This window comes from Neovison vison, chromosome 9 (assembly GCF_020171115.1).
Source record: "Neovison vison isolate M4711 chromosome 9, ASM_NN_V1, whole genome shotgun sequence".
Lineage (NCBI taxonomy): Eukaryota > Metazoa > Chordata > Mammalia > Carnivora > Mustelidae > Neogale > Neogale vison.
Window position 1 is genome coordinate 18,982,706 of NC_058099.1, and position 120,885 is coordinate 19,103,590.

At 52.1% G+C, this 120,885-nt stretch overlaps 1 protein-coding gene across 2 annotated transcripts; it reads left to right on the plus strand.

Moving 5' to 3' along the window:
• The first annotated feature begins 22,542 nt into the window (after positions 1 to 22,542).
• On the plus strand, positions 22,543 to 111,108 carry WHRN (whirlin). Of its 2 annotated transcripts, XM_044265057.1 has the most exons (13): positions 22,543 to 23,166; positions 46,395 to 46,613; positions 57,901 to 58,026; positions 89,915 to 90,117; positions 91,161 to 91,197; positions 92,324 to 92,536; positions 93,315 to 93,524; positions 97,040 to 97,210; positions 105,444 to 105,515; positions 106,786 to 107,323; positions 109,114 to 109,295; positions 109,843 to 109,965; positions 110,256 to 111,108. In XM_044265057.1, exons 1-13 carry the CDS (start codon positions 22,543 to 22,545, stop codon positions 110,436 to 110,438), a joined length of 2,901 nt encoding a protein of 966 aa, XP_044120992.1. In that variant the 3' UTR covers positions 110,439 to 111,108. The 2 variants fall into 2 exon arrangements, with proteins under 2 accessions (XP_044120992.1, XP_044120993.1); XM_044265058.1 differs by lacking the exon at positions 97,040 to 97,210.
• Positions 111,109 to 120,885: the final 9,777 nt, after the last annotated feature.

Genomic DNA, 120,885 nt, shown 5'->3' on the forward strand with positions numbered 1-120,885 from the left:
AAGTACCTTTTCCTCCTCCCTCTTTCTGTCTGGCGTGCAGATTGATGCTTGTGGGAGGAGTCATTCTGCCTCCCGGAAGATGAAAGTCATCCCTTAAGGGTGGTAGAGCAGGAAGCTAGAGGAAGCGTGTTGGCCCCATGACTTTCTGGACCAGCCGCAGTCCCCCAGGACCACCCCGCTCTAGATTTCTTGTTATGCAAAGAAAAGAAGTATCTATTTGGTTAGGTAACTGCATCTTGGTTCCTTTTACGGAAGTTGGACTCGGCCTTAACTGACCTACTCTCCCATCATCTAGAGGAGCAGCTTGCAAACTTTGGTGAGCATCCAAATTGCTTGGGCACCTGACAGAGCTTCAGGGTGAGAACCCCAACTCATCTGGTTCTATTCCAAATGGATCTGTGGTGAAGATCTACAACCGGTATTTACTGATGTTCATGTACAACATTAGAAAAACACCAAATCCTGGAAATTACATGTAGATGGTGCAGGAAGGAAACACATGGATTCTCTGTTTATAAGGAATTTTATGAGCTGGCCTCTATAACTTCTCTGGTCTCATCTCTGGCCATTCCAATTGATGTCCTTGCCTAGGACTTACCATTTGGTGACTTGCCTTGTGTCATTTCCATGTCTATGAAGCTCTTCCCACCTTTCTGGACCTGGGCCTTTCCCGCACCACAAGATATAGCTTAGGTATCCGTTCACCTAGAAACCTTCCAGGAACCCTCAGACTGTGCTTGCTGTCAAACACTGAGGAGCTCTTGAAAAGTTCTGGATGGAGAGAAAGTTCCAGAAGGTGGGGAGGGAAGAAATGGGAGGATATGTTTATAGGGTCAGCTTTGCATGCCCACCGTCTCCCACTGCTTTGGCTTGGATGTGGAGGTAGGAGAGTGGTAATTATAAATTGTATTGGTTTTAGTTTCAGCCCTTCTTTTCTTTTAGAATAACTCCTAGAGACTGCAGCCAGAGTGGAATGCCTGCCTCAGAAAATTATTAATTTTACTGGGCTGTTCTCTCCTTTTCACTTTCCATTTACATTTTGAGGGTTAGAGTCAACACCAAGCATAATAGAAGCAATCAGATAGGCTCCAGTGGAAACCAGGAACATCTAATTAAATCCTTATATTTGCAGGTCTAGTTCTCAAGGGAGGAAAAAAACATGTGACTAGTTTGATATTTATAGAGTGCATTCATTCATTCGATATGCACTCACTCATTTATTCACTCCCTCACTCTGCACTGACAAGATTCTCCTGGTTACCAATAAACACAATTCAAGCTGTGTTAAGTCAGACAAAGGGAATTCATTGGCTCCTGTACCTGGACAGTCCAAGAGTTCAACTGGCGTCTCACACTGGGGGCTTATGTGATGTCCCCCAGTGCGTCCTCCTCCTCTGTTCCTTCTTCTCTCCTCATTTTTTTTCCTTTCTCCTGCCTCCCCTCTTCCTACATGTCAGTCAGGCTCTCTCCTTGTGGCAAGTAAAGGAGACCTCAGCAGCTTCAAATAAACTTCCCGGCACTTTTGCAACCCAGGGAAGAGAGAATGTCTACAGCTGTTAGAACTAACCAAAAAAGTCCCAAGGTGACTGCTAATCTGGCTTGTGAGCTCTATCCTGGCTTGAAACTGATTTCTGTGGCCAACAGTCTGGAATGGTCTGATTAGCTTGGCGTGGGATACATGGCCAGGGTAAAGAATGTGAGGGATCAAGTTCACAGGGATTGTGTACAGGATACTGAAGAGACATAACCAACACATTCCACCTTCCCATCCATCCAACCATCCCTCTATCCACCTCTCCTCTCATCCGCCCATTCATCCTTCCAACCACCCACTCGACCAACCATCCGTCCGCCACCCGTCCTTCCAACCATCCACTCATCCTACCATATTTTCATCCATCCATTTGTCCATCTAATAAGCATTTTTAGAGCTTTTCTTTTTTTTTAAGATCTTGTGTATTTATTTGACAGACAGAGATCACAAGTAGGCAGAGAGGCAGGTGGGGGTGGGGGTGGGGGTGGGGGGAAGCAGGCTTCCCGCTGAGCAGAGAGCCTGATGCGGGGCTGGACCCCAGGACCTGAGATCATGACCTGAGCCGAAGGCAGAGGCTTAACCCTTTAGAGCCTTTTCTATGCTTGGCGCTGTACAAGCACTCAAGTCAGGTCATCCACCGCACAGCCAATGGGCAGGATCAGGTCTTAGCACAAAGCTTAGCCCAAAGAAGGTGTTTAGTAAGTGTTTGCATGGATTAATAGATAACCTGAGTCTTAAGCCTGGGTCCCTAGGGCCGTTGATGCAAAATGAGAATGGAGACAGGAAACGTGGTTCTGGGGTGAAGGGGCTATGCCAGGCAGAGAGCCCGAGTGTCTCATGTTGCCCCCATGCTGGGTGGGATGCCTCCTCTCCCCTGGTAGCAGGAGAGCTGGGCAAGGCTGGGAATTCTCTGCTGCTCTGCACTGTCAGTCTCAGAGACTGGGGACCGAGGTAATTATTCTGAGCCATCAAATGAATAAATATTTTGCAATGAGAGTCAGCAGGGAGATGTGATGGGATTTAAATGCTGCTATAATGTGCCGGGCTGCTTTCAGGAGCTGTAGTCACTGGGTAGGACTGGGATTGGGCAGGCAAGGGTCCACCAGCCAGGGCACTCACATACCAGTAACTAGGGTCCTCAGTCCCTTCCTGTCAGGGGATGCTCCCAGGGAAGGGAAGACACTCTGTCCCACTCCCGTTTTGACTGCTGTGTCCACCAGCCTTTGAGTCACATCAGTGGGTACTCTGTATCCACCAGGGATGGAAATCTCCTGGTGAAGGAGAGGTAGACTTTGCTGTAAGAATGCCCACCACGATGCTTGGCAACCAGCATTAAATAAACATTAATTAGCCTCACAGTTCGAGTGGGGTTGGAGCTCAGAGTCGGTTGTAGAACAGGGTTTTTTATGAGCATCCTCAATTTTCAGTGAATTCATTTTTGTTTGATTGTTAATTCACTCATAAGTTTCTTTCTTCCTTCCTTCATTCACTCAACAAACGTTGGTGAGGTGATCTGCACCCAGATCCCTTCTTACTGTTTCTGTGCCCTACACCCTCTCCTTAGGTAGCCTTTCCCTCCCAACAGCCCACACCTGTGACTCTTGCCAGCCCTGTCCTTGGGAATATACACCTTCCCCATTCCCAGGGTGTCTTTAATCTGTGTCAGAAAGCCCCAGATCCTGACCCTGATCAAGAAAACAGTGGATGCGGCTATATTCCAGTGTCCCTATGGGATCAGGCTGAAGCTGCCTGGGAGGGATCTTGTCTGAAATCACCGTCCTATGGGGCTAGGATGAAGCAAGCGACATAGTGGGGCACAGATTTTAAGGCGACTCTCACTCCGAGATCTGTGCACCAACCTGCACTTTTTTGCATCCTGGGTCCCTCCCTCAAACCGCCCCCCACCATCACCGCCTTCGCCCAGCTTGCTGGTTCTCCTCCTCTTCCTGGTCTGCATCCCCCACTCCTTTACGGACTTTCCCCGGGGAGCATTTCCATGACACCCACATGTCTGCACACCTTCGTCTCAGGGTCTGTTTACAGAAGCCTGACGAAAGTCGACCAAGTGCTGTGCGCCAGAAACTGTCCAATAGGCACAGAAAGGCATGTGGCCCTATCTCTGCCCTCCCGGGGCTCCCCTTCTTGTGGGACCACGTAGCGCAAGGTCCCTTCTCTGCAAATAACTGTGTGTCCTCTGGGTGTAGTCCTGGAAGGGAGAAGCTCACCCAAGCACTCCGCTTCCCGGCTTCAACTGCCTTGTCACTTACAGCGGCCCCAGGCAGCTGCTTTCAGGAGGATCCCAGCATATGAAAAATTAAAACACTTTTTGAAAATAATTGGCTTTGTACAGTCAATTGCCGCTGACATCCACGGATTTGCATGCTTTCAAGGCAAAGAGATTTGTTCTTAATGGACTTATCTTGCAGTACTGGGATTTGAGGTTGAGCTCGATCCCAGCTGTAGGAGGACATGTGCCTCTTGTCCCCAAAGTACCTGCGTGTAGAGATAGGGCATGAGACCAAGGTGTCCTGAGACCTCCACGCAGCGGAATCACGGAGTCAGCAAAGGGGTTCAGTCTTGGAGTCAGCCCCAGGGAGCCCCCGGAATTCACCCTTGTAGTGGGTGGAATGGTATGTGTCCCTCCCCCCCACCGCCAATCCATGTCTACCTGGAACCTGAGAAGCAAGTCAGAGCCAATGACCGGGCATCAAAAAATTGCCCAAAGTGACAGCTGACTCACAATCCCAGCGCGGTCTCTGCCAGACTCTCACGAAATCTTTATGACGAAGCAGAAAAATATAGAGACAAAAAGTTCCCATCCATGTGGGGAACTAAGATGGGCCTTCAGATTAAGTACAGAGTCTGCGAGGAACTGACACTTATTCAAGGTCACTAGCGCAGGAGGACGGGGTCCAACCTACCCAGGCTTAGGTGCAAGGTGTCTCCTCCTTTCAGTTTAGGTGAGAGAGAGAGAGAGAGAGAGAGAGAGCAAGCGCCAGGTACGGGGGGGCCATGGAGAGGAGCTTCTCCAACCCAGGGACCCTGTTAACATGCAGCTTCTGATGCAGCAGGTCTGGGGTGAGGCTCAGGTTCTGCATCTCCAAGAAGTTTCCAGGTGATGCCGATGCCGCAGGACCACTCCAGGATGACAAGGCTTGAGGCGCTGGGGCCTGGGAAAAGCCTGCTGGACCCTGGCAGCTGAACTGAAGTTGCAGTCGATGGTTTCGTATTCACTGTCCACAACATCGGATAGTCCTTCATGCAGGAGACTGTTACCATCCTGACCCACGACTTGCTCCGGCCGGGGGGCTGCTGCCGCTGGCGGCACTGATGATCAAGGCTTTCGGAGCAGTGCATGCTCCCTTGTCCCTCTGCCGCTCGGTGGGCTGTGCTCGTTACGAGTCCAAAACCTACATGGCTCTACTCTGCTGCTGGTGCGGGCTCTTTAGCCAATGCTTCCCTCTGGTTCTGTCATTTACTATGGGTTGAATGTGTCCTTGCCCAAATTCATATGTTGACACCTTACCCCCCCACCCAGTGTGATGAAATTGGGAGGGGGGAGTCTTGGGGAGGTAACTAGAGTTCGATTTAGGTTCGGAGAGTGGGGCCTCCTTATAAAAAAAAGGAAGAGAAACAAGACCTGGCTTTCTCGGCCATGGAAGGACACAGCCCGGAGGTGGCCCTGGGCAAGAACCCGACCGCGCTGGCACCCTGATGATCCCAGCCTTCCAGCCTCCAGAGCTGTGAGAAGTGCATTCTGGGGTCTGAGCCACCTTGTCCGTGGTGTTGGGTGATTGTGGCCTCAGCTAAACCAGCCGCCATGGGCCCCGGGGAGGCTAAAAGGCCGGAGAAGGGAGAAGTCTTCTCCTCGTGACCGTTTGCCTGCTGATCTGTTTGTGGCCACAGCAGCAGTTCAAACTCCTGCACGAGCCCCTGCTCCCAGTGTCCAGGTGTCCTAGGTCTCCCAGAGCCAGGCTCGTTGTGCCCCCGGTGAGAAGCCAGCCAGCGGCAGCAGCATCCTCTCCCTGGGCTTCTGAACACCAGCTCTGTGCGGCTCGTTTCTAAGCAGCAAGCCTTCCGTTTGGTCCCCCAGACCCCGGGCGGTCTTTGCTGCCTGCAGGGCTCTCTGCATCACCTCATGGCTCCCTTTGACTCGTCGGTCCTCCAACACTCATGAGGAGAACTCCCTGTATTAAACTCTCTGGTAGGGACTCATGGGTGGCTCAGACAATTAAGGATCTGCCTTCAGCTCAGGTCATGATCTCGGGATCCTGGAGCCGAGTCCCATGTCAGGCTCCCTGCTCAGCAGGGAGATTGCTTTTCCCTCTTCTCCCCACCTGTGCTCTCTGTCACTCTCTCTGTCTCTGTCTCTCAAATAAATAATTTTTTTAAAAAATTCTCGGTGGTAAAACAAAAGAACAGTTTCCATTTCCCTGACCCTGATGTCCCAGATGGGAGCGTCTCTGGGAGCATGATGATGGGGCAGAGTCTTGGCCAACCTGCAGTAGACACAGGGTCTGAGCAAGAAATAAACCAGGGGGTGGGTGGTGGTGGAGGGTGCCTGGGTGGTGGCTCAGATGGTTGGGCATCTGCCTTTAGCTCAGGTCATGATCCCCAGGTCCTAGGATTGAGCCCCACATTGGGCTTCTGGCTCAGTGGGGAGCCTGCTTCTCCCTCTCCCTCTGCCTCTCTCTGTCTCCCTCCCTCTCTCTCAAATAAATAAATAAATAAAAATTTAAAAAATTACTTTAAAAAGTAAACCTGGGGACTGCAGCCCATCAAGATTTCTGGGGTCGGGGTGCCTGGGTGGCTCAGTCATTAAGTATCTGCCTTAGGCTCAGGTCATGATCTCAGGGTCCTGGGATCAAGCCCCACATCGGGCTCCCTGATCAATAGAGAGCCTACTTCTCTCTCTCCTACTCCCCCTGGTTGTATTCCTTTTTTTTTTTGCTGTCTTTCTGTCAAATAAATAAAATCTTAAAAAAAAAAAGAGAGAGAGACTTCTGGGGTTGTTATTTTAGGCAGCGCAACCTAGCCTCTCCTGACTAACACAGGAGCCGCGAAGTCACATTGTCCTCCAGCTTCCTAGGGGAGGATTCTTTCGTAGCTCCAGTGGGGAGGGAACTGCACCCAGAGCAAGCTACACACTCTGCCAATTTTACAAACACCCCAAAGTCTGGGCAGATCTTGCTGTTTGAGGGAAAAACGTGGAGTCTAAGCATGAGTATTTTTTTTAAAAGATTTTATTTATTTATTTAACAGACAGAGATCACAAGTAGGCAGAGAGGCAGGCAGAGAGAGGGGGGGTTGCAGGCTCCCTGCGGAGCAGAGAACCCGATGTGGGGCTCAATCCCAGGACCCTGAGATCATGACCCGAGCTGAAGGCAGAGGCTTAACCCACTGAGCCATCCAGGCGCCCCTAAGCATGAGTATTTTTATTATATGAAAAGTTTTGTAAATAAATAACAGACTACTCCTGTCTTAAGGTACCTATGGGAAAACACTCAGTTTTATCAGTAATCAATCAAAATTTTAAGCATGTAATCAAAAATGCCAATCAGTCAAAAATTCAAGTATGCAATGCCATCATTCTAAGTTGAATGGCGTCCCCTTCGCAACCCTGTAAGAGAGGGTATACTGAAACCCTAACCCCCAGTGCTTCAGAATATAATCTTATTTGCAAATTGGGTCATTGCAGATGTGGTCAGTAAAGATAAGGTCTTCCTGCTCTAGGACAGGTTCCTGACCCACTATGACTGCTGTCCATATCATAAGGTGGCCGTGTGAAGCCAGAAACCCAGGGAGAAAGTCACATGATGACAACGGTGGAGACTGGAGTTACGCCATGCCATCTGAGGAACGCACAGACCCCAAGAGGCCAGGAAGAAGAGGAAGGATCTCTCTTCCATTTGCAAAGGGAGGACAGTCCTGCTAACACTTTGTTTTGGGACGTTAGCCTTCAGAACTGGGACACCATAAATTTCTGTTATCCATACCGTTTCTGTTCATCCATACCGTTTGACATACTTCATAAGAACAGCCCTAGGAAACTAATAAAACCATTTGTTATTTTTCATATCGGAAAAGAATGAATTATCCAGGGCTTAGTAGAATGTTAATGAGGGGTGACGTGCAGGAATTCTTACGCATGGCTGACGGGAGGAGAGGCTTGTACAGTTATTTTTGATGGGTCAATTATCAAAACGTATCGATAGCGGCCTTACAAATGTTTATATGCCTTTTGAACTTGACACTTATAGTTCTACAAATTTATGTGAAGAAACAAGAAGACAAAGAGATGATCACAGCTATGTTGATAATAGCTGTAATTATCAAGGAAATTTCTATCAGGGAAAGTTAAAAATAATCAGTGTGTACAACAATGGGGGATTGCTTAAATAACTCATTGCATATTCTATGCAGTTGTTAAGAATGTGAATGTAGATTTATACGTAGTTTCATAAAAAGGGATATATAACATGTCATTGGCATGATAGAGAAATTTCAGGGATAAAACACCTATGTAAGATGATCCTGGTTTTTGTAGGAAAAGATGTATATATTTTCACATATATACATGTGCAAAGGAAAATGTCTGCAGGGTTTGGTAAAGTACTTGGCAATTGGTAAACACCATATAAACATCTATTGAATAAATTAATGAATAATTAAGAGAATAAAAGTTATAAATCAAAATGTTAACATTAGTTTCTGTAGGTGGTGAAATTATGGGTAATGAGGTTTTTTAAAACTTTTTGTTTTTGAATTATAACTGTTTTCTCATTTTTATGTAATGAGCTTACATTATAACTATAATAAAAACAAAAACGGTTTTGTTTTCTGTTTCAGTTCTGCCATCAACTTCTTTTCTGATCTAGGCCCCTACAACCTTAACACTTCCCTCTTGCCTCCATCCCCAGAAGAAGTGTGGGGCTGGTGAGATGGCCCCCAGAACCTTTCCCAGTGGCCTGGTAGAGGAGGGGAGGCATGGGAGTTTCTACAGAACAGGAAACATACATGAACAATAAAGTTTCTGCACAAGCGGATGCAAGCAGGTAGAGGAGGGGGCCGCTGGCCACAAATCCGCCAGAGACTCGGGAGCCAGCAGGACGCCCAGGGAGAGCTTGCCTGGACCCAGTGGGTTTCACTGGGCCTGTATCCACATTGCATAAGAATCCTGGTTTATAAAAAGCCAGCAAAGAAACAAAGCAAACAACAGCAGCAAAGAAAGACCTGAAAGTTACAATAATACTTGTTAGCTTAGAAGGTCCCCAAGGCTATAAACTCCAAGGCTCTGTGTAGCTGCTTTGGAAACAATCTAACAACTCTTGGAAAGGCTTAACAGAGAGCTGCCACCCTATCCAGAAATTCGAATGCTAAAAGACCTGAAAACTATGTCCACACAAAAGCCTGGAGGTGAAAGCTCAAAGCAGCACTGTTCATGATAGGCAAGAGTGGGAATAGCCCACATGGACCTCAACTGCTGCATGGGTAAATGCGTAGTGTAGCCACGCCGGGGAATAGTATGCAGCGGTGAAGAGGAAGGGAGAACGAATACATACGCTTTCACCTGGAGCAACCGTGAAAATGTTTGCTAAGTGAAAAAAGCCCCTCAAAAAAGGCCAAATATTACATAATTGCATTTCTGTCAAAGGTACAGGACAAGCAAGTGTCTAGATACAGAAGGTAGTCTGGTGGTTGCTTGGGGGCACAGGAGACAGGGGGGGTTGGTGTCTAAAAAGTATAGTGTCCTTTGGGGGGTGATTGGATACCCCCAAATTGGCTGTAGAGATGATTCAGAATTCTGGGAATGTATTTACAACAAGTGGGTGAGTTGAATGGTATGCAAATAATACTTCAATGAAGCTGTTATTTAAAAAAAAAAAAAAAAGGAAAAGAAACAGAACAAAGCTTTTTAAAAATATATTTTATTTATCTATTTGACAGGCAGAGATCACAAGTAGGCAGAGAGGCAGGCAGAGAGAGAGGGGGAAGCAGGCTCCCCCCTGAGCAGAGAGCCCAATTCAGGGCTCAATCCCAGGACCCTGAGACCATAACCTGAGCCAAAGGCAGAGGTTTTAACCCACTGAGCCACCCAAGTGCCCGCAGAATAAAGCTTTTAAGGTTATCTTTTCCTAATCCATACCATCAGTTCATCCCGCAGGCAAGTGTGACATTGGCTGCCATATATCAGGGACATATTCCAAGCAATGGTGTTAACCATGGCGTGGAGCTAGAGGACACGAGATTTGTGGCTCAGTTGCTCCTTTCATGGCAGCCAACAGTCAGCAAACCCACAGACAGGAAAGGAAGCCAGGCTAGCCCATGCACCTGCCAGCTGACGCTCCCCTAGACCTCTCCTCCAGGGAAGAGCCCAGCAGAGATGAGCCAACCTGGGCCAGACCAGAAGAAATGCCCAGCTGACCCACAGAAGCATGAGCTAAATAAGCAATTGTTGCTTAAGGTGCTTCGTTTGGGAATGTTTTGTTACACAGCGGAAACTGACTGACACACTTTGGGTGCAAATATGTGAGAGTCCCCCCAGGGACTATGTCAAGCCATCGAGCTGCTAGATTTGGCACATCTTCAAGTGTTCTAGATATTTCCAAGTATTTTCCATTGTGGTCATGCCCATTTACAGCCCACTAGCCTGTCGGTGGGTTCCTCTTATACCATAGTCTCATCAATATTTGGTAATGTCAGATATTTTGATTTTTGCCAACTTGGAAGGTATGGCATGGTATCTTGTTGTCTTAATTTGCAGTTCCCCAATCACATATCTTCTCTGAAGTTAATGGGTTGAATGGGGTTTCTGTCAGACTTGTATTCTCCACCTTCTTGATGTGGCAACCCCCCAGTCATCCTTTCAGATGTGTGAAGAAGGTAGGGTTCATTTCCTGAATGCCCTCCACAATGCTTTACACCTGCTTCTCCTTTACAACTCCTCAGTACTGAATCCCCCCGCAAGCCTTCCCCACATCCAGCCCCACGTTGGGTTAGGTAGACTTCTGTGTACCATTTACTTTCCTCTGCTTGATCATTCACTTCATTGTACTATCATTATCTAAGCCCCCTTCCAGAGCAGGGCTCAGGGTCCAGGGAACCAGTACACAGGCCTGCCTTTCTAGGACCCAGCCCATCAGCCCAGTACTGGGCCCTAGGTGACCTCCTTTCTGAACAGCTTCCTGAGAAAGAGTCAAAAGGACAAATATGAATTCACTTCACTGACCTTGACACCATTTACATTCACATTTGTTTGTTGTCTTTAAGGTTTACCGGGTGTTTCCAAGTTCATTATCTGATTTTGATTAAACAACAACTACAACAGTAATAATAATAATAAATTTAAGTCACTGGCTGGCTCAGTCAATGGAGCGTACAACTCTTGATTTCAGGGCTGTGAGTTTGAGCCCCACGTTGGATGTAGAGATTACTTAAAACTAAAATCTTTGTAAAAGATAAATATGTTATTTATAACTAAATTAATTTTATATTTATATGGCATTTATGGGGGACAAACCATGCTTAGCATATTATATGCATTATCTCACTGAATTCTCAAAACCACCACAAAAATAGGAAGAGTCAAATAATGTAACCCTTGAAATACATCAACTTCAGGTAATTATTAATTAACCATGGGTATTAATTTCCTAGAGCTGCTTAATAGATTACTGCAAACTGGGTGGCTTAGAACAACAGAAACTGATTCTTGCAGTTTCGGAGATCAGAATCCACAAATGTGCTAGAGCCTGAGCCCCAAGTTACGAATCCATGATTTTGAGATATTTGTGTCAGTTATTTTGAGGATCGTGACCACCATGAACAGCACGTAATATATGCTCCATAAGAAGGTGCTGCTGGATAAGTTAACATAGAAAATGGATCAGCTATCCCTGAGGTTCCTCGGCCAATGACCATTTCAGCCTATGGCCAGATCTTGCCGGCCCCATCACCTACAAGGAAAGAGGAGTGACCTTGGCTTATCCCAACAATGGCACAAAGCCTTCTCCATGTGACCAGCAGAGGCCCCCACCATTTCCCTGGGCCACCCTGCCCAGCCTCCTCACATCTGAGTAAAAAGTCTTCATTTCCTACAACTCCCAAATCAGAAGGATGTGATTCTGAGACGTAACTGCATTCTCCTTCTTGCTACAGTGCCTTTTAATTAGGCATCAAACGCCCTGGAGATCATCCTGCTCCCTTGTAATGGTGTGTTCTGGAAAATTACTGCCATAGGATTAAATTCAAGAAAGGTTATTCAGCTACTTTGTTAGGCATTTTTCAGCGGCGTTGGGATCCCATCAGGACTGGTGTTGCTGGTATTGTTAGTTACGGAGCGAGGCGTGAACAGACATCCTTCTGGAAGATGATTGATGGGACAAACCAGTTCTCGTGGAAGAGCTAGAATATGAGAGGCTGAGAAGTCAGGCCTGCAGCTGGAGCATGAAAATTGTCACCATCAGAGGTGGAGGAAGACATATAGATATAGAGAGATAGTATCTCTCTCTCTCTCTCTCTCTCTCTCTATATATATATATATATATATAGAGAGAGAGAGAGAGAGAGAGAGAGAGATACAGAGATAGTATAGATAGTATAGAGAATATACTATCATTCACTGAATTGTGTCCCCCAAAATTTCTATATTAAAGTCCCAACCCCCAGTACCTCAGAAAAAACATGTTTGGAGATCAGGTTTTTAAAGAGGTAATTAAGTTAAAATGAAACCTTCAGGGTGGGCCCTAATCCAATATGACTCATGCCCTTGGAAGAGGAAATTTGGCAGACTCGCCCGCCCGCAGAGACAGAGGGAAGACCATAAGAGACACAGGGAGAAGGTGGCCATCTGCGAACCCAGGAGAGAGAAACCTCAGAAGAAACTATCCCTACTGACACCTTGATCTCTGACCTTGATCTCTGACCTTGATCTCTGACTTCCAGTCTCTAGGACTCCAGTCTCCAGAACAATTTCTGTTGTTCAAGTTCCCTGTGGTCCTTTGCTATGACAGCCCTAAAAGACTGACACACTCATGGTGCTTGGTGTGCATAATTGTGTTTGGTTCCCACTACACTTACTTGGTCAAGGTCTCACCAGCTGGCAAGTGGCCGAATCAGGATTTGAACCCTGGTCAGTCTGATTCTGAGGCCTGCTACCTATGACCAAGCTGCACCAAACTGAGGCAAGGAGAAAAGGCAGTCACTGGCTCACAGGAAGTTTAAAAGTTCCTTCCAACATAAACAGTTTATGGTCTGGTACGCCAGGGAGGCTCAGACATAATTTTAGCAGGCTCTGGTGTCTATCATACTCTTAAAAGGGTGCCACTCTCCCCGAGGATTCTTTGTGAAGTACAAGCGCTTTGACAAATCTGCGAGAACTATTAGGAAAGGTGCTGGCTACTCCTCCGGGAAGACTCTGAATCCACACCTGCAAATTGATGGCTCTCCGTTGCTTGTAGAATACAGTCAAAAGTGCTTAACCCACCATTCCACGTCTGTCCTGATTCGCTGCTGCCCACCTTCTCTCCAGCTATGTTTCTGGCCGTCTGCTTGGTGGATCCGACTATGCAGAACTTCTTTGCAGTTCCCTGAACAATTTGGAGTCTTTCCTGCCTCTGTGTCTTTGTCCATGCTGTTCCTTCTGCCCAAAGCATCCTTTCCACCTTGTCCGCCAGGTGACCCCGGCCCCCCCACTCAACCTTCAAGAGTCACCCTTCAAATGTCCCCTCTTACAGGAAAGAGGGGACCTCTCCCTAGAAGAAGCAGGGGCTTCCTCCTCTGCACACCTGCTATCCTTTGTCCATTTTCTGTGGGGCAGACACATCCCACAGTGACCCGGGCAATGAGACACATCCTTTTATAATCTCCTCCCCTTCCATTTGGGCAGAACCAGGGACTTCCTTCTAACTATGGTATAAGATAAAAGTGGTAGGATGTCACTCCCTTGATTAGGTCGCTTTATATGACAGAGATGACAGGATGGCACTCTTAAGATGACCTTGCATTATAGAAGACTCAATCTCAGCAGACTCGAGAGAGAGATGCCCTTGCTGGTTTGTAGACGTCAGCCGCCATGTGTGGACCACATGGCGAAAAAACTGCGTCTGGCTTCCAGGATGAGAAAACGGCGCCCCAGCCAACAGCCCGTGAAAAGGCGGGAAACTTCAGTCATGCTATCAGGAGAAATGAACTCTGCCATTGACTGAAGGAGTTTGGAAGTGAATCCTTCCCTAGTCAAGCCTTCAAATGAGAACACAGCCATGCCAATACCTTGACTGCAGTCTTGTGAATGACTGAGCTAGAAGAACCAGGTAACCCATACCCAGATTCCTGACCCATGGAAATGACGAGATAATAGGTGTGTGTTGTTTAAGCCATCATGTTTGTAGTCATTCATCACACAGAATATATAACTAATACTCTCTATTCAAACACAGAGCAAGTATTACTCATCACGTGTTATTCCCAACTAGATGGGAGGCCTGAGAACAAGGACAAGAGGTCAACTCTTTCAGCCCCCACACAGTGCCTGACACACAGTAGACACTCAAAACATGTTTGTTGAATGAATAAATGAATATGATCTTTAAGGTTCTACCTGGCTTTAAAAAATGTCACTACAATTCCAGAATGTTGAGACTCCATTAACTGTTACCTTCATAGAAGGTCAATGAGGATATCAAATTTCCAAGGAATAAAGAAGAATGCAGAGAGCAAGCATTCTTCTGTAACAGTTACAGATTCTTTGACACAATTTGCCAAGCAGTTGGGCACACTGGGCTTCGTAAATGTAATAACAATGTCTGCCGAGTGCCTTTGAAGATGGTCAAAGTCAAAGGCAAAATCGCAAAACCTGCTGAAAGGCAGCTAGGACCATTAGGTGCTATTTGAAACCCGGAGGCAAAGAGACATTATGAGCCTCAAACCAGTCAGAGGAAGAGTCATCAGTCAGCCAGGAAGCCAGGGACAGAATTCTAAATCTAAGTCTGCCTGGAACCCCAGAAAGCTCTTCCTGCTTCCCCCTTGTCCTTGCCTCCCCCTCCCTCTTCCTCCTCTGCCACAGAAACAAAAACACCGTTCTCCGAGCTAGAAAGACCTACAGATCATTGCCTCCAAGCCCCTCATTGTACAGATGGGAAGACTGAGACCAGGAGAGGACGGACTTGGCCTACAATATACAGAAAGTCCCGGAAACAGCTATCTTTTTTAGAATTCCCTGAAGACTGGAGTTAAAGATAAGAACAAAACAAAACAAAATGAAAAGCTTCCTTGAGGATCAGCGAGGACATGAAGCAATTAACCAGAAATTTAGTCACATCATTATTTAAAAAAAAAAAAAAAAAAAGTCTTACAGGATCCATGCAGACAAGCAAAACTAAGAATTATTTTCTCAAAGCAGTTCTTTTTCTTTTTTCTTTTTTTCTAAGATTTCTTTTAAAGATTTTATTTATTTATTGAGAGAGAGGCTGTGTGAGAGAGCATGAGCGAGGAGAAGGTCAGAGGGAGAAGCAGACTCCCCATGGAGCTGGGAGCCCAATGCGGGACTTGATCCCAGTACTCCAGGATCATGACCTGAGCCAAAGCAGTCGTCCAACCACCTGAGCCGCCCAGGCATCCCTAAGATTTATTTTTTTTTTAGAGAGAGCATGCACACAAGCAGGAGGGCCAGAGGGAGAGGGAGAGAGACTCTCTAGCATACTCCAGGGTGAGCGCAGAGCCCGATGTGGGGCTCGATCCCAGGACCCTGAGATCGTGCCCTGAACTGATTGTGTCCTGAACCCTGAGATCTGAGTCTGGAACCAAGTCTCAGACGCTCAACTGACCACACCACCCAGGTGCCCCTCAAAGCAATTCTCACAGCAGCCCAGAGCTGCCCTGGTCCCAGGTACCATGCTACATGCTTTACCTGCATTATTTCTACCAACTTTCCAACCGTTCCTCTTTTATAGCCCTTCTTATAGCTCTTTTTTAAGATATATAAAGAAACTGAGGCTCAGGGAGGTGATGTGATTCCTCCAAGGTTACATAATCAGGAATTATTTCACCAAGTCTGTCTGCGGTTCTGTTATCACTCTACTGTGATGCCAGAAAGCCTGGGACACTGAGGTTCAGTGCACGGGGTAGCAGCTGGGGAGACTCGCCTGGGTCCCTAACATCAGAGCTCACCAGCAGCATGTGTGAGGCTCCCAACACAACAGCTCCCGACTCTCAGCTCCAGGAGGGCAGGAACCCTGGTGGTCTTGCTCCTGCTGAACGTCCAGAACATCGCCTGGCAGAATGGAGGGGGAGCTAAGTGAAGTTGGAATGATGGATGAACGGTCAGAGGGAAGGCATGGATCAGATGCCCCAGTTAACCGTGCTGATGGGTACATGGCGAGGATGTGTCCTCTGGGGGCTTCTCTAATCTGAGCTGTGCCAGTATGTGGAGTGAGGATCCGGGTGTAACCAATATATAATCCTCTGATTAAAGAAGCTCTTCTCTACGTAGCAATCGGATTACAACACAGCATGTCTGATAAGGTCGCTTCCATGGCTCTGCCTCTTTCTGGCCTCAAACTGACTCCCTGCAATTTATTATTGCCATCATTATCATTCGTTATTTCCCCCAAAGCTATATGAGAGAAGCCAGCATCAATCCCAACTGTCTTGATGCCAGGTGCAGTGAGAGCCTGCTGGGGGTTAATATGGGGGTACCTTAACGGTACGGACTTTGGGAGAAGAGCCTCGGAGCCCAGACACAGTTTTCTTATCTGTACAGTAGGGGTCATAATAATATCTGTTTCACAGAATTATTGTGAGGATTAAAGACACGATGCTTGTACAGTGCTTAGCCCTTCCCTGCAAGCTCTCAGTACCTTTCCCTTTTAGCTACTCAAGAGGCGGTGGGATAGACACCACTGGCGCCTCGTGGGACTGTGCCTAAGACAGCAACCTTCTCTGGCCCTTGATCGTCCTATCTGTAAGGCAAGAGTGGGAGAGGGATCAAGGATGTATTCAACAACTAATTACTGAGCCAGTATCATGTGTTTGCCCTGGGGCTAAGCACTGGGCACAGAGAGACAAAGGAGCCCATAGCCCTGTTCTTAGGGGGCTCCCATGTGGCAAAACTTGAACCACGATGGACGCAAGCCTTGTGGGAACAGCCGGTACTTGCCAGGCAGGGTGATAAGCCCTGTGCACCCATGAGCTCAGGCGATCATAATGTTGACGACACCACCACGGTCCCTGTTTCTCAGGCAAAGGGTACTGAGGCACAGAAGACCTCCATGACTTGCCCAAGGTCACACAGTGAATATGAGAGATGGGTTTGAAACCTGGAGATCAGTTCTATGCTCTCGCCCCCTTCTAGCACAAACATCACATAATTCTTTATGACCATGAGACAGACTCTGGGGAGATAATGCCAAGGCCAAGATAAACACAGGTATCCCCCACCCCAAAAAGGCAAACAGCAAAAGTAGCATTCGGGGTTTGTGTCGCAGTGAGCTGTTACATAGGCGGCGTACACCCTGGGCAACAAGAACAACGCCCCCAAACCAAGCTCCATCCCCAGAAATTACACTCGGGCCACCAGAGCTCCGAGCTGTGTCTCTGAACACCTGTGCTTGACCTTGACTTATTCTGTGCATCCATTAGCAAGCTGTGTCCTAAGGTATAAGAATAGCCCGAGAGAGGTTATTTTGGGGGTCTGAGAATGCTCAAAAGTTTTTCCATAATAATGAATGTTAATCCCTTCTTTGCTTTATAGCATTTCAGCTTCCCAAAGTTTCATCAGAAAACGCTCTACTTTCGGATGGGGAGGGTTGCTGTACTTGTACCCTCTTTTCCTCATGTTTCGTTCTTTCTCTTTTTCTCGCCTCTCTCATCTCCCTGTCATTCCACCAATATTGTCTGCATTGTCTACCAGTCCTAGACGTGGACATTTCCCTTTTCTCTGCTGATACCACCCCCACTGACATTGTGGGGAAGAGACAGGCCATGGTCCTGAAGCGGATGTAGTAACCAGGAGATACTCCCCACGACACCCTGCATCAGATTTCTCTGAGCCCTTGACTCCATGTCCGAGCTGGGATCCCAATCCTCTTCACCCTACCTCTCTCAATGAGGTGGTCCTTATTAAACACACCTCCCACTCGTTCCCGCCTGCACCAAACAGCAGCGTACCAACTGGGAATCCTTAGTATGTGGCTTGTGTTTAACCTCTGACATTCCCAGCCCAACCTGCAAGGAAATGTGGTTTTCATTTCCTTCCCACGTGGCACCTTTTAGCATCTTTCAACCAAGCATGCCAGAGGTTGCACAGCACAGCGGGTGAATAAGAACTCTGGAGCCAGACTGCCTGGGTTCAATTCCCAACTCTTCCATTAACTGCCTCTGCAATCTTGGGGCAGGCAGTTACGTCCCTGTGTCCTGATTTTTCTGTCTGCTTTACCAGGATGATGAGGGTGATGAGGACGATGATGGTGGTGATGGTCAAATCTTTCTCTTTTTTAAAAAAAGATTTTATTTAACACAGAGAGAGAGAGAGGTTGCAAGTAGGGATAGAGGCAGGTGGGGGGGGGAGGAAGCAGGCTCTCTGCAGGGCAGGCCTGATGCGGGACTTGAACCCAGAACCCTGAGATCATGACCTGAGCCAAAGGCAGAGGCTTAACCCCCTGAGCCACCCAGACACCCCTTGAATCTCTCTTTACAGAGTAGTTGGGGGGATTGAGTGTTTAAAACAGTGTCTGGCACTTATTAACCTCAGTTGTATGTTTCTCTATGTCCCAATGTCCCATAGGAAATACACCTTAAATTAAAAGAATCTCTATTGCCTTCTACAGATATATTCCATCAGATAAGAAGAAAGAGGAGGAGTTCCAAATGACTTTGCAACAGAAAAAGTCTTTTTTTTAGAAGATTGCCTTAACAAGAGAAGAGAAAAGAACTGACAACTTCCTGGTATTCTATGAGTTGCTGCGTGATTCTTATTGGATAGGAGGCAGCCCTTTGGGGACACAGGAAAGGTTGAGAAACTTCGCAGATGAGAGGGGAAGCCATTTGTTATGGGGCACGCCATTAGTAAAGGGACGTTCTGGACTGGAATGATTTTTTATTTCCAAATGTCCAGGGCACAACTCAGTATACTACCTCTTTGTTAAAAAAACCAAAAACATAACAACCGAAACTCTCATTTGACACAAAGCACTTTGGGCTTGAATACAATTCACTCTTCCTTCTGTCTTTCAACTGCTCCAGTGTCTTCAAGGTGCCAGAAACATCCGTCAGAAAAGGACATTGAGGGGCGCCTGGGTGGCTCAGTGGGTTAAAGCCTCTGCCTTGGGCTCAGGTCATGATCCCAGGGTCCTGGGATCGAGCCCCACATCGGGCTCTCTGCTCAGCGGGGAGCCTGCTTCCTCCTTCTCTCTCTCTCTGCCTGCCTCTCAGCCTACTTGTAATCTCTGCCTGTCAAATAAATAAATAAAATCTTTAAAAAAAAAAAAAGAAAAGGACATTGATTTGCCAGAGTTGGGGAGCAATAATGAACTCCTGGTGAAAGTGACTTTGGTGAAGTCAGCCAAGGGAAGCCGCGGCATACACGAGAGAATATTTTCCTTCTGAAGAGGGCAGTATGCATCCAGGGTTGGGTCTGCTCCCGGACTCAGGGCTTCCTTCCACGTCTGGAAGGCCGGAGGCAGAGTAGCCCTCAGGAGCCCAGGCATCTTGGGTTTCCAAGAGCTTATTTCTGAACGACAAACACATCCTCCGACATGAAATAGGATTCCTGAGGTTTAAGCACAGTTAGACACTGCCTCTCATCAGAGGGTACACGGTGCAAACAGATACGAAGGCAGTTATGCAAGATGGATGGGAGAAGCCCCCATGAGTTATTTTCCCTGCTCTTGTACTAGCTGCCCCCCTCCCTGAAACTAGCCTCTATGAAATTAAACAATAGCATGGCATCCCAGATGGTCTCTGATGTTTGCAGAAGAAAGTGTTTCTTTCTCTACTAAGACATGTGTGTGATGTAGTTTTTACTGCCTGAAGCAAAATATCTTTTCCGCAAGCACCCTTGTGCAGAGATAAAGTGTTGGGAATGGGGATCTTAGCTCCTAGGTGCATTTATCAAGCCAATCACAGTAATTATAATTAGAACCACAAACTAAGTGAAAGCTGAGCATGAAATACATTTGCAGAAAACATGAACTGCATATAATTAAGCCCCGCTTGGTGACATTTTGAGATATAATTTTTGGTGACATTTTAATATAATTGGGGAGTGGGGGAGATTGATTTTTTTTTATCTAAATATTTTTGGCTTATTGCATCAAAGGCTTCAGTGGCAGTTAAAAGGAGGAAGAACCATACACATCATTAGCTGCTAAACCTAGGGCCATGACGGATATGTCCAAAGGTAGCTTAACGGGCTATTTAAAACACTCTGACAAATACATTCATTGGGTATTAATTTAACCTAGATCTGTCTCAGGGAAGTGAATAAGACACTTGAAGATTGGGGGTACAGGGAACATAGCTTTGATTCCCAACCTCAGTTTGGGGCATGCACTAACGTAACAGAGCTAAAAATCCTTCTGTGATTATCCAATGCCCAGAAAAGAAAACCCATTCTCCTTAGGGGGACCTTTGTTCAGGTGTCACCTCTTTGATAAAGTTGATCAAATATTCTCCTCCCCTAAACCTGCGCTCTCTCAGCCATCATGACATTCACCATACTGGTTTTTAACTTTACTTATTCGTCTGGTCTTTCTCCCCTACGAAACAATGACCTCCTTGAGTGATTTCATTGTTTTTTAAAATTTTATCAGAGAGAGAGCAAGCAAGCACAAGCAAGGGTGGCGGGGCAGAAGGGGAAGCAGATTTCCCGCCAAGCAAGGAGCTCCATGCAGGACTCAATTCCAGGACCCCGGAATCATGACCTGAGCCAAAGGCAGATGCTTACCTGACTGAGTCATCCAGCCATCCCGTGATTTCATTTTTTTACCCAGTGTCTCTAGCACCCAGTACATGACCTAGTACAGAATAGGTGCTTGAAAAACAGTGAATCAAGAGTGACCAAGTAAGTAAGTGAATAAATAAATGAATGCTTCATCTTTCTAGGGCTAGCTCAAACTGCTCTGTTAGATGATAGTCATTCTCTCTCTGGGGCAGGCAGAAGTTTTCTTGGCAATTCCACATTTTTAGGGAAAAGAAAGTTTCCTATAGGAAAACAGTTTAGGAGAGTCAGTTGACTGGATGTGTGTGTGTGTGTGTGTGTGTGTGTACTGGGCTCCTTAGAAAGCCACCTTTGAATCTGGATCATAGCTGGGTAGTGGGGTGGGGGAGAACTCTAGGCCATGCCTTGGAATATCTTCCCATTTCATCCTGGAATGGGAAGGCACAGAATACTTTTCTCCCCAGTCCTTTATACAAATTTTTAAATTTTTTATTTTAAGATAATTTTAGATTCACATGAAGTTGTAAGAAAAAATACACAGACATCCCATGTTTTCCCCTGTGTTGACGAGATCACAATCAGTACCTTGACTTTGATATACAACCCACCCGCCTTATTCAGATTTCACCAGTCTTACACTCACCCATTTGTGTGTGTGTATGCGGGTTATGTACACTTATATTTCTGAAAGCGGCTTTCTGGCCTCCCGGGTGGTGGTCCAGGCGGCAGGCACCCAGAATACGCTTGTATAGATCTCTTGCACACAGTAGGCGCCCAACCATCATCCACAGAAACACTTGAACTTGTAAATCGGGGAATGCAAGAGGAGAGCTCAACGTTTTAAGGTAGGAAACCGAGCCTAGGGTGTTTAGCAGGTTAGAGGCAAAAAGTTGACTATTTTCCTCTATAATTGTCAATTAGCTAGCCGGCTAATTGCTCCAAAGCGGTCCTGAGGCTTAGGCTTCGATCCCCAAAGAGCATAGGTTTGGAGCCCACCCGATCTCAACTCGTGGCTGGAGAAGAGGGGAGGGGGCTTCGCAGGGGCCCCCGCAGCTCCTCCCACCCCAACCCCCACTTTCACCCCTTTCTTCCCCTGGGCTGGACTGTTTCACCCCGTCTCCAGGCAACCGCCAGGCGCGAGGCGGGACGTCATTTCCTGAAGAGCCGTGGGGGGAGGGGGGAGGGGGGAGGGGCAGGGGGCGGGGCCAAGTCTGGGCAGGCGACGGCGACGGCGTCGGAACTCGCTGGAAGATCGGCCCCGGGCAGCTCAACAGTTCGCAAAGTCCCGGCTCGCAGCGGCGCGGCTCCGTCTGCGCCCAGGCGGCGCAGGACCGCGGGGGTCCCGGGGCTGCTGCATCCTCGGACATGCCCCGCAGCCCCTCGTGGACGCCCGCGCGGCTCCACGGGCTGCGGTTCGAGGGGCTGGGGGACTAGAGCGCCCCCACCCCAACTTAAGACTTTGGGGTCCCCCAGCCCGAGAGGAACGGGCGGCCCGGCTGGGGGAGCCCCGGGCATGGTGTGACGGGGCGGTCGGCTTTGCTGCGCCCCCCACTCCAGACACCCGCCGTCTCTGTGTCCTCCAGAATGTAGCTGCTCTCTCCGCGTCCCGCCCCCCCCACCCCCCGCCACTCCGGACTCTCGCCGCAGTCTCCGCGACCTCCGGGCTACAGCCGCCAACTCCACATCCCCGGGACCCTGTCGCCCGTCTCCGCTTTGCCCGGACTCCGGCCGCCGTCTCCGTGTCCTCCCGTCTCCAGCCTCCCGACTGCGCCCCTCGGACTCCAGGATCAGGACACCTCCGTCTTCGCGCGCCCGGGACTCCAGCGGCGGTCTCCGCGATCCCCCCGGGATTCTGCCACTGTTGCCTCGCCCCCCAGACCCAGACTCCGGCCGCCGTCCCCGCGTCTCCCCGGATCCAGCCCCTTCTCCGCGCCCGCCGCGGAGCCAGACTCCGGCCGCCGTCTCTGCGCCCCCCCCCCCCGCCTCGCGGGGCTCCGGCTGCCGTTCCGGTGCCGGCGAGCGCCCGCAGTTGCCCCTCGGCGCGCCCCGCGTCCGCTCGGGCCTCGGCGGGGAGATGAACGCACCGCTGGACGGCCTGTCGGTGAGCTCGTCCTCCACCGGCTCGGGGGGCTCGGCGGCCGGGGCGGGCGGCGGCGGCGGCGGGGGCGCGGGGCTGCGGCTTCTGTCTGCCAACGTGCGCCAGCTGCACCAGGCGCTGACGGCGCTGCTGAGCGAGGCGGAGCGGGAGCAGTTCACGCACTGCCTGAACGCGTACCACGCGCGCCGCAACGTCTTCGACCTGGTGCGCACCCTGCGCGTGCTGCTGGACAGCCCGGTCAAGCGGCGCCTGCTGCCCATGCTGCGCCTGGTCATCCCGCGCTCCGACCAGCTGCTCTTCGACCAGTACACAGCCGAGGGCCTCTACCTGCCCGCCACCACCCCCTACCGGCAGCCCGCCTGGGGCGGCCCCGACGGTGCGGGGCCGGGGGAGGTGCGCCTGGTGAGCCTGCGGCGCGCCAAGGCCCACGAGGGCTTGGGCTTCAGCATCCGCGGGGGCTCGGAGCATGGCGTGGGCATCTATGTGTCGCTGGTGGAGCCAGGCTCTCTGGCCGAGAAGGAAGGGCTGCGAGTTGGGGACCAGATTTTGCGTGTCAACGACAAGTCCCTGGCCCGGGTGACCCACGCTGAGGCTGTCAAGGTAAGCCTGTGGTCTGGGGACGAGTACAGGACAGAGTGACAGGAGCTCTGCCCGTGTGTGTCCTTAGGCAAACTGCCTAATCTTTCTGGGCCCCGTGTTTCTTAAGGCATGTTTCTTTAAGACTGGAACATCTAGTTTTGTTTTAGCGGATAGATAACGGGTGCTGTGGATAGGGTGGTGGGCAAACAGACTTGGAGCCTGCTTTCGTGGGGGACATAGAAGCTAGCAGTTTGTGGGAGACAGACATCAGATAAATGCGGACAAATATATGATTACAAGTGTGAAAGACAGGGATTCTTACCAGCATTAAAAAAGGAAAAGGTAAGGTCTCCTGTGGTTAGTAATCAGTGGGTGGTCCCCACTTCTGCTGTTGCTTTTTTCATCGTTCAGGCAGGTTTTAACCCCTGGAAGAAAGTTTTGTTAGCACCAGCCCCGTGGGAGGAGGCTGTCTCTGATCCTCAGGGCTCCAGCCTGACTCAGCTGTGGACACACCAGGCTGTGTGTCCTGGGACTGGACTCTTTTTTCCTCTGCAAACCTCTGGATCTCCACAAGGAAAATGGGGCCACTGGACCTTCTAAGTGTCCCTAACCTTGTTGGCAAGGAGGCCCTTGCCCGCATGTCACAAATAAATCCCGCCCCCCCCTTGAGAGTAGCTGCACTTTTTGTGTCTGTTAATTGAGAAAAATAACCTCATGACAACCGTCTCCTAGGGATTTAATCAAGCTGTTTAAAGCGGTTTCGTGTTTGCTAATCGCACCGCCTAGGGCTGTTGAAAACCAGTTGGGGTATGAGATGGATAGTGTTTGGTGTACATGGGCATTCGAGAATCCCTTGAAGGTGTTTACACAAACACACATGCACATACACACACGCCACCTTTGCCCATCTTTGTACAGGAAGTAAAGAAGTTTGGGGGAAAAACAGTCATCTACTCAGCTTGTGCAGGTGGGGAGATGTTTCCTAGGGGTTTAGGGTGCCCTGTGACCCAGCTTCTGTCCACCATACCTTTTGTCCCTGCCTCGTGTCCTCCTCAGTGCAGGTGATTGAGACACTAGCTGAGGGCCTGCTGGGCTACTTCCTGTGCCCTCTTCAGTGACCCATGGTCAGGTGTGTAGTGAGCCCACTTCCTGCCCGTTCACTTGGGGCAGAACCATCTCCTGCCTGACTCTCGCTTTCCTTGTTTGGTTGCCAGCCCTTCTGCCCCCTGCCCCTTGAGAATTTCAGACACTTCTCTGCTGTTCCTGGGAAAAGCCTGATGATTGATACTGTTTTGGGGAGGGGGGATGTAGCAGACAAAGGTTCTTGTGGATTTCCATGCACCTGCCCTCCTCCCTCTCTGTCTCCTCCGCCCCACATCAGTCTTCCCTCTTCTCTGACATTCCATATATTTATAAAGAAATAGTCCATTAGCCTTTGGCCCTAAAAGGTCTGGAGTTCCAGATGATACATTTATACTCAAAAGATACATGATCCAAATGGTCAATTATAATTGTGGATTCAATTTTAGAGACAGTTTTAAAAGACTTGTGTAACTCACTCATCACAAGGTGACAGACTTTGGAAAGGCCTCAGGTAACCCGGACAGGGAAAGCACGGGCCCCCATGTCGGTGGGCATCCCAGTGTCAGGCACAGCCAGAGGCTGGAGCTGTGCGGCTCGGAGCTTCAGCTCGGCCCTCCCGGGTCTCGTGCACGTCGCCCCACCTGTCCCGTCCGAGCCTCCGTGGCTCCTCTCGTAAAACCTAAACTCCCCGTGCTGTGGTTTTTGAGCACACGATGTGTATGGGAGCCCTGGGAGCTTAGCAGGCTCCTGGGTCCCTGACTGTCCCTTTTCCTCTGGAAGGGGTCGGCTGAGGCCAAACGAGCTCCTGCCTCGGGGTGCCCCTCTTCTGGCCAACGCCAGATACAGCCTGCCCGGAACTCACCCCTTTGGAACCTTCAGAAGCAACAGGCAAAATGAATACGGCTTTGTGTCACCTTAACTCCAGGGGGAAAGGGGAACAGACTTTCCGTGTGGGTGGAATTTAAGACGGAGGAGGCGGAACCTGGTCTCTGCGGCCTCTGCTGCGAGTATCTCCTGGTGGCAGGATAGGCAGGCGGCATCAGGACGCTTCAGAAGAACCCCTGGGGCTGGTGACCCACCTCCACAAAATTAAGGGAATTAAGTCCCTGAACCTCAAGCTCAAAGAGGCCCCAGCTTCGCTAAGTTATACACTGCCCTTCACCAGGATGGTCTTGACTTTCAGCCCCCTGTATTAGCTTTAGCGTGGTAGGGCCCGGCGTCGGAGATTTTATGATGTGGGTACACTCCTTTTAACCAAACCTCAGACTTGAGTCAAATATCACCAGTTTTTCTGCTTTTTCTGTGCCATAGACCCCATTGCACTTAGTACAAGACCTGTTCTCTTGCTCCTTCAATGTTATTTTATTTGTTCATTTGTTTGTTTATTTCCTCCCCATCTTTCTAGAAGTAGAACTGGCAAATGAAAATTGTATATAATTAAGGTGTACAGTGTGATTGATTTGTGATACCCGTACGGGATAAGAGGAGTACCACAATCAAGCTAACTATCCATCACGTCCCAGAGTTATTTTATTTTTGTGGTAAGAACCCTTAGGATATGCTCTCTTCGCAAATTTCAAGCATACAGTACAGAGTTATCTATTGTAGTCACCATGCTGGGCCCTAGATCCCCAGAACTTACTCATTTTATAACTGAAAGTCTGTACCCTTTGACTGACATTTTCCGATTTCCTTCCCCCCGGTCTCCGGCAGCCACTCTTCTGCTCTTTTTCCTCTGTGAATTAGACTTCTTTAGATTCCACATATAAGTGAGGTCATCTAGCATTTGCTTTTATGGGTCTGGTTTATTTCACTCAGTATAACGCCCTCCAGGTGCATCCCTATTGTTGCAAAGGACAGAATTTCCTTCCCCTTTTTTGTGGCTGAATAATATTCGTGTGTGTGCACGCGCCCACACACTTTTTCTGTTCATCTGTCAATATAGACTTGTTTCTGTGTTTTGGCTCTTGAGATGTGTTTTCAATCTTAAAAGACCTTTATTTTTCTCCTGCAGGTAGAAAGAGGGGGAAAAGATCCTCTGAGCATCCTGAAGGAGAGATTGTGTGTATGTGTGTATGTGTGTGTAGTAAAAAGAAAATAAAATTTTAGGAATAAAGTTACTTAAGAGTTCATGAATCAGAGAGGGTCACCTCCTCACAGGGAGCAAAGGCGATTGAATGTACAATTTTTTTTTTTTTCCACTTCTCTCTCTCCCAAATCAAGGATCCATTGTTGCTCAGAGCAGTTTAGCAAGGATTCTGTTCCTCTCTCCAGGGGGCTCCCATCCCTCTCTTGAAGCCTATTTGCTAAATCATCACTGACAGGCCCAGATAAGGCAAGCCATTTACTATTTGTAATTATATTGAAAAGTTTGATTTTTGAAAAATCTCTCTTGAATGAACAGGAGCCAAACCAAGAAAAAAAAAAAAAAAAAAAAAAAAGTAGACCTTTCAGAGGTTTCCAGCCAGAAAGTGTTGGTAAATTAGCCAAGGAGCCCAGAGACCAGGATGGTGCTCTGGGCTCTGCCACATGCCTGCTGTGTGACCTTGGGCCAATGGCTGACCCTCTCTGTGTCCTAGGGTGGATTGCCCAGAGTCTGCCCAGGGTCCCTTCTGGGCTCAGACAGTCTGTGATTTGCTCATATGTGCTACACAGAAGGCATTTAGAATGTCTAATCCGGTGTTTTCTTGTTCTTTTGGAATTGATTTCATTTAAGGCAGACTTAAGAAAGTTGGCTAAGGATTAAGAGATGAGAATCTTGGCTCTCTTGTAGCCTCCTACTAATTCAGGAAATTGACGGGTGACACACTGTGCTGATGAGAACTTGACTGCTCTCCTCGACCCAAGAACACCAATCCTGGTGCCGTTCCAGAGTAAACGGGAAGACGACCGTGGGATGGCGGCATGCATAGCACCCCCCTGGGGGCGCGCTCGAAATCACATTCACTTACCCGCTTGCCCTCCAAGTCCCCGATTCTGCAGGTGGTAGGGCACGGGGTGCAGGGCGTGGGGTAGCCGGGTGCTGCTGGGATGTGTGTGGCCTGTGTGTGTTTCATCCCAATAAAAATGAAATGGCTTCATTACAATCTCAACATCCCCCCCCACCCCGGGTTCCTCCAAGGGACATATTAGAATTTGAAACGTTCCAGAAGTTGAAAACATCGGCCAGCCCTTTTATTTAATTAGAGTCATCACACCCTCCCTTCCTCTGCATAATAACCCGCAAAGAATCTGTCCATATTAATATAAGTGATTATATTTAGTCCAGCACATTCTAAACGCCACATTTGTCATTTTCCCATTGTACATGGTTAGCTGAAGCCATTATAAATGATTACCACTTCCAACTTTGTATCTGAAATGCAGCTTCTCCCACTGGGGTTATTACCATTTTCCAATTTGGAAACCATGGGTAACATGTTCATGGGGACGCACAGGCTTTCCTCTGTCCCCATCCTCTTTCCTGGGTCCTGTGGGTCTTGCCAGCAATGACATGTTGAAAGCTCACTATTAATAAACTCCATATTAAATAGATGTTGGCTGGCCGGATCCAGAGTGTGATGTAGTGCATTGAGAGGGTCCATTTCTTTAATTTAATCTTATTTATTTCTGTGGCCCAAGCTGATACTCAAGGTTTCAGACGATTACAGTGCCCGCGTAGGACCAAATCCTACGGCAGCTGGCTATTTCCTCTTCACATGAAGGAAGTGTTTTGTAGGCGGGAAGAGAATGCCCTTATTTTTGAGTGGGGGAGAGATTGATATTACTATTAGAAGAGTCCTGCCTCTTGGCTTTAAGCTGGACAGGAAAGAGGTGGAGAATACCCCGGAGCCAGTCTTGTTTTTCTGTCACCTCCCTCTTGCGACACACCCTGCGTTGCTTATTACCTGCCACACACTGGTCTTCTGGATGGGGCTGCAAAGATAAGGATGATCCTTTAACCCCGCGCCTAATTGGATTCCGTGTGTGTTGTTGCTTCCCTCTTCTGCCACGTGGCACACAGCCTGTACGCACCTGTCAGGTACGCGCGGCCCCTCACACGCCCGTCTGCTCCTGCGCCCGGCACTTGTGCATCTCCTCCGAGTCACAATCCACCCCCACCCCCTCCACCCTGCAAAGGGCTTTGTACTGAAGCCCACGTCCATGGGGGATTAGGCTCCAACTGGCTTTCCAGCAAGATTCTTTTATGACCCGGAAGAGCAGCGTTTGGGCTCCACTGCTCAGGGACCCCAAACTAGTGCCCAGCAAGGACCAGAGAATTTGATTAGAGGGAGTGACATTTAACGGCTGGAGGAGGTTGGAGGTGGAAATACGAATCTTTCAAAACCTATTCTTTTTTTCTTCCTTTAAAAAAAAAAAAAAACCCAAGCAAGAATCTGATGTGAACAGGGAGCTCACACAGGCTTCTCATTGTGCCCCAGGGTGGGGGGCTGCTTTTTAAAGGTTCCTGTGCTGCAGACGTTTAACTTGACTTTGACAGCATGGCAGGTGGCAAAGGGTGCCGAGAACAGGAATCAGACCATTTGTTTCCTGTGCACTCCTGGCGTCCGCTGCAGGAGGCAGCACCGCGGGGCCGGTGCACTTGTGTTTGAACTTTGCTTTACCGGAACGCTCCGGGAGGAAAGGAGGCTGGCGTCAGCGAGTGAGCACTGCCTCTGTGTCAGGTGCTTTCTCCTTCCCTGGAGGGGAGGGGGTCGGGGGAGGCCAGGAAGGTCAGGCTCCAGGAGTAAAAATTGACCAGGCCCGGGTCACCATGGGGAATAGAAACGAAGTGGCCCTTCTGCCCTATGTTCCTGCCTGGAACCCAGCCCTAGGCAGTCACGCAGCCACCCTCCTGAAAGACGTGGCCAGGCCCCCTGCTGGAAGGCAAGCAGGCGTCATACTTTGTGCCTGACATTCGGGAGCCTTTGGGGAACCATCTGCAGACTTCATTTTATTAAGTGGGGAGTGTGGTGCCCATGCATCAAGGGCAGGTGGCATGTCTGAGCCCCACCCGTCCTCATGGGAGCCGTTCATCCATGCGAGCTCTAAGCGCACATCCGTCCTCATGGGAGCCGTTCATCCATGCAAGCTCTAAGCGGCACTTCACGCCCCCAGGCCTGTGGCTGGTGCTCAGAGTTCAGAGATGGACGGTCAGTGGCCCCTGCCTTCGGGGAGCCGTGGGAGGGGGGGCACGGGCCCACCCTGGGCCACAGGTCACTGAGGGTTTTAGGTGCTGTGACATCCACATGCCTCCACATCCCTGCCACCCTCTCTCCAAAGCAGGCCCCCACACCATCCCCTCGTGCTGCTATAATTTCCTTCAGAGCACTGCTCACCATGGAAGGACCTTCCACTGGTTTTGTTGGCTGTGTGCCCTGCCCTCGACAAATCAGCTCCACAGAAACCAAGATTTGGTCCCTGTTGCTTCCTCACCCATCCCAGCACCTCCACAGGGCCTGACACACAGTAGGTGTTTTAGCAAATAAATATTTGCCGAGTGAATGGAATGATCTTGCATCCAGGGCAGTGCTGGCGAGTTCAGGATTCCTTGGTTCCCAAGTGTGACAGCTGAAGAAAATCCGTGCGTTGCAAGGCAGTGGGTGCTTGGGGAAAAACACGGAGGAATGCCATAGGTTCTAACGTATGCTTCACCACGATGGTAATGGTGTGGCTGTGAGCAGATCCCATGCCCTCTCTGACTGCCTCAGTCTTTGGAGCTGTGAAATGGGCATAGGCATATCCCACTTGCCTTTCCAGGATGGGTATGGAATTGTATGACTTAATAGGTACAAAAACATTTGGTAAATGGGAAATCCTATGATACTACTTTAGCAAAAGACCTTTAAAAAAAAAACAAAACAAGACACGTGGTCTGGGTGGGCAGGAGCTTTTCCCACCCTCTGTGGCCCCAGCCAGCCTACGAGACCTCTTTGGTTATTTCATTTGTTGCTTTGCTCTCAATTTTAAAACCACATTCCCAGAAGTCGGTTATTTCTGCAGCTTGTATCTGTGATTCCAAAATAGAATCATTTATGCATTCTGAAGCAATCAATGAACCAACTTTGGGTGAGATAGGTCTTCTGGCTTTTTGTTAAAAAAAATAAACAAACGAACAAAAAAGGAAAAAAAAAAAAAGGAAACAAAACCTAAGCCCTGTTCAGGTTTGAAGAAGCCCTAGCATTTCAAGTAGAGGCCAAGTTCCTGCTAATCACACGTACGTTTAAAAGCTGCTTTATCCTCTATCGAAAATGCACGAGTGAATTTATTTTTTCTCCTTTTCCAGTCCCAACCCCTTTACCTCCGTATCCTTTGAGAATTTGTGTTCCTTCCACTAAATTGGCTGTGGCTTTGCTTCGGCTGGCAGCCAGTTTCATAGTTATTTTTCCTCTCTACCTGAGTTTTCGTAATATCAGCATCCTCTCAACTCTGAATGCAAAGCAAATATTTCAGCCTCCCGTAAACAAGTCCCAAGATGTCGTCTTCACCAGATTCTAAAGCTGCAGGTTACAGGGAAGAACATAGCAAAGTGGCATCCAAAAGGGTGTATCTAAGTAATCTAGAAGTAGTGATTCAGAAATGTAGCTTGCCCAAGAGTTAACAAGCTCCCCAGGCAAGTCTTCATCACACTCAGGTTTGGGAAGCACCCCCTTCCTTTGGGATCTGCCCCCATCCCCGACATTTATCCACAGAAAGACTTGACCAGAGAGTGGACCCACCCTGTCTCTATCCTGAGCTGTTCCAGAGCAGGGCTCCAGAAGTGCAAGGTCAACTGATATGTTGGACAATCCAGGGAAGAGAGGTCTGTACCCAAGAGGTTAGAGATAGCTTTTGGAGATGGACCCGGGTTCATCTGACTGTGTTACTTGGCCGTGACCTTGAGCATCTCCCTTGGCCTCTCTGTGATGCAGACCCCCTCACCCTTCCAAACAGGTTATTGCTACTGTCGCACATCAGAAGTTCGAGAAATAGGGCCACGGAGGTCCCACTGCAGGTGTTGTAATGAAAAATGTTATCGACTGCATCCTCTTGGCTTTGAAAGTCTTCTGTTGTGCCTGCTTAGTCTAAAAAAAGAAAAAAGGTGCCTTTGGAAGAAATGACTGGGGCTCAGGGCCCTCTCGATGCATCATAGCTGGTTGAATTGCAGAGTCATTTACTAAATGTGGTCAATATTCCCACATAGCGTTTCTCTAAAAATGTAATCGCTCCTGTTTGGGTTTTGGCATCTGCATTTTCTTTCGTTTTACAGAGGTAATAAAGCCCGGAGATCGGATGGAATTGTATGTCCCCACCTCTCTTAAAAACGTGGGGCAGGTGCTGGGCTCAGAGGCCAATGTGTGACAGGGTAGTTCCCAGATCAGCTGCATCGCCATCCCTGTTCCCCAGCATCCTTCCCTCTTGGGCTCCCCAGGGGCCTTGATGAGAAGGGAGAGAAGGTGGCTGTTTTTCCAGAACCCATTAAAGCAATTAAATGCAGGCTGAAAGTGGTGATTTGACAATACGGCATCGGTACTAAAAAAAAAAAAAAAAACCAAACCCTGGAATGTATTTGAACCACATCTGAAATGGTGTGTGAGGCTTCATTAAGAGGTTTCTGATTAAGAAAAGAGAAGAGTGGTCCAGTGTTCCAAGATCATCCTTCCATGCAGGTGGGGAAGGGAGGAAGTCTGGGGAGGGGTCTTCCTTCTGCTGTTTCCATCCTGCAGGCCGGGGAGGGTATGGTGTCCTGTGATGTGTCTGAGCCCAGCGGGACCTTCATCCTTGCTCCATCTCTCCTGCCGCCTCCTCTCTCTCCTCAGGGGGCCCAAGCCTATCCCACCTTCTCCCAAACTCCCTTAAACCCTCTCTGCCCTCCACAAGTTCTTCTGGTCCTGAGGGTTTAAGTCCGTATATTCAGTTTGTCCCCAGATCCCTTCCTCTCTCCCATGCTGTCTCTGACCAGGACCTGGGCCTCCTTTTTAGAGCCATTCATTCATTCATTCATTCATATTTTCAGCTCTTCCCCAGTATTAGCAAAAGCATTTATTTGCCTTGAAAGTCCTGGCTCCTTTCTGACCCCCTGAAGGTACCTCATCCTCTTGCCCACAAATCATGGGCATTTCCCAAGTTAGTGACCTTGACCTGCTCTCCTCTCTATAGTCTCCCCATTGGGGATTGCACCAGCCCCTGTGAGGTTAGACCCTCCTGGCCTGATCTCTCCCCAGCACCTCTCAGACCACACCTCCCCTATCCCTGCCATTGGAGGCCAAAGTGCAACAGCTTCCTGGCTGTCTGTCTGTCTCCCATCTTGCTGTCCATTTAGTATCCTAGAAGCATGGCACACTTTCAAATTTGTCTCTCATCAAGTGGTTCCCTGCCTAGCGCCTTGCACTGGAGCTGAGAGCCTTCAGGGTAGAAGCCGAGCTCCTGAACCCGGTGTTCAGGCTGCCCGTGATCTGATCCCCTTCTGTCTGCAGACAGTCCATTTCTCTGGCTTTTCCCCGAGTGCCGTCCACACTTGACCAGACAGGCAGCACTGCCCTCCTCTGAAAGGCAGCTTGGGTCCCTGCACCTACGACACCCACGGCCCCAGTGAGGCCAGCCTCAGTGGACCGTCCCGCCCATCTTCAGCTACCCTGTCTGCAGGAACCCCTCTCATCTCCCCCACGGCCCCATCAGCACAGTGACCCTGATTCACTGGTTGTGACACAGATTACACATCTCCGAGTGTTTCCTTGAATTGCTCCATGGTAATAACTTCTGTATTGAGGGCTTACAGTAATCCAGACGGTATTCTCTGGACTTTCTATGTATGAACTCACTTGAACCTCACACTAGCCCAATAGGTTCAAAGTAGGTACCGCTTTTATTGCTTTGTTGTACAAAAAATTGCAAAGAGTTTGTCACTTGCCTATTGTCACAAAGATGGAAGGTGGCAGAGCCAGGAATCAGAATCAGGCTTTGTTGACTTGAGGGGATGCATCTGTCCCTCCAATGTCAAGAGAGGTGACATCCCGTGATGCTACAGCCTGGGCCCTGTAGCCAGGGGCTCTGGGTTCAAAGCCTGGCTCTGCCACTGTGCACCTGTGGGGCCTTGAACAAACTCCTTGACCTCTCTGATTCTCAAATGCCTCTTTGATAACGTTGTAAGAGGAATAATAGTCAACAGCAGGCATGTTTCTGAACTTCCCTGTTCAATTTCCTCGTCTCTAAAATGAGGTTACTAATGGCCATACAGTTAACCTCTAAAAGCACTGGGGGCATCTATTGATTTGAGCATTTCGTGATTACCTGCTGTGCTCCCACCGCTGTGTTGGGGTCTCTTCCGCACCAGTTAAGACTTCTTGGTATAGGGGCGCCTGGGTGGCTCAGTGGGTTAAGCCACTGCCTTCGGCTAAGGTCATGATCTCAGGGTCCTGGGATCGAGTCCCGCATCGGGCTCTCTGCTCAGCAGGGAGCCTGCTTCCCTCTCTCTCTCTCTCTGCCTGCCTCTCCATCTACTTATGATTTCTCTCTGTCAAATAAATAAATAAAATCTTTAAAAAAAAAAAAAAAGACTTCTTGGTATAGCATACTCAGCACCTAAGATGCTTCTAAGCTTACAATTCTGAGCCCACGAATAAATACGGCCCCCAAGGACTGGCATCTGTGTGCCGCCTGGAGCTCTGCAAGGGCTTAGCGCAGATCTCCCCACCAGCTCTTGGGCGCAGCCCCCAGGGAGAGGAGGCCGAGCATGGAGAGGAAGAAGTGGCTGGCCACCAGTAGGCCGGTAGGAGGTGGCGGGGCTGGGATTTGAACTGTTTCCTCCTGCCTCCAAAGTGTGCGCTCATTGCCACCTCCTGGCGGGTGTGCAGCCTAGCAAGGCGCTGGCCAGAGCCCCGGTTCAGTGGATGGACATATCCTCTCTGACGCTGTTTTCCTTACTGAGACGGGCGTTGCAGCCGTTTGATCAGAAACCCCCCGAGTGAGCAGACAGCCAGGGCCGCGGCCGCCCTGCCCTTTCCTGGGCAAGCTCGGTGCATCTTACTGATAGGCTTCAGGTACCCCCACAGCACTGGGCATTCTTGTCCCCCCCTTTTTCCCCCCTTCACCCTCTCTTATCTCCCTTGCCATGCCCAGACCTTTGTTGGGATTTTATTTTGTGCATTGTCTGTGGAAATTTCCTAAATAGATTAACTGTGACCTCGACTCCACCCCTATTAGGATAAACCCGCAACTTAGGAAACCCTCTCATTGATTGGGCCGAGGGTGCGAATCCGCCTGCGCCGTCTGTGTGGTCTGCAGCGCGGGCACAACGCAAACAGGGTCTCCCGGGCCGCGTGTGAGAGGCCAGTGGTTGTCAGCACCATCGCAAGCCGGACAGAGGAAGGGCCATCTTATTTGGTTCGTGGGAAACACGAGGAGCAGAGGAGTCCGCCTAAGCATTTAAAATAAAATGTGTGTGTGCACGTGTATTAATGACCCGAGAGATACGGGTTCAATTATAGAGCTCGGAAACCCCAGGAAAACACAAAGGAAAAAGACCCCCCAAAACATCGATGATCCACTTGCCCAGAAATAATCACTAATGACAATTGGACTGCCGTCTTTCTGGTCCCCTGCATGCCCGCGTGTGTAAATTCCTACTGGGAATATTCTACAAAACTGCCGTTCTGAACATAGTTTTTGAAACCTGTCTCACCAAACAGTGTATCATGACTCTGATAAATGTTTCTAGAACGTGGTTTTTAACCCTTGCGTCAGAGCAAAGAGGTGCGTGATTTGACTGATTTCTTTTTGGATAGTTTGTTTCTTAAATGTTAGCCACATTGCTGCTTTAGACAATGTGTCCTGGCACATTAATCTGGAAGCACGTCTCTAAAATTTCCTTGGGCTGTCTTTCTAGAGGTGGCATTGGCTCCGGGCATAGGGAGAATTTTAAGGCTTGGTTAACTGTTGCCAGATTGTTCTTGGGGAAGAGTTTCTTATTTTACAGTCTCCTCTATCAATGTTTGCAATATATGGGTTGCTTCATTTTCCCCCAGCCTTGCTAACACCGGATATTATATTTCTTTCCCATTTTTGCTGATCTGTTGGACAAAAAGGTATCCTGTTTTAATTTGCATAATTTAAATAGTGATGTTGAATACCTTTGCATGTTTATTATTTGTATAGCTGTATACACACATAAATAGCATGTAGCAGAAGGTTACATACACATCATATAACACTATTGTATAGGATATATGTACATTTATTTTTGGTGTGTAACTTACTGATGTCCTATGGCCATTTAATCACAAGAGTGTTGCATTTCCACCTCCTCAGACCTATCAGCCTTTTCTTTAAGAGATGGTTGTTAGGAGTAGCTGTCAGGTGGTTGATTCATCTGGAATCCACCTGGAATTCAGATTCTTTAGTCCGAGGGTGAATTAAATTGGAGGCCTATCCCTTGTTAGCGGAATACACAGAAAGTGGTGAGGGATAGGAATGTTAAGTGTCCTCCAGGAGAATATACTCCATCCATGTATCCACTCTTGGGCCCTGAAAATGTTGGTATATAATCAGATTTTTCTGATGGATGGATGTGCTACGGACATTGGTTCTAGGTCCCAGAAACTCCATTGGAAACCCATCGAGGCTTGTCTTGAGTGATTATGTTGATGACTCCTAGAATCTTGTTAGTTCTTCCCAAAAGAAAAAAAGGAAAAGAATAAAAAGACCGAATTTAAAAGAACATTTGTAAAGCAATTTACTTAAATTATAAGAGACTAAAAGCCAGGTTTAGTGGATAATTGAAGAATTGCATTAAAAGGGAATCAATATCTTTCTGGAATCTGCTCTGTCCTCATCTTCTGAGTTCTTTTGCAAGGGGATGGCGATTCTGTCACTGTCTTGCGAGTTTCCCATAGCATTATCCCCAAGGACAACATTTTCTTTCTCTCTTTGATCCTTCGTGTTTTTCCTTCTCGCACAGCCTTAAGTCACAGAGACGTTTAGGAGCAAAGATACCAGAGATCAGGGGCTTTAAGATGTCAGGTCCCTGTTCCAGGCTCTGGGATCCCGGTGTTCCTAGCCCTGGAGCAAAGGCTTCCTTTTTCACACCGAGCCCTTGGAGAAGGTCAAACTCATAAAGAAAGGACAGTGGAGAGAATGAAGAGTTGATTTTTTGAAATCTACTTTGTAAGGCTCCAATTAAAGGCAAATTGAAACAACGTTAAAAGAAAAACTCAAGAGGGGAAAGAAGATGTTGATTACTCCACCCTCCTAACTAGCTGTCCGTTCTGGGCCCTATCCCCGGATCCTTATTTCTGTGCTTTCACATTCCTCCATGGTTGGATCACCTGCTTCTGTTTATTTTTGCTTCATGCATATGTTGGGCTGCATCTTGGGGAAGAGGGCTGCTCTACTGTCTAAATTGATTTCCATGAGCTTGTAGCTGCTTAAAGAGGTGAGGTGTCCACAGAGAGCTAGAGCGGGTAGCCATATAGTGGCAAGCTTTGTCCCAGATCCTAGCCTCGTGACAGGCCCACAGCTGTCAGGGACACCAACGTGAAGCTACTGTTCTTTGAGACAGCATACCCCTCAGTGTGCCACTACCTGTGTATGTCAGCGTTCCAGTGGAATGTAAACTAACACTTTTGGGACTTTTATGTAACGGAATGTTTTTTTTTTTTTTAAAGATTTTATTTATTTATTTGACAGAGAGAAATCACAAGTAGATGGAGAGGCAGGCAGAGAGAGAGAGGGAAGCAGGCTCCCTGCTGAGCAGAGAGCCCGATGCGGGACTCGATCCCAGGACCCTGAGATCATGACCTGAGCAGAAGGCAGCGGCTTAACCCACTGAGCCACCCAGGCGCCCTAACGGAATGTTTTTAAATGACATGATTCTTAGACCAAAGTCAGCAGCAGTAAAGTATGTCCGGGGAGTAGAAGGAGAGAGTGGGATGAGAAAGCAGAGTTATTGCCCAAGCATCTGTGAAAAATCTCTCTGCTTCCAAGTCCGTGTATAAGGTGTCTGATCCTTGAGATGTACTCCAGCATTCATTCATTCACTGGGCAGTTGTTTTCCTGTATGATTGGTGTGATTTAACATCCTCTTTGAACTCTACATATCCCGTGTTTACTTACTTGTAAAATATTTGTGATTAATTTTTTCCTACTTCAGAAATAATTGAGTGACTTAACTTAGAAAGGACATCATGAAAAAGGCACAGAGCTCGGAAACCATATTGGAAAGTGTGTGAATGTGTGTGTTGCCTTTAATGGGAATAATATTTTATATTTAAGTGGAGTTGTGAGCTTCCTAGCAAGTAAGGGGAAAAGGGAAATTCATGCATTGTTTAGATTCTACTAGAGAATTCGTTGGTATTTCAGGAGTGGTAAAATTCTTCATTGGCACTCAGTTTTAAAAGTAAGGCAACCAGTTTCAGGAGGAAGGTGATTTTTGCATTTCTTTGGCATTTTCTTCATTGCCTTTTATCATATGTGGAATCACGCACAATTTCCAGTCTTTCATATTTATTGACACATCTGTGACCAAAACAGAATTCCCTGACTTCTCCATCTGCCAAGAAGGATATAAATAAAATAATCACTGTATACGTATGTTGAGATATGTATTTTCAGGAATACGGAGCAGCACGTGCAAATAACTTGAAGCATTTGATACTATAAGAAAGGCCAGTGACAGGGACAGGTGATGTGGCTGGCCAGGCATCAAGTCCAGCCACACAGGCCAGAGACACACTGCATGGAGTTTGTATTTTACATCGGAAGCAGTGGGAGCATTTGGGCATGGAGGGCACAGGGTCAACTTGGATTTTATTTTTTAGATTTTACTTATTTATTTGACACAGAGATAGAGAGATCAAAAGTAGGCAGAGAGGCAGGCCGAGAGAGAGAGAGAGAGAGAGAGAGAGAAACAGGCTTTCCACTGAGCAGAGAGCTGATGCAGGGCTCGATCCTAGGACCCTGAGGTCATGACCTGAGCGGAAAGCAAGGCTTTAACCCACTGAGCCACCCAGGCACCCCTCCACTTGCATTTTTAAAGGATGTCCTGGCTACAACACAGAGACTGATTTCAGAGGCTGGGAAGCTGTTGCAGTTAGTGGTCCCTGTAAGAGGTAATTAACATAGATAAAAATGTGATGCAGAGGAAAGGTGCTCTGAAGACAGGGCTAATTAGGGCTTTACTTTGTCATGACATTAAAATACGCCCCGGCGGCAGAGTCCACACCATTAATTTCTGTCCTCCCTCCAAGTGGGTCTGAATGGGGAGGATCTATCTAGCCCATGTGGCTGTACCTAGCACAAGCTCAGGGTTCGAGTTCGGGGGGCTCTTCACTTGTTTATGGTCTGTTAGTCCCACGTCCCCTTTTCAGACCCTCACTTTGTCCATCTTGTGAGGCCAAGACAGAGGGTTGCCCTTGGGTATCCGAACCCCCTTTCAGTGCTGATGAGAGAAGCACGAGTTTTGAAAGTCCGAGATTCAAATCCAAGCCCTGCCTCTTACCCTCTTTCTGACCTTTCATAAGACACACGACCACCTAGAGCCTCTTTCTTCATCTGGGGGATGTGTGGTCATCCCCGTAATTCTACTGTCACCAGTAATGCTAGCCACCATGTGCCGGGCACCGGCTATGCACCCTACTGAGTGCAAGACGCTCTGTGTACATTATTTCATCAGTCCTCCTTTTGTGCCCACAGTACCTCCGAAAGAGGAGGCATCAGTAGCCCCATTTAACAGGCGATAAAGCTGAGGCAACTTGTCTGCGGTCTCCTAACCAGGAAGAGATAGAACTTGGGGAATGGCTTTCTAGTGAATGTACCTGTACCCTGAGAAACTCCTGAGGGGGATCCTTACCCTAAAGGTACTTTTTTATTTTGGTGGTTTGCAATTCTCTAGTTTGCAGTTGGAAGATAGAGCCAAGGTTATTGCCTATAACTAGGAGATTTCTGGAGCCTGTGGAAGAAAGCATAAAGGACGGTGGATCCCTGCACCCGAGTGAGAACCCTGCTTTAGGAAAAGGCCTCGGAAAGCCCCCACCCAGTCCCGTCCACAGTGCTGTGGAGGAGGGAAGTCCGGTCTTCCAGAAGCACCGATGTCATAGTGCTGCCCCCTGCAGGTGATTTTAGGAACTACAACAGGGAGGGACAGGGGTGGTTATGAAAAAAGATGTATTTGCCGCTGCTTCGGGAATTCCACTGATCTAGAGAATTAGACACACGTGTGCTTCAAGATGCACGAAAAAGTATGCTATCGTGGGTTTGTTTGCAGTGGCAAAACCCGAGAACCATCTAAATGCCCAACAACAGAGGACTGGGAATTCAGTGGTGTTGTTTCTCTGCCAGGAAGAGCGAGCGCCATAGCACACAAAAAGATGAGTTTACTTACTGTCATTGAGCTGGTGGGCAAAGGTCGCCAAAATACATCTTTTTAGCTGAAAAAAACCACGGTGATGAAAATGTTAAGCATAAGTCAATTTATGTAAATATCAGACAACCGTATTTTTGTATGTGGGCTTCCACATATTTATAAAATGCACAGAACTTTCTGGAAGGACAGGCAGTGGTTATAATGGATGGTAGGTTGAGACCCTATCATAATCAGACCTAACCCTTTTGCAGCTCCTACCTGTGCTCTAGGCATTAAATGCTTTATGCAGATAAACTAATTTAATCCTCACAGCCCCCTGTGGCGGAGCTGGCCCGGGAGCCTCGGTAGCTGGGCTCCAGAGCTGTAGCTCCTGACCCCTCTTTTGCTTCTCTTGCTAAATCCCGTGTGTGCCTGAGGTGTGTGTGCTCCCGTGAGTGTGGAGAAGCATGGGGTGCCGACCTGAGGCTGCCTGAGCCCTAGTGTAGGGCCCTGATCTTTCCATGGCCTCACTTGAACAGATTCCCTGGGGGCTGCCTAGCATTTAGAAAGCTCAATAAATATCTTGTTGGAAGAGGTTATGAAGAAAACAGAACATGTGGTGTGCCTCAAGGAACATAACTTGGAGTCCTAGAGACAGGACGTATGAAGCTGACGCAGGGACTCTAGTATAGGTGGCAGTGAAAATACAGAAGTGTGCTGGGTGCTCTTGGACATGGAGAGTCTGTTGCAATCCAGGAAGGCTCTCTGGAGGTGGTGGGAATGGGCTGAATGTCAAAGGCAGGGCAGATGTGAGGAAGTGTGGATTAAAGGAAGAAAGGATGTTTTTGAAGCTGAGGAAAGTTGTAAGAGAGAGGCTAGAGCTACCTCTGTGTTTGTGTCCATGTAGATAAGAGCTTTAGAGAATTCTGGGGCTTGGGTTTGGGGGAAGGAGCTGGTAGACTCAGGAAGGAAATTCACATTTAGTACTACTGTGTGCCAGGTGCTATATACTACATATCGGCAGTCTATATTATCCTTTTTTTTCCTCTCTCTCTTTTGAGTTTTGAGTAATCTCTACACCCAGCATAGGGCTCAAACTCATGACCCCGCGATCAAGAGTTGCACACTCCGCCATCTGAGCCAGCCAGGCCCCATGTTATCTTAATGATGCTTTCAACAGTGGCATTTTAAATGCAGAAACAGGCACAGAGAAGTAGGGTAATTTGCTGTGTCACACAGCAAGTCAACAGAGTCAGGATTGGTGCCCAGTGAGTCTGAACACGAAGCCCCCACCGGGCAAGGTGGGGGTCAGGGTGGGATCAGGAAAAGCAGGTGCACATCTTCCCTTCTTCTCTTCCTGATCACTAACTTGAACCTGGGTCTTAGACAGGCTCCCCTTCCTGAGGTTGAGCATCTCTGTTCCTGAGGAGAGAAAACTTGACTCTGCAGGCCTGTGTCCTGAAATAGGCTGGCTGAGTCACCATGAGGTGCCCTTCCTTGAGATGTTTCCAGAATGCGTCCTTTGTGCATGCCCCGAGGACAATAGTCTGATGGTCCCGTGACCTCGTGGCGCACTTCACACTCACTCTTCGGTGCATGTTCTTGAACATAGAAGCGTGTGTGCGTCTCCCGTGTGAACACACAACGCCCGGTCCCCTTTCCACTGCGGCTGTCTCCCATCGCTTTCTCTGTCCTCTGCGGAGTGGAGGATCCTGTCGCCTGGACTGTGATTTGGGGGCTTGATAGTCGGCTCTGAAGAGCTGAGGGAGGCAAATTTGCCTCCTAAGAACATTAATCCAAGGAGCAAGTTATTAACTTTGAAGACATACACATATAATTTACATTTCCATAATCACAACACGCCGCCCCCCCCCCCCCGCAGTCATCTGCTGATGGATGGTATCTGAGCCGTGCCGTCTGCTCGGTCAGATCGCGATCGCGAGGCTCTGACTCCGTGAACGCAGGCGAGCCCTGGGTCAAGTCTCACCAGCAAACACACGGGAACAAGCGTGGGAGCACGTGCTCTGATGACCGCTCCGCCTGTAGCGGTCTCTCCCTAGGTCTCACCTTGTTTCCTTTTTAGCCACAGCTCACTGAATTCTCTGGGGACAGGCACTGGGCTATAGAGGGCCCCTCTACCTCGAGAGAGAGAGGAATTAGGATCTTCATTTTCCAGGAAACAGATGAACAGAGAGGGTCAGTAACCTGTGTGGGGTGGCACAGCCAAGAGCAGTCGGTTTGGGAGCCTGGTGCGGGCTGCCGTGTAGGAGACGGGCGTGGGTGACAGCCACCAACTGGCACCAGGCAGAGCATGTTGCTTTAAGGTGGGTGTTGGATGTGGTTTTCTGCCCACAGACAGCTGCCTGCGGAGAACAGAGCCGCCCAGCCACGGTCCCATGGGAGACAGACATTCGTCGGTCTTCCCAGCCCTAGGGTCCCTTGGGAGGTCCCCTGCTGCCCATGGTACCTCGGGGTTGCGGTGGGCCTCCTCCCACACCCCGGATGCTCCGTCTGCCCAGGTGTTGATCCCTTCCAGCTGGCAGGGAGCCCCAGAGCCCCCAGGCTCAGGATCTGGTTCCAGGATCTTGGCAGCAGCCTCAGCCGGCACAGTCTTGAGGACTCACTCCCCGAGGGCTGCCTGGACTCGGTCCCTGCATATCCCAAAGCCCCTGATCCTTTTGCTGCCATGACTCATGACTGTCATGGGTAAATACAGCCTTTCCTTCTAGATGGAACTACCAACCAGAGGACAGTGAAGTGACCTTGTGGGGCAGGATCTCAGCTCTTAGTGAGTTCAAGCTGCTCGCTGCTGGTTGGCAAAACTGAGACCCCGCCAGAGGAAGACACGGCCCCGGGCCACCCAGTGAGCCCATGGCGCACCAGGGCCATGCCTGGGCTTCTGTCTCCCGGCCGGGGCTCCTTCTAGTTTCCTCTGCCGCCCGAGCTGCGTGGTGTGCAAAGGTCGCTCCGGCCAGAGAAGCTGCTGGTTCTTCTGAGGACCGAGTGGCCGGTGTGACCAAGGCCCAGTTGGTGCCCGAGCCTGGGGGTGGCCGCGCATGTGCGGGGCTCGGGGCACCGTCCAGATCGCCTTTGGAGTTCACTTCTCGGTTCACACAAGCAAGTGGCTGTGTGAAAAAAATGGAGACAGAAAGACAGTGAGAAGACAGAAACCAGCTTCTTAGACCGCCCTCGTCTGTCTCCTTGCCTTCCCCGTGTGACACACACGTCGTAGCTGAAAAGGCCAGTGGGTGGAGCCTTTGGGGCCGCGTCTCTCAGCCCCGTACCAGGCGGTATCCTGAGAGCCTGCTCTGGGGTGCCAAGGGCCGTTTCGGGAGTCTTGGGCTAGTTCAGTTTTGGAGGAGGAAGTTCTTGCTCTCCAAGCCCCCCCAGAAGCCCACATTGACCGAGAAGGCCAACAATCGGAGGTTCTGGAAGGGTCTTCACTTGAGTGGCTGTCAGAGTTTCTGGCCCCTCAGTCTTGTGGCGGGGGAACCGAGTGCATGGGGTGGAGGGGGCTACCCGGGGCTGGCCTCCTGTGTGTCCTTGGCTGTGTTTCCCGTACTCGTTCCCTCTCTGTCCCTTCCCATGTCGGGCTTCCAGGGTCCCCTTCTGTAAGACACCTGAGGCGCGGGAGACTCGGTGATCTCCCAGGCCCTCCCCATTCCGTGGTCTTCTCACCAGAGGCGCTAACCTCCTCTCCGTTCTCAAGGTTGCTGCCTGCCTATTTATAGAACTGACCAAGAGACTTGCACTGCAGCCAGCGGTGCAGAATACAGGCCGTGCTCTCCGCCGCCCGCCTGCTTGTGTAACTCCCGGGACCAGGCTTCTCTGCACCTGGTTTCCCTTCTCAGTGCAGATGCCCGGGGAAGAGCGGTGTGTGGGCTGAGCTCCTATTGTGTGCAAAGGCCCAGCGCCTCCTGCGTGGTCTCCTGGAATCCCCATCGCCTTGGGAAGTGGGTGATGTTTCACAGTGCTGCTTCGAGATGGGAAGCGCAGGCCGCGGGACTCACGACTCGCAGGGGACGGAAGTACCACTCAAATGCAGTTCTGCTTCCATGCACCGTTTCTGTTCTTTCTTCTGTTCCTGTGGATGACCGGGCTCAGGCTCACAGTCTCTTGAGGGAGGGAGCAGGGAGGAAGCAGGCCAGGGGCCCAGGCCTCCAGCCAGCAGTGCCCTCACAGAGGAGGGAATCCTGGACAGGCTCAGGAATCCTGAGGGGCCAGGAAGGCACGGGGGCCTCCCAGGTTTCTGCTGAGGCTGCTGCTGCCCTATGACCCCTTTCCCTGTTTCCCCCCCAGAGCTCTGCTTGCTCCTTGGCCTCTCCATCCTGCCCCCCAAACTTCGCCCAGGTTCTACCTTCCCAGCTGTCCTACTGGGGGGAGTCCCAGGGACTTGCTGAAGGAGCACTAAATCTCTCCCTGCTCATCTTCTCGGAAACGCTTTGTAAAAGCAGACTTTTGGAGAGCTGCCATGTTCTCATTATCCCTCCACCGGGGACTGGCATTTATTGATTTATTGATTTATTGTTTTTTATGATGTTAGTCACCATACAGTGTATCATTAGTTTTCGATGCTGTGTTCCATGGTTCATTGTTTGTGTATAACACCCAGTGCTCCGTGCAATCCGTGCCCTCCTTAATACCCATCACTGGGCTGACCCCTCCCCTCCCCCTCCCCTCTAAAACCCTCAGTTTGTTTCTCAGAGTCCACAGTCTCTCATGGCTCGTCTCCCCCTCTGATTTCCCCCCAATGCACTTTTTCTTTCCTTCTCCTAATGTCCTCCATGTTATTCCTGATGCTCCACAAATAAGCAAAACCATATGATAATTGACTTTCTCTGTTTGACTTATTTCATTCAGCATAATTTCCTCCAGTCCCGTCTATGTTGGTGCAAAAGTTGGGTATTCATCCTTTCTGATGGCTGAGTAATATTCCCTTGTATATATGGACAGTATCTTCTTTATCCATTCATCTGTTGGAGGGAACTGACATTTAGCTGTGGACTTGAGGGGCCCTGGCAGTTCCCAGCTTACCCTGCCTCCTCCGGGAGAGGCTCAGTCCAGCCAGGGCTCCCCACTGTGGGTGATAGCTCTTCCCTTGGCCCTTTTTATCTTTCCAGAGTACTGGGGAATCAGAAGAACGTGGCCCAGGGCACATCCAGGCAAGCTTGGGGAGTCAGAGAGCTAGATACTCTTTTTGAGGCATATTCTTGTTGTTTTCTGAGATCAAAAGTAATGTATCATCATTCTGGAACATTTGGAAAATACTGAGAAAAAGGAAGAACAAAATAATAATCACCCATAATCCTGCCGCCCGGAGAGACACTGTTGGCGTCCTCGGCTTCGTTTTGTTTCTCCTGTGTGTTTTTATCTCTGCATCACTGAGGTTATCCCGTAAGATAGGATGGAGATCCTTTGGCCTCCCTGCACAGTACAGCGTATCACAGATCCACGGCATTACATACGCTCATCGTCATTTACAAATGTGATTTTAACAGCAGTGTGAGCTTTGTATGAGCAGGCTCTAGCCCCCCCAGTTGCAGGGTTGGCTCTTAATCCTCCCGCTAAGTGACCGTCCCTTGATAAACAGCATCATTTCAGCTCCAGGTGCCCCACATGAAAGCAGGATGGCCAGTCTCAGCGTGCACGCCGGGTGGACAGCGCGGGCTCTCCTCTCTTCCTGGTGCTTCCATCCCCAGACTGGGAAACATAGAATGAAGCTGGGGTCTACACTCAAAATTAGTTGCTGTGGAAAAGGAACCCCTAACTTCCAGTGCGTCGTAGGTAGGCGATTTGCCTCTATTTCTTCATCTGAAGAATGGACCTCTCTCCCAACAAGATCGGATTCCATGAGGATTTCAGGAGGAGGCAGAGCATGCCGGGTACGGAGCAGAGTGTCTGACGCAGACAGGCTCTTTGTCAGTGTCCGGCTATCATTATCAATTGTTTCATCTCTTGACTCTCTTGTCGGGGTCACTAAGACCACCCCCGGCTTCTGTGAGGGCTCGCACTTTCAGCATATGGTTGTACTTGTGGTTAAGATTGATGACAGCGAGGGACGTCTGGGTGGCTCAGTCAGTTGAGCGTCTGGCATTGGCTCAGGTCATGATCCCAGGGTCCTGGGATGGAGTCCCGCATCAGGCTCCCTACTAAGCAGGAAGTCTGCTTCTCCCTTTCCTTCTCCACCGCCAGCCACCCCCCCACCGCCCGCCCCTTGTGCTCTCACCCTCTGTCTCTTCAGATAAATAAAATCTTAAAAAAAAAAAAAAAAGATTTATGATAACGAAAGGATACACAGCAAAAGGAGCACAGAGAACAGGCTCAGGGGGCAGAGTCTGTAGGAAAGCAGGCACAAGCCTCTGAGTCTCCCTTTGCTGCAGGATGAGTCCAGGATGAGCTGGGAGATGTCCACCAGGGATGCTCATTGGAGAGTCAGTGCCAGGGTTTTTACTGGGGTCTGGTCACATTCCGGACCCCCGCATAGCTTGCACAAAGAGCGTAGGCACGGTGAGCTAGGCTCGGGAACAGGAGGAACACTCAGAATCTAGGTTCCTAGTGGCAGCCAAGCAGGCCTTCCTAAGGATGCTGTCTTGGGCCTGCTGTGTTCACTCTTTCTGCACAGTTACGCGGAGTGATCGTGTTTCTTACATTTGGACCACTTCAGAATGGGGTAGGATGGATGCCCTTGTTTCCGTAGGGCAAAAATTGAGGGCTACAGAAAAAAGAGCCCCTGGGGTTGTGGGGAGGGCTGGTAATTCAGGGGCTGGCCTCCTGCTCCCAGTGTGGGGTCCTGAAAGAAGTTCCATGTACTGGGAGGGGTGTCCCTCGCTGCCCCCTTCCTGCTAACCCTGTGTCCTCTCTCTCTTTCCAGGCTCTGAAGGGCTCGAAGAAGCTGGTGCTGTCTGTGTACTCGGCGGGGCGCATCCCTGGGGGGTATGTCACCAGCCACATCTACACCTGGGTGGACCCGCAGGGCCGCAGCATCTCCCCGCCCTCGGGCCTGCCCCCGAGCCACGGCAGCACCCTGAGGCAGCGTGAGGGGGACTCGAGGAGCGCCCTGAACCTCCTGCAAGGCGGGGATGAGAAGAAGGTGAGCCGCCCGGCCTCAGCCTCAGCATGCCGGCCAGGGGCGGAGGGCTGGTGCGGGAGGCTGGGCCCCCGAGACCCCATTCTCCCTGCCAGACCCAGAACGGGGACTCTTCTTAGAGGTTGGAGAAGGGGCTTGGTTCTTTTGGGGGCTCTGTTCTCCTCTTAAGGCCCTACTGAAGGGTTTGAATTTGTCTTCTCTTTCTGACCCGGCTTCTCATTCTGAGACGGGCTAAGATCCTGCCCCCAAAGAGCCCAAAGACTGTGACTTAAATCAGATGATTTATTTCTCCCTGACACCGAACAGAGGGGACAGCGGGCAGCCCTGCTCCACGTCTTATTGTGGGACCTACCCTCACCCCTGTTGTCATCCCCTGGGCTCCTGCCCCTCTGATGCTTGAAGCTGTGACCCCGCCAGTTCCCCATCCTAGGCCCTGGAGTGGAAAAGGGAGGAGAGAGCGCTCAGAGCCCTGCTTTCAATTCAGCATGATTCAGCTTCTCGGTGGTCGGGACCCAGGGGCGTGGCCACACGCAGCTGCTGAGACCACAGGCTCCAAGGGAACCCTCTGCGGCTGTGTGTCTCAGGTTGTCAACAGCAGGCACTGGTACTGGTCCCCTTGTACCAAGTGAGAACTGACAGGGTGTGGGCAGTTCCAGACCCAAAGTAGAGTGGGGAGCTCGGTGCGCCTCCCAGGGGAAAGGGATTTCCCCCGTGTCAGCTCTCTGGCTCTTTCCAGGGGCAGGTATGTGGCCCCCGAGCACCGTGGGGTGTGGTCACCCGAAGAGGGGGCAGGGGCATGGAAGCCCTCCTCCCCTCATAGCATGACTGTTAAAATTTAAAAAAAAACAAAAAGACGGGAGATGATTCCCCTGAGTTTTAGAGCATCACAGTGGGTGCTGTTTGCCTCGCACCTCGTGGTTGCTAGGAGACCAGGAATGTGAGTCCTGCACACGGCTCTCCAGATGTTTTAGGAACTGGACACCCACAGCCCCGAGGCCAGGTGGCTTGGGGTTCCGGGCCAAGGCCTGCCTTCTGGAGACTCTTGCTCAGCCCTCCTTTCCCGCCCATGAGACCATCCCTCCATTTAATGTGCTTTGGGGCAGGCGAGGAGCTGCGATGGGGGGCCCAGTGGTAGACCCCCACCTCCCGAGCCGCCCGGGGCAGCTTTGTGGTGGCAGCGCTGGGTGGGCAGGGGTGGGCTCGAACCCCCTCCCCGCCAGGTGATCTGTGCTCCATAGCAATCTTGAGCCAGCAAGGCTGCCTGAGGCATGAGGTCATTTTCAAGGCCAGCCTTCCAGGACTGGGCAGGGAACTGGCTTTCTCTTTCCCTTGAGCCCCTTTCCTGTGTCGGGCATGGTGCTGATGGGTGCTGGGCGCTGGGCTTCAGCACCTCAGTGAATCCTCACGGCTACCCAGCCGGCTTAGTGTCATCCCCATTGCAAAGCACAGGAATCCAAGAGAGACTCAGGGCACTGTAGCAATTAAGATCAATTCCACGGGTCACCCTGGTCACCCCGTACTCAGTACTTAGTGAACACCTGCGGCGTGCTTCATGCTGTGATGGGAGGGAGGGATAGAGAAGTGGACAGGAGAGATGGGGCCCTGCTGTGGAGAAGCTTCCAGTGAGTTTGGAGTTCATGGGAAGAGTGAGACCATAATCCAGAAAGGAGCAAGAGTGAGCAAGATCATTAAGGTGGTGAAGAGTGGTGGAAGGAAGTAAAATCTGGAGACAGAGGCGTGGAGAGTGATGGGTGGAGAGGGAGGCTCTACTTCAGATGAGGTGGTCAGGGAGGGCCTCTCTGAGGAGGTGACTTCTGAGCTGAGACTTGGGAAGGAAGAAGGAGCTGCCATGTACTCTGGGGGCTGAAAATCCCAGGCAGTAAGGATAGCATGTGCAAAGGCCCTGAGGTAAGAATCAGTTCATATCTTCAGAGCTTAGCAAGAAGGGCCCTGTTGCTGGAATAGGGGGCAGGGTTGGGAGGGGATCAGGTGCCTTCTAGGAGTCTTAGAATAACTTACGTAGGAACACAGAAGGTAGAGACTTAGGGAATTGTGCTCCAGGGAGGACCAGAGACCTCAGGAGGCAGGAAACACCCTGGACCACACCAGAGTGACCTTCACAGATCTCACAGCCCCAGACAGGCCCCTTCTCTCCCTTCTGTCTTCTTCTTGCCTGGATGCATCCTGGAAACCTCCCCATTTCCTGTTGTGAGGGCTGTGGGGAAATCTCTCTGGAACCTGCCCCTTCTGTTCCCTGGACCCAAAGCTCAGCAGGCCCTGACTCTCTTCTCTCTGGTGTCCTGGAATTGTCTAATACTCCACATCACTGCGACCAGACTCCCAGACTTCCCGTGCCAATCTTCAGTTCTCCTAGCCCAACCCCAGTGGACGCACACCTTCTAGAGACAGAGTGCCCAGGGCAGTCGGTTGTGAAAATTCCACATGTCGCTAAGAGACTTGGGACAAGCACTGGACACTGTCCCCTAAGCTGCTTCTAGCATCGCAGCCGCTCCTGATAACGCCGTTCTCCACGCTGAAGTGCGGAGCCGACCTGTGAGGGCGAAGGAAGGAACAGAAGGGAAGAACAGATGTAACTCTCTGGGATCAGACCCATCTGCTCTCAGGTTACAGTCACGTCCTCAGAGGCGAAGAGGCACAGGGGCAGCAGGGAACTTCGCTCCGAGCTCCTGATCCTGAGTGCTCCTCAGCCTCCACAGCTACAGTGACCTGGAACACGCTTGTTGGGGACTGGATTACACGGGAGGGTAAGACACCAGAGCCAGGCTGCCTGGGTTCAAGTCCTGACTCTGCCGCTTGCCAGCTGTGTGACCTTGGACAAGTTGCATAACTGCTCTGAGCCTCTGTCTCCTGTGCAAGATGGAGACGGTGGTAAGGATTGCTTTCCCCACCACTGTGTTCGTGTCGCAGCAGTACGAATGTCGGGCCTGGATCAGTGCCTGGCACAACATAGGTGCTCAGTCCTTACTACGTGAATGCCTGAATCAAAACAAAACACCTTGCCAACAGCCTGGGGTGTGGTAGCAGCTCACTCAATGCTTGCTGGGTGGGAATCCGAGTCGTGTGTGATCCGACCCTCACACACTGTTCTTTGCAAAGTCAAAGAGGAGGATGCGGCCATCTGTTTCCCCAGTTGGCATTGTTGTGGGTGTGTAAACAGCTGCCACCATGTGCCCAGGGAGGAGAGCCACGTTCCCTGTCTCTGTCACCTCTCCTTCACACACAAGGGAGGTGACGCTCATCCGAGCTCAGCAGGTGTCAGGCCTTCCTCTTCGGGGTTCTCTCCTGGTTAGCTGGGGCTGATGGGCAGAGCCTACCCTGCCCTCTCCCCTGGGAAACACAACGGCTTAGGGGCAGGGAGGTAGAATCCCAGGGCTCTGGGCTTTCTTTTAAATTGTGGCAAAACATATCACATCAAACACATCCCATATCTTGTATCTTCTTCGCCACCGTAAGTGGTACCAAGTTCAGGGGCATGAAGCGTGCGCTCACTGCTGTGTGGCCGCATCTCCAAGACGCTTTTGCTCTCACCGAACTCAGACCCGTTCAGGGACAGTCGCTCCTCATTCCAGCCCCTGCCGGCCACCAGGGCACTGCGTGTCTCGGAATCAGACCCCTCGGGGCACCTCGCGCGAGTAGAGAGATGGTGTCTTGTCTTTTTCTGACTCGTTTATTTCACTTTGCCTTCAGGACCCCCGCGCTCGTCCCGGTTGAAGCGCGTGATGAGATTTCTGCCCGTTTTAAGGCCGATAATGGTCCGCTGTCCGGAGGGACCGCATTTTGTTCACCCGGGTGGTGTCATCCTCTTGGCTCTTGTGCATAAAGCTGCTGTTTGTGGCTGTGCAGTGTTTCTCGGAGTCAGTCCTTGTGGCGAAGCCCCCAGAAAGCATATGGTGACTGTGTTTTTAATGCTTTCAGGAAGCTCTGTCCTGTTTTCCCACAGTGGCTGCACCAGCCAGAGCATGAAGGTTTCGGTTTCCCCAAAGCCTTGTCAACACTTGGTATTTTCTGGGGGCTTTTTTTGGGTCTGTTTGTTTCTGTTTGGTTGGTTGGTTGTAGCCTTGCTCTAAGGGCTGGGAGCTGGGGCAGGTCTTCAGCATAGCAATGGCGGTGCCAGAGGGCACCCAGATGGGAGGGGTGGAGTTCAGGGGCAGGGCCCGATCTCTCTTTCCCAGCCCTCTGTCCTGACATCACCCTGGGCTGCCCCCGCCCGCAGTGTGAGGAGCCCCGAGGAGGCAAGCTAAGGGGTCCCAAGGTCTGATGTGATGCATGCTCCGTAAGGGACCCAGGAGGGTGCTGTGGTGTAGGGAGGAGGGAGCTCCTGCCAGCTAGAGATTTAGGAAGGCTTCCTGGAGGAGGTAGGCCTTTGGAGTTTGGCTACATGGCAGGGGCAGAAATAGTGGTCCAGGCTGAGGGAAAGGTGTGGCAGTGGGAGGGAGGTTAGAAAGAGCTAGATGGATTCTAGTCCCCTGCTCCCCAGACACTGGTGGCGCGTGGGAGTTCTAGTTGGGACACAGAGTGTGGGGCCGGGTGGCAGGCTGGGACTTTGTGTGCCCCAGAGACATTTTCCTGTTGGCAGCAGGGAGTCACTGAGTGTCCTCCGGGCTGGCAGGGGAACAAGGGTGACATTGAACCCAGGTCTGCAAAGACCTTTACGAAAGCAGGAAGAAAGAGGGGTGCTGTGGGCCCCCCTTCAAGGGAAGTCGGCTGGTTGCAGTAAAGAGAAAAACAGAAAAGAGCCCCTGGAGCCCATCATGATGTTTCTGGTTCTAGAAGATGACCCTGGAAGGTGGGAAATAGATCTTGGGGGGGGAGGTTCCCGCACTCTGCCGGCGTCCTGCCCGTGTGGGTGTCAGAGTCACGGGGGCAGGGGGTGAGCTCATTCTTTCAGGTGGCTTGAAGCGGAGGGTGGTTTGAACGTGCTTGCAGGGCTGGGATGTGGGGGGGCGGGGAGGGAGGAAGGGCAAGGTGGGTTGCGGGTTGTCTTCGGGGCGGAGGGGAGGAGCGGAATGTTTCTAGGTCCTGCTCCGAGGCCGGCGCCTCCCCACCGACCTGCCCCTGATTCTGAGCTGATGCAGGCGGATTCAGACACCTGTTCCCGGGTTCTTAGTTCAAAGAGACAGTTGCTCTGGTGGGGCACGTGTAGCACACCCCACGGACATGGAGAAGGGCTTTCAGAAGAGGCTCTTCTGCTTCTGCTGTTGCCACAGGCCGCACGTACGTTGTCACCCTCTTTCTCCAGGGAGACGTGATGAACTGGGCGGCGCACGCAGCAGCCAGAGCGAGAGAACCCAGACGCCCAGCGGCTCGGTCTGCTCTGACCTTTCCAGATTTCAGTGCGGTTTCACGGCGTCGTTTGACTCTGAGCCAGATCTGTAGAGCATTTGCAGATCGTAGCCGTAGAGCCCTTTCCCGGGTGAGAAAATGGAGGTGCGGAAGGGCTGAATGAATTGCTCCAGGCCACACAGCCTCTGAGTGGTGGGGCCCCCGTTGTCCTCGGATCCCAAGTCCTGTCCTCCTTACCTTCTGGGCGGGACTGAGAGGGAAGTGCCGTCTCCCCCGCACCCACCCCACCCCCACCTCCTCGGGTGTCCTCCGGCCCTGGCTCTGCAGGCCTGGCCTGCGCACAGCCTCAGGAGAGGCCCCCCTCTGGCCCGGCTGCTCCACCGTGCCAGGAGTCTTGGTCAGCGCCTGGGAGTCGTTCAGGCAAGCAGTGGGGCAGGAACAGCCGATGGCAAGGCCCAGGTGTCACCCACCTGGGTCATTAGTCCCCGGGGCAAATGGGCTAGTCCTGTGCCATCACAGTGTCTTCAGCCCTCAGCCCCCATTCCAGGCTGTGACCAGCCCCCGCCGCAGCAGTGGCCGCTCCCCCAGACTCACTTCACCAGCCACTGGGACAAGAGACGCCCTGCCCCTTGGCTTGGGCTGAGGCCCAACCTGGTACAGACGGAGCAGGGACTTTGGGCCTGGGTTTGAAACCTGGTTCCTGAACTTCCTGACCGGGTGACCTCAGACAAGTCACCTGCTCTCAGGTTAGTCTAGTAAGTTTCCCTGTCGTTAGTACGGGGGTAGACCTGGTGGCCACGTGGGACTGTTTGAGGGCTTCGTACTCAAGTATGGAAGTGTGGAGCACGGTGCCTGGGTGCCTAGGGCATAGTCGTTCCTTCCAGTGACGGCCGTCCTGTTTCAAGTGTCAGCTCGGAGCTATGTCCCTTTCCTATCTTTTTACCCTGAAACGTTTACTGAGTACCTACAGCGGGCCAAAACTGTTCTGAGTATTGGGAGTATAGCGGCAACTAGCCAAGGATGACCGCCTTGAAACGCTTACATTCGTGTGTGTGCGTGTGTGTATGTTAAAATAAGTGATATATAGTATATAGAAAAGGGCATAGGGGCAGTATATGGGTGGGCTAATTCTAGGCAGGGGCAGGGAGGGCCTCGTGGAGAAGGTGACATAGGATCTGGGGTCCATGAAGGAGTCATCCTGCCTATATCCACCCTGCCCGGGGCTGAATGTCCAGGCTATTGGAAGCCTTAAGGAGTGTGGAGCTAAGAGTCCCCAAGTATAGTTTTTTGGTAAGTCTGCCCTTCCTCTTGTTGGCTTTTGTCTTTGGCTTTTTGCTTGCCAGCTGCAGAATGGCAGCTGTGGCTCCTGCCATCACAGCTGTGTCCAAAGCAGAGTGGAAGCAGGGTGGGCAGGCAGAAGGCCCTTCTCACCCTATGCCTATGCCTCTTTTTTCTCGGAGGGCAGAATCACTCCCAGCATCCACCAGCAGATGTCCTCCATCATGTCCATTGGCCAGAACTGGCCCAGACTACCCACGTCCCAGGCAGAAAGGAACAGGCTTGGCCCAGACTGACTGCATCTCCGGGTTGTTGCTCTATTGCTTCCTCAATAGGGTCATGGTTCTAGGGCAAAGCAGGAAGGGGAGGGGGAGTGAGTAGTGCCTGTCCCAGATACGTTGTTTGACTCTCAACTTATCTGACGGAGCAAACTAAAAATCAGAGAAGTGGGTCCTTCCCCCTGGTTTCCCAGCAGTAAAGGGCAGACTCAGGATTTGAACTTGGGGCTGTGGGAGACAACGAAGCGTGCTCGTTAAATGCCTAGGCTGGCCAGCTGCTGTGTGGCCACATCATTTCAGCCCTCCTGCCTCAGTGTCCTCATTGGGATAATGGACATAACAATAGAAACCACAGAGGAAGAGAGAGGATTAAATGGGGCAATGTATCCAGTGCCTGGAATTCAGGAAATACTCAGTATGTTAGTGACTAATTAATTTAACGAGTTATTCGTATTATCGGTGGGAGTGGCGTTCTCGTGCTGCCGGCTCAGTGTCCTTTCCTGTAGGTGAATTTTTTTCTGCCAAATGCTGGTTGAATTCCAGCAAGTGATTGAGGCAGATTACCCTGTGGTTGATAGGACTGTTATTACAGCTCCGCGATACAGGCTGTTTTATTCCCACCTAACGGATTTATGGGGAGGTGGCGGGGAGGCGGGGAGGTTTGTTTCCATCCTCAGGGCTCAGAGGGGCCTGCTGCAGACAGCCGCTGCCATCTGGCTGTCAGGGGGCTCCTTTTGGCTCTCTCCTCCCAGAATCTTCTGGGCTTGGAGCTGGGGATCCCAGGTTGGGGAGGAGAGTGACGGACTCCAGGCCACCGCATGAGCTGGACTCCAGGTGTGTGTGCCCTAGGCCCTGAAGGCAGAGCATGGGGGAAGGGGTGCATTCTGCCGGCAGGGCAGGGGGTCGGGAGGGAGCTGCACACTCTGTCCTCAGCCGGTCTCCCTGACCTGCCCCAGATCTGGACACCACCCACCCCGCTCCTACCCGGCCGCTGTCTCAAGGTGCACACGCTTTCCTGAAGGACCTGGCCGGCAGTCTTCCTAAACTCCAAATGAATCTGAGCAGTTCTCTCTTTCGCCTAAAGCCCAGTCTTCTAGGCCTGGCTTTTGACCCCCCCACTGACTAATCTTGTCCCTTCCCCGGGCTCCCCACCTTGCTTTAGCCAAACAGAACCCTGTGGGACTCCTGGGGGCCGTGCTGTGTCTGGGTTCTGAGCTTTTGCCACCTTCCTGCACCCAAAATACTTGTCTTCCCTCCCCCTTTCCCTGGCTAACCCCCTAGGCCTTCATGGCTAGGCTCGGAGGTCCTATTTCTGGGATACTCTGCCTGAGGTCAGGCTCCCTAGAATGGACTCTGAGACCAAGATTTCCCTGAGGAGGTTCCTGGGGGACTGTCTGTGGTGGACAGAATGATGACCCGAGACACCCATCCCTCTTCCCTGGAGCCTGGGAAGATGTCCCCTTCCTCGGCCAAAGCCACTTCACAGATGTGTTACCTTAAGGCTCTCTAGATGGGGAAAGTCTCCTGTATTCTCTGGGTGGGCTCATTGCAACCCCAGGGTCCCCAGAAGGAGGCAGGAGGGTCTGAGTCAGAAAAAGGGGGTGCACTGCCCGGAGCAGAGTGAGGTGGGAAGGCATTGCCCCCACTGGCTTTGAGGATGGGGGAAGAGGTCATGAGCCGAAGAAGGCAGGTGGTCTCTGGAAGCTAAGTCAGGCAAGGAAACCGTCCCCCCAGAGCCTCTAGAAGGAATGCAGTCTTGTCTACTCACTGTAGACTTCTGACCTCCAGGCTTGTAAGATAATAAATCTGTGCTGTTTGAAGCCCCTAAATGTGTGGTCGTTCATCACCGCAGAGGGCAGTGCCCTGGGTTCGATGCTGGTACAGGGCACCGGCGCCACGGGACTGGGCAGCAGGTGCAGTGGCTGTGACGCCCGCCGTGGGGGCGCAGGGGATGCGCTGGCCCTCAGGGTCGTCCCGAAGGAGGCAGGGGTGGGGCTTTCACCTCCCCTCTTCTCCTAGTCCCTGGATGGGAGCTACCGGGGGTGGGGGGGGAGGTGAGCCACCAGCAGCCACCAGTCCCCGCCCTGGGGACAGGGACCATGTCACATGCTCCTGTGATCCAGTGCCCAGCATGAGGCCCAGACTTGGGGGGCTGGGTGAGCAAGTGGAGCAAACCAGCCACAGCCTAAGTGCACGGCCCGTCCCAACCTCTGAGGCAGCAGCGTTGGGGAGGACGCCTCGGCCTTCCTTCCAGGGCACCCCATCTGTGCACGCGAGCCCCATGGCTGGCCAGCCGGGGCCACCGGGAAGATAAGAACAACAGCCAGTGTTTTCTGAGTGTTTGCACCGCGCTGGGCCCCAGGTGTGGGGACCCACTCATCCCCAACATGCCAGTAAAGTGGATGTGACTGGTTTCCACGTCTTTACAGATGAGAAGGCGGAGGCATCTGCACAGGGTAACACACCCAGCAAGCGTTGCTGCCGGGACGAACCCCCGGTGGTTTGGCTCCAGAGCCAGCACCTCTAGCTAGCACGCTGTCAGCCCCCTGGGGCCCAGACCTGCGTGTGATCATGATCACAGGCAGGGCAGGCCTCGAACCCACGCCAGCTCGCAGCTCTCCCAGCCGCAGCGAGGCACTGGGCTGGGCGGGGCCGTCACTAGGGCTGCAATGTCAAGCCCGTCCTCATAGCCTGCTGTTTCCAGAACATCCGTCACTCTGACGCTGCTGGGTGACCATTCCCAGGTGCCCCCTGAGAGCAACAGGGGGCTCACAGATGCTGTCCTTTCTAATATGGTCTTCCTTCGGGGGAGCAAACCAGGAGCCGACTCTGGCCTGAAGGGGGTGGGGCCACCCCAGAGCCTGCGGTCCTAGAACCAAACACCCCAGAGGCGTTCCGTCTGTTGGGCCCTCTCCAGACGTCCGCCAGCCTGCAGGAGTCAGCTGTGGCTCGGTGGCCTTGTCTGGTTTTGTCACATGCAAAGTGGAACCAACAGTGGCTGACGTTTGCCAAGCATTCACTGTGGCCCAGAAACTAGCCTGCATCTGTCTCTTAATGTGACCCTTTCCGAAGAAGCCCTGTAAGGCTATTTTCATCTTCTTTTCGTGGGTGAAGAGTTCGAGGCACCGAGAGATTAAGGATATGCCTGAGATCACACAGCAGCTCCCCGCATCGGGCAGTTTGGACCTGAGTCTGTCTCCTTCACCATCTCCACCCAGGGTGGTTGAAGAATTAAGTGGGATTAATATATGCAAAAGACTGTGTTCTCTTTGGATCCCTTCCTTGTCCCAGTCTTAACCTGTTGAGGGATATTTTCTATCCTTTTGGGGTGAGTTCCAGGCCTTCTGGTGCAATTCCTCCTTTTCCCTGATTCTCTTTCATACTCAAGACATACGTATGTTCCTGAGGGCTCCTTCATGGATTATGAGGCCTTCCGGAATCAGCCCCCAGCCTCCCCTGCTTGTCCCCCTAGCTCCTCCTCAGCGCTCCCCGCCTAGGCCATAATGACTCACCCCACAATTCTACCCTGAGCAAAGCACGCTCCCCTACTGCCACATGCTGACCTTGGAAAGCCCTTCTCACCCCTGCTGGCCCCTGCCGGGTTGACTCCTGCTCACTCTTCAGTCTCATCAGGGCTGTCACCTTCTCCGGGAAGCCCCCCCCCCACCACCCTCGCCCCCGGTCAGGACCTTGCACCTTCTCTGCATTGTTGTGACCTCTGAGCTGCCCCATTGCGCTCTGATCACACTGTCCCATAAAGGTCTGCTTCCTGGTCTCTGTGCCCTTCTGCTGAGACTCTTGGGAGCAGGACTGGTCCTGGTCATCTCTTGGTCCCCTGGCCCAGCAGTGGGTCTGCACTCGGCAAGTGCTCCCTGTGTTTCTAGAAAGAAGGGCAGCTGAGGCCATACTGCCATGGGTCACTGGAATGGGTGGCAGAGCCGGAGACTCCTGGGGGGTGGGCAGGGGACCCCTGGCTGGTGGGAGATCCCCAGGGAGGCGGAGTGGACTTTGATCCTAAGGAGGATGGAAGGTGTAGGAACCTGGGCCCAGAGCAGGCTCTCCCTGGCTGAAGGATGTGGTGAAGGGTAACTGGGGGGGGGAGGGGGGAGGTTTGTGGTCCCCACGGTGTGGAGCACAGGTAAACACCTGAAATGTCACATCACTCTAGAGAACTCTAGGGGTCACCTCCTTCATCGCCCTTCTTTTCCAGCACTTACAGCTGTGGCCCCGGGAGGGAGAGGGATGTCCCCAAGGCCACTCAGGAAGTTGGAAGCAGAGCTGGGGCAGCTGATCTGAAATGTTCCAGGTCTGAATCGTTGTGTCCTTTGGGATAGGCCAAGGACTCCAGAGTCTGCTATGCCGCGCCCCCCCCCCACGACATTCATGTCCCCCTCAGGCCCTCGAATAGCGATCTCCTGTCCCTACTGCAGGTGAACCTGGTCCTGGGAGATGGCCGGTCCCTGGGCCTCACAATCCGCGGGGGAGCCGAGTACGGCCTAGGCATTTACGTCACTGGCGTGGATCCGGGCTCAGAAGCCGAAAGCAGCGGACTCAAGGTGAGCGGCCCGACTCCCGCGGGCTGGGAACGGGCGCCAGGGCTGTACACGCAGGGCTGGGAGAGAAGGAGCTGTGCTTGGAGCTCTTTGCAGCTGATTTCGGTCAGACCTGCAGCAGGGCGGTCACACCTCCCTCCCTTGAGGCCTGGTCGCAGCTGGGAGCCCCCCTGGCTGCATGCCTCCAAGTCGTAAGAGGAAGCAGTAGGAGCCGTGCCCCCACCTCCCAAGCCCATCTCCCGGCAGTCCTCAGAGCAGGGCAGCCTCCCACGTGGTGCTGGGCGGCGGGCCAGCTGAGCTCTTCTTGACCGCTGTTTTGCAAACACCGCCAGTGGCTGCAGTGGCCCTGACCTCAGGTTCTTTGTGGAGCATGGAGAGGAGTGGAGAAAGCAGGAGCTGGGTTGAGCTCACACCCGGCAGCTCCCGGGTGCCAGTCCGTCAGGGCAACCAGCAATTATTGAAATAGTATTGTTAGCTCGAGCTTTAGAGAAGGCTGACTGCGTCCAGGTCCTGGTCATTGACTTCACATGTAGCTCATTGAACCCTCAGGCTGCCCTTGGGGGGAGGTGGCTCTGACCCACATTTTCCAGTTGTTCAGGTGGACACGTAGAGAAGGTGAAACTGACTTGCCCAGGTTACAGTGCTGATGGTTGCGGACCGGACGGAGCCCAGGCGTCTGTTCTGCAGCTGGTGGCCTTAGCCGCTATGTTGCACCACCCCACCAGAACTTGCTCAGGGCTTTGGGGGGCAGTGACAGTGAGCGAGGCGGGGACAAGGACCTGGAGCTCAGGAGACAGATCACCTAAAGTGGCAGTGTGTGTTTGGGGTAAACCTGATGTCAGAGAAGCCAAGGCAGCAGCAATAGGAGCAGGGGACCCAGGTGGCATCCATGCCTGCCTTGCATAATGAGATAGGTTGGGGTTGGAGGGGCTTGGGAGGAAGGGGTGACCCCCAGGGAGCCAGAGGGTTTGACCGTGGGTAACCAGACAGCCTGGGAATTAAACATGAAATGAGATCGTGTCTTCTCAATCTCGCTTCTTTTAGGATAGATGATGCAGTTGGAAGAGCTCTGGGCTTGGAGACTGGGAGATTGGATTCGAATCCTAGTTTTGCTGTTTTTTCTTTAATAGCTGGGTGACCCTGGGGAGCCCCTCCAGCTGTCCGAGCGTCCCTTCCCTCTCCCAGCTGAGCATCATAAATAACGCCTCTTTCTCAGGATTGTTGAAAAGATGAGAGGAGGAACGAGCTGACAATGACATTAATAATGAAGGTTAAGTTTATTGAGCGTCACTGTTACAGACTGAATGCTTGTGTCCCCCACATTCATCTGTGCAATCCCTGACATGATGGGGTTGGGGGGGAGCCTTTGGGAGGTGCTTAGGTCAAGGAGGTGGAGCCTTGTGAATGGGATTTGTGTCCTTATTAAAGGGTCCCGACCCCCAGAGCTCCCGCGCCCGCTGCAAGTGAGGACGCAAGAAGTAGGCAGTCTGCACCCGACCTTGCCAGTCCCTGACCCCAGACTTCCAGCCTCCAGAACTGCGAGGAATGAATGTCTTGTATATAAGCCACCCAGTCTGCCATGTTTTGCCGTAGCAGCCCCAATAGCCTGAGACAGGCTAATGTTTCTCCCCATCTTTGTGCCATTAAATCACATCCCCACAACACGTCTGGGAGAGCAGCTTCTCGGGTTAGCCCATTTTACAGGTGCAGCAGCTGAGGCTCAGACCGTCACACAGCGAGTGGGAGGCAAAGCGGGGACTCCCATGCGGGGGATCAGGATTCTGGCTAGCTGGGCTAGCAGTAGAGGCCCCATGGGTTGGGTCTGGTTGATTCTGAAATGCCTCTGGGCCCCCAGAATGCAGGCCGTGTTCTCAGAGAAAGATGCCTTCCAAGAGGAAGCAATCTCCCAGTAGCCTATGTGCACATTTTGTTTTTTAAGAAGTTCATTATTTTGGTATAATTTTAGATTTACTGAGAAGTCACAAAGGGATTTCCCATTTATCCTTCATCCAGCTTCCCCTGACATCAACATGTTATGTAATAACCTCAGTATGTCTGTCAAGGTCAAGAAACTGACGTTGGTACGATGCTATTCCACAAACCACATGCTTTCTTCCAGATCACCAGTTTTTTCACTAATGTCATCTGCTTCAGCCAACCACATTGCATTTGTCCTGTGTGCAGTTTTCATTCCATTTATTTCTTAACACTTCCCCCATTTCAAAAAAGATAAGAGGCAGCTTCGTCACTGAATAAAGTTTTGTTTTTTTTTTAAATGAATGAGTGAGGCGATTGGGGAGAAGAAATATGGGGGTTGAGAGAAAGAGATGAAGCTGGGGTGAAGGTCTTTCCCGAGCATTCACTACAAGGTGGCATGCAGATTTGGCCCTGGGCTTCCTGGCAGCCAGTGCAACGAGGGAAGCAGATCAGAGATGTCTGTGAAGTGAAAACAGACCACCTGTGCTTGAGAAGAGTGGTTATTCCTGAGCCTGGGAGCACTTTTCCTGTGACCTCTCATAGAGAGAATGCCATGTGATGATGGGAGCTATGTCCTTCATGACAGGAACTGTATGAGCACGTTCTCTACTCTGTTGGGGACAGATGGATTCTGATCGAATCCATGTTAAAAGAAAGAGGGAGGGAACGTGAGAGAGGATATGTTAGGGTCTGGGCAGACAGCCGTGGGCACGTTCTCCGTCTCTGTCTCTCTCGTCCCTGACAGATGGCAGCTTTTATTATCACGTTGTCCACTTACTGAGGAGTCACTCTGCCAGACCTGTGCAAAATGCTTCACAGTGTTAAGTGATTTTTAGGACAAGGTGAGAGAAAGGAATGTTCTCGTCCCCATTTTACAGGTGGCAGATTCGGGAGTGGTGTTAAGCAACTTGCCCAAGGTCACCCAACTAAGACATGCTTGGTCTGCACCCGCCCTGCACACTTAAGTCCCTGTTCTTTTTGTTGTTGTTGCCTTTTCTTTGGAATTTTATTTTGTTTTATTTAAATTCAGTTAATTATCATATAGTGCATTATTAGGTTCAGAGGGAGAGTTCAGTGATTTATCAGTTGTACATAACACCTGGGGCTCATTCTATCCCATGCCCTCCTTAATGCCCATCACCCAGTGACCCCATCCCCCCCCCATGTCCTTAACCACTAGGCTTCACTGCCTTGCCTCTTGGTGATAACAGTTGTCACTGTCTCCAGTTCAGAGCTGAAGAGATGGAGGCTCATGGAATTGCAAGTCAAACTCTTTCTAATGTCAGATCTGGGATTTGAACCCAGGCCTGACACACCCTGGGTTTGCCTTGTATAGGGGAGGGCAAGAGCCCTAGGACCTGCCGGTGATCAGCTGGGTGAGGGTGGCCATGTCCTTCCCCTCACTGGGCCTTGGTCTCCCTGCTTGGACAGCAAGCAGCTGAATAGTTGGGCTGGATGAGTTTGGAGGCTTTCTCCCAGATTTGCACGTTTTCCCAGCCCGAGAGCCAGAGGGTGCCCAGGTGCCAGGAACATACTCCGTTTCCCTTCACCTGTGGTCCCCATAGCCACAGAGAGACGGCAAAACAGGTAGCCTGTTGGCAGGTGTTTTATGACGGAGGGAAGGAGGGAGGGAGGAAGGAGGAAGAAAGAGAGGGAAGGAGGAAGGAAGAGAGGGAGGGAGGGAGGAAGAAAGAGAGGGAGGGAGGGAGGGGGAGAGGGAGGGAGGACAGGAGGAAGAGGACATTACATAAAGGCAGTGAGTGTCCATGGCTGCCTCTCCTTCCCTTCCTTTCTTTTAATCAGCAAGTATACATACCCAGGACTCCTGCGTGCCAGACACAGTGCTCGCCTCACAGAGCTGAGCAAGACAGACAGAGTCTCTGACCTCCAGGAGCTTGCTTTCTAGTGGGAAGACAGGGCAGGTCAGAGGTGGAATGACTCCGTTGTTTAATTATAATCAGGATAAATAACAAGAGGGCAAAGCCCATGGAACTGTGTGGGTGTATAACAGGGGAGACTAGCTCCGATCTCGGATATCCTGGAAGGCTTCCTGGTGGAAGTAACATTTCAGTTGAAATTTAATTGGAGACAGGAAAATTAATGACATGAAGGAGGAAATGGGGATTCCAGGCAGAAAGAACAGTAAACGCTTAAGTAAGCGGAGTGAGATGTTCCCAGATGCCCAGGAAGGCCTGTGTGGCTGATGCAGAGAGCCAGGTGGGGGGAAGGTGCCAGAGGATGCTGACAAAGTGAACGGCGCCCGATTGCACAGGGTGTGTCATTTCACCTAAGACCTAGCAGCCGGGAAAAGATGAGGCTCGGGAGTTAGTAATAAGGAAGGATGCCCAAGGTCTGTGATTAAGTGGGGAGCACAGGTTGCAACGCCGCGGACCTCACAGGATCGCACTCAGACTGCAGAGGCGTGTGCAAATATTTACAGAGAACGTAGAGCAGCTGTCACACCGACCTGTCCCAACGTGTCAGCGTGTTTCCCGAAGGCAGTGGGATGACCGATGACTTTCACCGTTCTTCACATCCCTGCGCGGGGTCTGAATGGAGCGAATATTACTTTTATAAGCAAGAAAGCAGCAACGGGAGAGCCATGCCCGTTTGGAAACAAAGCAGTGGAAGAATATTCCACGGAAGTTTTCTGGTCCCTTCAGCTTGCTACCCAGTGGCAGGCAGTCGGAAGCTTTATTTGCTCATAAAATGCCTGCCCCCAGAAGAGGCTTTTCCTTCTTCGGTCCCCGCCGCAGTAAAGCACTTTGCATTCCCCCCGCCACGGTCTCCCTTTCCCCCTCCGAGTTCCCGCAAATGTGCTAACACCTGCCCACACTCGCTGGGGCACCCAGGATTGATTAATTCCTTTTGTTGCCAACGTGCTGTCAGTGGAATCAGGCATATTGAAACAGAATAAAGGGGCTTGGCTTGGTGGGTGGCGTAGCCAAGAACAGGCTTTATTTGTCAATAGGACTTCTTGCTGCTGTGCAGAGCTTTCCTGGGATGGAAACGCTGCCTTCTGCCTGGCTTCCAGCTGCTCACTTCGCTTCTGAGTCCAGGGGAGGGCCAGTCAAGTGCTAGGGGGAAAGCAGCTCTCAGGAGGGGGTCAGGCACTTCCTGGCACTTACCCCCGGTGGCGGTGGCGGGGGTGGAGTGTGCTGCTGTCCCACCCTCCCAGTAGGGGCTAACCCCGCCTTCAGCATTGACCTTTAGAACTTCATGTTTCTTTGCACCTGCCTCCCCTGCCCCAGCTTCTAGCCCCCCACCGCAGAACAGACCATAAAACCTTATTTGTTCCTTTGAGGACAGCCAGATCGACTGGCATTTAAAAATAATAATAATGATGGCAGTTCCTACTTATTCATTGGTTGTTATGAATCAGGCACTGTGCTCAACCCTGTGGGATACGTGCCTACATAATCCTCCCAATAGCCCCATGGTGGGCATCAACAGGCAGTTTTGTAGATGAGCACTTGAGGCCCAGAGAGGTGCAGTAGCTTGCCCGGGATCACACAGGGATCTGGGGCCCTGGTCCCTCGGGCCCTCCTCCAAAGGCCACATGCTTTGCTGTCACCTCGCTAGTCCCCTAACTTGACTGGATAACTAAAGAACACAGAGGCAGGAAATGAAGGACGTGTGTCCTTCTCAGGAGCCACCAACCTTCTCAAGCCCAGTGCATTTGCCCGGATCCTGCCCTTTCACACGGCCTTCGCCCCTGAGCTCAGGCCAGGGTCAGAGGCCCATTTAGTTGCCGCTGGTGGGAGCAGGCTGCCATCCTGGCTGGGGGTCTTCTGAGCAGACCCACTTCTGAGTAGACGCTCCCAAGAGCGTCCCACATTCTGGGTCATCACCCTGCTGCTTGCAGCTGGGAGACAGACTATGTCTGGTGCAGTGTCGGTGTCCCAGTGGCTGGGGACAGCCTGCTGCTTTGCAGATCTGCCCTCTCTGCTGGGCCTCGCTGGAGCCCACGCGGTGTGGCAGGTTTGTTGGTGAAGCCGGAAGGGCTGGGGCTGACCCCTCCTTGGATGGGCTTTGCCAGTGTCCGTTCCCCCCAACTCTTCCTCTCTAGACTGGGCTCAGGCAGCGCCCCTCTGATGAGCACCCACCAACAGCAGGTGACCTACCCGTGTCACCCCTGCACTGTTGCCACAACTCGGGGTGGGGTGGGGTGGTTCTTTAAACACTTCATCTCCCTGCCCATGACAGAGCCTGGCACACAGCAGGTGCTCAGGAAATATTTCTTCAGTGAACGAGTGAGTCTGGCCAATGCCATTTGCATTCCTGACCTGACTACCCAGAGCCTGCTTTTTTTTTTTTTTTTAAGGACCACATCCCACTAAGAAGTGTTGGTGATCCTCACGAACTGAGCAGTAAGACCCTTTCCCTGAGAGGCGCTTGCCTTTGTGTTGAAGGGAGCTGAGTGGCCACCGTGGCTCACAGTAAGGTCTGCTCATCACAGGGGCCATGTGGGCCTTGGGTGCCACCCCCAGCTCTCCCTGATAGAGGGTGGGTGGCAAAAGTCCATCTGTGTGGACAGATCCCAGCCCCCTAAGCTCCCATTTTATACATGGGGGTGCTGAGAGCCAGCAGGAGGGGAAGGGACGGGCTGAGGGTCATGGAGAGGGGGGGCAGGACCCCCGCACAGAGCCCCTACCTACATCATCAGGCAGTTTGACTTTGTGTCCCCATGCTTCCCCGAAACAGTTCTGCTGAGAGAGAAGCAGCAGCTTGGCAAACTCTCCAAGGCTGCTTCCTGCTTATTCTTGGTGGGGGGAGGGGCGTGGCTACCACATATTACCTGTGTAGTGAGGCTCCTGTAAGGGGATTCTTATTTGTGATTGTGGCTGATTTTTATGGCATTCCAACGAGACAGCAGAAACTCAGTGATCGTATTTATATAATTCCTGACAGAAAAATTTTAGGTAATTAGCAAATATTACAAATCCTTCTCAGTCTATAAATTCTACAACTTACATGAATAGACCCATTTCTTGAAAGAGATGAACTATGAATGCTCAAGAAGTAAAAATAGAAAAACCTGGAGTTCTGCGTATGTGTCAGAGAAGTTGAATTTGTATTCAAAAACCATCCAAAGAAGAAAACTCAGGTCCGGATGCTTTTACTAATGAACCTTTTTGAACAGTTAAGGAAAAAAATACTCTGCTGTCTCTTCCTGGAAATCAAAGATGAGACGATGTGGGGCGCCTGCGTGGCTCAGTCCGGTTGGGTGTCCAGCTCTTGGTTTCAGCTCAGGTCATGGTCTCAGGGTGGTGAGATCGAGCCCCAGATGGGGTTCTGTGCCCGGCAGGGAGTCTGCTTGAGATTCTCTCTCGCCCTCTGCCTCTCCCTCACCCTACACTTTCTCTCTCTCTCTCTCTCTCAAATAAATAAATAAATCTTAAAAAAAAAAAAAAAGACCGTGCTTCCCAGTCCATTTTATGAGGCCACTGTCGTGTGATCCCATGACCAAATACATACATTGCAAGAAAACTACTGACCGCTGCCCTCCAGGATATGTTGAAAGCAAAAATACTCAGCAAAACATTAGCAAATCAAGTCTTTGAATCTGTAAAAGGGATATATACCATGACCATGTGGGGATTCCTTTATCCAAGGAATGCAAGGCTGGATTGACATGTGAAAATCAGTGTTATTAGCAGACTAAAGGAAAAAAAAGATGAATGGAAAAAGCACTTAATAAAATTCAGTGTCCAGTTATGATAAGAACACTAGGAATCAAAGAGAACTTCCTTGACTCAATGACGGGCATCCAACAAACCTCCAGCTAAACATCCTTAATGGTGAGAATCATTCAGAATCAGCCTGTGAACATCTACAACAAAGCTATCTTCTAAGAAAGAAAAAAGCTTTCTACTAAGTGTTTCTTCTAAGATTGAAATGAGGCAAAAATGTCTTCTCTCGCCACTCCTGTTCAGTATCAGTGCAGTAAGTCAGTAAGAAGAAATAAAAGGCACACGGATATGAAAAGAAGAAATGAGACCCTATTGACAAAGACCGATTGTCTACGTGGAAATTTCCAAAGAAGCTTCTAGACCCACTAAATGAATTTAGCAAGATAGAATGATAACAAAGTCAGCCTACAGAAATCAGTTGTATTTCTATAAGCTGGCAATGAGTTACTGGAATTCAGAATTCACGCATACAATTTTGAGTAGCACCCAAAAATCCTCAAGCATAAATAACAAAATGTGTCGTATTTACATGCTGACAAGTACAAAACAGAAGAGACGTAAATAAACGGAGAGAGGCACTGTGTTCATGGACAGGAAGGCTCAGTGTGATTGAGATGTCAGATCTTTCTCATTTGATCTGGATTCAAGGCAATCCCCGTTTCCAAGTCTAGTAGGTTTTTTGGTAGATATTTACAATATGATTCTAAACATTTAAATGGACAGGCAGAAAAACTAGGAGAGTCAAAACAATTTTCAAATGGAAGAGCACTGTTGGAGGATTCTCTTTCTGACTTCGGGACTTAGGGTAAGGTTGCATTAAGCAAGATAGTGTGGGCAGTATTAGTGGGGAGGGACATGCACAGCAATCAGTGGACCAGAGGAGTGAGTCCAGAAATAAACCTCCACAAATATACTTAGCTGATTTTTGGCAGAAGCGCAAGGGTAATTCAATGGAGAAAGGATGGTCCTTTGAACAAACAGTGCTGGAACAGTTGGATGTCTGTGGGCAAACAGGTGAACCTTACCCAAACCTCAGCCCCTTCCACAAAAATTCACTCAAAACGGAAAAGATAAAGCCAGACTGCCTATTCTGGGAACGTGCAGGAGAAATCTGTGTGACCTCGGGTAAGAGTTTTTAGATACAACCTCAGAAGCAAGATCCATAAAAGAAAAATTTGACAAATGGGATTTTGTCAAAATTAAAAACGTCTCTGCGGGAGACACTTTCAAGAGAAAGGAAAGATAAGCCACAAAGTTGGAGAAGAAAAATGGGCTCTGATCATGTTTTTGACAAAGGACTTGTCTCAAGAATTTGTGAAGGACTCTCGGAACGGGCAGCAGATCTGGGAGTGGGTTTTGTACAAACTGCAATGGTGGACACGTGGCTCCGTGCCCTCGTGGAGACCCACAGAACCCGACGCCGAAGGGTGGACTTTACTGTATGTAAATTTTTAAAGATTAGCTGTGGGGGCGTAGACGGAGTGCAGACTGAGCCAAAGGAAGACAAAGAACCTAACTGTGTTACTGGTGATTCACACTACCATGCTGAGGGAGAACGGAGAGGAAAGGCACTCATTGAAGTAATTTTGGAAAACATTGTTTTGACTGATGCTGTAAGGCAAAAGACAAGGACAACTATACACAAACACTGTATTCCAGTTGGCAGTTTGGGTTTGGTTTTTTGTTTTGTTTTGTTTTGGTTTTTTCCTCAAAAGCATATGGGGGCGGCTCAATGGCTCAGTTGGTTACACGTCATGATCCTCAGGGTCATGAGATCGAGCCCCGCGTCAGGCTCAGCACTGGATGTGGAGCCTGCTTGAGTTTCTCTCTCTCTCTCTCTCTCCCTCTCTGACCCTCCCCACCAAAAAAGAAAAAAAAAAAAAAAGCACATAGATTAGGAATTCTGAAACTACTTCATTTGCACACTAAGGTTGAAAAACTAAGTAGCTGTTGGGTTTTTTTTTAAGATTTTATTTATTTATTTATTTGACACAGAGAGAGATCACAAGTAGTCAGAGAGGTGGGCAGAGAGAGAGGGAGAAGCAGGCTCCCTTGAGCAGAGAGCCCGATGTGGGGCTCGATCCCAGGACCCTGAGACCATGACCTGAGCCCAAGGCAGAGGCTTAACCCACTGAGCCACCCAGGCATCTCTCCTATATTTTAGATAATGAGAGCCAAGTTTTCACTTTTAGAAAAACATTACAAGTAAGGAAAGGAAAGTAGGAAATAAACCTTGTGTGACTCAAAGGTATCAATATGGACACATTTATCAAAAAGAGAGACAAAATGTAGATGTGTACACATGCAGCTACAGAAATAGAGCTCTGTGTGTATACAGGTGATTTAGAACATGTATGTATAGTTCTTTGCTCTATTCATGCAGAAGGGCTAGAAGCAGGGACACCCCAATAAAAAAGGTACACTTAAGTATCCAGATCTTACTGTCTAAATAATTTTTTCTTTTTTAAAGATTTTATTTATTTATTTGACAGAGAGAGAGAGAGAGAGATCACAAATAGGCAGAGAGGCAGAGAGAGAGAGAGAGAGGGAAGCAGGCTCCCCACTGAGCAGAGAGCCTGATGCGGGGCTCGAGCCCAGGACCCTGGGATCATGACCTGAGCCAAAGGCAGAGGCTTAACCCACTGAGCCACCCAGGCGCCCCTAAATACTATTTTCTAAATAAAAGTTGCTGAGGTCAGAGGATGGTGCCTGGGTGGCTCAGTGTGGTAAGTGTCTGCCTTCAGCTCAGATCATGATCCCAAAGTTCTAGGATTGAGCCCTGTGCCAGGCTCCCTGCTCAGGGGGAGCCTGCTTCTCCCCTGCCTTCCCTCACCCCTGCTTGTGCACATGCATGTGAGCGTTCTCTCTCTTGCTCTAATAAATAAAACCCTAAAAAAAAAAAAAAAAAAAAAATGGAGCCAGGGATCTCTGTAGAAATGGTGATTCCAGGTCTTGGGCTGGGAAGGTACAAGAGGAGCCCAGGGGAGTCCTGTAGTAGGTCCCACAAAGTAAGACTGTGGGGCAAGATGGGCCACAGAACCCACCAGTGGATCAGAAGAGCTTCTGGTGGCCAGAGAATGGCGGAAACAGCCGTGAGTCCGTACTAATGTAATTACATAAAGAATGAAATAAATAGATGAGAAAGAAGCAACCACTGTTCCCTAAGGAAAAATTCCCATTAATAAACACAGAAGGAATATGGGAGGAGGAAATCGCCATTAAAATGTTCCATTATAGTGACAATTACGGCAGGCAAGATGCACCCGTGGGTGTGAAACAGCGGGCAGGGGTTTAGGCAGAAACAGGATTATTTTCCTTGCACAGTGTGGAAATGTCTCCACCAAAATATTTCCTAATTGTAAAAGGAAAAATAATAAGTTCACAGTAGAGACTCCTGGCAGATACCAACTTGGCTACGTGTGTAATACGGATTTTTAAAAAATCCTTACTTTTTCTTTTGCTACATGTAGAGATCGTTGTAGAAAAGTCAGTCACAGCCCGACTCAGGTCCTCCCTTCGTCCAGCCCTGGAACGTGACGACCAACAGCCACTGGCTTGTCTTTCCAGACCTTCTCTCTGTGTGGCCTGTGGCCCCGGGGTGTCTCAGCGACTCCTCCTGTTCCTTCTAGTCCTTTTATGACCTGACCATTGGCCTCTTAGAAAATTGCATCTCTTTTTCGTTCCAAAGCTGACGTTTGTGATTTGTCAGACTTTGAGTCTGTTATTTTGTTCCGTCAGAGCCCTGAGATGGGCCAAGGTGTGTTCTAGAACTCTTGCTGTGCTCGCTTTTAGCACCGAAATAGAAAACCTCCAGTGTTCTCTCTTCTGTCTCTGACAGAAGATTGCACATGCCGAGGAGAAAGGGCAGACTGTCTCCTGAGGGCGCCTGTTTGCTCATCTTCCTTGAGCGGGGTCTGGAGAGCGCCCCATGGGCTGGGTCCCGCCCCACCCCCGGCCCCCCCAGCACCCCAGGGCCCGTGGGTCTCTTCTGTGGTTGGAGCACTGCCGGCAATAGGGTGGGCACCAGGTGCCAGCAGTCTGGGGAACACAGTGAGGTGCATGTGACACAGCACCTGAATTTGGGTCCCCTACGTGCTCCGTGTGGAAATTGCATTGAACGGGCAGGGTGGGTGTGGGAGATAGCCGACGGCAGGGACTGCCGGTGGCTGGGTGCTGGGCCCAGAAATGGTGACAACCAGCCTCCCCTGAGTCATTATTCTAGGCCTGGTACCCCACAAAGTGACTTTCACTTAAGTCCATGTTGTATCATCCTTCACAGAAAGATAAGCAAACTGAGGCTCAGAGAGGTCGTCACTTGCTCGAGATCACACAGCAAGGAGGAGGTAGAACTGGGTTGGGGACTGGCTCCAGGAAGCCCCTGTTAGCTGCTCCGGCTTTCAGCCCTGAATCCGCAGGATGCAGGCAGGCACTCCGCTCTCCCGCCCTGCTCCTGCTCCTGCCCGGGTTCTCAGCTGTTCGCACACCAGCGACAGCTGCCTAGGGTTTCCATACACTATGCTTTTGGACCCGGAACCTGGAGGAGTCTTCTGGATGTTCAGAGTATGTTTCAGTAAAAGTGTGGTGAAAATGGCAGGTGCGGCAGCGTGGAGTCAGTAATAATCATAACAGGGGGCAATGATCATAGAAGGAAGTTAGGGCAGAGCCGTCTTCTCGCTCTTCCTATTTGGCGGTAACAATAATAGTGATCGCCAGCCTTTGGGGAGGGCCCCTCGGTGCCAGCCAGGGTGCGCAGTGAGTGCTGTGCCCATGCCGTGTCCCTGGCTCCTCCCAGCAACCCTGTAGGAGGCACTAGTAGTGCCCCCATTTTAGAGACCGGCAGCGGAGGCCCAGAGAGGTTAAGTAACATGCCCAAGGTGCCACAGCTAGTAGGTCGAGGAGCTGGTATTGGAACTCGGGCAGGACTGGTGCTTAGTCAGGACTGGTGCTTAGTCGCAGAAGTCCCATTCGCCGCCTCCCCTCCTCCCATTCGCCGCCTCCCCTCCCCTCCAGCCAGCCCCGGGGGGCACTTAGAGAACTTCCAGAGGCTGTCCCTGGCGGAGTGGTTCTCTGGCAAACTGTTGGGGATGCACGCCATCCCCAAGTGAGGGCACGGGCCTGGCTCAGCTTTTAAGATTATTTAGATACTTACAGCACCGGAGTGTGATTTGGGGGGAATTGAATTATAGCAATAGCTAACATTTTCATGCCCACTGTGCACCAGGCTCTGTGACATCATTACCAAGCCACGTCCTGCCTGCAGAGGGGGCGGGGCCTGGACGCAACCACTCTGGAATCCGATTTACTGGCTGTGTCACTCTGTCCCCCTGGACCCGGCTCCCTCATCTGTAAAGCTGGGATAATAATAGCTCTTGGACCATTGTGAGGACGTAGCCAGAGAATCTTTATGAGGCACTTAACACAAATAAAAATATTCAATAAATGCCGGCTTTAAAAATTATTTCCTGTTTTCAGCCTAACCCTGTATTACTTCCGTTTGTGGATGAGAAAAACAGGCTCAGAAAGTGGGAGTGATTTGCCAGGAAGAGGCTGGCCAAGGTCATGGGCCCTGCCCTCTCCTCTGACCCCCAGGAACATCCACCACGAGCTGTGTCCCAGAAGGACGGATCTTGCCCTGCCTCTCCCGAGTAGAATAACCCCAAGGGTGCTCCTTCCGGTTCCTCACTGGCAAGCCAGCCTTGGCCCCCCAGGGACCGCTTGGGAGAACGGTGGCAGAGCAGCCCCTGATTGCACTGGGGACTCGAACATCCCCTGACTCTTTTCAGCAAGAAGTGGGATAACCACTTTTCTGTGACTGCTAAGCTCCAACTTAAAGGACCGGCTTTACTTCCCTTCCAGAGCCTTTCCCCGGGGCTGCCTCTCCCTGAGACACAGTGGTCACCTCGCAGTCCTGGGCAGGGGTCCAAGCGCGGTGTGAGCCTCAGAGCTGGTATCTTGCTTCCCTTCCCAGGCGCCATGGAGGAGAACCTGTGCTTCCTGTAGATTCCAGGCCCGCTTGCTTGTGAGCATGCGTGCCGGTGCCTGTGTGTCCTCTCAATCGATCAATCAATAAAAATAGCAACACCACGGCCCCCGTGCCCTTAGTACTGTATTGTCAGGAGGCAATGAGCTAGTGCGTGTAAACCCCAGTGCCTGCACGTGATAAGGATTCCAACCACGGTAGCTCTGTGTGGGTTATTTTCACTCACCCCACCAGCGTGGGTGCTGACGGGGGACGCTGGGCTGTACCAGCATCTGGAACTCTCCGGCCGATGAACCCGGGCTGATGGGCACCTTCCCCGAGGCGCGGGAAGGGGATTGCTTTCCCGAGAACCCGGCACATATCAGGCAGCTCTAGTTCTAGTTCTGGTTCTAGCCTCTCCCCCCGCCGGTGGCACATTCTCTGCCCTCCCTTAGGATGCCGTCTTGGCTGGGCTTGTGCCCCGGCCTCCGAAGGGCTGGTTGACAAATTGGACACATTGAAGTGGCCTGGCCTTTAAGAGAGCCCTGCTAAGGCCGTAATTGTCCCCAGGCAGGCTACTATCAAAAAGAGAAACGCTTCGTTTCTTCAGGGAGGCCTCTTAGAGCGGGAGCCCAGCTGGGGCTTGCCCTGGTCACAGGATAAGGGGAGCGTGTTCATTCACGTGCCTGGCCCCACGCCACCCCCGAACTGTCCTGGCCCCCGGAGGGAGAAGGCCAGCAGGGGCCGGCTGCGGGTGTCCGAATCTCTCATTTCCAAGTGGTTGAGGGAAGGGCCTGGAGTAGCTGAGGGGCAGCTGACTGGCGAGGGAGGGTCATTAGTGGCCCTTCTGGCTTCCCACATGCCACGTTCAAGGGCTCTGTACCTCGAGAGTGTGCATGGTTTGCCGACTCTGAAGTCAGCCCACTCCCCCATTTCATAAGGGTCGTAGTTATCAGGGGGCCTCTCCTCAGCCCCTGCACAGGGGAAGGCAGTAACCATCCTGGGCGGTGCTTTGGGCACGTGACCGTGCACGCGAATCCTCAGGGTCTTTGTCAAGTGCAGAATATGACTCAGCGAGGGCTGAGGTTATTATAGCCACGCAGAACCTGGACGTGGGCATTAACCACAGCTCTGCTCACCCACCCTGGGGGCCGAGAAGTGGACAGGACACAGCGGGTCCCCTCCCCTCAGTCTCAGGCCGCCGCTGGAACGCCCAAGGCTGAGCACTGGAGCCATGGGGAGGCTCTTCTTTCATGTCTGGAGGCTGGTGCTGACTTCTGGCTGGGGTCCCCATTCTTCTCTGAGAGGGCCTCCCTGTGCCATCTTTCCCCAGAGTTAATTTGGGCTTCCTCCCTGCATGGTGGCTTACGAGGGGTGTCTAGGGTCACAGGTCCTGGGAGAGAGGCAGGTTGCACTGTGTTCTCTTAATGCCCCAACCTCAGAAGGCATCAAGCAGCGTTCAGCTGGGCTCTGTTGTTCAGGGCGGGCACAAACCCATGCCGGTTCACAGGCAGTCACTCTCGCTCCTAGGGTTGCTCTAATAAATGAGCTCTAACTTAGTGCCTTAAAATCCCATACACTTTCTCTCTCGCCGTTCTGGAGACCAGAAGTTGCAAATCGAGGTGCGTCAGCAGAGTCGCACTACCTCCCAAGGCTCGGGGGAGAAACTCTCTTGCCTTTTGCAGTTCTTGGGGGATCCTGGCCTCCTTGGTTTGTGGCTGTACCCCTCCAGGGTCTGCCTCAATCTTCACATAGTCTTCCTGCAGGTGTCCCTATGTCTCTGTGTCCTAGCTGTCTCTCTGCTTCCCCTTCTAAGGGTCCAGGCATCAGCTTTGGGGCCCACCCCAAATCTAAGACTGTCTCATCTTAGATCCTTCCTTGCCTGAATCACATCTGCAGAGACACTGTTTCCAAATAAGGTGACATGTTCACAAGTACTAGGGGTAAGTCCTGGGCTTATCTTCTGGGGGTACCGTCCACACCAGACTCCTGAGAGGGAGGGGCAAGGTTCTGAGTGAGGACACGGGGTGTGGCTATTGCTGTGGCCAGGGGAGGGGGCACTGCAGTCCCCCCAGCAGATCTGGGATGGAGTCTGAGGTGCTGCATATCTCACAAGCTCCTATGCTAGGATGTGGAGCTCCACAGCCAACCCACGGAGTGCTGAGATGCAGAGTGCTGCTCTCAAATTGCTGACAGGCTAGCGGGGAAGAGGGAAGAGTAAATAGCAAATGAGCTACCGTGCTTTGAATACTGATGCTGCCCAACACTAGGAAACATGTCCCACGCCCTGGGCACCTGAGATGTATGAGCTTTTTTCACAACCTCACAACAATCTTATGATAAGGATTCTTATCCTTGCTCACAGATGTGAGGCTCAGAGAGGTTAAACCACTTGCTCAAGGTCACACAGCCAGGAAGCTGTGAAGCCAGGACTTGAACCCAGGCAAGCTGACTCAGAGCCTCTGTCCTTACCACCCCGCTACCTTCCCTGCACTGGGAGCTGAGGAAGGGGGTGGCCCGTCAGTCCAGGGGAGGAGGACCAGTTGTGGCCGCAGAGAGAACTCTCCCACTCTAGCTGGATCTTGCTGGGCATTTGCTAGGTCAGCATGGACTTGCTAAGTGCGTGTGGGTGCACCTGACCCCAAAGCAGAAACCCAAAGACCCAGGCTTTCTGCCCTTGCTGAATGTGTGGTCTGGCCAGGGTGCTGACTGCAGGAGATTAGGCCAGGCAGAGGAGTGAAGGAAGGGATCTTCGGGGAGGGACTGACGGGAGCAAGGCACAGAGACCTGGGCTGGTGTGCTGCAAAGGGGCGGGGGTGGGGAGGAGGAGGATCAGACAGAAAGGAGAGGGGGTGGTGAGGAGGCCATGGGATAAGGCTCCAACAGCTTTTCGCAGACCTCAGCAGTTGGCTTAGACGAACCTAGATGTGCACGTAGCACTTGGGTTGAGTGTATCAAATCCAAAGTCAAGGAGCTGTTTGCTGTAAGGCAGACAGAAGAAGGCCTGAGCTTTCAGAGGCCTGGGTGTCCCCGGATCTGGTTAGGGCTGTGTGCTGGAGCTATTACCCCAGATCCTTTGAGGAACTTTGTTGGGTTTTTTGTTTTTTGTTTTTTTTTAGTTTTCTTTCTTTCTTTCTTTTCTTCCAGCTACTACAGTAATAGATTCAATACATAACACGCACACGAACAGATGCAGAAAGTAGGACCAGATGTCCTGCCTCCTGAAGACAGCCTTTACTAGCATCTTTTATTTCTTTAAATATAATTCACATACCGTAAAATCCACCCTTGATAGTGTACAAAGCCATGGGTTTTAGTATACTCACGAGGTTGTACAGCGATCACCACTGTCCAATTCCAGAACGTTTCCATCATCCCCCTCAAAAAAAAAAAAAAAAAAAAAAAAGAATCCGAGGGCTCCTGGACGGCTCAGTCAGTTGAGTGTCTGTCTGCCTTCAGCTCAGGTCATGATCTCAGGGTCCTGGGATCAAGCCCCACATCAGGCTTTCTGCTCGGGGTGGGGGGGGTCTGCTTCTCCCTCTCCCTCTGTGCTTGCTTGCTCTCTCTTCCCACTCTCAAGTAAATAAATAAAGGATTTTTTAAAAAAATATCCTATACCCAGCGAAACAAGTCAATCGGAGAAAGACAACTATCATATGATCTCCCTGATCTGAGGAAGTGGAGATGCAACATGGGGGGGCTAAGGGGGTAGGAGAAGAATGAATGAAACAAGATGGGATTGGGAGGGAGACAAACCATAAGTGACTCTTAATCTCACAAAACAAACTGAGGGTTGCTGGGGGGCGGAAGGGCTTGGGAGAGGGTGGTGGGTTCTGGACATTGGGGAGGGTATGGGCTATGGTGAGTGCTGTGAAATGTGTAAACCTGGCGATTCACAGACCTGTACCCATGGGGATAAAAATACATTATATGTTTATAAAAAATAAAAATAAATAAATAAATATTTTAAAAAATAGCCTATACCCATTAAGCAGTCATTCCCCATTTCTGACTCTGTAGATTTGCCCCTTTGGGACATTTGATATCAATGAATCATAACGATGTGGCCTTTGTGTCTGGCTCACTTAGCATAATGTTGTCACACATCCCAGCCAATGCCTTTTTATGGCTGAGTAGTATTCTGATGTGCCACCAAAATGCATTTGTCTGTCCGTGCCCGGGTCGGTGGACACTCGGGCTGTCTCCTTCTGTTTGCATCTCCGTTTGCATCTTCTTTCATCCCTTTCTCCGTATGCTTCTACACGATCGATATCACACGTCACGTACTGTCGTGCGTCCCGTATTTTTTTCTCTTGCGTTTCCCCCCACGCAATTAGGAACTTCCCAGAAGCACAATCTGTAATAGCTGCGTGATAACATTCCGTCCCGTGGCTGAATTATAATTTACCTAACCATTCCCTTGAAGTCAGCTGTTTAGTTGTTTCCAATGGAAATAAGGTTTTGAAAGGAGCAACAAATGAGAGAAACCTCCGAGGATTTTTCCAGAAAAGCTTAAACCGCCTCCAAGCCTATCTGTGCCAGCAGGCAGCTGAGCAAGCTCAGTGGGGGGACCGGAATGATTTATCCCGAATTACTGAGAGACATGGGTTGGACTGGGTGGTCTAAAATAGATTCTTCTCCAGGGTGGCAGAGCAGGCTTGCCGAGGGCCCGGCGCATTCTTCCCCAGACCCCCAAATGTCGAGGGAGATACTGTGTCGTGCCCATCCCATAATTTTTATTTTTCCTTTCAGGATTGTTTTTCTTTCTTCCCTCAACAATATGCCCTTTAACATAAAATCTCAAAAGCACAGCAAAGGAATAAAGAGCTTGACATGAAAATTGCCTACCTTATCTCACCTGAGAACGATTCCAGAATATCAAGGACTTGTTTTTAATTTCTGAGTACGGTCTGGTTCAATAAGCGATCAGGTTTTATCCTTTGGAAACTTAATTTCCCTAATTAGCAGAAAACCCTGGAGTTTGGCCTTTCATAGTTCATTTTCTTTGAGCATCTCCCAAGTAAAAGGGAAAACGCTTTTTCTTGAGATGTAACTGACATATAGCATTGCGTATGTTTAAGGGCTACACGTTTTAGGGAAAATTTTTAAATAAAATCGCCTGGACTTCACGACTCAGAGGCAGATCCTGTGAACATTTTTGGCGTATTCCTTCCCTGCCTCTTTTTTTTTTTTTAAGATTTTATTTATTTATTTGAGAGAGAGAGATCACAAGTAGGCAGAGAGGCAGACAGAGAGAGAGAAAGAGAAGCAGGCTCCCCGCTGAGCAGAGAGCCTGATGTGGCACTCTATCCCAGGACCCTGGGACCATGACCCGAGCCGAAGGCAGAGGCTTTAACCCACTGAGCCACCCAGACGCCCCTCCCTGCCTCTTTAATACAGTTGAGGACCCTAAGAGATGGCCAGGTTAAGATACTAGCTTCACACCTGGATTCAGAAGTAAAGCACATCCAGTGGAGAAGCTGTAGAAAATCCCGCACTTAAGGAAAAACCACAGCAACAATTTTGGTGTATGTTCTGCTCACACGGATGAAAGTGGTTCCGCAAAACTGGGATTGGATTATTTGCTTTTCCCCACCCTCTGTGACGGTGGAGCATTCAGATTGTTCCATGTAGGAAGACCTATGCAGAACAGTAGGCACAGAGCGGTGTTTATAGGATCTCATTTTTGGGTTTTTTTGGTTTTTTTAGAAGAAGGGAACTATAGTCCTTGGCCTGGCAGAAGGCACAAGACCTTGTCACTAATGATTACTTTTTAGTCTCAGTCTGAGGGCCTGAGATGGGGCTTGAAGGGCGGGGTGGGGGGGGGCTTTAGGGAGCATCATTTGTACTGTTTTTATATACTTCGCCCACCCTTCTTTTTTTGCTGTTTGTTTCCCCTCTGTGTTTATACTGGTTTTGTAATTTTAAAAAAGTTTCATTGGAAAAAATTAAAAAATAGTCTGCAACTTTGTTCTTTATGGTTTTATGCTCTCCCTGGATTAGTTATATCATATGGTATTTGATGGGATTGCTAAACATTTAGGAGAGAGTCTGAATTATTTTATTTTTATTGGTAATCTTTTTGTTTTGCCTAGCTATGATTATTTTTCTTGGGGTTAATTCCTAGATGTAAAGCTGCCAAGGTCTTACATCATTTTGTCAAACATTTCTTAGCAAGCTTGAACCAAGGTGCCTCCAGCTGGCAAAGTGCCAGATGCCCCGTTAACTCTTCCTCCCCCAGCTGGGGTGGTAGAAACCTCTTAGTGTTCAGTTCTCTTTGGCTGAGTGCCTGCCGCCTTTCGAGGACCATCCATGTAGTAGGCAGAATAAAGAGCCCCAGGGATGTCTGCTGCCTATTCCCCAGAGCCTGTGACTATGTTAGGTTATAGGACAAAGGGGAATGACGATTTCTCATCAGCTGACCTTCAGATAGAAGAGGGAGGGATCCTAAATGATCCAGGTGGGCCCAGTGGAGTCATGAGTGTTCTTAAAAGTTGGGGAGGAAGTCAGAAGAGAGAACTAGAGAGATGGCCGGCCATGGGAGGAGGACTAGGCTGGAGGAGGCTGGACCTGGAGATGGAGGAATGGGACCACCAGCCAAGGAAGGAGGGTGGCCTCCAGAAGCTGGAAAAGGCAAAAAAATGGATTGTCCAGGAAGGGACACAGCCCTGCTGACATCTTGATCTTAGCCCAGTGAGATCCGTGTTGGACTTTGTGAGAACTGTAGGATAATATATTTGTGAGCTTTTAAGCCGTTAACTTGGGGGTAAGTTTTTCACCTATACTTTGTATAGGAAACGAATACAGTGCGTACGTACCCCCAGCATCGTGCTGGCCCTTGGGAGATGATCGGTTCTCCTCCAGATGGTTCAGTGTTTACTCATTTGCCCAACCTTATGAGACAAAAGAGTGGTCTTAGCATTGCCCCCATGTGTGCCCTGTGCAAAGTAAACCTCCTCGGCGGAGTGTCTGCTACTTTTTGTCTCTAAATTGAGGGATTATAGGCAAAGGACTGTGTTACTTGGGTGATTTTCTTTTCTTTTTTAAGATTTTATTTATTTGAGAGAGCAACAGAGAGAGAATGAGCAGGGGAGAGGGGCAGAGGGAGAAGCAGACTCCCCACCGAACAGGGAGCCCGATTCGGGGCTCGATCCCAGGACCCTGAGATCATGACTTAAGCCAAAGGCAGATGCTTAACGACCAAGCCACCCAGGCACCCTGTGTTTCTTCTTCTGCTGGGTTCTGTTATCCATGGGACATGGGTTCATTTGTTTCTGCTGGCATTCAGTAGGGTTTCCCCCATCTTTGCTGATTTAATTTTACTTTTTGAGGAACTGAAATATCAAAGCTATACCCAAAGATGTATACTCAGGGTACTCCTTCTTCCCCCCAACCCACTATCCTTCCTACCCATTCCCACCAGCTCCTGGGAGGTCACTAACTCCCCCAGGCTGTGTTCTGTCACTGTTTCTTTGTGCAAAAATAGGCAAATACCCATATACATCCATCCTCCTTTCTTATCCGAAAGGTAGGATGCTGTTGAGATTCTTTTGCACTTAAGTTTTTCCAGAATTGCTTAGCCTGGCAACTCCTGCATGTCAGCGCCCAAAAGTCCTTGTGCTTCTCTTCCACAGCTGCCTAGCTTCCCCACCCCCACCCCCGGGGCAGCTGCATCTGTGCCTCGTTCAGCCCCTCTCCTCTGTGCCCGCACTTCGGATGTTCTCAGTATTTCACAAAGACAGACAGCGCTGCAAGGGTAACTACATGCATATGCATTTTTTCACTTTTGGAAGTGTGTCTTCAGGGTAAATTCTGGGTCAAATGGTAAATACATACGTAGTTTGGTCACTAGTGCTCAGTTGGGTGTTGCTTGACCTGCATTCCCCCTGCTCACAGGAGCAAGCCCAGACGCTTCCCCACGGCTCACCAGACAGGTGCTGTCAGGTTTTTAACTGTTTCCAGTCCAATAGGTGTGAGATTATTTTGTAGTATTTTAATTTAATCAATTTATTTGAGAGAGATAGAGGTCAGGGGGAGCGTCAGGCAGAGGGAAAGGGAGAAGCAGCCTCCCCGCGGAGCAGGGAGCCAGATGCGGGGCTCCATCCCAGGACCCTGGTAGATCAGGACCGAGCAGGGAGCCCAATTCAGGGCTCTATCCCAGGACCCTGAGATCATGACTTGAGCCAAAGGCAGATGCTTCACCAACTGAACCACCAGGCGCCCCCAAGAGGACGGTATCTTGATGTAGCTTTGTCTTACAGTTTTCTTTGTAAGTAACGTTAAACATCTTTTTTACGTAGGACTAAGGACAAGTTGTTCTTTTTTAAAGATTTTTTATTTATTTATTTGACAGAGAGAGAGAGATCACAAGTAGGCAGAGAGGCAGGCAGAGAGAGAGGAGGAAGCAGGCTTCCCCCTGAGCAGAGAGCCTGATGAGGGGCTCTATCCCAGGACCCTGGGACCATGACCCGAGCCGAAGGCAGAGGCTCAACCCACTGAGCCACCCAGGCACCCCAAAGGACCAGTTTTAATATCTGTAACTTGTTCATGTCTTTCATTGTTCTTCTGCAATGAGAACTTTGGATTTTTTCCCCCTATAATTTAAGAATTCTTTATATATAAGGGCTAATTAGCCCCTTATCTGTGATCTATATTACAGATGTTTCTTTTTCTCCCTGGTTGTCATTTTCTTTTTGACTTTGCTTTTGAAGTTGTCTTTTCAGTGTGAAAAGTTTTTTTTTTTTTAATCATCATTTGGTTTAATTATCAATCCTTTCTTTTGTGAATTCTGAGCTCTTTAGAAAAACTTTCCTTAATCTTAAGATACAGAACATTGTACCCACTTTTTTCCTTCTAATACCCCTGGTGCATTTTTCCCTTTAGAGCTCTGATCTGTTTGGCATTTATTCTTCTTTAGGGTATGAGATATAGATCCAGTTTTATCTCTTTTCCAATGGCAACATAATTTCCTTGTACTAAGTATCAAAAAATCCAGCTTTGCCACGGAGATTTGCGATGTCACTTTTATCATAGACTCCCTCCCCTGCGTCCATGGGATTCTTTCTGGTCTGTTCTCTTGTCTGTTTCTCTACTCAGGAGTCCGTGCCCCACCCTCCGAATTATAGAGGCTTAGAGCAGATTTTATTTGGCATGTGGTCTTATAGCCATCCTGTATCAGGTTTTCACAGCCATTTTTGCATTTTGTTTTGTTTTGTTTTGTTTTGTTTTCTGTAAAAATTAATAGACTCCTCTTTAGAGCAATTTCAGATTAACAGAAAGACTGAGCAGAAAGTATAGCATTCCTATATGTGCCTCCCCTCCCAAGGCCTTCCCAGAACCACTCCCCCTATTATTAATATTTTAGGTGTGGCACACTTATTACAGTGCCCAGCCAGTATTGATACAGTATTACTGTTGTCATTGCTATTTAAATTGCTACTTTTTGAGGTGCCTGGGTGGCTCAGTTGGTTAGGCCTCTGCCTTGGGCTAAGGTCATGATCCTGGTGTCCTGGGATTGAGTCCCACATCCGGCTCCCTGCTCAGTGGGAAGTCTGCTTCCCCTCTGTCTTCCATTGCTCCTGCTTGTTCTTTCTCTCTCTCTGTCTCTCTCTGACATATAAATAAATAAAATATTAAAAAAAATTTTTTTTTAATTCTTAGTTTACTTTAGGGTGACCTCTGCCTGGCAAATCCCCAGTGTTTCCCTTATCATCCCTCTCTCCTTCTCTGGACCCCTGGCAACTTGGATCTTTATTCTGTCTCCATAGTTTGCCTTTTCCGGAATGTTCTAGAGCTGGAACGTTCCGTGTGTAGCCTTTTCACACTGAGTTACACGCACTGAAGTTTCCTACAGGCTTATTTTTTTTCACATGGACTTTTATATTAGCTTCCCCAACAAATGCTTGTTTGTGTCCTCATTGGGATAATGTTCCACTTTCCACTGAATGAGAACTGACATCCTAGGGATGCTGAATCCTTTCCAGGAACAGGGGGATTTTTTTCTCTCTGTCAAGTTCATTTCGAGTGTTTCAAGTTCTCATCACCCACGTGTTACATGCTTCTTGTTCCATTTATTTTGAAGCATCTCCTCTCTTCTGTTGCTGTAAACAGGGCTTTCCCTGCCAGCACATGTTGTGCATGAAGGCTGTGGGCTTGAACTTAGCAACTCTGATGCTTGCAGGTCCGTGGAGCGGCCCGAAGCAGGTGATAGGGCTGGGTCCTGAGAGGCCTCAGGACTGTGACATCTCAAGTCCTTACCCCATGTTCTGTCTTCTAGAATGAGGGACTGAGTAAGTGTGCACCGTTTCCCACAGTGTAATTCCAGATGAAACCAAGTAGCGATTTTTGTTTTTACCTCTTTGCCTTCCATTTGATTGAAAAAAAAAGAAAAATGGACGTTCTTTGCTGCCACGGTGCACAGGGCTGCCTGCAAGCGCCCAGCTCCCTACATGCCTGGTCTTGTCAAACTCAACCTTTACAGAAATGGGAAATGTCTCCTGCCTGTCGGCGGAAACCAGAAATGGCAAGAGACTAGCCTGCTTGTGTGTATGTTTGCTCGTCGTTCACTGAACTGTTCACTCATTTGTTCACTGAGGCTGTCAGGCATTGTCAGGTGCCGCTCACATGCCGTGCAAGGCGGATGCAGCTCACTGGCCCGGATCTCCATCTCCGTGCTTACAGCTCAGCACGATCTCAAGCCCTGGTAAGAGCTGTGGGGCGTGCGGCCTGGTGCTCTGGGTGGGGACCAAATAGACCTGCCTTGGGAGGGATAGGTCAAAGAAGGCTTCCTGGAAGAAGTGTCTATTGAGTGGAGATCTGAAGGTCAAATAAGAGTTATTCAGGGAGGGAATGGAGGGGAAAAAATCTTTTGGGCAGAGAAACAGCATATGCAAAGGTCCTGAGGTGACCAGAGGCTCCATCTGCTCATAGAACTGAGAGATAACAAGTGTGGATGGATCAGAAAATGCTGGGGGAGAGAAGTGTGAGATAGATTAATGAGCTAAGACCCCTCTCAGGCTAGGTAAAGGATCTTAAAACTCAGTGAGGAGTTTTAAGGAAGGTATGAGAAGATCAGATTTGCAGTTTCAGTTGATCCCTTTGTGGGCTCCTAGGTGGTTCATTCAGTGAATCGTCTGCCTTCAGCTCAGGTCACCATCCCAAGGTCCTGGGATAGAGTCCTACAGCCAGCTCTGCTCAGCGGGGAGTCTGCTTCTTCCTCTCCCTTTGCCCCTGCTCTCTGCTCATCTTGCTTTCTCTCTCAAATAAATAAAATCTTGAAAAAATAAAATTTAAATTGATCCCTTTGCTACATAGAGAGGTATATTAGTTAGGGTTTCTCCAGAGAAACAGAACCAATAGGAGAGAGAGAGAAGTAGGCAGGGAGGTAGGTAGATAGAGGTAGGTAGGTAGATAGGTAGGTGATAGAAATAGGTAGGAAGATAGAAATGAAATTTATTATAGGAGTTGACCCATGTGATTCTGGGGACAGAGAAATCCTACCATCTGCCACCTGCAAGCTGGAGACTCAGGAAGGCTGGTGGTGTCATTCAGCCCAAGTCCAAAGGCCTGAACCAGGGGAGCAGATTATGTGAGTCCAAGTCTGAAGACTCAAAAATCAGGGGCTGGTGATGTAAATTTCAGTCTGAGTCCTAGGGCCTGAGAACCAGCAGCTCTGCCTTCTGGGACAGGAGAAGATAGCCATCTCCACTTCCGCAGAGAGTGGATTCTGCCTTTCTCTGCCTTCTTGTTCTCTTCAGGCCCTCAGTGGAGTGTCCACTGTTGTCCACATTGCTGAGGGCAACCTTCATTACTCAGTCGACCAATCCAGATACTAATGTCTTCCTGAACACCCTCACAGACACGCCCAGAAAGAGTGGTTTCCCCGCTATGTGGGCATCTGTGAGCCCAGGCAAGCTGACACATAAAATGACCCATCAGAGCAGAGTGTGAAAGAGGACGCTGACGGTGGGAGCAGGGAGGCGGGTTGGCAGCCATGACAGTCGTCCAGGCGAGGGTCCTCGGTGGCCAGGACCTGGTCGCAGGATTAGAGACTGTTCTGGAGGGGGAGGATGATGGGCCTATTAAGTTTGGAGGTTTGGGGACTGAGCGCTGGGGGTAGAGCCCTGGAGAAGGTCAGCGCGGGCATGGAGAGCTGTCCCGTTCAATATGGCAGCCACCACACTCACGTGCCGATGGAAATGAAGCTAGTGCTAGGAGGGAAATGCATTTTTATTTTTTGTAAATTCTAAATTCAGGTAATCTAATTTAAATGATGGCTACTATGTCAGACAGTCCAGATAGAGACTATCTGCATTATCGCAGGAAGTTCTTTTGGGCAGCACTGGTTGCAAGGGCCTTTAAGTATCTGAGTGGAAATGTGGGGTGGACACATGTAAGTCTGGGGCTCAGAATAGCAGCTGGGCTGGGTTCAAATCCTGCTGTGCAGCTTGCTTGCTGGGCGTCCTTGGGCAAGGACTTCACCTCTCCAGTCTCGCTACCCTCATCTAAAAAATAATCCTACTTTTTAGATATTGCATTCCATGCCTCGTGCGGTGCTGCGTAAGCCTAGAGCTCAGTTGTGGGAGATAACCGGCCCCGAGAGGCACTCAGTGTGGGATGGAAACCTGGTACACCGCCTGGGTCTGACCTTTGCGATTGAGCTGATAGGTTTACTTGGATGAAAGCACTCCAGAGTGGTTTTTCCACCCTAGCTCTGACTTTCAAGCAGATTAGGACCTTGGGTGCGTCCCTTCCCCTTTCTGGCCTCTGTTTTCCCACTGGTGACGTGGGCTCAGAGCAGCCCCTCCTTGAGGTCTGGCCCACGTCCCAAAGAGAGTAAGCAGGTGCTAACAGCAGCTGAACTAGTGTCAGGAGAAGGTACCAGAAGGAGGTGGAGGACCTAAAGTGAGCATACATCGCCTCTGCCAGTTCCGTCCGTGGTATTTCTGGTGGGGGTCCTGCCCTATGAGAGCGCTAAACCAGAGGCTGGTGTGAAGAGCTCACCGCCTGGCCCAGCCCGGAGTTGGCTTGCTTGCTTCAGGAGCCTCCTTACCATTTATCTTGATCCTTTTTTTTTCTGTTTTGTTTTGTTTTTAATGTGGACAAGGTTTACTGACTTCTGAACTGTTGGAAAAAACTAATGTTGTCTCATTAAAACTGCATTGCTCACTTGTACCAAAAAAAAACACACCAAAGCCTATTCAAGTTTCATACCTGACATGGAAGACTATTAAAGATTTATAATTGCAATAAAATCCTTTAGTAGAATTTGAATTTTCATTGTGGTAATGCTACAGTGGGGGAGGGGGTCTTCATTTGAAGCTACAAAAGCCATTTCGATAAAGGCTGGGGAAGCCAGTGAAGAAGGCCCCGAAAGTGCTTTCATGGACTGGGGGGGTTGTATCTTGCCCCATGACTGGCACTGGGATGCATGTCCCAAGGGGTTGGACTCCTGTATCTCAGCTCAGTACAGATTGAATTGTTGGCAGGGCTCTCTACTGACTGCCTCTTGGAAGGGAGCTCAACTACTCCCATCCTACCATGAGTTCTTTTGGCTCATTTGTTTTCGGTTCCCTCCACCAGGCAGGAATAGAGCACCTACTGTGTGCATGGCACAAAGCATGGGGCTGAGAGATGGGAGCCAGAAGGGTAGGCTGGTTTTTTCTTTAAAAAGCTGTGCCTGGCTTGAGCAGGGGCTCTGTGGGCTGGGAGAACGAAGGCTAAATCCCAGCTCTGCTCACTTCGCTTCCTGGCCTCTGTCTTCTCATCTGTAAAATGGGGTAATGGTAGGTACTTCATGGAGGTGGTGAAAATGTGACCCATTGGAAGCTGAAGGCAGGGCCTGAGTAGGAGGCAGGTGAAAAGATAGGGTATGGCTTTGAGGGTCTCAGAGGAAGGGATCACTTCAGCCACGTTAGCATGGCTTCTCAAAAATGCAGCTAACATTTATTGAGCACTTACTGGATACTGTAGATACTGTTTCACCTGCTTTATACCTGTCCATTCAGTAAATGTTCACTGGGCATCTACCATGTGCCAGATGCTGTTTTAGGCACTGGGGCTACAATGGCGAGTTAATAGTAAGCCATTCAGTCCTGAAACCCACAAGGGTAGGCACTGATGCTATCCCCACTTCCCAGGGAAGGTAAGAGAGGCACAGAGAGGGTGGGGCAGCTACTCAGGGTCATACCACTGGGGTCAGACCCTCAGAGTTTCCCAGATCTGAGCCTGTCACTTGATGGGCTGCAGATGACGGGGGTGGGGGGTGTCTTTCTTCTCCCTTAAAATAAAGAGCATTCCTATGGTCCTCCACCCCCCCCAGCTCCTCCATCACGATGATAAATAGGATGCCCATGGTGATAAATTAAATAAAGCCACCCTTATTCATTTATCCTTCCGTGTCCTCCCCATCAGCATCCTGTTCGCAGGCGGAGCAATACTGGAGACTCGCTCACACTGCATCTGTCTCTCCTTTCTCCAGGGGATCGTGTCCTGCTGAGCTCAGGGTGGTGTGGGTGCCTTCTTGCTCCGGAAGCCTTGGAGGCTGGGCTTTGCCATGGTCTCACTCTATGCAAGAGCAGTCGCCCTGTGCGGTCTGGGCCTCAGTCTCCCCATCTGTAGGAGACTTTGGGGGACCCTGGCGGTCATAGCATCTTTGCCTTCCTACTCGTTGCCTTGTCTATGCACATTGTCTAACTCCAGGCTAGCTGCAGAGAAAGGATCAAACACGTTGAATTCTTCGTCTTGAGGGGAAAGAGCTCAGTCGAGGCCTGTAAACATTGCCACCTCAAACTTCACATCGCCCAGACCCAGGGAAAGGGGCAGGTCGGGGGGTGGGGGAGGATGGGTGTCTCCCTTCTCTTCACCATTTACTGAATGTCTCCCTCGAGCCAGGACACGGCAGGATCAAGGTGAGAACTGCGTGAAGAATGTGCAAACAGCCGGGGTCAAGCTCTAGCTCTGTTTTTCCCATCCCATGTGACCTCGAGCAAGTCACATGACATCTCAGAACCTGTCCCCTCCTTTGGGAAGGGAAGTGAATGAAAAGCTGTCAGAAGCCTCTCTTGTGCCGGTGGTCCCATGGGATTTTTGCGGCCTCCTGGGCCTTGCTGGTAGCATCGAGCCCATTTTACAGACAGAACACCAAGACTCGGAGTGTGCTCAAGAGCAGAGCAGGGCCACACCGCCCCTACTTCCCGGTTGCCTGGCTGCAGAACCAAAGTCTTCTTTCTGATGCACCGTAGGGATGGGACTCCTCACCCCGCACGTCACACGGGGCTCTGATCAGCGGGGAGACACCGGGTTTGTTTGTTGGGGCTTATGGACTCTGAATGGCGGTGAGCGTGCAGACCCCCCTTCCGGCGAGCAGAGGAGAGAACTGGACTCAGAGAGCCAGGAGCGTCTCAGACCAACTCCGATGCTGTGCGCGGCTGCGTGGGGGCCCAAAGCCAACCCTGTCTAGAACCTGGGTTTTAAAACAGACGCTGGGAGAAGGAGAAAGGAGAAGATTGGAAGGACATTGAGAAGATGGGCTCACACACCCCTGTTCAGAGCGGGTTTCCCAAGCGTGACTTCTGTTTCAGGCCTGCTCCCCAGGTGGGCTGCACGCGAACCCCACGGTGCTTCCCACAAATCCAGCAGAGATGTACTTATTCAGCAGGCGTGAAGGGAAACTGAGGAGCCTAGCAGCCTTGAGGCTTCAGGGCCCTTAGCACTGAGACTGCAGACATGCCCGCAGCAGGCTCTGGGCCTGGACGTAACCGGAGTTTGGAAACCACCGTGCCCCGCTCCCCCAAAAACAAACAAACAAACAAAAAACCATTGCCCTTCTTGGTTACTGACACCGCCCCACCCCACGTTGTCAGATTTAGCAAATCCAAATACAGGGTGTCCTTTTAAGTTCCAGGTAAACAACCGATTCTCCCCGCCCAGTCTCTTTGGTGGGCCAGGTAGATGCTGGTGGAATTGAGCTGTCCCTCCCCCAGCTTCCCCACCTCCCACCCTCCAGGGCCTGGAGGGAGAGGCTTGAGCCCCAGAGGGTGCCCTGACATATCCGGTCTCTCAGATGCTGGTTCCTTTCATTAAACTGCTGGGATGGAAGTAAAGTGTGTGGGGAAGGTTAAAACTGATTCCCTTCGCTTAACAAAAGCCAAAGCTCTTGGGAGAGATGCGGAGGAAGCAGAGCCCCTGAGCAGACGGGTTGGGGCGGGGTAGGGGGGGAGTTGCAGGCTGCCTGCAGCCCAGAACTGTGGGGGCTGCAGAGTGGGTTCGGGCCAGGCAGAGCGCAGAAACTACTGGCACACGGGAGGCCGTGTCCTGACGGGGGTGCAGGGGCCTGGCAGGAGGTGCCCTCCATCCTCAGCACAGAGGAGATCCCAGCTCAGGAATCTCGATGTGAGGAGGAGGAGGAGGAGACCCAGGTTGGGGGGCCACGGGGGTGTGGAGGGTGAAGACTGGGTGAGACCTCCTGGAGGGTTACCAGGGGGCATAAAGGCAGAGTTGGTGATGGGGCAAGTTTTCAGATCTGGGTGCCATGGACAGGACTAGGAGCGATGACAGGATAGTGGCTTTGGACATGCCGGGTCTGAAGTGATGCCCCATGTGTCCCCAGGCAGAGCTCCTAAAAACAACTCAGTAGCAGAAAGCAGGAGGCCTGTGGGGCCGTGCTGACCTGGGTCTGTCTCCTAGCTGTCCTCTTCACAGGCTTTGTGACTGCATACTATTCACTTAACCTCTCTGAGCCTCCGTTTTCTCTCTGGCAGAGTGGAGAGCAAAGATACCTCCTTTGCAGGATGTTGTGGCTATCAAAGAAGGAAAAAATACATGTAAAGGGACAAACCAGGTACTCGGCACACATTCAGTGTCCAGTAATAGTGGCTTGAAACTTGGGGCCCCAGGCTGGTGCTATGTTTTGGTCCCCACTGGCTGCGGCAGAGATGCTCCTGGTGCAAGGAACAGGGGTCTGACTTCTCATTCATGCAGTGGATTTTTGTGGAGTTCCCACTGTGCGCTGGGCCCTGGGACACAGAGTGGGAAAACCCAATCACAGCATAAATCTAAGCCCACTCTTGAGCATGGGCAGCATGAGAGCAGAATCAGGGCTGTCGTGCCCAGCATGGCATCCCTGCCCGGAGCGGGCACCTGCTAGGTGTGCGGTAAACGAAGTCTGAGTTTGCTTTCTTTACTGGAAATTCCCCCACCTGCCGGCGAGGCCCCAAGGAAAGGAAAGACGAGCAACTGGGGCCCAGGGTTCTGATTCTCCATCTCATCCACACATCTTCATTCATATGTTCTTTCTTCCAAATACCCCTTGCGGCTCACCTTTTCCAAATTCTGCTTTGGAAAAAATGCCAGGAAAACCCTCTGGGGGTTGCTCCTGAGCCATCGGCAGGCTGGGAAGCTGGGGAGAAGGAAAAGCAGGCAGGGACGACTGGCATTATGAGGCTGCCCCTCAAGGCCACAGTGGGGAGAAGCCCTGGGCAGCCCTTCCCTGCCGCGAGCTCAGTGCCCCCTCCTGGAAGAGCAAGGAAGAGAAGCAGACCCTCCTCTGAGGGGAACCATGCGGGCAGTCTGTCGGCCGCCCCATCTCACTCTGAGGCATCCTCCCTTCCAGCTTCGTGTAATTCTGTCACAGTTTTATTTTTATGGGAAGGCTCCTTTTTTCCTTTTATTTTTTCATCCTTTCACTTAAAAAAAAAAAGTGTTTTTACATTACAAAATAAAACTGCCTGAGAATTGCAAGAATCCAGGTGATATGTTATTGCTTTATTGGGAGACCAGTTTTCTCACTTACTGCTTCTTTCCTTGAGTCAATGAAAATATTGTTTGCATTTCAAGGAAATGTGTGCATGCTTGCGGTAAAAATTTCAACCCTGTAGAAGCATAAAAGGGCCATCATGGAAGCACACCTTCGCATCTCTCCCCATGCCCTCCCCCCTCAGTCACCCCCAAAAAGTTGCTCCCAGGTGGCTGTTGCTGTCTAGATAAGGGGACCCTTGGAGAATCTTGTTGTAGACCCACCTCTCTAGACCACTGCTAGGCCGAGGGGAGGTGGCCCTTTTTAGTAACAGGAGCATGGGCTCAGGCTGGGGACTGGACGGTTGGCTCTGCCATTGACTTGCTCTGTGACTCACAGGCATCCACATAACCTCTCTGAGCCTCAGTGACCTTCTCGGCAGACTGGGATCGGGGCTCTAAAGCCTCGGGCATGAGTCAGTGTCCTGCAAGCCACCCAGGTGACCGTGTCATTTGGTGGTCTCTGCAGGTTGGGGACCAGATTCTGGAGGTGAACGGGCGGAGCTTTCTCAACATCCTGCACGACGAGGCAGTCCGGCTGCTCAAGTCTTCGCAGCACCTCATCCTGACGGTGAAGGACATCGGGAGGCTGCCCCACGCCCGCACCACGGTGGACGAGACCAAGTGGATTGCCAGTTCCCGGATTGGGGACACCAGCACGAACCTGGCAGGGTCTGGCTGCACCCCTCCCTCCGGGCCCCAGGACCGCAGGGCCATCTCTGAAAGCCTGTGATGCCCCCTCCCGTCCCCTCACCACTCCCGGATCCGTAACGATTCTGAGAGCCTGCCTTCCCCATCCCAAGGTCCCTTGCGACTGTGGGCATGACCTCGGGCACGTCCCTTCCCGTCTCCCGGCCTGTTCCCCGTGGGAACCCGAGCCGCACCGTCACCTTCTCTCGTTCTTTATCTCGCGCAAATCAGTTAACTTAATCTTGGGCCCTTAGGTCCTTTGTCTGAAAGTGGGGCTCCTCACCCAGGCCCCCATCCCACTCTGGGGATGAGGACCCTGTGAGTTCCCTGAGGAAAAGGGTCTTGGGAGTCATGAAGTGGCTACAGCTGCTGACGGCTGCAGTGTTGCTGAGAGGGTCATGTGTCCCCTTTGGATTTCCAGCAGGCGTCTGAGCCTGGCTGGTGGCCTCCCGGGCCAGGTCCACCCAGAGCATCCCTCTCCCTTCCTTGCCTCCCCTCTCCCCTCTCGCCAGCGCGGTATCATAAATGTTTTAGTTAGTTTCCAGCATTTAAAAAGGCATCAAGTTTCCCATGGAAAGAAATGAAAAACTAAAAAAAAACCCTGGATTTCTGGCTGCTGCTTTAAAATAAGGAATTCTGGTGGCTTGAGTGCATGTTTTTTCAAGAAATTGGGCTGGAGCTGAGCTGCACCTGCCAGTTGCCGCCCTGAGCCTCCAGTTTGCCCCAGTCTTCCCCCTCCCTAGGGTTGGCCAGACCCCGAGGCCATGGGTTATTGTCTCCTGTCCTGGTGTTACCTGCCTGGGCCTGTAGGGTTGGAAGCAAATGTGTGAGTGGAGAAGTGCTGCCCACAGGCTCCACTGGGAGGCCAGAAGCTGCTCAGCTGTCCAGGTGGTCACGTCCCCTTGAACCGCCCCAGTGGGATGAGGCCAGGGCTCTCTCCTCCCGCTCCAGATCAGCCTCTCCCTTGCTCGCGTCTGTCCGAACTGCTCAGTCACACCGCTGAACACATTTATCTTTCTCCATAGATTTCCTGGGGATCTTCCCACGGAAGGGACAAACAAGGTAGGGCAGTCCCCATCCATGGCTGTCTTCGGCTTCCATATACATCCCCGTGGGGGCGGTGAGGGGGTTGCAGAACCGCTCATGTGCGTGATCTCATTTTGTTTGGGCAGTCCACTGACTGTCCATCCGTCCTTCATTCCTCACACATCTGGCCCCGGGGATGGTGGCATTGAACAGAACTGATCAGATCCCTGCTCCCATGGAGATTATGCCTAGTGAAGGAGACACACAGGAAGAACAAACCTGCCCACCTATCTAATCACAGAAGACGTTTGGTGCCACCGGGCCGGGCTCGATAGCGTCAGAGAGAGCAACCGATGGGACATCCGATTTAGGCGGGGTGAGAGGCAGAGGGGAGTGTGGAGGCTCTCTGACGTGGTGACATGATGCTTGGACTGGGCACTGAGTGTTAAAAAGAATTAACCACATCGGAGTCCGGCGCGGGGTGGTGGGAAGGGATGGTCTAGTCGGAGGGCACAGCCTGTGCGAGAGCCCTGCGGCCGCAAGGAGAGCTTGCTGGGTGGGGGTGGTGAGCGAGCAGGAGCTGGGAACAGATGACAACAGGTGGGATCACTGGGTCCCACGGGGCTTTGGGGGCTGCCTAAGAGGTTTGACTTCTAACCTAAAACAATGGGAGACCATGGGGTGATGTCTGTTTTGACCAGATCACCTCAGCAACTCCGCGTAGGTGATGGGAGACACAGAGGGGACACCAGCAGCACCTTGGCCACAGCCCGGATGATGCCAGAGGCAGTGGAGGGGGGAGGGAGGAGGGTGTGCGGATCTGTGCTCTGTCTTGGAAGTAAAGTTACCATTACTCCCGATTTACCAAGGGAGGCCCTGAAACCTAGAGAATAAATCGGAAACCATAATGAGAGCTCAACTCTGAACGGTTAGGGGAGCTGAGAGAGGCCACGTGAACGTGGCTGTGGAGGGCGTGAAGCCCTTTGCGAACGCACAAGCCTGCACAGTCTGAAAACGGACCCGGGCCCCCCTGCGGGTGCACGGCGCAGACCAAGGCCACGGAGGGGACCCCCGCCCCCGCACTGTGGTCCCTGGCATGGCCCTGCCACGTGACCCCAGAGCCCTTCGGAATTCCCGGCGACCTGTATTTCCTGTCTTTCAGCCGGGATTCTACAAGGGGCCAGCCGGCTCCCAGGTGACCCTGAGCAGCCTGGGGAACCAGACGCGCCTGCTGCTGGAGGAGCAGGCCCGGCACTTGCTGAACGAGCAGGAACGCGCCACCATGGCCTACTATCTGGACGAGTACCGCGGCGGCAGCGTCTCCGTGGAGGCCCTGGTCATGGCCCTGTTTGAGCTGCTCAACACCCACGCCAAGGTGATCCGAGCCCCTCCGTGGGCAAGGCGGCGGCTCCCGAGGGCTCTGCCTCCTCCCTGTGTCCCCCACTCCTTTCCTGCGCACCCACAAAGAGTCCGGCGGAAGTGGCCCTGGGCGGAGAACGGTTACCAAGGTGCCCCCGTCCCAGGGAAGGCAGCCCCCAGACTCCTGGGGAAATCGTCTATGGAAGTCCCCTGTGATGTGGGCCCTAGCAATGTGGCTGTGGATACTGAGCATACATCTAGAATCGTCGGGATTGCTCTTAAAAGCGATGCCCGGGCCTCGCCCCGGGCCTGTGCAGGCCACACATCTGTGGGTGGGAGCCTGCCACAAGCCGCTGGTGCTGGCCGCTTTGAGAGCCAGGCTGGAGGAGGTCTGGGGTCCAGAAGCTGCACAAAGGAAGAAGGGATTAAACCTCTTGAGAGCAGAGGCGTGTGGGAAGGTTTAATAGAGGAAGCGGGATATGTGGAGAAGGAGGGAAGGCCATTCCGGGTGGGAGGGCAGCCACGGGCTTCCCGGAGCGTTCGGGGAGCTGCAGTCGTGTGTACTGGCTGAGATGCGAGCAAGGACGGGGAGAGGGAGGCAGGTGTCAGTGAGGCTGGCCCAGCTTCCGGGCTGTGGCGGTGCTTGACTTCCCCTAGGACAGTGCGGAGCCCCAGGGGGTTAAGGAGGGAGAGGCCAGAGGTCAAGTTGGCACGCGGGTGATTTGGCGTAGCAGGGGATGGGTCCCCCTACTGGTGGACCTCCGGCTGAGTCCCCTCTTTGTCCCCCTCCCCAGTTCTCGCTCCTGTCTGAGGTGAGGGGCACCATCTCCCCGCAAGACCTGGACCGCTTCGACCACCTGGTGCTGAGGCGGGAGATCGAGTCCATGAAGGCCCGGCAGCCCCCGGGCCCTGGGGCCGGGGACACCTACTCCATGGTCTCCTACAGCGACACGGGCTCATCCACAGGCAGCCATGGCACCTCCACCACCGTCAGCTCGGCCAGGGTGAGCTGCCCCTGCCCCGTCCCTGGCTTTGCGGCCAGCGGGGGTGGGGCGTCAAAGTCCAGTCTTTGCCGTGAGACGGATCTAGGCGTGAATCTCAGTGCCACCCCTTACCAGCTCTGTCCCTTGCCTTTCTGAGCTTCAGTTTCTTCCTTTGGAAAAACCTTATTGTTGTCGAATGCCTGATGCGTGCCCAGCAAGGCGCTAGGAGACAGCTAGTGAACAAGGCAGATGTGCCCTGCCTCTTGGGCTCCGGGTCTGTGGGGGGCGGGCTTGGGGAGAAAGGTGAAAAACACAGGTAAAGAGAAAAAACAGTAACAGTCCATGGGAGGACCCCACCAGAAGTCGTGGCTGTGCCTTCATGGGGACATCATGATGGGATCTTCCCCGAGACACCCCCTTGTCTTTAGAGACCCCCGACTTTCTCCCAGACTCCCCAGCCGCCCCTGAAAAGCATGCGGTCCCTCCTGGGTTCTGCCCCCCAGGATGCTCAGAGGCAAATTAATTTCAGGAGACCATCGCAAAGAAGGAGCAAAGGAAATGCCTTGCGGCTTGGTTGGGGAACCAGTCATCCCTGTCCGTGTGGCAGGAAGAGCTGGGTCGGAGGTCAGGAGAGCGGGCCTGTCTCACGCCCTCCCCTCCAAGACCGCTTATCACCACCACTCTCCGGGGGAAAGGGCAAGGCAGAGCCGTATTTCTCAAGCCCTGCTGCTCCCAGATGCTGAACTGGGAGACCTTACAGGGGGAATCTCAGAAGACTTGGGGCAGATGCACTCAGTTGTCCAGCTGGAGCAGCAGAGCTCCGGCCACACGGCGGTGTCTGAGGATGCCGGCCGGGAGTTAGTGGGCACCAGTGAGCTTGTGGCCAGCAGGAAACAGCCCTGGGGCAGCGCCCTTGCTTTTGCAGACAACTTGCGTTTCTTCTTAGCTCTGGGGAGCTGAGTTTCTGGGGAACTTCTATGTCTCTGTCTTCCACCCCTACTGTTCTGAGTCCCCTTCCTCTGCAGGAGTCCTTGTCCTTTCCTGGGGGGCCCAGACAGCTGCCAGGCATTCTTCTAGGGCTCTGGCTGCAGTGGAGACCACGTCATGCTTCGGGGGATGGGCAGGTCACCTCTGGGGCAGGCCAGAGGGTGTTCCCCACCTGGGGCTGTGAGTTTTTGGCTCTGTGGCGGCACGCTGGTGATGAGTTTACTTCAGGCTGTAGGGACCTAGCCGAGGGGCCGTTTCTCTCAGGGTCCAGCTCCACTGAGACTGGCCTTAGACATGCCCATGTGGGTCTTCAGGAGCCATAAGCCACAGCTCTGAAACCTGGGGGACGGCAGGCTGTAATTCTGGAATGGTCTCTCTAGAATCGGGGATGAAAGATCCAGTGGGGGGATGGGGTGTGTTCTAGCTTGAGAGGGAGGAGATTTAGGTCTAACCCCCGGCTTCTCTGAGCCTTAGTTTCCCCATGAGTAGAATGGCCCAAGGTCTTTGCCCAAGGCTCTGATGGCAGTCAAGATAAATATTATGTCCAGCTCAGCGCTGGCCTGCCATGACCTTGCCCAGCCCAGGGGTCTCCCCCAAACCTAAGAAGAGTTGGCCCCCACCGGTCTCAGCCCCATGCTTCACTGCCCAATGCCTCAGTTTCCCCACTTGCACTGGGACAGCGATGCTGCTATGCCTAGCATTAGGATGCCCAGGGAGGATTAAACGAGGAGTGACCTCCCTGTTGGTACCAGCATCCCAGAAATACTGCCCAGACCCTGAGGACAGGTGGAGCCTCAACTCTTCCTGACTTCCCCCAACCTGGCTGGAGAAAATCACCTTGAGGATTTGCACCCAGGGCCTTGCAGCCACTTGGAGGCTTCTGGAAAGCACTGGATTGAGGCTCTGCTCCTCTGCTTCACTCTTATCCTGCCTCCAGCGTCCTCACATGCACAGCGTGGGGCCCATCCCTCCGACTCAGAACTTCGCTGCCGGCATAAGGCTTGGGGCTCTCCACCATGCAAGTTTCCTCTGATCCAGGTTTTTGAATAAGGTCCTCCTTCAGGCTCTGCCTGCCATTAGCAGGTGTGACCTTGGACATGTCACTTCTCTTCCCCGGGCCCCTGTTTTTCCACCTACCCAATGGGAGTGACAATCCCAGCCTCACCAGCTGGGAAGTCCCAGGGTTGCCTCACAGTGCATAGCCGTCTTCTGACAGCCCTTCTCAAGGACAGGTGTCATTTCTGCAGAACCGCGGCAACCCCTGGTTTCCTTCGAGGAGGCAGTTACCAAGAAGGAGTGCTGGTTGCGGCAACGGGACCTTTTTTCTTCATCCCTCCTTTCCGCCCGCCCCAAGTGTCTGGAGGAAACAGAAAAGGGATCTTAGAGAACCGTGTTCATTTTTGCCTTTCTCTGTGTGTGTGCATGTGTGCATGTTGGGCAGAGGGGTAGCTGCTCAACCCGCCCCATCCCTAATATTTATTTGATGTATTTTTCTTTTTGCCTTTTGCCCACCCTTCCTCCCCAGGAGCGGCTGCTGTGGCTTATAGACCTGATGGAGGTACCGTCCTTCCTGCCGGGCGGGGCCGTGGGAGTCCCTTAGCCGGGGTGGAGGTAGGGGGCCGTGGCTCTTCCTGCCACCCCCTTATGTCTGTACCCGGCCCTGGTGGGAACTGGGATTCTTCTTGGTGCTCACTGTCCCTCCTGTTGGCCGGTCCATCAGGTTTCCCCAGGCTTTGGGGTGAGGTGGCCTTCCGCTTAAACCCCAGCCCTGCTACTTCCTTGCTGTGTGACCTCAGAAAGGGATTTTACCTTTCTGAGCTCAGTTTTAGGGTCTGTAACCTGGGGATGATCATTTCTGTGCTGTGGAGCTGTTGAGAGACCTCTTGTGCTTTCATACGCTGTGAGCTCTGTCTGGAGTCTTCTCTTTCCCACTTCACATGGCCTGCTCTCTCCTCTGTGGGCATGAGCCCTACGCTCACATGCCACCTCTTCCCAGAAGGCTTCCATGATTCTCTGACTTCCCTACGGCTCCTCCAGCCCCCTGAGCGTCCCATTGTCCTGACTCTTGTCTCATTATATTCTAAGAATGTTTACAAGCTTGGCTGGCTACTCCGCCTGACCACAGCAGTGATTGTGTCTGGAATCAACAATGAATCCCTCATGTCCAGCCCAGGGCCTGGCCCATATAAACGACAGGGGCCTTTCTTAATAATCGTCGTTGTTGGCGTTTGTTGAGAATTCTTCGTGGCACTGTGATAATGCTTTCCACCTGTATGTTCTTTGACTTTCCCAGTAACTAGGAGTGGCAGGTACCACCATGATCCCCATTGCACAGGGAAGAACACCAAAGTCAGAGACAAAAGCGACCTGGTCCAGGGCACTCAGCTAGTGAGTGGTAGAGTCAGGATCCGGTAGTTATCTACTCGCCACCAAGTGACAGGCACTGGTCTGCAACCCCAGCCCATGTCCGTGAGCTTTTGCTGCAAGTGATGCTGAACCCCCAAATCTGGATGGACAATAACCCAAAGCATTTCTTTCTTGTGACCCAGATCCTGTCCCTCATGGAGCTCACCTGCTTTCCTGACTGTGTTCAAACGCCTGTCACATGGCTCTCACCTCTTCTGAGTTTGTCTTCCCTGGGAAACAGGAGGGACCAGGGACCAGGCAGGGAGCACGTCTTTCTCCTGTCTGTCTGCCCAGTGCCAGCCCAGGCTCTGGAAGTGAGTTGGGGCCCAGGAAATGTGGAGCAGAAACTGAAATGAATCTGCCTTCCCTAGCCACACAGGGTTATCTTCTCATATCCCAGCCTCCTAACCTTCTACCTCCCACATGGTAGGAAAATGTCCTTGGCGCTGCCATCCGGGCGGGCAGAGCGGCAGAGGGCTGGCTCCCGTGACCCAGATGCCCCAGATGGAACCAGTTTCCATTTAGCCCGAATTCTGGGGGCCACGCTCTGCAGTTCGCAATCGTGGGTTAAACGTGGCTCATTCTGCAGCCGTTTTCCCTTAAACCAGACAAAATCGATCAAAGGAGATCAGATGCAGCCTTCCTCCGTTGACAAATAGTGTTTCTTTTCCATTTGTCTAATAGAGGGCTGGCCCTGGGAATTTTTCCTGCCTCCAGACAATGTCATTCCCCTCCCCTTCGGAGGTCAGCCGCGAGAGCTGAGCAGAAGCAAGGCTTTCCTACCATTAATTGGGTTCTTCGTGGGGTACAAGTCAGCCTGGGGCAGAGGGGCTTAAGCAAACGGGTTGGGGAGCCCTGCAGCTGGGGCTGGCTCTCCCAAGTGGTAGCGGTCACACCTTGGACAGATGACTGAAGCTTTGGGAGCCTTGAGTCCTCTGGGTTGTCATGAAAATTCATGAGTGAGCTCAGGAGTGGACTTGCAGGCGTGGAGTACTTGCGAGCCCATTCTGTTGATACTCTGAAGACTGGCAAAGGGCACTGCGGAGGATTTCGGAGGAAAAGAGGTTGCAGAGGCCAAGGTCAGCCTTGTACCTATGAAGCAGGTGCCGTTGAGGTCAGGGGCGGCAGCTGGAACTGCCCCGCCTTAACCTCAACCCCTTTCCACCTGGAATTGAGAGGTTCACACTCAAAGCCTCTCGTGTGCCTGGAAAGGGGGCTCCCTGGGCCTGCCAAGGCATGCTGGGGTGGGGGGCAGCTCTAAAACCCTGTTGTCCCTGCCCCTAGGCAGTAAGGTGAGAAGTGTGGCTGTCAGCACGGTTCTCCCTTATGGTCTCTATGCCTTTCTCCTCGTCTAAAGAGGGAAAATCCTGGGGCGAAAGGAGGGTGGAGAAGCTCAGGCCGGTCTCGGGCTCTTCCGGCTGCAGGGACCCCTAACTGTGAAGGCAGCTTTTCCCAGAAACAGGGAGAAAATGATCAGAGGACCTTCTCCCACCTCCTGTGTTGTGCCTTTGGTCCAGCCTGGTTGGGTGTAGAGGGTCCTTTGCTGGGCGAGCCCTCCCGCAGGAGAGGAGCAGGAAGGAGCCCAATTACTGACGCATACATCAGCCAGTCCTGTGGCGAGCATTTGCTGAGCACCCCTCCTTGTCCCCCATCCCTGGCTCTGAGACAACAGCACCTGCTGCCTGGGAGCTTAGCAAGTCCTGCTGGGGAGGCAGCCTCAGGTCAGACCACCTACCTAATTCACACCCTGAGAAGCAGGTTAAGGACCGGGGCCCTGACCAACGCGGGCTGTCAGGGAGGGGATGTTGGAGCTGAGATCTGAGGTCATTGGCATCAAATGGGCAATCCACCAGGCAAGGAGCTGAGGAGGCCAAATTGGCACATGCAAAGGCCCTGAGCTCAAGGCTTGTGGTCCCTGGAAGGAACTGTGGGAAGTCAGGAGCACCAGAGTGCCAGGAGTGAAGGGGAGAGGGTGCAGGCGTAGCAGCAGGAAGCGCCAGGGACTCGGGCTTAACCCTGAAACTGTGGAACACCACTGAACGTCTTCAGGCAGGAATTGACAAGATCTTGTCTGTATCTTTTTTTTTTTTTAAGATTTTATTTATTTATTTGACAGAGATCACAAGTAGGCAGAGAGGCAGGCAGAGAGAGAGAAGGAAGCAGGCTCCCTGCTGAGCAGAGAGCCCGATGTCGGGCTCGATCCCAGGATCCTGAGACCATGGCAGAGATCCTGAGCCGAAGGCAGAGGCTTTAACCCACTGAGCCACCCAGGCGCCCCTTGTCTGTATCTTTTAAAATGCTTCCCCTGTGTGTGGAGAGAGCTCGGTGGACACAGGTAGATGGAGTGACTTGGCGAGGCTACTGCTACAGTCTGGGTAGCTACAAGCCTGTGGCTGGGCAGACTAGCTCTGCAGCCCCTGCCCCAGGAAGCCGCTCGGGGCCAAGATTAGGGCACAGCAAGGCTGGAGCTCATTTTTCTGCTTAAGAACAGCCCATTCCCAGCTAAGAGGCCTCCGCACGAGCGCCCTGCATCCTCAGAGCCATAAATCCAGCAGAGGCGTCAGTGAGCCTCGGGGCGGCTGCAGCTTGGCCTCAGCCCGCCAGCCCTTTGCGGCGTGTTTGCCTCCCTGTGGGCACTTGGGAGGGTTGGAAGCTGTTTCCCGCAGTCAGAACCAATTCCACGGAGGCCAGCCCTGCTCCTCCGGAGCCCGCAGTCTCCTGGTTATAACACGGCGGGGGGTGCGGGGGGTCAGACGAAGCATTGACCTAAGACAGCGGTCTTCACCTTCCCTGTGCCACGCACCCCTCCGGCAGGCTGGCAAACCCCGGCACCCCTTCTCAAAAGAACAGCCTTAAGTATTTAAAAGAAAATACATCATTGGGTTACCCAAAAACCCAAATTATACAGCAGAATGCCATTTTCAAAATTCCAGAGCAATTTGGAAACCATGTGCTTCCTGATGAGCTCGCACCGTAGCAAGGTCCGATAGTGGGTCAGCGAGGCTGTGAGTGTGAAGCCGGGGTGAGCCCACGTGGGGTTCGGTAGCACCTACAGCAACTGGGAGAGACCTGGGACCTCAGTCGGCAACAGTGTCTCGGGTGCTGCCAATTCTGCTGGGCTGTCGCCTCCGTTTATAAGGGAGGAAATGTGTCATGTGGAGTGGAGGGTCACGGAAAGCGAGAGGCAGTGTTTTCCCTCAGCTGGGTTCTTGGGGTCACCGCATCCCTCCTGGAGCCCGGCTCTCCAGCGCCTGTCACACTCTCTGTCCACGGAATGAAGTCCTTTTCCTGAGAGCATTGGGAGGGTGACGCATGCAGGCAGAAGGTAGCACGTCCCATCTGCACCACACAGGCCTCCTGAGGACCTCTGTGGTTTGGCGGGCAAACATGATGGCAGGAGAGCGGACAGCGGGTAAAAAAGTGTCCAGAGCCAGCCCAGAACTGGGGCAGTTCCCGTGGTCTCAGCCACGCCAATGAGTGTGGCTGCAGCCCTCCGTTTGGGGACCCACACCGCTCTGCCCTTCCCTGCCAGCTGCCAGACTTCCAGCCCCACCCCTTGCTTAGAGAGCTCCAGAGCAGGCCTGTCTCCACCAGCGTGGCCATTGGCCCAGGGACTGGTTCCTTGATCCTTTTGGAACCCCAGTCCTGCCCACTTTACTCCAGGCAGCCCCACTGCCCCCCAGTCCAGGAATGCCAGGACTCTGGCTCCACCTAGAAGGTCCCCTCCCCCACCCTGACCTTCCTGGGGCGATGGCTCCTGTCCCCCAGCTCCAGCCCTTTCCTCTCCTCTGCTCTCCACCTCTCCCTCCCATCGTCCTTCTGTTCTCCTCTCTCACACCCACTCCCCTCAGCTTTCCCTCCTGTGTTCCTTGGGCAGAAATCTCCATGATGACCTTCTGGGAACTTTCCCATCTACAGAATGGGGGGCCCCTAGACTCAGGCCTCTGGTGCATTTAGGGGCAGTGTTGGGGGGAGCCTGATGTCCTGACATCAGAGTAAAGAAGCCAGAAGAACAAAGAGCTGAAAATAGCACCTTTATGTAAGAGCCTTCCGTTGTTGTAAGGAGGGGAGGAAGGAGGAACCAGGGAATTGGGCTGGAGCGAGGTGGAGGGAAGGGGGGGGCCTCATTCTGCTGAGGCGACAGCTGGACCAGCAATCGCCTAGAAGCATCACCACCTCCCGAATCTCGAGTCCACCTGGCAGGGGTCCGCACCGGGGACTGCCCGCCATCATTTCACTTTATTTTGGCCCCACGGTTCCCTCGGACCAGACTCTTGGGGTATCCGGGCCCTGACTGGGCCAACTCAGACAAAAAAAAGGTCTTTTCCCTAAGAGGAAGGGAATTTTCTGAACCGTCGCTGATTTCAGGAGGAAGGAGATGGGGGGAGCAGCCGGTCCTGAGGGAGTCCTGGCTCTTGTGGCAAGCAGTCGGAATAACAGAGTCAGACCTTGAACACAGCTCTGCTTCCCGCCTCATCCTTGCTGTGTGGCCTTGGGCAGGTGGCCTCCCTTCTCTGAGCCTCAGTGACCTCAGCTGTAGAACGGATGAACGGCCTCGTCTAGAGAGCTAGTGGAGCCACTGAGTCTAAACCTGCAGCCGGTCCGCCTCAGCGGGTGCCGGAATTGGGGGGTGGCCCAAGCCGTCAGCAGGGTGGGGGTGGGCACGATGAGGAGGCCAGGAGGCGCAGGCCGGCTCCTGCGTGAGCTCCGACCTTGATCCTCGTCTCGAAGCCTGTTCCTCGAGCGTTTGTGCTGACGCGTCCCCGGGGTTCTTAGCCTGCTGTCTGTAGCTATTTCAGACGCACGAGGAACATGGCTCGGGGACTCGGGGCTCCTGAGCCGTCTGGATTTGGCAGATGGAGTCTGGCAGGGCCGGGCTCTGACCCGTCTGCCGTTTGCTCCACTTCGGGCCTTCCTCCCAGGGCTGGATATTTATGTCCCCCGCCCCCCAACCCTCACCCTCCTGACTTTCCATCCCTGCTTTCCGACTTGGTTCCAGGATGCTATTGTAGCGAGGATGGGCTGAGGCCAGGGGCCAGGGATGGCCGTACTGTTCCGTGCCAGTGAGGGGCACTGTTGGGACTGTCCAATTCTGGGGTCAGGGTAGTGCTGCGTGGGCTTTGGGACCACCCCCACCTGGGTTCGAAACCCGCTGTAGAACGTCCGTGTGGTCTTGGACAGGTCACATCCCTCTCTGAGCTTAAATGTAAAATCTGTGAGGATCCCAGGGGCTGCCTCTCGCAGAGACTCAAAGGGGAGAGCGCGTCAAGTAAAACGCCCCGCAGAGGGCCTCCCCAGTTTGTGGCTCGTCCTCTGCTCTCTCTGAGATAAAGCCCCACCCACTCTGCCCTCTGTGCCAGAGAACTGCTTGTGTTGTCAGGGCTCTGGATCCTTCCTCTCTCCCTCCCAGGTGCCCAGTTACCACTGCCGGCCACATCAGTGGTCCTGAGTGAAAGTGTGTGGCACCTGCTGTGTGCATGGCCCTGGGAGGGGTGTTGGGGACACAAAGACCTGCATACCATTTATTCCCCATGAGTCAAGGCTGCCGGATAAATGCTTGTTGACTGACTGAGTGCCCAAAGCTCCAAATGTACCAGAACAGGACAGAAACCCAGGTCTTTGGTGCCGCCGTGGACTGTCACCCAAGTCCCCCCAGGTGCCTGCAGCTTGAATCCAGAGACAGGTGGCAGTGGCTACACTGAGTGTGGCAGAGGCCCCTCCTGCCTGAGCACCTGGCAGGTGTTACTGCATCAGCCCCGGGAGAGAGGGACTGCCGTGACCCCATTCTGCAGGTGGGGAAGTCAGCACCGTGCAGATCCGTGGTTTGTCTTCCGTCTCTTGGCTGTGAGTGGCAGAGCTGGGTGTGATCTCAGCGAAGCCAGGAGTGGTGCCACTTAGTGGGCGGGAGGACATCACGCCACCTCCCAAGGATCCCCTACGGTCTTTGAGCGCCTGACGCTGCCGGCAGCATCTTCCCGGGAGCCAGTGTGCAGGCGACGGGGCTGGAGACAGTCGGAATCCTGAGGTTTGCATGGAAGCCTCAGCTTTGGTGGTAAAATGAGGCAGGCGTCCCAGCCTGGGACCCAGAGGCCTGGGTATGAAAGGCTGCGAGCCGGGAGGGCCGAATGCCTCCCTGGAGGGCTCGCATGACGGGTCTTTGTGATGACGTGCCTCTTGCCTGCCCAGAAAGTTCAAGGCTCCAGGAGCATCATTTGGGATGGGGATCAGTGTGGAGTGACCTGGCAGCCTGTGCATGCAGGCAGAAGGTAGCACGTTCCATCTGCACCACACAGGCCTCCTGAGGACCTCTGTGGTCAGGGGACCCCTCTGTCCCGACCCACTGCCTCCGCCCCAATCTAGGCCACCATGACCACTCTCCACGGTGATCTAGTAGTTGGCCTGCCTCATTCTCTGTCTGCTCGGGCCTCCTCCATGCCAGCCTGAGTGATTGATGAATTCATTCACCCATCGATCCATTCGCGGATTCATTTGCTTTGTAAGTATTTATCAAGCAGCCCCCGTCCTAAACACTGAGGATAGATAGAGTGGGACTAGGTGGTCCTAAGTGCTGCCTTTGAGCAGTTTTTAAAATTTATTTGACAGACAGAGATCACAAGTAGGCAGAGAGGCAGGCAGAGAGGGGGGCTGAGGCAGGCTCTCTGCTGTGCACAGAGCCCGATGTGGGGCTTGACCCCAGGACCCTGGGATCATGACCTGAGCTGAAGGCAGAGGCTTTAACCCACTGAGTCACCCAGGCGCCCCCTTTGAGCAGTTTTTATCCTAATGGGAGAGATGAACAAGAAGCAAATCAATACTATAGCATCAGGCAGTGGTATGTCTTATGCAGAAAAATGAAGCATGGCCAGGGGTTAGATGGGGGGGGGAAGGGGTGCTGTTTTAGACTGGGCTGGTCCAGGAAGGCCTTATTGAGGTCAGAGCTAAACAAAGTGAGGACGTGAGTCTGTGGAGGGCAAGGAGAGCAGTGAGTGCCAAGGCCCTGGGGTAGGAAGCACCCCATCCTGCTGGAGGAGTAGCAAGTAAGGGCCCGGTCATGAGGCACAATGAGTGCAGACTTTGGAATTTTCTCCAGGGAAAATGGAAAGACCCAGGAGGGTGAGGAGCTGGGGAGAGAGATTATCTGATTTATGTTTCAGGGATTACATCCTGGTTGCTGGGCAAAGGAAGTAGAGGAGAACAATAAAAATAAAGCGGGGGCGGGGGTGGGGCACGGGTAGGGGTTGTAATTTTAGGTGGGGTCGTCAGGATGGACTTCTCTGAGGAGGTAGTATTTGGGAAGGTCTTGAAGGAGGGAAGAACAGAGCATACCTTGTGGATAGCTGAGTGGGAGCATGTTCTGGGCAGAGGGGACAGCCGGTGTGAAGGCCCTGACACGCCTGCATTGTTCCAGTGTGGCTGGAGAGGAAGTGAGTAAAGGGAATCTTCACAGAAGACTAACTTGACCACGTCACCATGGCAACCCGCTGCCCTCAGCCTCAAGTGCCAGCAGCTCCATGCTTGAGTCGTGTGGAGCTGCTCGAAGATTCTCATACCTCCTTCCTGCTTTATGCATGCCCTGCCCTCTGAAACACCATCGTTCCCTCCTTTGCCCCCTTTACCCACAAGACTCAACTTTAAGCCATGCTCCCTACTCCAGGAAGCCTTCCTTGATAACCCTTCCCCAGCTGCTGATACGCCTGTAACTCCTCACTCTGTGCACAGTCTCCTCCTTGCTCACTTGTGTCGAACCCACTTCCTCTAAGCTTCTGACAGCAGGGGTGGTGTCGCACCGCCTTTGTGGCCCCTGGCCCTCATCAGTCCGGCCCCGAGACTGCTCACTATTGATGGCCGCCTTTGCAACATGAGCCCGGGGGTGGTGGTGGAGGCTCGTGGCCATCCTGGGCTCCTCAGGGTGGAGAGATGGCTTCACTAAGCCCTCAAGAGAGCTCCTTTAGAGAGGGGCGCTGCTCAGCCTCCCAGGGACGGCCTGCAGGTGACCTAACAACTCAGTGTCACTGGAGGGAGCATAAGGCTTCTTCCAGTGAGTTCGAGAAGGAAGCAAGAAATGGGCATTTTTTGCAAAATAAGGTGTGTTTAACCCTTGACCCCCTGCCTCACAATTGAAACCATTAAAATTTAAAAGAGAGAGATTCCACCTCTCACTGGCATCCTGCCATTGTCACACCTTCCTGGGCTTCTGTCTGCAAGCACCTGTGGGTTTGGGAAGGCGCTGAGGGTATGGAGCATGGTACCTGGGTACCAGCTTCAGGAGTTCCCAGGCCAGGCCAGAGTACCCCCCAGCCCCCACCAACAAAGATAGTTCACGGGAGACCTGGAAAGCTTCAAAGAAAAATTGATTTCAAAACGACCGGCATGAAAACCAACATTAATTTTGATGTGTCAATTTCCCAAGAGCGGGGCATGTCAGGACAGGGAGAAACCACAAGAAGGTGTCACGGGGCCCATTATGGATTAGGGTACCTCGGAGGGCAAACTGCTTTCTCCCTGTGAGTTTGCATTTGCTCACACTGCTTTCTTCTGTGTTTCTAGAACACTCTGGACCTGGAGGAAACTGGTGAGACTGTCCAGGGCACTACAAACACCCTCCCCGATGTTTCCCTGGTAAGACCCTGTTTGGCCCTTTCCTTGAGTTTTGCCCTCCCTGGTCTGCCTGCGGCCCTGGGGTGCTGGCTCCTCAGTAAGAGCCACAGAAAGGGGACAGAGGCCCTCTGACCCGGTACCAGGCCTGCACACAGGACATCGATCAGCCCTCTCTGGCAGGAAGCACGGCGGCTCTCAGCCCCTCCTGGGGATTTCAGGTGGGGAATCAGGCTGTTCCTTCGCCAAATCACTATTACTTTTGGTATGTTATCTGAACCATAACAAATACTGACACATGGAGTGTGTGACCTCCCTGAAGAGGCCATACGACCATACCAGAAATGGAAGTTAAATGTGACCTTGGACCCCTGTGTGCACTTCGGCAGCCCGGACAATATCACTGCGGTTCCAACCCAGATAATTTCTGAATGGCCTGGACTCTGGAGCCAGGTGCTTGAGTTCAAATCTGACCTCTGCCACTGACTGTGTGACTTCGGGCGAGTTTCTTAACTTCTCTGTGCCTCGGTTTTCTCCTCTGTAACACGGGAATAATAGTAATGTACCCACCCCAAGTTTGTGGCAAGGTGTGAATGGGTCCACATAAGTAAAGCATTTGGGACGTGCCTGCCCTGTCGTCAGGACGTTCAAGTGCTGGGTGTCGGCCTAGGCAGGGGGTAACAGCAATGATGCTATCTGGGGCTCCTGCTCTCTGTGCACCTGCTGGGCACAGGCACCCGCCGACACATGACGCATGGGGCTGCTCACACCCCCACACCCCTGCCAGGCAGGTGCAGATTTGCCCACTGCCCAGAGAGGCGCTCCGAGAGGCCAGCTGTGCCTTGCCTTAGGACCACACAGTCCCCGAGGCCGTGTGACTGTCCTCTTCTGTCCGTTCCCTCTCCCTCCAGTCCTGCACATCTCCTGCCTCTAGTAGCCACGATAATCTTCCAGAAAGAAAAGCCAAAGAAATGCTTTTTCTGTTCCTTCCATTCTCCACATCCACCTCTAATTAAGTCTTGTTCCCTGTGACAAGGCCTGGCTGATGCCAAGAACTTGAGTTCCCACAGGTAACGATGCCATCCCCAGAGACGCCCGCCAGGATGCCGACGCTTATCAGCTGCTGAGCCGGGGGGAGCAGTTTTCCACTGGGGTGTTGCATTATTCAGAGCAGCGTGGCCGAGAGCTGATAGAGCGGGACAGAATTCCAGCCGCAGCCTGGGCCACTCGGGGCTCCCCTCGACCAGCCGCCATGGGGTCTGACTCCTTCTACTCCTGTTGGGTCTTTTGGCAGGACGATGTCAAAGCCCCGTCCGAGGGGCTGCCGAGTTACAAGCCACCACCTCCCCCGCCACCTCTGGCCCAAGGCCACAACCGCCCACACGCCCCGCCGAGGAAGCCAGGGAAGGAGGACCTCCAGCCACCGTCCTCCGCGTCTTCCCACTCGGGCATCGTCTTCTCGGCTCCAAGAAACCACAGCCCACCAGCGGGGACCGCGCCTGCCCCGGGGGCCTCCTCAGCACAAGACTCGCCCTCCTCCCCCATTTATGCCTCTGTCTCCCCCGCCAACCCCGGCTCCAAGAGGCCCCTGGACGCCCACCTGGCCCTGGTCAACCAGCACCCCATCGGCCCCTTCCCGCGCGTCCAGTCACCCCCACACCTGAAAAGCTCCCCCGCAGAGGCCACGCTGGCGGGGGGCTGCCTCCCGCCACCCTCCCCCTCCGGCCGGCCAGACCCAGTGGGCACAAACCAGCACTTTGTCATGGTGGAGGTGCACCGGCCCGACAGTGAGCCGGACGTGAACGAAGTGAGGGCGCTGCCCCAGACCCGCAGTGAGTACTGGCCGCCACCGCGGGGGATGGACTCGGAGCACCCGCGGCTGGTTTTGGGGGCATCCAGGCATAGTTAGAGTGGAAGTGTGTGCAGGGTCCAAGTGCCCCGGGAACAGGGTGCTGAGTCCGTGTGGACACAGGTGTGAGCCCTAGCGCTGCCACTTGAGAATTGCGTGACCACGGACAAGCCACAGGATGGAGGTTCGGTGATAGCCCCACTGGGTCGCTGGGAGGATTGTGCTCCTGCCCCAGAGCCCCCGGTCCTGGCCACCCGACACTCTCCATCTCCCCACTGAGACTGGGTTCCTTGAGGACGGGGTGGCCTCTGTGATCTCTATCCCCTGGGTCTGGGACAAGGTGCATGCTGGGGGAAAGACAGGCATGGAAAGTACTGTCCCTGGACCCCTGGAGGTCTCCAGATCTGGGGGCGGGGGAAGGGGTGCCAGGGGAGGCCTGCAGGCTCAGATTGCAGGCTCGAACTTGGAGAGGCTGCAGCCCCAGAGCTTCCAGACAGTGTCCAGCTGACGGGGCGGACAGCAGTATAAAGCCGGTTTTTCACTCGCAGGAAGCCCCAGGCCTTGGCGGGCTCTAGATCTGGCTCTAGATCTCCCTTTCCTTAGCAAGTTGGGTGCCTCTCACTGGATTCTGCTGCCATCTTGTGGCTAAAGTCATGTTTAGGTCCCGCTGTGGTCAGGGAAGGTGGCAGGTTGGGGGCTCTGAACTGAGCGCCTGCTGTATACCAAACAGTGGGCAGATTGGGATGCAGATTGCAGGGTCCCCACGCTCAGGAGCTCAGGGAGGGAAGGCAGCTAAGGGGACAACAGGCCGGATGCGGTGAGAGAAACCCGAGGTGTCACCTGAGCCCAGAACACAAGAATAAAAGGTGTCCGTTGTGCAGGGTTTCCTGTGTACCAGATACGGTTCTAGGGGCCCTGCCTCTATTAGCACCTCATCTAACCCTCCCAGCAGCCCCGTAAAGCTGCTACTGTTGTCCGCATTTTACAGACGGGAAAACGGAGTCACAGAACATTAACTGTGGAGCAGTTAACTGTGGGCTTCACTCTACACATCGCGAATAATAAAATCTTTATGATAATGCTGTTAGATGGGCATCGTGGCTCCTATGTTAGAACAAAGCCAGGGAGGCTCAGGGAAGCTATGTAACTCGCTGGGGTTGCTCAAGCTGGGCAGAAAGGATTCAGACCTGACCTGCTGGTCTCCAGAGTGTCCCGGATTCAGGGGCCCCGCCCTCACACACACAGCAGAGCAGCTCCGGTTTGACTGGTGAATGAGGGTATGTGCTCACCGCTCAGCTCAGGCCAGTTGGGGTCGTGGAGGGTACAGATAAGGGATGGTAAACCTTCCCTTGTTTTATTGAGAAGCTAGAAATTTAATTTTTCTGTGAAATACCTTCATTGGAATATGTTAGTTCATCATTAAAATTGGAGAGCATTATGCAAATTAAAAAATAATAATAACCCATATCTGTGGGCTGGGTTTGCCTCTTGACCTCTGTTTTCATCATTACGCCATGGACAGAGAACTGGGTGGTCAGAGCAGAAGACCTGTTGGCCTTGGGGCCAAGCCCTGGGTGGAAGGGCAGATCCTAGCGGTGGAAAGGTAGCACCGTATCTCGCCTCCCTCCAGCCCTGTGATCCCTTCATTGCTGCCTAGTCCTCGCCTGGGGAATCCCCACAGCCTTCCAGCTTGTAGCTCCACCACCTCCTCCAGGAAGCCCACCTGGACTCCAGAGGTATAAACCCCCACTCTCCTCCCATTCCCCCTCCCAGCAACCTCCACACTCTCCCAGCTCTCGGACAGTGGGCAGACCCTGAGCGAGGACAGCGGTGTGGATGCCGGTGAGGCGGAAGCCAGCGCTCCGGGCCGAGGCAGACAGATGGCATCTACCAAGAGCAGGAGTAGCAAGGAGCCACCTCGGAACGAGAGGACCACAGAGGGGGCCACCAAACCGGTGAGCGAGGAGGAGGGGATACGGAGGACTGAGGGGAGGGCAGGCCCCAGGTGGGGAACAGGAGGTCCCCCAGCAGGGCTCAGCTTGACAAGTACCCACTACAGGGAGAAAGTGAGTCCCCAGCACTGGAAGATGAGGGTCCCGGGAGCGAGCACTGTATCAGGAGTCTGGAGGCCCAGTTTAGGTCTCACCTTTGCCACACATTGACAAGCCAAGCACTAAAAGCCAGTCCTCAGGGTCTTCCAGCGCAGGACTGAGTCGGCATGCTGGCTGAGGCCGTCAGGCCTGGGTCCGAGTCCCAGGACCCCCACCATCAGGCAGCCTCGGGCCGACCCCTTAACCTGAGCCTCGGCAATTAGAGAGCTGTGGGCACCCGTTCTTAGCTTAGTGTTAGCACACTGGCAGCGCCCAGCCCGGGGCTGTCGTCTGAGCCCTTCTGACCCAGTGGCATGTCACTGCCAGTGCACACACACACACACCCAACACCCGAGCCAGGTCTGTCCATGGAGAAGGCCTCAGACACTTGTCTCCTTGCTCACGCTCACAGCCTGGACTCCTGGAGCCCACGTCCACTCTGGTCCGCGTGAAGAAAAGTGCGGCCACCCTGGGCATTGCCATCGAGGGTGGCGCCAATACCCGCCAGCCTCTGCCCCGGATCGTCACGATTCAGGTACATCTCCGTGCGCCCCACATGACTCTCTCTGCCTACCCCCGAGGGCCCCTCTCTTGGCATCCCCAGGGTTCTGTCCCACACGTAACCCCCCACCCCGAGGATGACCAGCCACCAGAGGCAGACCCAGGCCCTTTGCCCTCCCTGAGCCTGTTTTCCTTGTCAGGGCAGTAGACCCCCAGATTGTAGCCTGCTTGGCGGGGTTGGGCCTGACCCGGTGGGTGTCTAAGGCAGGCCAGCCTCGCCCTCAGCCGCCTCGAGCGCCCCTACCCTGTGTCTCGCCCCTGCAGCGAGGCGGTTCGGCCCACAACTCCGGGCAGCTCAAGGTGGGCCACGTGATTCTGGAAGTGAACGGGCTGACCCTTCGGGGTAAGGAGCACCGGGAGGCGGCGCGCATCATTGCAGAGGCCTTCAAGACCAAGGAGCGAGACTACATCGACTTTCTGGTCACCGAGTTCAATGTGATGCTCTAGAGGCTGGGGCCCGGAGACCTCCCGCTGCTGCCCAGTCCCCGGCCCCGGTCCCTCCTCCCTCCTGGCACTAGTCAGCTCCCTGAGGGCCGGGGCTGCATAGCCAGGGGTGCAGGAAGACATCCCCCCACTCTTTCCCGGCCCGCTGGCCCAGAACCAGGAGAAGAGAGCCGGATGAGGAAACAGAAGGTCAGGTCGGGATCCGGTGCCATGCTTGGCGTACACAGTAGGCGCTCAGTACAAGTGGTGGGAAGGAGAGAAAGTCCACCTGAGGCCTGCCAGGGTCTGTCTCCCTGGGTTGGATGAGGCCACTGGGCCCCGTTCCCTGGCCAGCTAGGACCTGGCCAGTCCTCTGGTGTCTGAGTCTTTATCCATTGTAAGACCACCTGAGAATTCATGGACACGGCCCCACCAGGGGCATCTCGCAGGACCTTTAGTGCCACAAATAAGCGTCAAGCACCTCCCCCCATTCACACCCCCTTTCTTCCTGGCTCCTTATTCCCCCCATAATATTTATTATTTATTTCCCTCTCGTCACCCCTGGGGACCCCAAGACCCCAGCTTCCCACCCTGCCCCCAGCCTATCCCAGAGGCCTTGCAGGGGACCCGCGATGTTCGTGTATTTATATACAGAGCTTATGACTTTAATTTTTCAATAAAGAAACCTGAACAAGGTGAGTGTCCAGCGTGCTGTGTGGCCTGCCTTTGTGGCTGGGGTTTTGATAGCTTGACCTAAAGTGGGGGTCGGGTAGAATAGAGTAACACACATCACTAGCCTCTCCCCCTGCCCCCCACCTCCATGTGCAACACACAGCAGGTACACGGGGCACCTGAGTCACACCCACATCTTGGAGCACCTTACTTGAAGGCTGTTCACAGAAAATACTCTTAAAACAGACAGGTATGTTATGGGACTGAATAGGGATGTTTTCAGATACAGGGAGGCGACCTACCTTTGGGGGGATCAGGAGGGGGAAAAAGGAGGAAACCAAGCAGGGCAGGGATTTCAGGAAAAATGTCCTGGGAGGTGGTTGCAGCCTGATCCCACAGGGGCCTCTGGAGTCTAAGTGGTCCAGAGCCACCCGCACTCAGGACAAGGGGACAGGGCTTTCATGCTGTCAGTCTTTGGATAAGGCCTGGGGACAGGAAGGGGGAGAGAGATAGTAAATTCCCAATCACACTCCCATACTTCACCTGTGCAGGCCAAGCTATTCCAGGAGCAAACGGCAGGGGTGTTAGAGGCAAAAAAAAAAGTCTGCTACATAGCCCCAGGGCCCATTTCCTTCAACCCCAGGATTTCTCTGGGACAAAAAGACTTGGAGAAGTCCTGCTTTGTCCAGCCCTGTGTTCAGAGGTCAGCCAGAGCGGGGTTAGGGGCAGCTGATCTGCAGACATGTGCCAGATCCTGCTTTTAGCTGACCCTTTCCCCTCCCCAGCCCAACAAGACCACCTGAGGCCAGGGCCCCGGGATTCCACTTGACCTCTGAAGCAGCCGGTATCCCTGAAGCCCCGGCCCCTCCAGTGGGGACTCTTTGTGCCCCTCCTCAGTCTTAATACCCGTGCAGGGAATAACTTCCATTTGGTCATCAGGGCTCAGATCTCCAGGTATCAGATGCCAAATCCTGCCTGGTCATGGGCCAATGATCTCACCTTTCTAGGTCCAAATTCCTATCTGGGAAGTGGGTGTGGTAGGCCGAATCATGACCTCAAAGACAACCCAGGTTCCGGCAATGTGAGAATGTTCCCTTACCTGGCAAAGGGACTTTGCCTAAGGGATTAAGGCATTTTGATGGGGAGGTTGAGCTGGATTTTCTGGGCTGGGCTCATGTAATCCCAAGGATCCCTGGAAGAGGGAGGCAGAGGGAGACTTAATGGGAGGAGGGAACGGTATTGTGGCTAAGGAAGTGGAGGTTGGGATGTGCTCTGAAGATGGGGGAGGGACCACCAGCCCAGGAATACAGGCAGCTACTAGACACTGAAAAGTCAGGAAAAGAAATTCTCCCCTCGGAGCCTGCAGAAGGGACCTGCCCTCCCGACATCTTGAGGACAGCCCAGTGAAACCGACTTTGGACTTCTGACATCCCTTTGTAAGAGAACAAATGAGTGCTGCTTGAAGCCATGAACTGGTAATAATTTGTTACAACCACCCCAGGAAACAATTCAGTGGGGATCCAGCTACTTGCCTCTGACGGTGGTTGGGACACTGTGCCTGGGCCCCGGGAACCAGGCTCAGAATCAGGCTCAGGGTCAGCCCCAGGAAGACCATGACAGTCCAGATGATGGCGATGGTGAACCAAGGGCCCTCTGGCCTTAGAAATGCCACACCCTTTGCAGTCTCAAGTCCTTGTGCATCTTGTTCTGAACTGAAAGGTTTTCATCTTTCACCAGCCCACAGTGAATTTCAGCCCAGCCACTGACCGACTCTGTGAGCTCTGGGCAAGTTGCGACATCGTGATCATCCATGCCTTGAACCAGCCTACTGACCACAAGCTCCAACTCCACGAGGCAAGAAAGCTCCCAGCAGCTGCTGCCCATTGCTCCTAGTTGAACTCTGAAAAACTAGGACAAGAAAGAGTTTCGGAAGCTGTCGTTTCTAGAATTCTCGGGCTCGACTCCGAGACTGTGGTCCATTGGGCATTAGGGTCCCCCTCTCGTGGAATTTTAAACAAACCTTAAAAAAACTTCTTTGCCAGTGGGCTTAGAAAGGTCAAGTTCTTGCCCAAAGTTGCAGAGTTAGCAGGTAATAGAGGTTAAATTTGGATGCACGGCTGCTTGAAGTCCACATCATAAAGCCAAGGACAGGCATGTGTCCTGCTGTCTTTTGAAGGGACCCAATACCATGGGTTAAGGTAGTTCTGAATAATGGAGCAGGGAGGGGTCAGAGGTTCACCCTGGCCACACGCCCTTGTGGCCCTTACTTTATTCATGATGCCAGAATCAGGGCAGGGGTGGTGTGGGGACAGTATTGCTGGAGAGTCTCAGGGTCTGCTGCTAATTGAAGAAGGCAGAAAGAGCGCACGTTTTTGGCCTGAGCCAGGGCCTGCCCAAGCAGGTGCTGAGCTGGTCTCCAAATTACCTGGACCTTGCTTTGCCTGGGAGAAAACAGGGTGAGGGATAGAACAGCCCAGTGTGAGGAGTGCAAGGATAGAACAAGACCCCGCTCAAAGGGTCCATACTTCAGAGTCTGACATCTGGAATCAAATTCCACCTCTACGATTTCCTGGCTGTGTGATCTGGAGCAAGTCACTTAACCTCTCTGAGCCTCAGTTTCATGTTTCAAATGGAGGGCATAGTATTCATCTAGCCTATAGGATATTATAAGGACTGGCTAAAACGTTTGCCGCTGGCACGGAGTATACCTCTAGTGAACAGGAATGGCTGCTGTGATCATTACTGGGCACCTGCAGGAGCCTCAGGCCCCCTGGGGAACTGGGAAGAGCGATCTGCCAGGAGGATAGGAAGTGGCTGCTCAACACAGCTGGACGCGGGTCCCTAGGAAAAACTCTTCGTGTCTTGGGGCCTATTAATCCCCTTGTGAAGCAGGGTTGGTGGAGGAACTCTTGAAGTGAGTGCCGTTGCTTTCTTTCTTCGGGGCTTGGCGCTGGGTTTATTTTATCCCCTCCCCGCGGCAGCTCTTAAGTCCAGCGGCAGAACTGGGACGGGAGCTGAGGTCAGTTCGACACTTTACACCGCCACCCTTCAAGGCAAACTGTCAGGGGACAAGGGATCTCTCTGTTCTGCACTCACGGCGGGACTCTGGGCGAGTCGCGGTCCCTCTGCAGACCCGGGTTTTCCCCGCTTGCTCCTAGCGGTCTGGACGAGAGCGGACTTGGAGGGCAGCGCCAATACCCAGCTACCTCGCAGGAGAGGACGGATCACAGGAGGAGCGCAGAGCAGTCCTTGACACGCAGGAGCTCAAGGAAAGTTTATTATTAAGATTCTTAGGACTGTTATGAAGCACTCCGTTTCAGCTACGAACGTTTGTGCTTTCTTGCTCTACTCTGGCTCCATGCGACCTAGCACAAAAGTCTTAGCTCTGGGCCTCAGGCTCCTTGACGCCTTCGGGCGGGTTCCAGGAGGGACACAAACCTCCCAGATGTGAGCTCTGCAGCGCTGGGGCTGGGGCCGAGTCCTTGGGGGCGGGCCGCAGGCTGCGATTGGTGGAGCTTCCCGAGGCCCCGCCTCCCGGGGCCCTCCCCGCCCGTCACAGGCCCGCCTCGGGGATTAAGCAAAAAGTCACCGCCCCGCCCCGCGCCGGGATTGGAGGCCTTTGTTTGCCGCTCAACTCCAGGAAACCACCGGCGCGCGGAGACAGCCAGCAGGTGAGGCGCGGGGAGGGGCTCATGGTGGGTCGCGGGCGGGTGCTGGGCCCTCGTCGGGCCTCAGTTTCTCGGTCTGGGGAATGGGGTGGGGGGAGAGCGGACAGCGCCGATGGGCCCCGATCCACGGGGACTGCTCTGCTCTCGGCCTCTCCCACGTGGAAACCCCACGCGCGCGGGAAGCAGACGGATCGGCACTCCCGGAATGGGAGGGCGCCCCGGGCGCGCCGTCAGTGTCCAGTCCTAACCTCGCCGGCCGCTGGGTTTCGCGGTCTCCGCCGTCGGCCTCAGTCTCCACCTCCGCACAATGGGGGCGTTGGCTTTTTCTCTCCCTCTCGCTCGCTCCGGCTGGGACTGGTCTCTGGGCGGAGAGGGGTCCCCAGGGAATCCGGGGGTGGTCCTTGGCGGGGCTTCGGGCTGTGTTTGGGTTGGAGGTGTGGCCCGGGTAGCTGTGGTTACCGGGGAGGTGGGACTTCTCTGTCCTGGGATTTCTGCGCGCTTCGTTCTCCCGGCAACAACCCGCGCAGCCTGACAACTCGGAGCCGCACGGCCTCCCCCGACACCTAACGCAAGTTTCTTTTCCTCTTTTTGGCGGGGGGGAGGGAGGGAGAGAGAGCAAAGGCCAGCAGTGAGGGTGGGCAGCTCCGACAGCGGCAGGAACTGGAATGGACGGAGAAATCGGGCCAGCCTTTCTTGGTACACAGATGGGGAGACTGAGGCCCAGAGAGGGGGCGCGTCTTGCCCGAAGCACACAGCAGGGAAGGCGCAGAGCTGGCCTCCCTCCGTCCAGTGTGATGTGGCTGGCCCTGGCGGCATGCCAACTCAGACGAGACTCTTCCCCGTTCCTTTTGCCGGCTTTTGTTGAAAGCCCTGACAGGTTGGAGAAGATCATTACCTAGGTTTCAAAAGCTTCTGCTTCTCAGTGATAAAGTTGGAAAGGAAAGTTCTTGGTAACAAACCCGGGCTATTTTGGAGTTGAGAAGAGTTGCCGAGACAGGTTGCAGAGAAAAGAGACATTGTTTCTGTCCTCTAGAACAGAAGAAATTGTGGAAACCAAATCATGAAGAACTGAGGTTAGACACCTACGGGGACTTCCCCAAGAGAATTTTCCAGGCGCCGCCTCTAGAGTTGGTGGGTTTTATTTTTTGGTTCTTGGTTTTGTTTTGTCAAGAAAACAGAATCTCTGCCCATCTGTTTGAGGGGGCCCGAGTCTGGCTTAGGGGGATGGACCCCATGGTGTTTTGGGGACATTTTTAGTTTATTCTCACAGGCAGTCTCAGTTCTTCTGCAGAAGGGAGAAGGTGCCCACGTGGGGCCTTGTCTCCCAAAGTCCAGTGGTTTGCGTTTGAAACATGTGACGTGAGCCCTTCTTGCGCGGGGATTTCATCAGCTCCCACCAGCCCGCACATTCTGCTAGAGGCACTGGGGTTGGGGTTAGCAGCGAGTCTGGGGATGTTCCCGGGCACTGCCGCCCTCATGCTGAGAGTATATTTTGGAAACTAGTGCCTGCCAAGGATATTTCAGTTTCCCCCGGGGGGGTGGAGGGGGGGGTCAGGGGAATGGGAAGAAAGTCTTTTTAAAGCATCCAGCTGAATCACCAGAAAAATCCCAGGTCCGTTGTATGTTTCCTCAGTCCTGGAAGGTGGAACAGATCTGGGCACGGGTCTAGAAGACCTTGGTTTGAGTCCCCAACCCAGCTTGCATTCTGAACGCCTCAGTTTTCCCCTCTGTGAAATGGGCATGATAACACCCACTCTGGTTCAGCTTGAAGGCTGAAGTGAGGTGGAACCATAGAAAGTTTCATTCCACCCGCATTCCACGTTTGGAAAGGAGGAATCTCAGGCCCAAAGAAAGAAAGTCACAATAGCATTGACACCAGTTACTGGTTATTGCTTGCTGTCTTCTAGCCACGGCGCCAAGGATTTTACTGCAGTGACTGAGGTCAGGGTGGGTGGGAGTTTTCGTCACCGGTCACTTTCCGGGTTCCCAGTATGGAGCCCTGGACATAGCAGGTGTTGAGTGCAGTGTCATTGATCTCCTCGATTCTGGCATTTAGTGTTCACATGGTTGCCATGAAGTGGGTGCTGCTATTCTCATTTTACACAGGAAAAGCCTAAGGTTCAGAGAGTTTAAGTCACTAAGCTGAGGTCACACAGCTTTTCATGGGAGTTAGTTGGTCCGTCCTTTTGGATGTGCAGGGGTGAGTCATCTTGTGAGAGCTGACATTCTGCATCTCTTTCCAGGGCTGTGCTAGTGATAGTCACATTGGTACCTTGAAATTGGCCATCATATGGGTATTTACACTATGGAACTCGGCAGATCAGGCCCCAAATTGGGCATTTTCTTTTCTTTTCTTTTCTTTTCTTTTTAAGAGAGCTGCCTGTGAAGGCTGTTGTGGGCTGGAAGGCCAGCATCGCTCTGCATGACAGCAGGAGGTGGGGGGTTTCTGACTGTGCAGGAGGGCCCCAGGGGTGCCAGGCCAGAAGACCCACACCCCACTGCAGTTCCCCCAAAGTGTGGGATTTGGGGAAGGAAACCTGTATGAGAGGAGGCTCCTGGTCCCTTGTGTTGAGTCACGCAGTGCCCCAGCTGTCCGACTTGAGAGCAGGTCAGTGTGAGCCTGAATTCCGGGGCCAAGATGTCTGGGCTTTAACCTGAATGTGACAACAGCCATCCGTGTTCTTTAAGCAGGGAAAGGCTTGACCGGAATGATGCTCTGGGAAGATTTATCCCGCTGCGTGCGACCAAGGGATGGGAGGCTGAGCCAGGCGTTAAGTGACTGGAAGAGGCACAGGCTGACCTGGGAGCCGGGAGGAGGTTAACAGTATCCCTCCTGAGTTTTCCAAGCCCCTCCCATATGCTAGCACAGGGGCAAGCACGGTGCAAACACATAATCCCTTTACTTTATAGGCGCACCCCTGAGGAAAGTGTTATCCTCTGGAGATGAGGATATCAGAGGGGTTTAGAAGTCTACCAGATCTGGACCCAGGCCTTTCTGCCTCAACCCCTTATATTTTTAATTTCTGGGTGCCTCCTTCATGCCAGTGTACGATCCCAGCTTCTGGCCACGTGCCAGCCAGACGCCACTTCGGTTGTCGAGAGTGATCCCTTTCTCCCAGGCCTGGTCCTGCACCAGCCCCTAGACCCTTGCCAGCTTTCCCTGTTCTGGGGCAGAGGCTGGCGATCAGGGCCGAGTGTGATGCCCATCTGGCAGTCTTCTTGGAGTCTTTGGTCTTCTCGGAGTCTTGAGTCCACAGCCAAGGACCAAGGACCAGGAAGGACCTCAAGGTCCAGGAGGCTGCACTCAGCCCCTCTAGGTCAAGGATTCATTTGGAGGATAATGCTTTACTTGTGGGTGCAAATCCAACTCTGCCTGTCATGTGCTGTGTGACTCTGGGCAAGTTGTATGACCTCTCTGGGCCTTTCCTCATCTGTTAAATGCCTGATGACAAGGATCCAATCAGACAACACACACCATATCCCAAAATGTGAAGAGTAGCTAAGATCCCTTTCTTTCCTTTTGTGATTTTCCTATGTTCCCACATGTTGCATAATGGCTCTATGTGCAGGTAGGAGTCAGCTTGAGATTCCCTCTGCCCCTCCCCCTGCTCACGTGCTCTCCCCCCCCAATAAATACATAAATAAAATATTTTTTAAAAATCAGGATCTTAAAAAAGAATAGTACATATTTATTTTACTCTTTTTTGTAAAGCAACTATTATTTTTCCAAAATATACGTAAGGAAAAAGGAAACTTGGCTGCAGTGGTACTATTTGCTGCTAATTACTATAAGTAAGCATTTGGGAGCGTCTCTCTCTCTCTCCCTTCCTCCCTCAATTCCTTCTCCTCCTCCCTATTTTACCCTTTCATTTTTTCTTGAAGGGATTCAAACTGGATAGAGATTATTTTATAACTGGTTTGTTCACTCAGAGTAACACACTTTTTTACGGGACTGCACCTTTGGCCACAGTAGGACTAATAATAGCTGCGTAAAATACCTTTGAGTGGAAACTGTCACGATTTGTTTCCATGATCCCCTGTTACTGGACACTGAGGTAGTTTTCAGTCTTTTCACTTACTGCAAGGTTCAGTCGCAAATGATGAAGACCATACTGTCTGGATTCGGACAGCCTGGTTCAAAGCCAGCTTCCTCTCCTGTGAAAAGGGGATACTAATTCCTGCCTCTTTGAATTGGCACGAAGATCAAATAATGACGTCCGAATCCATGCGACGGGCTTCGGTAATAGGTGCACAATAAAATTGTACTGTAATGTTAGCAATGCATTCCTGGCACCTAGGTATCTTTGTTGTTGTTGGACTCTTTTCATGGAGCGTGAATTTAAGAGTGTGGGTGTCTCTGTGTGCAAGTGTGTGTGCATGTGTGTATTTTCCACCATATGGCCACATCCTCTTTATAACCCATGTTTTGGTTGGTGGAGGAAGGCCTGCCTCCTCCCCTACTTCTGGATTGGTGACCCCTGGAATCGATGGGGGCCCATAGGGAAGAAGGTCATAAGGAAATGGCAGCGTTTCTCTCTGCCTTGGGAGAGCTAGCCATCCCCTTTTCTGTGCAAGACCTAAAGTGAGGGTTGTGGCTGGTATTAGGGAAGCTCCGGAGCCAGGAAAATTAAATTCAGTCCTATGGGGAGCAGGCCATATGGGTGTTTCACAGATCTGGCCAAAGTCATTTATTCATGAGCTCTGTGCCAGCTGGGCCATGGGCCAGGACGTTAGGTACGTAGTCTCATTTATCATCCCAATGATTCTGTGAAATCAGTATTACCCCTTGTTTTACAGAGAAAAAATCTGGGGTTCAGAGAGGTTGAGCTGCTTGCTCATGGCCGCACAGCTTTCAAGGAGAACCTGGAGGTCTCTGCACACGGAGCACATGTTCCATAAACCCCTGTACCCTCTAGCCTCCCATTACCCTGGCGTTTCTACCTGTGTAGGCAAGTAGAATCAAGAACCTGCAGATTTAGCACTAGAAGGTCATTTCTGATAACCTCAGAGATAATCTCATTAAGCCCCAAGGCTCCCAAGCTAAGAGCAGGGAAGGCCCTTGTGCATTATGACTCAGGCTCTAACTTGGGTCTCCCCTTCCCCAGTTCTTCTTGGCCAGCTCCTGCAATCCTTACCTGCCCCCCACCCCAGACTCCCTGTGGATTTTCACTAGAGGGTAAAATCAGCAATGTGGGCCGAGGAGTGGGTGACCTTAGGGAGGGTTTTCATTTATTTTCCCAAGGAAGGGAGCCACCATGAATTCTGAAATTGCCAGTCAGCCCCTGCTTTCCCCCAATGGGTGGGTAGCCTTGTGGCCCCCCTGTACCTCTGGGCCCCAGGATGTTGTGTTCAGTCCCAGGGCATGTCCTGGGCTGCACTGGAAGGCTTGAAGCAAGGCAGACCTACCTTCCATTCATGGCTCCCATGCTGAGCCCTTAGATGGGGCTCAGGAGGGGATGTGGAGTGAGACCAGAGGGGATGGGTGAGTGGTGGGCAGGGGGAGTGTGGGTGGGGATGGCGTCACTGTGCCGGAGCATCAGGACCCAAGAGCTAGAGAGAATGAGTGGCCAGAGGTTCCTTGGGCCCCTGTGGGCCGGAAGGCAGGTTTGTGCCCCTGCAACAGGATGTGGGCGTGTTTCTGGTAAACGTACTCAAGCCTGGGGGCCAAAGGATCTTGTTGTTGTTTGTTTTCATTTTGGTTGACTGGGAACTAATCCCTTCCCCATCTTTGGGCCTCAGTTTCCTTACCAGTAAATGCTATCACACTCCGGTCCGGCCCACTCCCTAAGGCTATTTGTAAAGCATATGGTTCAAGGACAGGAGAGCCGTTGAGAAAAGCTGGTGAAAGGCTCTGTGTGGAACCGGAGATTCATTATCGAGGTGGAACATTGGCTTAGGGACTTGCAGTTAGTGGACAGCAAGCTCCACTACCAATTTTATCATGCACAGGTACTCGTTATCTCTGCACGCCCCCGTGGTGTAGGCTCCCAGCTTTGCTGTTAAGAGGCGGACCTTTGTATGCGTCCATCTTCACCGGAACTCCCCAGCTTTGTGACAGCAGGTTAAGTCTCTCAGGCTCTCCGAGCCTCTGTTTACCCACCTTTAAAATGGGGACGCCACACCAGTCTGCC

What these genes read in the sequence shown, in the direction of transcription:
- WHRN (XM_044265057.1), top strand. Translation starts at nt 22,543, where the DNA reads ATGAACGCACCGCTGGACGGCCTGTCGGTGAGCTCGTCCTCCACCGGC. An exon ending in CCGAAAGCAGCGGACTCAAG is followed by an intron (nt 58,027 to 89,914) that starts GTGAGCGGCCCG and finishes TGGTCTCTGCAG; the next exon opens with GTTGGGGACCAGATTCTGGA. An exon ending in CCACGGAAGGGACAAACAAG is followed by an intron (nt 91,198 to 92,323) that starts GTAGGGCAGTCC and finishes CCTGTCTTTCAG; the next exon opens with CCGGGATTCTACAAGGGGCC.